Source organism: Apodemus sylvaticus, chromosome 3, assembly GCF_947179515.1.
Source record: "Apodemus sylvaticus chromosome 3, mApoSyl1.1, whole genome shotgun sequence".
Classification (NCBI taxonomy): Eukaryota; Metazoa; Chordata; class Mammalia; order Rodentia; family Muridae; genus Apodemus; species Apodemus sylvaticus.
Genome location: NC_067474.1, coordinates 154,293,569 through 154,433,786, shown reverse-complemented (window position 1 = coordinate 154,433,786; position 140,218 = coordinate 154,293,569). Strand labels below are relative to the sequence as shown.

Here is a 140,218-nt window from a genome sequence, read left to right as displayed (position 1 = left end):
TTGGAGACACCAGTTTGTACTGAGGGAGTCTCCTCCAGTCTGAGGGTGAGTAGAATCCTTCCCTTGTCTGGTCGGCTCAATCAGCTTTCCGTTGCTGTGATAAACCACCACAGGGAAAAGCAGCTTACGGGGACTGGAGAGATGGCTTAGCAGTTAAGGGCTCTTCCGAAGGTCCACAGTTCAAATCCCACCAATCACATGGAGGCTCACAACCATGCGTAATGAGATCTGACGCCCTCTTCTGGAGTGTCTGAAGACAGTGACAGTGTACTTACATTAAATAAATAAATCTTGAGAGAGAGAGAGAGAGAGAGAGAGAGAGAGAGAGAGAGAGAAGCAACTTACATAATGACAGGTTTATTTTGGCTTAGGGCTCTGACGGTGTGACCTCCGGGTCACCTTGACCAGGGAGAAGGACATCCTAATCAGGGAGCCTGTGGCCAAACAAGCTGCTCTCTCCAGGCTTCCTGGGAAACAAAGAGACAGGCAGGCGCCAGGACAAGTGTCCCCATTCAGAGGCACACTCCCAGTGGCCTACTTCCTCTGGCGGCGGCAGTGGTGGTGGCAGTGGAGGCTCCTCCTGAAGCTTCCACCACCTCCCAACAGCCCATTAAGCCATGGATTGATCAATCAATCAAGTAGATAAAGGTCTCAAAGATCCACTGCTCCCACAGGCCGCCGCGCCTCTGAACCCCGCGTGCAGGAGCCTTGAGAGAACACTTAAGATCCAGGCCACTAGGCCCTCAGCAGTGAGGCCTGGGCCAGCGATCCCCTCCCGGTCCTGCCCTGCCAGGGATAGCAAGCCACCCTCTTCTTATTTTGTTTGCAGACCTCCTTCCTCCTTCTCCTCTCCTTATTCTCTGGGCCTGCAAGGCTGAGGATGCTTTCCCACAGGGCCTTCTGAGGGAGGTACACGGACAGTCAGGGCTACACAGAGTAATCCTGACACAACAGACAGACAAACAAGCAAACAAACAACAAACAAACAAAGCAGCCCATGCACTTTGAACCCTGCCCCACAATGCACCACACAGGGTCAGAATGGCTGACTGGGTTGCTGCCGCACTTAGGTGTCCTAGGGGAATTGGGGTTACTTTCCTGTCTGAACTGCTCTTGCCACCTGAGCTGAAAGGGTTCACTGGACTCTCCTTAAGAAGACTTCATCGGAGCTCAGGGGAGCCAAGAAGAGAGCTTTCTAGGCCTTCGCAGATCTTAGAGGGAGCTCTGTTTACCAATCGCTTTCCTAAGCTTGAGGGACACGGCTGGGTTGGTGGAAGCCTTCGCCTTGGCTGCAGAACCTGGTGTCTGGGGCTCCGTGGGGCTGACTCAGAAGAGCCAGAGAGGGTGGAGGCTTTGCGGGGGTGCAGTAGGCCCTGCCCTGAGGCGCTGGTGCATGTCCACCTTGGATGAGGTCGAAACCACCTTTGAATCCCTGTGGTTGCCCCTGCTGAAGAGGAGGTTGTGAGCCACACGGGGCACAGAGGGCAGACACGTTGGCTGTGTCATGCCAGATAGGCTGGCCTGCGTGGTTGGCCTGTTTGGGAGCCAGTCCAGGAGAGAAGTAAGTGAGTGGCCAGCATCTGGGCACTGTGGGGGCCAGGGCCAGTACCTTGGACACCTGGAGCCATGGACCCGAGGGTTCTTGTCTGGTCTCTTCCTAATGAGTCAACACCACCAACTCCCTTCTAGGTGTCAAGCATTTCCCATTTGACAGCCCGGGTGTCACCCAGGGACCATAGTTTACTGAGGAGGGAGGCACTCTGGGCAGGTAGGTGAGGTACATCTAACCCTGTGCACCCAGAAAGAAGACCAGGAAGCAAGGGGGTGCCTGACCTAGGTCATAAACCTTCCCCCCTTTCTCAGGCTGCCGTCCAGTGCCACCTCCCACAGAAAGGCCCCTCCCTGAGCAGGACCTGGCACCCCCTCTCTGTGCATGCCTGTTATCTTAGAGCCGGGTGCCTGCAACAGATCACCAGAATACTAGACGTGTTCTAGGGTGCTCAGCCCTCTCTCTGCCTCCTGGGGTCGGGAGAGTCAGAAAGATGGCTGCACCCTTGTCTAGGTGACTCCTTCTGCTCAGAAGTGCTGCCTCCCAGAAGGGCTGGAAGCCTGACCGTTGAAGGAGAGAAGGGCAAGGGAGAGTGGCCCACAGCTCTGAGGCCATCGAGGGTCCCTTCTACCTGTGAGGTGGGAGTGGAATTGTAGCCCAGGAGGAGCCTCTCGTGTCCATGGAGACAGTGCTTGCGAGTCCCTGTCCCAGGCCGGTGTACCTCAGGTCTGGCTGTGCGGGAAGAGTGAGGGCCTGCAGCTCAGTCACTTGACCAAGGATGAGAATGAGAACAGGACCCAGAGGTACAGTGGGGAGCTCTGGAAGTGACAGGGGCAGAGGGTCGGAGTGTGAAGACGGTACTGTGTCACCTGTATATGCCAGCACAGGCATCCCGTGTCTCCTGCTCACATGTCTCTACCTGTGGAGTGCTGGAGACACAGTGAACCCAGGAAGATGCCTAAGGCAGATCAGGAGCCCCCCATCCCCACCCCCACCCCCCACCCCGTCTGGCTCCAGAAGGCAGGAGCTAGGGAGTCAAGACACATCCTGCTGATGCCACAGAAGAGGGTAGAATCATAGTCATCAGCCTCTCACCATCCCTGCACGGGTGGGCTAACCTGGACAGCAGGGGTAGGGAGGTATCACTGCCATGAGCTGGGACCCAGCTCCAACTCCACAGGGAGAAGACGACAAGTTTGGGCAGTCCCCAGGTGCCCATTCCAGAAAGTGAGCGGAGGGGGGCAGGAGGCAGGAGGCAGGAGGCAGGGAGGAGGACCACGTGGCAGGAAGTGTTGACAGACCTAAGGTGTTAGCCATTCCTATCTGATAAGACCTTGCCAGAGACTTAATGAGCTTTGCCTTGTTTTCTCTGAATCCAGGCATCGCGCCAGGGGAGGTGGCTCTGTTGCCGTCTGCTGTGTGACCCAGAGCTAGTCACCGCCCGTCTCTGAGCCTCACTCTTTCTGACACAACTTTCCAGCCGTTGCCTCTGCCTTTCTCCTGCTCTTCCTTCTTCCTGCTCTGAGCTTCTTTCATTTTCCACCTCAGCTTTCCAGTCTGTCCTTCCACCTGTCCCTCTGTCCCCCCCCCCCTTCTCCCCACTGTCACTAGGATCCTGGGCCAGGAGATGTAGGGTTCAGAGTTCCACTCACAGATGATTTTGTTCCCCAGGGACTGCTTCCCCGGGGCACTGGGGGGAGCCTAGGGGATTTGTCCACCAAGGGTGTGGCCAATGCCCAGGAACTGGCTGGTGGCTCAGAACACCCGGAAAAGACCGGATCCACGATGGTCTAATTGAAACAAGCTTTATTTTGGGGTGCACCTGGGACTGGCCAGTCTGGCTGCCTCTCCCTAAGTCAGGATTTTAGGGAGCAGCCCCTGCTGACTCTTGAGGTCCTTTTCATACAAGAGATGAAATGTTCTCAGGGGGGAGGGAGTCTGCTGTCATACATTGATAGAAAGACAGAACAAATGGGAATGGACACCACATGAACGGGGTCTAAAGTTTAGCGTAGGCTGAAAAACGTGTTCTGTGGTTTACATCGGATCTAAGAAACAGAAACTTAACTCTTGATTGCAAATAGAAACCTTAACTCACAAAGGTTTAGCCCAGAACAAACAGGACCCTCCCATTCTTTGATGACAAACTGAAACCTTAACCTGCATAGTGCAAACAGGAACTCATTCTTAACTGTCCCCGACTGCAGACAGGACCCTTTCCCTGCGAGGTGTATTGTTCCTGTTCCCGTCCCACAAGACCCAGAGTTAAGACTGTTTCACATGAGTCAGCTTGTCTGAGCTGGCCCTGTCGCAATCCATCCATAAAATGTCTTGCTAGAAGGACTACAGAATTGGGTCCAAGGCAGTGGTTTTCTATAGCAGAGCGTGGGGGCACCGGGGACAGTTGGGAAGGCTTCCTGGAGGAAGTGGACCAGGAAGGGCCAGCAGGGCTAACATGCATTCTGTGTGTTCATGGCTAGCTCCCTCAGAGCTGTCGAAAGGCATGGTATAAAGCCCTGATATCTGGGCCAGCTATGCAGCTGGTGTGCTAAACAGCCCCGTGGACAGATGGGACCAAAGCATCCCCAGAAGGCTGAGGCAACCAAGGGCACCTGTCCTTGGGCCCATATTCTGTCAGGACCTCTGGAAGAGCAGTCAATGCTCTCAACCGCAGAGTCATCTCTCCATTCCCTCTCTGGACCTTCTTATCAGTGTGAAGTCAGCCGTGGATTCTGAGAGGATCTTCTGAGCTCCAGGCTCCCGACAGGGACTATGGGTAGGGGAGGAGCTCCCTACCAGGCCTTGTCCTGACCTTCCCTTCCACCATTTGTGGAGCCTCTCTGGACTCTGGGTTCTCTCTAGATGTCCTCTTCTGGTGTTCCTGGTGTGTGTGAGAGCCTCCTGGCCCAGGCATTGGGACGCTGCCTGTGGCACATTCACACCCAGGTACTTCCTCCTCAAGCACCAGGCCTCAGCCAGGTCAAAGCTGTTGGGGAGACGGACTGAATGTGCTGGGCCTGGACAGCCTGATATAAGGCCCCTGGGGATTGGTGACTGGGCCTTCCTGTCATAACCGGAAAGGCTGGACTTCAGACAAAGTCAATAACTTGGAAAACGCAGGAGAAGACAGAAGAGCACCAGTATTGGCTTAATGTTATTGTGCCCTGTGTAAAGAGTATTCTTGTGCTATTCAAATACTGATTTCTCTGCCCTCATATCTGGTTGCAATCCAGACATGGAATTGTTAATGCTTATTCTAAGAATCTCCTGCCTCAGTGTTGCATAAACATTGCTCCCCGTTTACTCTCTGATTTGTCAATAAAAGCTCATCGGCCAATGACTGAGCAGGAGAGAGAACAGGGCTGGAGTTCCGGTTCCAGGAAGGGGAGGGGTAGGGAGTGGGGAAGAGAGGGAAGGAGCACACCTGGAGCACGGGGAGCCAGGTCAATGCTAAACTTCAAGTATCTCATTGATTTTGGCTGGGAGGACTAGAATAGATTGACAACTGCTCAGTTATCGAGTCATAAAGCTTGCTAATAAATCTAATAGTCTCTGTCTCAATTATATGGCAGTTAGCTAGGTTAGAGGGGAAAAATGACACTTATAATTTGAACCAATACACCACTGTTAAGATGCTATCTTGGAGCCGGGCAGTGGTGGCGCATGTCTTTAATCCCAGCACTTGGGAGGCAGAGGCAGGCGGATTTCTGAGTTTGAGGTCATCCTGGTTTACAGAGTGAGTTCCAGGACAGCCAGGGCTACACAGAGAAACCCTGTCTTGAAAAACCAAAAAAAAAAAAAAAAAAAGATGCTCTCTTGGGGGAGAGGTTGAACACCCATAGGATAAGAATAAGCCTATTATGCTGTGCCCCACCTTTGTGCATCACACACAGACACACACACACAAGTCCTAGTAGAGAGCCGGGGAGATGGCTCTGTTGGCATCATGGCCATCACCCAAGCTTGAGGATCTGAGTTCAGGTGTACAGCACCCATGTAAAAAGCCAGGCACAGTGCCACACGCCTGTACTCTCAGCCCTGGGAAGCTGCGACAACCTCCACCCCGAGCAGGATAGCTAATAGTCTATCAGTGAGCTCTGGGTCCAGCGGGAGGCTGTCTCAAAAAATAAGTCAGAGAGGGACAGCCAACGCCAACCCCTGCCCTTCACCTGTGCATAAAGACCACGGGGGGGGGGGGGGTAGAAGGAGGGGGAGGGAGGGAGAGGGAAAGAGAGAGGGAGGGAGAGATGTTCATACCCAGAGTCCCCATAGGATACCCCCACACCCCGAAAGCTCTTGCCCATCATCATCTCAGTCACAGGGGGTTGGGGGAGTCACTGTCTTGCTTAGGTTGATAGAAATGGGGCACATGTAAGGATAGTGGGCCCTGCCTGCTCTGGGTTACACTGTGTGTGTAGCATGGTGGCTTTCAGCACGGCTTTGCTCTCAGCGGCTTGTCCTGAGTTACTCCATGTTGAGCGCCAACCCAGAAGGGCTCCACCTTGTTTATCTAGGCAAATAGCTGCCGTCTGTCAGCACACCAAGAGCTACAGACTGATAATGGTTTATCTATAGCAATAAATAACACCTGTGAGCTCATCCAATCATAGAAACACCAGGCAGAAGGGTTTGTCCCCGTACCAGGTGTCACCCCACGCCAGGACTTTCAAGGAACACTGCAAGACTACCATGTGGCCTTGCACGCCAGCCTCTCGTTCCGTTGCCTCCCAGGAAAAGTATCATCTAAGTACAGAGCCTGCCTGACCCATCGCTGTCGCTTGGCAGCTTCAGCTTAGGTAGGATGTGTCCCTGACGGTGGTGCCCGTGTGTGTGTGTGTGTGTGTGTGTGTGTGTGTGTGTGTGTGTGTGTATGTATGTGTCTGTGTGTGTGACTGTGTCTGTGTATGTATGTGTGTGTGTGTATGTGTCTGTGTGTGTGTCTGTGTGTGTGTGTCTGTGTATGTGTCTGTGTGTGTGTGTGTAGGTATCTGTGTGTGTGACACACGGCCCTCTTCAGAATGACACCTGAAGCTGCCACCAGTTGGCATTGACAACCTTGTGCCCAGGTTGTTCAATTTCTCATTTGAAGAGGCTCAGTCGTCTGAACCCTGTGTCTGAACCCCGAGGCTTCCTGAACTCTGTCCTGGCCATTCTGTAGGCCGGGTATCATTACTTGCAGCATGATGTGGGATCTGAGAGTATTCGGTCTTAGTAATTATAGTGGAAATGGAATAAAAGACACTATGTCTTATGACCACCAAGTGCATCCACCGGTCACTCTCTTTGCTGCTTCGGATCAAATAATTAACAAGAAGCTCTTAAGAAAGGAAGGCTCAGGGGCTGGAGAGATAGCTCAGCGGGTAAGAGCACCGACTGCTCTTCCAAAGGTCATGAGTTCAAATCCCAGCACCCATATGGTGGCTCACAACCATCCGTAAAGAGATCTGACACCCTCTTCTGGTGTTTGAAGACAGCTACAGTGTACTTACATATGATAAATAAATCTATAAATAAATAAATATCTTCAAATAGTAAAAAAAAAAGAAAGAAAGAAAGAAAGGAAGGCTCAGCTGGGCAGTGGTGGCACACACCTTTAAGCCCAGCACTCAGAGGCAGAGGTGGGCAGATCTCTGAATTTGAGGCCAGCCTGGTCTACAGAGTGAGTTCCAGGACATCTAGGGCTACACCGAGAAACCCTGTCTCTCAAAATAAAACAAAACAAAGGAAAGGGGGGGCTTTATTTCAGTTCGCACCCTCGTGGCAGGATGGGCACCATAGCTGAACTCTGAGGCAGCCATCAATCATGTTGCATCCTCATGACAACGTTGAGGGAAGGGAGAGGGGTGCACCCTCCCTCTCTCCTTTTTATTCTCTCTGGACTCCAGCTCAGGGAAGAGTGACTACACTGGGAGTGAGTCTTCCGAGTTTAACTAACCTAATCTAGCTAATCCCTCATAAACGGTTGATAATCAAATCAACCAGCACAGGGAGCCGAATCTGGAGCACCGACAACATTGGCGAAGCTCGCGGATTTGTTCCGATGGTGTAGACACAGGTGATGAGTCAGTCCAGGAGACTGACAGGGATGACAAGAGCCCAGACCTGGACGGGAAGAAGTCGCCACCAGGCAGAGCCACCCCTGTGGGATTCCCTGTGGAACCTAGCTTCCCGGATGCCAGGGATGCAGCCCCGAGCTCCATGCATGCTAGACAAGGGCTCTACCGACTGAGCCACATGCCCAGCTCCTTTGCTGTGTGTTTTACGGCAAGTCACACGGCCTTCCTGCGTCCGTGAGGCGCATAAAACAAATGGGGCAAGCTTCACAGAAGGCCAGGTGAGACGTGAAACTCACCCTGGAGGGAGGCCCAGGAGAGGTTCTAGTACTTCTCACGGTGCTCTGTCTCAGGAGTCAGTGGAAGGGGCCCGACCCGGGCTAATGTTTCAGTGTGATATCCCTGGAGCCTAGGTCTCTCTGTCCTAGCAGCTCCAGGGAAGAGGTGACTTCAGGACAGGCACTGCAGAGTGCCCGCCATACCCTCTTTACCCAGAAGTTTGCTTAAAACAACAAGGTCTGAGACTTCATCAAAGGCAGAGCGTGTGGGTCTAGAGACAGATGCAGCTGTATGGCGCCCGGGGCGTGGGGTCCAGGAGTCTATCTTTGACCCAATAGACTCCATGCAGAATCAGATGTCCAGGTCCAGAAGAGCTGGGCTCTCTGCCTCGACTGGCTTCATTTTACCGTGTGAATACCATGATTCCTGAAATTCGTATTATATCACCTTTTTCCTGCTCTACTAGGGAACTGCTCATAGCTAAATCTACCATATAAATAAACTCCATTACTAACTTCAACCTCCCCCTCCCCCTCTTCCTTCTCCCCCTTCCCCCTCCCCTTCTCCTCTCCTCCTCTTCCTCTCCCCCTTCCTCCTCACCTTCTCCTCTTCCTCCCCCCTCCCCCTCTTCCCCTCGTCCCCTCCCCTTTACACCTCTTCCTCCCCTTCTCATTTGACTTAATGTCCTGACTTGGGGAAACATTTCCCTAGATGGTGTATCCTGTAGGCATTCTCAAATCATTCTTCCTAGGGTAGGAGTGTAACCCCATCATCTTAGTTAAGGTTTCTATTGATGTCATGAAATATCATGACCCAAAAATCAAGTTGGGGAGGAAAGGGTTTATTTGACTCACACTTCCACACTGCTGTTCATCACTGAAGGAAGTCAGGACAGGAACTCAAGCAGGGACAGAACTTAGAAACAGGGGCTGATGCAGAGGCCATGGAGGGCACTGCTGACTGACTTGCTCCTCATGGCTTGCTCAGCCTGCTTTCTGACAGAACTCAGGACCACCAGCCCAGGGATGGCCCTCCCCACAATGGGCTGGGCCCTCCCCATTGATCACTGATTGAGAAAATGCCTTACAGTTGGATCTCATGAAGGCATTTCCTCAAGGGAGGCTCCTTCTTCTCTGATGACTCTAGCTTATGTCCAGTTGACACAACACCAGCCAACGCACCCACCAAGGTCGTCTCAGAGTTTTCTGGAATGTGTGAGGGGCTGAGAGGTATATGTGTGTGTGTGTTGGGGGGGGTACTGGGTCCCCAGCGGAGGCAGCAGGAAGGCCCAGAGGGATTTAGATCAGGTACCAAGTCAGGAGGGTCACTGAGGCGTCTGGTCTTGGGGGCCTTGAGGGCCAGGTCAGGCTTGTATTTCCTAAATTCCTGCACATCAGCAAGAAACAAGCCACTATTTAATGTATGTTTGTAAGCTTGTGGGTTATTGAAGGTTTTAAGGATCAGGAGATGAGAGATTTAGAAGGTTAGGAGCCGTAGAGAAGTCCAGTCATCTGCCCAGGATCCTGGCTTGGCCAAGCCCAGCTTGGAATACAAGGGCTAGGCCCTACAGTCTCCCTGCTTCACACTCAGCCATGTTCTCCACCCTGGGGGTTTAGGGAGCTAGGGGAGGATTTTTTTTTTTTAATGTTTGTTCATTTTGTTGAGATAGAATCTCATGTAGCCCAGGCTGGCCTCAAACTTCTTATGTAGCTGAGGATGAACTCCTGATTCTCCTGCTTTCTGCTCCCGGGTGCTGAGATCACAGGTGTGCACTGCCACACCCTGTTTATCTGGTGCTGGGAATCGAACCTCAGACTAAAGGCATGCCGGGTGAGCATTCTACCAAGAGTCTGACATCTGAGGCTACCGCAGGTGGCTCTCAGCAGAGGAATGTCATGATCAAGCGACAGCTCGCCACCAGGAGCTGCTGAGGTCTTCACAGAGAGACCACTGTGTGGGTCACGGTGATGTGATGGACAGGGGAGCGTGAAGAGGAGGACCTGTGACCCAGACCGGGAGGCAGAAAAGATGGGCTGGGGGCAGACAACTGCTCAGAGTCTGCAGCTAAGAGACGCAGAGACTAAAGATGCGGTCGCGGTGTCCCTTAATGCGTGCCACCACGTTGGGAGACGTAGAGGCCAAGTGTGGCCAGAACAGGGCTGATTGATCTGAGGTCACTGAGCCGGTCACCTGTGGGGTGGCACCCTTGATCCTGGGCCCCTGAGGGCAGTCTCTTCACATCTGCTCAGCTGGTGCCCAAGCCTGACCCAACCCTGGCAAAGCTATCATTTAACACCAATCGTATGATTGCATGGCACTCAGGTGACCCTCAGCAGAGAGCTGGGCCTGGGGTTCGGCTCTATACGAACAGGACTGACAAGAGTCACATGGCTTGTGGCCCCCACCCCTTCCTGCCATTACAGCCACTGGCCCCAGGGCCCCCTGCACTGAGGGAATTGGAGGGTACTCTGTTTTCTCATGACGGGAGAGTCAGAGTACTCTCCCCAGTCATCTGCCAGCAGGCCCTGGAACTTGCCTTGGGTGACAGGGGTGCAGGAAGAGGTTAGGGGGTATCTGTAAGACCCCAACAAGAGTTGAGAGCACCCACCCACTGTCTGGAACTCCAGGTTCTAGGGTGGCACTGTAAATAGCAAGTTCCCTCTAGATGTTTGCTGAATGAATGAGTGAGTGAATGAATGAATGAATGAATGAATGAGTGAATGAATGAATGAATGAATGAATCAACACACTGGGTCCTGATGTCATTGCTCCCTTCAAGCTTTGGTTAACTGACTGGAGAATGAGCCTAGAGACCATGATCCAGCACAGGATCTTTTCCAGAACAAAGGTGACGTAGCTGGAAGCAGGTGGGACTGTCCCTGCGGTTCCCACAGGTCCTGGGAGGGGAGGTGACAACAGGGAAGGGAAGAGGTCTGGAGCTAGGGGCTCTACAGATGCCCTTCCCTGGAGCCTCCCAGCACTAGCCAGGGCTGAGACTCTCAGGCTGGTAGAGCCCACAGCTAGGGTTGGCAGCCTCAGAATCCCTCAGATTTGTCACAAGGAATAGCCAGCCGTTCCTATGCCTTGCTGGATGCCAGGGCTCCCCTGGCCCAGGTAGCCTCACCTCACAGGCATCCAGTGTCCCCCTGAAACAGATTTAACCATATCCTTACCCAAATCCCACACATACCTGCCCTCAGTGTATCCGTGGTCAGGCTGAGCTGCGCTGTGTCCCCAGGCCACAGTTGCCACTGAGCCCTATCATGTCATTTCTGCCAAGTCCTCTCATTTGGACAGCCTACCTGACCCCTAAAAAGTGTCTTGAATGAGAACGCTGATCTAGTTCCACACATGGGAGCTGGGGGCCTTTAGGAGCTGTAATAATTTAGCAGCACCCTGGAACTTACTAAGCTGTGTGTGTGTGTGTGTGTGTGCGCGCGTGCGTGTGTTTCCGACTTATTCTCAAGTCATTTCTATAGCCAAGCCTCCTCTGATCAGCACCCTCTCTATAAACTTGCTGCCTGTCACTGTGTGCACACCTTCATGCTGTCTGTGCACCATGAAAACAGGGTCTTGATGGTCTGGCTCCCTGTTGTAGCCCCAGCACCAAGAACAATGATCACAGTTCCACAAAGCTAGTGAAGTGAGGTGGGGAAATGGACGTGGGCGTTGGAGCTCAGCACTAGACGCCGCCCAGATGCCATATCCCCAGTTCATTCAGAGCATCCTAGAAGAATCTCTCAGTCCACAGCTCCCAGGCAGCTGCCCTGGCCAGGACAGGAACTCTGAACTGAATATTCCATCTGTGGAGGGGGTAGTAAAGTCACCCAGCTCCCACCCCTGCTCCTTCCAGATCTGACCTATCCTGCCTGGAGTCTCCAGTGCAAAGAGATTACAGCTTGGTTGTACAGGATGTGACTTTGGGGGTTGTGGGTAGGGTGGGCGCCTGGGCAGGTCATGGTGTCTCCCAGAAAATGTTCTCAGGTAGAAAAAAGGAAGAGGGGCGTGGAGGGTCCCAGAGGGGTGTAGAGGGGACTGGAGAGGAGACACAGGGGTTCCTTCAATGAGAGAATGGTGAGAGTGGGAACTGTTTTCTAAAGCAGAGCAGATGACTGTTCAGATTGCTCATGATTTATTTGAACATGAGAAAGTTCACGGAAGACAAGGACCTAATGCTTCCCTGGCAGGGGCTGCGATGACCAGGAGTCGGGGTGGGCGGAGCAGAGGCAAGGCAGCCTGAGTGCAAAAGCTCTGATCTCAGTTCCTTTCTCTGTAAAACAGAGGTGTGTCCTGTGGTGTCCCCGCCCATCCCTCCACGGCCTCTCTTGCTCCCCTTAATTTTCTTCAAGCCTGAGAGTGAGCCCTTGGAGAAAGCAGGTCCTGAGGGCCCCCTGCCCCGCCCACACTGGCCAAGAGCCCAGCCAAGCCATGATCTGTCTGAACTTGGGTTTCCAGGCTTGGTTGGAAGTTGTTGCCTAGAATTGTTGAGTGAGTTGAATCCCTCCATCCATCTGTCTACTCATCCATATGTTCATCTATCCATTTGTTTGTCCATCGCTCTGTCCATCTGTCCATCCATCATCTATCCATCCATTCATCCATCATCCATCCATCTATTCATCCATTATCCATCCATGATCCATCATCCATCCATCATCCATCCATCATCCATCCACCCAATCTTCCTCAGTGGAAGCCTCTGGTCTTCGGGTGAGCTTCCTTTATAGTCCCTACATTAGTTATAGAAAGTGGACGTTTTTCTACCCCCAGAAGAGCTTAAACAAAATGCCTGGGGTCCTGGTTCTTTTGGAAGGGATGTGGAAAGGCCACTCCTGAAGTTTTGCTAGCTTCTGTACGTGGAGGGTAAACTGAGGCCTAGTCTTGATGCCTATAGGTAAAATGAGCTTTTAAGGCCAGAATATTACACTCAGATGTGCTGGCAGCAAAGAAGATAATTCTAGAAAAGGAAACTGAATAAAAGTATATGATGTTTTTCTTTGTTTCCTGGCTTCCTAGCTGGGCTAGTGGTTCCTGAGGTAGGAACCTCCTTGGGGCTGCCAGGTAAGCCTCCTGCAGGGAATGCATCTCTCCACCTGGCTTCGATGTCCCCTGCCTGTGGACAGGAGACTCCTGGTTGTGTGTCTGCTGCTTGGGAGGCTGTCCTGTGGCTCCAGAGGTGTCTTTCTCTGGGCTTTCATCGTGAAGCAGACCACATGAAGGACTGCTGAGAGGGAGAGGGTGTCCTTCACCCTCTCCTTCGCAGCAGTCCTGTGGTGTCTTCCTGTTTACAACAGAATGGCCAGGCCGAGACCCCTACAGTGCCTCTCATCCATTCAACCATGCCTTTGATTACTTGGGGCCCCAAACCCTGGCTGCCCTTGCATTCTTCTTCTTATTGAACTTGCGATGTAGCTGCTGACGTCACCAACTGCACTGTCTTCAAGGCATGCTCTCCATTGCATTCCTCACTCCAAAGACACCCCCAGGGCAGGGCGCCGTCACCTCCCAGAGGACGAGAGCCTGCAACCTCTAATGGCACGTGCCCCTCTCTCATCTATTTCCCAGCCCATCAAGTCCTCAGAGCAAGGGACCTGGGCTTTTCTGCTTCTCCTAGGGACGAGTGCGCAGGCGCCCAGCAACACCTGTGTGAGCACAGGGCATCCTGGAGCCCCGCCACCCCACATGTGCAGGAGCTCCTGAGCAGACAAGAGTTTTCCTATATTCTCTTCTCTACCTCCTCCCTCCCTCCCTCCTTCTCTCTGTCCCTTCCTCCCTCCCTCCTCTCTCCTTCCCTCCCTCCCTTCCTCCCTCCCTCCTCTCTGTCCCTCCCTCCCTTCCTCCCTTCCTCCCTTCCTCCTTCCCTCCTCCCTCCCTCCCTCCTTCCTTCCCTCCCTCTTCTCTTCTTCCCTCCCTTCTCCCTCCGTCCTTTCCTCCCTCCCTCCCTCCCTCCTTTCCTCCTTCCCTCCTTCCTTCCCTTCCTTCTTTCAGTTCTTGTTGAAAGACCAGACTTAAACTCAAGTATTCAGCTCAAGATGACCTTGAATTCCTGGCCCCTCCTGTTGCAGATGCAGATGCTCACTGCCACAACACCCAGTTCTGTGTGATAGGAAGGAAGGAAAGGGGGCTGGAGGGATGGCTCAGCGGGGAAGAGCACTGACTACTCTTCCAAAAGTCCTGAGTTCAAATCCCAGCAACCACATGGTGGCTCACAGCCATCTGTAATGAGATCTGATGCTCTCTTCTGGGGTGTCTGAAGACAGCTACAGTATCTGAAGACAGCTATAGTGTGCTTACATATAATAAATAAATAAATCTTAAAAAAAAAAGAGCCGGGCGGTGGTGGCACACGCCTTTAATACCAACACTTGAGAGGCAGAGGCAGGTGGATTTCTGAGTTCCAGGCTAGCCTGGTCTACAGAGTGAGTTCCAGGACAGCCAGGGCTACACAGAGAAACCCTGTATCAGAAAAAAAAAAAAAGGGAAGGTAGGAAAGAAGAAAGGAAGGAAAAAAGATATAAAACCATTTCAAAAATGTCCATATTTGTGCTTATGTCTCTCTCATACACACAGATTCACATACATGATCGGAAGAGAAGATATCAAAATTAACAGGAACATGCTCTATATAAGTTTTACTCTCTTTTCCCACAGGTTACTTTCAACTTTAAAGAAATAAATTTCCTCAAATAGGAAAATGATATTAGGGACAGTGCACAAACAGGTTTGTGTAGGCCATGGTCACATGACATCAGGTTTGTGTAAACCATGGTCATGTGGCATGAAGTTTATGTAGAGCATGTGACATCAGGTTTGTGTAGAGCATGGTCATGTGACATCAGGTTTGTGTAGAGCATGGTCATGTGACATCAGGTTTGTGTAGAGCATGGTCATGTGACATCAGGTTTGTGTAGACCATGGTCATGTGACATCAGGTTTGTGTAGAGCATGGTCATGTGACATCAGGTTTGTGTAGACCATGGTCATGTGACATCAGCCATGGTCCTAGCTTTGCTGTTTGTCTATGGGAAAGCCTCCATTCTCCTGGATCACATAAGGACAATTCCCTCCTCACAGGGCCACTGTGGGAATAAAAGATGTTTAAGTAATCTGGGTGTGTTGGCACATGCCTTTAATCCCAGCACTCAGGAGGCAGAGGCAGAAGCAGGCAGATCTCTGTGAGTTCAAGGCCAGCCTGGTCTACAGAGCAAGTTCCAGGAACAACTTACTAACTAATTAACGAAAGGAAGGAAGGAAGGAAGGAGGGAGGGAGGGAGGGAAGAAAGGAAGGAAGGAAGGAAGGAAGGAAGGAAGGAAGGAAGGAAGGAAGGAAGGAAGGAAGGAAGGAAACAAGAAGAAAGACGTATAAGCGAAGGAGGAATAGTGGGGCATCTCAACCTAACCCTTTGAGCCTGTGGTCAAGGTGATCGCCCACTGACGTTTCGCCCTCTGAATTCTGGGTACCAGCAGGTCACCCCACGGTGGACCTGTGTGCAGGCAGCTCCGGCACTCCCTAGCAATGTGACTAGGGGCCTGACTAGCACCCAGCCCATCTTTTAGACAAGGCTAACCCTCTTCCACTGCCCTGAACTCTCACACCATGACAGGTCCTCCTGTCTCAGTAGCTGTCACACACACGGGGTCACCATGTCCTGGGGAGCTCATGGGGCTCCATGCCCTCGATGGCTCTGCATGTCAGGCCTGGGATTCGAACCACACAATACTCATCCACGCTGAGCTGACCTGGAGGAATGGATTGCTGCCCTCAGGAGGTAGGATTTACACATTTCTTGGTGTGAGTCCTCAGAAAGGCAGCCGCGGGGTGGGCTCGGGCACCAAGAGGCTGAGCGCGAAGGCTGGGACCCTCGGCGCTGACTGCTGGCGGCTGAACCCGACTGTTTCCAGGTCCCCTCTCACCCCACAGAGAGTTTCAGACACCTCCCTCCCAGCCTCCGAGATCGACAGCCCATGACTTAGGTGACTGGGCGTGGGGCCAGGAGGTGGGGACCAGGCTCAGGCAGGCTCCCCAGGTTGCAGGGTGAAATTAAAAGGGAGGAGGAGAGCGCTCCAACCCATCAGAACGCACGCTCCTACCCGGCAGCCGGGTGTCCCCAAGCAGAGCTGGGGAACCGGGGAGCCATTGGGGCTGCCGGGCACCCAAGCTGACCCGACCAGGAGACCGGAAGCTGGGCGCAGGATGGCCTCCCGGCGAGCTGTCCAGCTGTCTCTGAGAAAGCCGACTCATGCTGTGTGTGTGGTGGGTGTGGAGACACTGGTGGACGTCTACAGGTCAGACCCGGGACGCTTTCCTGTGCTTGGGGTGAGGGGATGTGGGGAGGGGAGCTGGCAGGGTGATGCTATCTGGACACCACAGAGCTGGCTTTAGAGCTCATGAGGGAAGGAAATAGGGTCTGCCCGCGTGCGTTGGAGGTCAGGACATCGGGTCCAGTCCCCGGTGAGGGTGGGCTCAGGAGACATGGGTTCTACGTCTCAGTCTTCACACGGAGTGGCAGAAGGAAGTGCTGTTTGAGTCAGGGAGGAGAGTTGTGCCCTCTCCCCCTTCCTCCCTCCACGTCTTGCCAAGTTTCCACCTCTCTGCGGTTAGGGGTGTGCATGTGACATCTTGACCCTTGGAGGCCAGCCAGGGACAACCAGAGTGACTGGGATTAAGAGGGAGTAGTCAAGGCAGAGCTCAATGACTTAATTTAAGAAATGATCCTGGAGCAAAGCCTGGGACTTGGGCTGGCAAGAGATGATGATGGTGGTGATGGTGATGATGGTGATGATGGTGATGATGGTGATGATGGTGATGATGGTGATGATGATGGTGATGATGATGATGATGGTGATGATGGTGATGATGGTGATGATGATGATGGTGGTGGTGATGGTAGTGATGGTGATGATGATGGTGGTGGTGATGGTGGTGATGATGGTGGTTGTGATAGGGGCTGCAGCGACATCTGAATGGGATAGCCATGACCCGTTTTCCCCATTGACCCAAATCTTCCCTGTCCTGGCTCTGCTTAGGTAGAAATGGAAGGGACCTGGGCAGCCTTAGCTCTTTACCTGGCCACTGCAGAAGTTGGTGATCTCGGGGGCCTGTGGCGCTCTAGGTGGGGTGGCTTCCGTAGGGAGCTGAGGCCTGGGGGTTCCCAGGCACCATCTGAACTCAGTTCTTCCTTGGGGCTCAGTTCCTCACCTGGCCAGCCAGGGAGCGCTGTAGCTGTTGCCTGTCTGAACTCCACTGTCCCCCTCTCAAGCCATGGTGTAGGGTCCCGGGGACAGGGATGGGGAGGGACAGACAGACAGACGCTGTGGAGGCCAGACCTTAACCACCCTCCACTGGGGACTGGAGGTCCGGCTGGTCTCATCAGACCTAGATGGCTAGTGGGATTATTTCCACTCTTGCCCGTTTAGCATATGATTCTAGATTTAATGAATAGAGTCCACTGAGGCGGGGGGAGAGAGAGAGAGAGAGAGAGAGAGAGAGAGAGAGAGAGAGAGAGAGAGAGAGAGAGAGGGAGGGAGGAAGAGGAGGAGGAGGGGGAGGAAGAGGGAAAGGAAAGAGATTCAGAGAGAGGGAAGACAGAATTTTTGGTGTTCCCTGGGGCTGTACACATGCTCTGCCCCGGGACCGGCCCCCAGTAATACTTTTAGCTGTGGCGTGGACCGTCCGTAGCCCGCAGCCTGCAGCTTAGTGGAAGCTCAGGGGAGACCAGCCTTCCGGTACTGCACCTGGCAGTCCTGCTCTGACACTGATGCCAGGGAAGGAGAGCCCCTGCGTGGGTCCCGCCTGCCTGATTCCAGGACCCTGATTCCCCCCACACACACACAAGGGACAAGGTTGTTCCTAGAAAGTTCTTTCAAACCTCAGTCCTGTCTACCTTCTGTCGTCCGCCCCCCATACCCATCCTGTCCTCCTCACCGAAGCTTACTCCCAGAGTCCCTGGCTTCTCATCGCCCAGGACTCTGAATGCTGATTGGATGAACTGGGCATGAAATTCCGCACGGAGGTCACACATGCAGCCCGGTGCGTCCTGGTTCTGTTGGTCCCCGGCTGTGTGGTCTCGGGCTTACCACTGTCCTTCTGTGAGCCTGCTTCTGCCTCTCCGAGTGAACTCAACAGTGCCACCATCATGGGTGTGGGGGGGGGCGGTGAATGAGACCTGCATGTGTCTGTCCGTGGTAGGCTGTGCTGGCTGTGGACCCCCTCACACCTGTTCTTCCCGTTGCTTCTCGGAGGGGGGAGGGGACAAGGACAGCATGGGGTATATGGGGGGGGGGGGTAGCACCAAGCCCTTAGTGTCATCCTTCGGTGTGGCCAGCCCAGATGGAGCTGCCTTGACTGTGGCATCTGGGAGAGACTAAAGTGTCAGCTCTGTGCCCTGAGTCCCGACTAGCATTATGGCCACCCAGAGTTTACAAAGGCCACAGGAATTTGCTTTGTGGCACCGAGCAGGGCTCTCCTGCCCAGAGGCAGTGGCAGTGGGAAAGGCACCTTGAATGGGCAAGCCAGTGAGACTTCCAGGAGCCTGAGCCCCCACCCCCACCCCCCAGGGGCGGGGTTAGAGCCAGGCCACACCCCACCCCCAGGGGCGGGGTTAGAGCCAGGCCACACATGATGATGTGATGACCTCGGGGCTCCTCCGCCCCTGTGACTGGCTCCAGCGGAGGCCAGCCAAGGGGCTTAGAACTGGTCTTCTTGCTGATAAGCCTAGGGAAAGGCTCCCCCGAAGTATGAGGTATGCCGGTCACGTGAGCTGCCCAGAGTTTGAACCCCCAGATGATAGTGCATAAGGTGACATCAGAGGAAGTGATTAATCCCCCAGAGGCCACATTGGCCTGGCTATTTGAAAAAAAAAATGTTTGTATGTGGGGTTAATTGTGTGCCACGGGGTAACTAGTCTCAGCAGGTGCTGTGGGCCATCCCCTATGGGGTAGCTCAATATTCTCATGGGCTATCTCAGCACCCTGATGCCTCTCCCTTGGTGGGTTATCTCACCACCTTGATTCCCATCCCTAGAAGGCTGCTTCCGTACACTGATCCCTCCAGACCGGGAGGCTACATCAACAGTCTCTCCTTACTTTAAGCAAAGCAAAATAGGATGTTCAGGGATTTGGGGAACAGGAGTATGGGGTGGGGCATGAAACTCTTCGATGAGTACAGGAAGGACCAGGCCCGAGCACCTCCTGGGCTTCCTGAATTCCCAAACCAGCAATGCCCGACAGTGTATCTGTCCGATTCTCCCTGGCTGGGTGGAAAGGTGTCGTCAGCCTCACAGGAGCACAGGGAGGCAGAGCTGGGCCGGCACGGAAGGATGATGGGATTGACAGGGTCCCAATCAGAGGGACTGCAGGTGCTGCTGGGGCCAGGCTGGGCCCCCACCCACTCTCATCACCTGTCCATCCAGCCTGTCCTTGTACCTGCGTAAGGAAGAGTGCCCTTATTTGGAGATGACGTTTGAATGCTTCCATTTTTTAAAAGATTTATTTATTATATATAAGTACACTGTCACTGTCTTCAGACACTCCAGAAGGGGGGGTCAGATTCCATTACAGATGGTTGAGAGCCACCATGTGGTTGCTAGGATTTGAACTCAGAACCTCTGGAAGAGCAGTCAGTGCTCTTAACCGCTGATACATCTCTCCAGCCTGAAAGCTTACATTTTTGAGTTCTGGGATTATATGAGGCCACAGACGAAGCTCTGTTCTGGTTCCCTGGTGGCCTGAGGGCTATCAGGGGTAGGACAGTATGTGAACAGTGCGCATCCTCACAGCATAAAGGTCATCAGGCAGGATGTGGGGACGAACTGTCATTCTACCGCTTGGGAGACGGAGGCAGGAGGATTGCAAGTCTAAGGCCAGCCTGTGCAACAGAGTGAAACTCTGAAGATAAAACGTAAATAGGAAGCTGTAGCTGTAGCTCAGTGGTCAGTGCTGGCCTACCGGGCAGGGGGCCCTGGGTTCAATCCCCAGTGCTGTCAAAATGGACGACCCGATTTGTTATCTATCTCGATGTCTGTTCCCTCAGCTCCACAGACACAGCTGTCGCCTGCCGTGCTCAGCTGGCTGGGGAAGGGCCAGGATTCCAAAGCTGTTAGCAAGTCTGGACTGGCACTGAGAAAACTGGGACTTGTGGATACGGGTCAACCTGGCCTCGTAGAAGAGACACAGCTGGGTTTGGGCCTCCAAATGCACCCTGGGCCCCCGAGCAGGACCCCAGGCATTCTGGGTTTGAGCTCAAGGCCCCTTGAAACACAACTAGCAAGTACTTCCCACGAGTCCTTGGGGGCCATACATCTGACCAAACTGCTCCTGGTTTAGGCCTCTGGCATAGCGTTAGTTTGAGCGGACGACAGGCCACTAACTCCACAGGGACTCGGCAGAGGGGCATCAGGCACGCTGTGAGCCAAGTTGGTCATAAAGGCTCTGGACATGGGCGCATGTGGTCCCCAACCTCTGGCTGTGGTGAAGAGAGAGGAGGGCTAGGTCCTTCCCTCCCTGACCCTAGCCAGCCCTCACCAGGCTTCACTGAGAGGAGCTCCCAGAGCTGGCCAATTTGGTGGCTTCTCAGAATGTGATATCTGGGGGTCTTATTGGTCCTCGATGGCTGCGTGACCTCGGGCCAATCACTTAGCGCCTCTGAGCTTGCTTTCCCTCGGCCTGGGTAGGTACGGGTGACGTCACCTATTGTGCGCCTGTACATTTGGTATCCCTAATTTCCCCATTTTACTAATGAGGAATTTCATCACCCACAGGTCTTAGATCTACTCTGGCAAGGGGAAAATGACTCAGTGTACCAGTTTTAAATCAGGGCCCTTTCTCTAGGAGAACTCTGGTCCCAGGCTCCAAGTCTTCCTCTGCTTCGAAGGACAGGGAACGGCGGCTACCACCGGGGCCACGTATCCACTGTGGGAGGCCTGCCATCTCCCGCCATCCTCCTGGCCTTGCTAGGCAGCCTGCCCTGGGCAATGGCAGGGCGTTGCCAGGTGCCGTGAACCACCGATCTCTATCTCTTAGAAGGAGAGGTCACAGCCACGCCCCAGGTGGCATAGACCTTAGGGAAGTGAAGACATGTGGTACCGGCCCAGCCACGCATGACCCTCCGTGACCCCTGCCAGCTGCACACAGCTAAAAGGACAGAGCGAGCGAGCGAGCCAAGGCTGAGAGGTGTGTCTGAGCGGCACCCCACCCGCAGTTGGCTAACCTCGTCTACCTGGCTTGTGCCTGCTTGGGGAGCTCACTGAGAGCCAGCACGAGGGCTGCTTTTTAAACATGGGTGTGTGTGTGTGGACTGGAGCTCCTGTATGTGCGTGTGCGTGTGCATGTAGAGGCTGGAGGATAATCTTGGGTGTATTTCCTCAAGAGCTGTCCACCCTGGCTCTTTTTAGACAGGGAGCTGGGACTGGCCAGTTAGAGCAGGTTCTCTGGTCAGTGATCTCCAGGGATCTTCCTGTTCACTCACCCTGGGCATATGAGTCACCCAGGCTTTTATTTTGTTCTTATGAGTACTCTGTCTAGATGTACATATACATATATACATACACACACATATACACATATACATATACATGCATACACACATACACATATACACATATACACACATACACATATACACATATACACACATACACATATACACATATACACATACACACATATACATATACATGCATACACACATACACATATACATACATACACACATACACACATACACATATACATACATACACACATACACACATATACATATACATACATACACACACACACATACACATATACATACATACACGCATACACACATATACATATACATGCATACACACATACACATATACATATACATGCATACACGCATACACATATACACATATACATGCATACACGCATACACACATATACATATATATGCATACACAATACACATATACACATATACATACATACACGCATACACACATACACATATACACATACATACATGCATATACACATATACATATACATGCATACACACATACACATATACACATATACATACATACACATATACATACACATACACACATATACACATACACATACATTCACACACATATACATGTATGCACTTATACACATATACATACATACATACATATACACATATACACATACATGCATGCATATATGCACACATACATGCACTCATATGCACATATACAATATACATACATATACACATATAATACACACATGCATACACACATACATACACTCATATGCACATATACACATATACATACATACATACACACATACACACATATACACATACATTCACAATACATCCACATATATACATATACTACACATATGTACATACACACATATATGCATGCAGTGCTCAAGGAGGTCAGAAGACATCAGGTCCCCTGGGACTGGAGTTACAGCCAGTCGCCAGCTGCCTAGTGAGGGCTGGGAATTGAACCTGGGTCCTCTGCAAGAGCAGTAAGCACGTTCAACCACTTGAACTCTCCAGCCCAGCCCCAGGTTTTTAAATGTGATTTGGGCATTGAATTCACTTGCAAGGGTTTACCAATGGGGCCATTTCCCCAGTCCCTGGTTTTATATGCTTATTTATTTTAAGATGGTTTCTTGCTACCAAAGCCAGGCTGGCCTTGAACTCCTAATCCTCCTGCATGCTGCCATCTTAGACACCAGTCACTGCTGGAGGTGCTGGTCTGTGTGGTGGTGAGCCTAGTCTGGCTCCTTGGGCTGCTGAGAGGGAAGGGGCCACACAGCGTTCTCCTCCATGGGTCCCGGTCTTTTCCTGTCTGGCGCCCACCCCTCCAATGCCCTCAGAACCATTGATAGCAGCGGTGGCCGCGGCTGCAGTGCTTCCCATGATATGCCGGCCAAATCTCACAGCAAGCTTGCAAGGCAGAGAGGACTGTGATCTCCATTTTGCAAAGAGACTAAGACAGAGAGAGATTGAGAGACTTTCTGAAGACAGAGAGCCCGCAACTGCCAGCCGGGGCTGGGATTTGAACCCACACCTGCTTGATTCCAGATTCTGTAAGCTCTATTGCAGGGAAGCCTGGTCTCTGGGAATTCCCTCTGCTGCAGAGTCCATGTGAGTGGTGGGGTGGGGGCACCCCTAGACACACACCATGCTTGAATCTCATCACCATGCCGCGTAGCCTGCTTGGGGTTTCCTCTCTGCTCTGTAAAACCCTGTTCTTCAGGCAGATGCTGGGGACAGAGTCAGAGAGCAAGAGTAGGAACCATGGTGTCTCTTCCAGGTGCTATTCTTCACTGGGTCCCATGGTACCCACGTCACACAGCACAAGGGTGTTCAGACAGAGCCGCGAACAGTCTTAATGGGAGCAGCACTGTCTCTCAGGCTGAGAGACTTTGGGGGCCAGGCCAGGCCAGCCTGGAAGGCTGCCAGCTGTGGCAGGGTCCAACCTGCCACCAGTCATCAGCTCCAGACAGCTGGACCTGAGTGGCCTTCTCTGTTTCAGTCCCTGAGACTACCTCTACCTCCTGTTCCTTCCTGCAGGGCCACTGCCCCGCACAGGCCTCTCCCAAGCCTTGCCCACCCAGCTCCTGCCCCTGTTGTGGGTGATGCCCAAGTGTGGGTGGGGTAGCACAAAGGTCCCAATGTCCGTCCTCCTGAGAGCAGGTGACCCGAAAGGTGGAGGCTTCTGTGTAGACATCTGCAGCCTAGCAGCAGAAAATGGGAATTACAGGAACCAGTAAAGAGCAGCCCGGTGTGGGAAGGGCTCGGGCTGAGTGCTGAGAGGTGGGGGTGGGGTGGGGGGCTGGCCATGCTGAGCCCTGCGCCCGTGGGCGCCCGGAGTGCGAGCGTGCTGACTGTTCTTAGGACCAGAGAGTCACAGACACTGTGTTCTGGCCTGCGCTGACCTTGAAAGAACAGGTGAGCCAGGCAGTGGTAGCACATGCCTTTAAACCCAGCACTTGGGAGGCAGAGGCAGGCAGATTTCTGAGTTCGAGGCCAGCTTGGTCTACAGAGTGAGTTGCAGGACAGCCAGGGCTACACACAAAAAACACAAACAAACAAACAAACAAACAAATAATAAATAAATAAGATATCATGTGGGAACAGAGACTGGGATGGCGGGTTTCCTGTTTGGTCCCCCAAACTTGCTCACAATGAAACCCTCCTAGGAGACTGTTTGGAAATTCTGTTTTTTCCAAGTCCTCCTCATCCTCTCCTGTGACCTCCTCCCTCCCTTCAGCAGGACATGCTCCGGTCACGTGCTCCTTGTCCTGACAGCCCCCGTGAGAGGTGGGAGAGAACTGCAGCTCCCTGCTGTGTGATCTGAACACCCGCCTGAGAGGGTTATTGTGAATGAAGCAGAGACATGGGCAAGAGTATCCCAAACTTAGCTAAATGAGGTGCTTGAAGCGCCCCTCAGCCCCGGGCAGCCGGACAGATGTCCCCAGCAGAGGCACCTTGACTGAGTCAGCGGGCAGACCGAGGAGGGCGGGGCTCACACTCTATCTTGCAGCTCCGCCCCCATGGCCCCTTGGTGTTCGCTGGGTTCTGGTGGCCTTCGCTAAGGCTTTAGCTGGCCCTCCTCCAAGCTACAGGATGAGTCAGGCTGAGGAAGGTGTCGCCAGCGTTCAGGCAGACCTGGAGGGACCCCTGTGTTGCAGGCTGCAAAGGGGTACAGATCTGGGCAGGTAGTGCAGGCTGAGAAGATTGACAACAGCATCCACCAATCAGAGCACAGTTTACACACCCCCCCCCCAACCCCGCGCCCTCACCAGCCCTAGAAGAGGAGGCTGTGTGGAGGAGGAAAACCAAGGATGATTGTGACTGGGTCAGGGACCAGAGATCACACTCTGGGGAGGTTATTCCTTGCCTCGGGGAAACAGTGGCAATTGAGAGGGGTCTTGAAGAAGTAAAAGACGCCATGCCCCTGCCCCAGCAGAGATGGGGTGGGGGCGGGGAGGGCGGGGCTTGGGAGACTTCACAGGCTGATAATGGACACAGAGATGAAGACTTGGGTTGAATTGCGGACGTACAAGAAGCAATCAGAGCCGTTGTTCTAATTTAATTCTATCGCTGCGGCTAAAGAAACTTGGCGAGGGAGGAGTTTATTTGCCACAGGCTGGCAAGAGGAACTGTTTTCTAGTTACAGGGACGACTGTGAGGAGCTGCCTATAGACTGCTGGTCAAGGCCACACTCTGTCACTGAAGGAGGTCAGGCCAGGAGCTCAGGGCAGACACTTGGAGACCAGAGCTGATGCAGAGGCCATGGAGGGGTGCTGCTTACTGGCTTGCTCCCCTAGCCTTGCTCAGACTTTATATTTTCTTTTTCTTTTTCTTTCTTTCTTTTTTTTTTTAGAATTATTTATTGTATGTGTACGAGTACACCGTAGCTGTCTTCAGACATACCAGAAGAGGGCATCGGATCCCATTACAGATGGTTGTGAGCCACCATGTGGTTGCTGGGAATTAAATTCAGGACCTCTGGAAGAGCAGTCAGTGCTCTTAACCACTGAGCCATCTCTCCAGCCCCCAGACTGTTTTCTTATAGCACCCGGGACCACCAGCCCAGAGGATGGCACTGCCCACAATAGTCTAGGTCCTTCCACATCAACCATGAATCTAGAAAATGCCGCACATACTTGACTGTGGGGCAATCTGAGTTTTCTCAATGCTGTTCCCTTTTCCTCAATAGCCCTAGCTTGTGTCGAGTTGACCAAACAAATACACAACAACAAAAAACAAACCTGACCAGTGCATCCCCTTTGGCTCCTCCCCGCCCTCTTTGAGATGGGGTTTCACGATGTAGCCTCAGCTGGCCTGGGGCTAGCTTTAACTCAAGAGATCTGCCTGCCTCTGCCTCTCTAGCACTTAGACTGGGGGATTGCACCACCACGCCTGTCCTGTCACACACTTTAGGAAGAGGTTTCTTTTGACTGTAAGACTGGGGAAGTGTGCCAGGACTTGACACTGCCAGGAGCTTCCCAGAAAGAGACCCCTCGCAGAAAGGCATTATGGGTAATAGTACCGGAAGCAGAACCCACTGTGGACCTCCTGGGCTTACTCCCGTTCCCACGCATGTCTGTCCCTTAATTTATGGCCCATCCATGGACCTGTAGTGCCAGTCCCATGCCCGAGGCTCTGGGAGGGGTAGGGCCAGGATGCCAACGGAATGAGAATCCAAGGACACACAGTACCTCCTGGCAAAACCCGCCTCTCTCGGGCACCACTAGAAATAGCTGTAGCAACACTGCCTGGGCCCCAGGGACCTTGCTGACCGCCTGCCGCTGACATCAACAGGGTGAGGGTGGTCTGAGTCTTGAAGCCACCGGGATTGAGCTGGATAGGCCCCTGCATGCCTCCAGAGAAGGGCCCCGAAGGCCCGTTCTGCTCGTAGTTGCCTCTCAAGGGAAGCCACTGACTGGTCTCTAGCTGGGAGGGTGGGTAGGCGGGCATATGGCATCCTTACGGAAAGATTAGCCTGAAATCAAAGGTGGGTCTTTCTGTCTTCTGGTGCTGTGATAAAACACCATGACAAAAAGCACCTTATACAAGGAAGTGTTTAAGTTGGGGCCCCTGGTTTCAGGGCATTAGAATCCGGGACAGGGAGCATGGCAGCGTACAGACAGGCCTGGTGCTGGTGCAGTATCTGAGCGCTTACAGCCTGATCCTCGGGCAGAAGACAGAGAGGGAAGAGAGAACCTGGAATTAAGAAGCCTGGATTTAAGAAGCCTCCCAAAAAAATAAAAAATAAAAAAATAAAAGAAAAGAAGGCTCCAAGTCCAGCCCTAGGGACACACCTCCCCGAGGCCACACCCCTCCGAGGCCACACCTCACCGGGGCCCGCCCCGAGGCTCCGCCTCCTAATTCTTCTACCAGCTGGGGATCAGAGGGCATGCTCATTTAAACCACTGCTTCCAACACTGACTCTGTGAAGTTGCTCAAGTCCTGAAGGAACGGGAGATATTGGGCACTTGTGCGGGCACCCACACGACCGTCCGCACGCACGCCAGCATGCACGCACGCGCCCCTCCGCTTCACGCACATCTCAACCCACATTCAAGTCAGGCATCAGATTCAATGACAATGGCTTTACTGGTGGTATAATGATCAACCTGGGACAGACACCATTGCTTGGCCAAATCGTGGTGTGAACTGCAGCCGCAGCCAGCTCCAGTGAAGGGAAATGGGCTTTAGAGCCTTCACAAGGCACGCACCAATGAGGGTAGCGTACAGTGTGACCGGTGTAGGATATACTTCGTGTTGATACGTTTTACAATAACCGCGTATGCATATAAGTGCCCCCGGAAAGCTGTTAAACCTGGGGGTGGGGGCGGGGTAGCAAGGGATACATTGTTGAGGCTGGGTCGTGGGAGAAGCAAACAGAGCCTGGGGGGTTGCAGCCAGCTGGGGACCTGTTTCAAGCAAAAAGGGAAAGGGAGCTGGCTCTGGGGATGTAGCGATTCTGACTCTCGTGGCCAGGGTAGGAAGGAAGGCTGCCGCCTGGGTGGAGGTGTGCTCCAGAGGTCGTGGGGGGAGGGGCGGGAGCTGTCAGTAGAGGGTCCCAACAGACAGGATAGTGAAGGGAGCAGTGATAGTGAAATGATCAAAATGGGTGATGTTTGTGGTGCACATGAGTTGGTTATGTGGGAGAAGGGAAGGTGGGGTACTGATGACACCCCCGTCCAGGTCAGAGACAGGCTTGGGTGGGGCTAGGTGTGATAAGGTACAGGTGATACACAGGTGACCTGCCCTTGGGGAGAAGGGAAGGTAGCAATAGTTTCCAGAGACAGAGACAGAGATAGACAGGCAGACAGACAGAGTGTTCAACAGTCAGGGTCAACGGTCACACGCAGGATTAGCAGCCACACATCCAGACAACCCATCCTCATCTCTAGCACACAGCTCAGGGACTGAGTTGGGAATCGGTCTGGACACCTGCCGGAGATGCCAGGCAGCTGGCAGAGGGTAAGCTCAGCCCCAAATGCCCTGGGACTGAAGCTCTGAAGGCTGAGAGGGCCAGGTGCGGAAGGCCCAGGGGACTGAGGCCTGGCATGGGAATGCTGGGACTCAGGAATGGTCTGTTCACAGCAGGTGGGTCCTTAGTAATGTCACAGTGTGTGGGACCCCAGAGAGATGCCTGCAGCCAGGTGCAGGCAGCCACGTGGGAAGCATGGTTAACTAGGGTCATCAGGGCGGGGAGCTGGTCCCCAGGAAGCTGGAGCAGGGGCAAGGTCATAGTGACAGCCGACAGGGAGGGCTGGAACACTGTCCATGCTGACATCCGAACGACTCACTTCAAGGGCCTGAGGCTCAGGAGTCCGAGGTCATCCTTGGTTATTTGATGGGCTCAAGTCTGGGACAGAGAGGATCAAGGAACACCCGGGGGCCGGAGCCACGGGGTTCATGGGGTCAGCGTGGCAGGAGCCACGGGGTCAGGCTTCAGATGGTCCACAGCCATTGTGGGGGTAGGTCTGTCGCTAGTGGCCAACAGGACTCTAAATCAAAGGATGAGGACACCTGGAAGAAATGGTGGTGGTGGTGGTGGTGGTGGTGGTAGTGGTGGTAGTGGTGGTGGTGGTGGTGGTGATGATGTGTGTGGTTTCCATGGTAACGGGACTGCAGCTGGAGGAAGCTCTGAGGGTGGTCAGGGGAGGCCTGTGGTGCTCCAGCCCTCTCCTCATTGGTAGAGTGGGACTGAATTGTGGCCATCATCACTGTGGTGGGGACAGAGTGACTCTGTAGGGGGCTGTGGGAGGGTTTTCTCCAGAGGCTTGCCTGGATGGATTCTCAGTGGCCCAGGAAAGGGCAGAGGCAGGAGAATAAGAGAAAAGACCTCTCATCTTGTATGTGTAGTCAGGGGCACCTCTGTGAGGCGACCTGTCTTCAGGGGCTTCGTCATCCGGGAGACAGTGTTCAGGGTAGAGCCCTGAACACTGACACCTGTGACCCCTGCTTCTGATGTCTCCTCAGGGAGGAGAGCTTTGTGGCGCCTGACCCCAGGCTAGTGCCTGTCACAGGTAGACAGCTTGTATTCCTCAAGTCAATAGACAATACATCTCCCCAGCAGGCCCCTGCTGGCTTCGGCCTGGGTGCCCCAAAGCCTGAGTCTGCTCCATCTGAAGTGTGGCTGTGGAAGGACCCCAACAGGCGGTCCAGCAGCTGAGGGGTCCATCGGATTGACTCCTTATCTCTCCAGAGCTAAGAGCTCTGAGGCTCCTCGGGCAGACAGAGAGAAGCCCCCCGCCCCCCGACTCCGGTACAGAAGGGCCTCAGGGAGCCCTGGGGGTTGGCAGAAAACGGGACTGTTTCCCTTCCTTCCCACACATCTCCTGGGTGCCCTGCATGTACACTGAGGATCCAGCAGCAAGCTAGGCAAACTCGCTGCCCTCAGGAACTGAGCTAGCTGGACAGCTGGACGGTGGCATGCCTGGTGGGCAAAGTTGGGAAGGGCGGAAGGTGACTCGGCCTTAACTAGAGGGACAGGGTGGGTGTTTCTGTTGCTGTGATAAAACTACCAGACGGATTCCAAGAGAGTCATTAATGCATGCTTCAGCTCAGCTCCGCCCACAACTAAGATGGGTCTTCCCACATCAATGACAATCACGTTAAAAGGTATATTCATGCATGTCTGTGCACATACATGAACGGAGAGCAGAAGGAGTTGGTTCTTTCATTCTGCCATTTGGGCCTGGGGGACTGAACTCAGATCCCCCAGGGTGCTTGGCTGCAAGCCCCCTTACCCACTGAACCATCTTACTGACTCCCAGATCATTCTAGATGCTCTCAAGTTGACAGTTAACCCTAACCACTGAAGAGGGTTATTGAAAGGGAGGGACATTTAAACAGAGCCCCAAAGCCCGGGGTCTGACCCTTGTGGATGTATGTGCAGGGGTAGGGGGCCTTCAGCTTTATGAAGGTCCTGGGGTAGGACAGCTTGGTGTCTTCATGAACCAGAAGCTAAAGCAGAGAGACTTAGAGGCAGGGGTGCCCAGCCCCACTGGTGAGGGGTGCCGTCCCAGGACCTCACCTGACCACTCTCTGAACCCCTCAGTCTCTGTCTCCCTCCCTCTCTGCAGCGATGTGCCCAAAGGCGCCAAGACCTTTGGGGTGTCTGGGAGCTCTGAGGTGAAGATCTATATGGTCTACGATCCCTCACGAGTGGCAGAGCCCGCGGGCCGGGCCCACTGGCCCCTGGATGCCAATGTGGATGTGGTGGTGGTGGCAGACACAGTCAGTAAGGACTTACATGACCTCAAGGTAAGTAACATCCAGAGTTGGGGTGGGGGAGGTGGCTTGTGTCCCATGCCCAGCCATCTCCTGACACATCGCCACAGAGACCCAGACCCATCTCACCATCACCCCAACACCACACAGCACCCTGACACCACCCGGTCCCCCTTCATATCCACACACCTCTATCTCACTCCCTGCAGTTGCCCCTAAACCCCTGTGCTCCCCACGCAGGATTGCATGGCCGTACTTGTATATTCTCAGGCAGGGCCCCAGCACACCCACGCAAGCCTCCGCATGTATCCAGCAAGCCACCTTTGACAGCTCCCAGCTGGTCCCCGGTCTCCCCCACACAGCGGTTGTCAAATAACAGACTGGTCCTCAACTGCTGGCCCGGTGCGTTCTCCATGCTGGAGCAAGCTGGGACCTGTGTGTGGCTCTGCACATGATGACTGCAGGATGAGACAACCTTCCCTGGAAGGGATCCGGTGGTTGCATGGGGCGAGTGGGGGAGGGGTGGGAGCCTGGACTTTAACAAAAGTCACTGTGGCTGTGGGACCAGGCCGGTCATTCCGTCTCTACAGAGGATGACAAACACCAAGGAAGGTCAAGCTACCTAGGCCATTGGAATAGTAGCCCCTCTCTGCCTGTCTCTCTCATCTCCTCAGAATGTCCTGGAGTCACTTTGCCTGACTTTGTAGCCCTCCTTCTTCTTAAACTGTGTAGGGCCCTGGAACAGCACCCAAAGGTCACAATCGCCAAATAGCTTCACTTCCACCCAGGGCCCAGAGTCTCTAACTTGAAAGCCGGGCTGTAGGTGTGGCCCCCTTGTCCTCTGCCCTGCCTTCTCTCAGGGTTGACTTTCTTTCTTCCCCAGGTGAAGGTATCGTACTTTGAGTCACAGGAGGCTGCCGCCCTGGCACACAGTGTGCTCTACCTGACTGCTGTTGGTGAGTCCTGCTCCCGCCCGCTGTGGACATGGTAGCTATCGGATGTGGCGGAGGTGACTGAAGGTTGCGGGGCCTTAGAGGGGAAAGCCTCAGCTACCCGTCTCACCCCTCGCTCGGCCTCTTGGGAACGTCAAACATCTCCAGGACCGTAGGGATCGAGACCCATGAGGGATCGGGCTTCCTCATGGGAGTCCCGTTGTCTCTGGGTTGTCTCTGGGGGAGACACGGGGACCAGCTGTGGGCTGTCAAAGGTGGCTTTGGGTCTTGAGACCCAACTTAGAACCATGGAGAGCCAAGAGCCTCTTGGAGAGCCAGAGCCCACGGCAGCATCCTCTGAAGATGTCGGACCCTGGTCACAGGTCCCCAGGGGCTACAGTTAAGGGTCCCCTGCGTGCGACATAGAAACCCAGGGTCTCTAAGACATGATCACCCAGCCGGGCAGTGGTAGCGCACACCTTTAATCCCAGCACTTGGGAGGCAGAAGCAGTGGATCTCCGAGTTTGAGACCAGCCTGGTCTACAGAGTGAGTCCAAGACAGCCAGGGCTGTACAGAGAATAGTCACCCAGTGCACATAGTACCAACGATTTGTATTCCTCCGACACCAGAATTGCCAATGACACGCTAAGCAGAGCCCAGAGCACACTGGCTCCTCAGTGTCCAGAGCTGGGCTTCCGGGTCCTCAGCTGGGGTGGGAGCCAAGCCAGCTGGGCCATCCCAGGTCCAGCGACAGGTGACCTGTCTGCCCTTTGCAGATGTGTCCCTTGACGTCGACACGGGCCGCACAGGCAAGGTGAAGAAAGGCTCTGGTGACAAGGTGAGACCCTGGATACCCCGAGAGTGTGGAGCTGGCAGGCAGAGACCTGGGTGATCTTGGCAGCAGACAGCCCTCCTTCTAGAAGAGCAGGAGCTGTTCTATCCATGGAAGGATGGCCAAACTGGCTCAAGTGAGCAGTAGCTGAGGCTGATGGGACAGACATGCTGTGTGACTACTGGGGAGACACTTACCCTCTCTGGTCTGTCCTATTCTGCTTGCTGTATAGCTTCTGTTCAGGGGGTTGGGTCTGGGCCTCTCCACACAGCAGGTGCTTCACGAGGGTTGTCAAATAACGGAACAATGTCCTTCTGGTAGAGGGGGCTGTGGTATTCAGCCACAGCTAGGCCACAAAGAACAAAGAGGAGAATGAGTTATCCCACAAGAAGTGTGTTGTCGCAGAGGGGCGGGAGGTTTAATTTGTAGGGAAAGATCCAGAGAGGCAGCCTGGACCTCGAGCCTTTTGGACAAGGTGGGGCAGGACACCTGAGTGGCTGTGCCGGTTATTCACTGCACGGCGTTGCTTGAGGGAGTTGTAGTTGGGGCCTCCAATGAAACTGTGTCTTGGACCTTGGCACAGGGTGGCACCTGCTCAGAGGGGTGGGCACCTGTGCCATAGAGCTCCACAGAAGCAAACAGTGGACCTGCATGGTCCCAGAGACCTGGGTTTGAACACTAACCAGAACCTAAGGGTTCCCTCCCAGAGCTTCTCTTTGCTTTCTTGCAAAATGGAGAAAAGGCCGAGGGTATCTGAGACAGTGCTGACTCCAGAGTCGGCCATCTTGATCCTCAGCCTGGAAGGACCTGCAAGACCCTGGTGCATGTCAGGCCCAGGAGACTCCGGGAACGGAGGCACCATCTTTGTGGAGATCAGAGTGGGTCTCGGGTTGTGCCGTTTCTGTGCGTGGTGACATCATCCTGCTTCTGCACTGCGTGTGCTGGGCCCAACCACTGCGTGTGCTCCTGCAGGTGTCCACCACACAAGAATGGCCACTTCTGAGTCTGAGCCTTCCAGAAAGCTCTGCTCCCCGGGCTCATGGTCCACCGTTAAATCTTTAAGCAAACCCAGAATATAGAAGTTTCTGGGCTAAGCACTAAGCCAACCCAGGCCCTGTCTAGTCTCCTTCCCAGAATCCCCAGGCTTAACTAACCCAAGCCTTCCTGTGTGCCACAGAAAACCTGGCGCTGGGGCTCCGGGGGATCCGGGGCCATCCTATTGGTAAACTGTGACAGAGATACCTACGGGTCCAGGGAGGACCTGCATGCGAGCCATTTGAGGTCGCTGGAGGGTGAGTGACAGCAGGCATGAGAGGGGAGGAGGGAGGGGAGGAGGGTGATCTGGGTTGTTGTTGGAAACTTTGTCTCAAAGGCCACTCTCCCAGACCTGCAGGACATGTCCCCAATGGTGCTGAGCTGTGGCGGCCCTGATGAGCTCTTTGAGATCCACAAGCTGGTCTTGAAGGCGTCCTTGTCCGATTCCAGAAGACTGAAGGTCTTCTGTGCCCGGGGTGAGTGGCTGTGGCCTGTCACACCTTTCCTCCCCACAGAGGGAGAAACTGAGGCCCAAACACAGTCGAGACACTGTGCAAACTGACACACAGCGGAGTCGGATAGAGGGAGAGTTCCAAGCCAGGCTTCTTGGGTACCAAGGTCCCTCCCACCCTTAGCCCCATATGACCTGTTGGCACTTCAAGCCAGCCGGTCTGCACTGACAGGGAGGGGCAGGAACCTTAGAGGCTGGGACCCAGGTCCTGGCTTCAAATCGTGGCTAAATACCTGGAGTTTCCTAATCAGAATCTGCGACTTTAAGGGACTGGGGCGCCTTCAGTGGTGGTATATTTAATCATTTCACATGAAAACCCTTCCCCGTCAGAAGCCACTCCCACTACCTTCTGACACCACCAAGGAGGCTCATCCACTGTGCGGCACGCACGGTCACGGCATTGCTTTTTTGTGGGTGTGTAATAGTCCATGTACCTTATTTGGCATAATGTGTTTATAAGCACTGAGTGTGGGCAGACATTTAGGTCCTCATCATCTTTATTTGGGTCAGATGCTTTTCTTCTCTCTCTCTCTCTTTTTTTGTTTGGTTTTTTGGATTTGGTTTTTTTCGAGACAGGGTTTCTCTGTGTAGCCCTGGCTGTCCTGGAACTCACTCTGTAGACCAGGCTGGCCTCAAACTCAGAAATCTGCCTGCCGCTGCCTCCCAGAGTGCTGGGATTACAGGCGTGCGCCACCACTGCCTGGCTCAAATACTTTCCTCAGGTGAATTCTTCTATATTCACCTGAGGCTCAGAGAGGTTGAGCCATTGAGCCAAGGTCACACAGCTTCTGCATCGTAGAGCTGGAAGGGAACTGAAACAGAGCTCCCCAGATTCCCCCCCCCCCCACACACACACACAGGTTTCCTGTCCTCCTGGCCTGCCAGCCCCAACCCTGTCCCCACATCGGCCTGACCCTGTTCTCCTTAGGTGGGACCTCCCTCTCCAACTACAAACAGGTGCTCGGGCCCCGTCACAGCTCCTATGACGTGGAACGGTATCCCGGCGAGAGGGACATCCAGTTCTTCGTGGAAGGGCTCACCTTCCCCGACGCCAGTTTCTCAGGGCTGCTGTCTCTCAGTGTCAGCCTGGTGGACACACGGGTAAGTTCAGTAGGAGGACTGTGTCGGGCGAGAGGTGTGGGGAACCCAGGGACTCACAAAACCACTGAGCTCTCCTCCCCCCACCCCCAGCCCCTCTCCGAGGTGTCAGTCTTCACGGACAGCGTGACCTTCCGAGTGGCCCCCTGGATCATGACCCCCAACACCCAGCCGCCCCTGGAGCTCTATGTGTGCAGGTGAGCCCCCCCTCCGCCCCACCTTGACAAAACCAGAGAAGTCAGTGAGCAATCCTGCCCTGTGGCCGGCCAGCCCTCATTCAGGAATGGTGTCCTGTGGCCCCAGGCTGCCACAGGACTGCAGCGGGGGTCAGGAAGCAGCCACCAGCACCAGCTCCAAGTCCGATGGCCCAGACACCTTGAGTTCAGTTTGGATGTTGGAGCCAGGCATGGTGGTGCAGGCCTGCAGTCCTTCATTTGGGAGGTACAGGGAGGAAGATCAGGAGTTCAAATCTAGCCTCTGCTACATGAGACCTTGGGTGGTAGAACTGAGCCCTGTGTTTGTGCTAGGGACTGTAGGGACCTGGCCTCGTCCTTCTTTGGTCACGTCTGCATCTTCTGAAGATCTAGGGACCCAGCCACAGAGTCCAGTATGAGTCTGTCCCATTCTGGCTGTCGTGGGCCTCCCACTATGACCTGATATCTGGTGGCCTCTGCTGGCCAACCCTTGAGATATCACAGGTAGCAGTGGCAGACAGGCCCACTGAGAGAGATGCAGATTCAAGCGAGGTGTGGCCAAGCAGGGTTTATCCGTCTGCCTGCCCGGAACCAGGACTGTCCCAGTCTCCTATCTGCTCAGAGTACTTCCCGGTCACTCTGCTCTGAGAAGACCAGGCTAGCCCACTTACTGACATCCCGTCAGTGACATCAACCCTGGATCACCTTGACTGCCACCCAGACTGCCTGGGTTGGTTCAGAAACCCTGGCCCTGGGCTCCAGAGCCTGGCTTTTCCCCGTTTATGTACTGGTCATCTGATGTGGTCTAAGGACACGACCCCTCCTCCCCCAAGTCTTCTAGCCTCCCCGAGGTAGGGATAGATCTGAAGCTCAGAACTCAGGAACACGGGCCTGGCACGACTGGATTCCGGTCCCAGCCGCTGTCACTGTCCTTGCAGCGTGATAGATATTCATGGCCGCAATGACAAGTTCCTGGAAGATATGTCCCACCTGGCCATGAAGGCCAACTGCAAACTAGTGGTTTGTCCCCGGGTAGAGAATCGCAACGATCGCTGGATCCAGGTGGGTGCAAGGCTGACCCAGAGGAGAACCGTGAACCGGTGGTGGGTGGCCAGGGTGTAGGGGTTCAGATTCGTCTCCCAGCCAAGCCTGGGGAGCCATCGCCCGGCAGGAGAAATCTCTCCTGCCTTGTCCAGACATCCTGATTCTGGGACAGGTCTCCTGGATGGAGCCCTGGAGCCTTCTCCTGCCCTCCCTGCCCTGGGCCCGTGTCCTCCCCAGGTCATGGTAGTGACCTTTCTGGGGTCCTCTTTCCTGAAACCCCCTGAGGAGTCCTGCTGTAGGTCTGTCTTCCTCACACAGGATGAGATGGAGTTTGGCTACACTGACGCCCCTCACAAATCCTTCCCTGTGGTCTTTGATTCCCCGAGAAACAGAGGCTTGAAGGACTTCGCCCTTAAGAAGATCCTGGTGTGTGGCCAAGTACACAGGGATAGGATGGGGGAAGTGGGGGAGGGGCAGGCTTTTGATGGCTCCTCTCCTGGAAGCCCTGGTGGAACTTTAGGGTCCAGAGACCGGTGTGGGCAGGGACAGCAGCCTGGAGAGTGGGGGAAGGAGGGGCTATCTGAGAATGCAAATCAGATGCAAATCGCATGCAGATCACATGCAAATCACAAACAAATAGACACCCACTCCCACGACAGCCAACTCCCACGACAACCAAGGACCCTGAGGCTAGAGAGGTTAAGCAGCATGTCCAAGTCAGTAAGGCAGCGGGGGGAAGCGGTGCACCGATCCTAACCGGCCGGTTCCTTCCTGACAGTTGGCTGCGCTTTCTCCAGACATGGCCTAGTTTCTGTGGGTTCGTGGGCCCCAAGTTTCCTCCTGCAGAGCGAGTGTCTGTGGGGACCGGGGAGCCTTTGTGACCCCTCTGCCACTGCTCCCTAAGAGGCCACGGGGCAGCTTTCTTCTTGGCTCCCTGTGTAGGCTTCTGAAGGTCTCCTTTTCCTGAAGAGTGTGTCAGGAGTCCTGAGCTGCTCACGAGTTTTAACGTGTGGTTGTGTGGTGTACTTCCCCCTCCCCCGTGTGTGTGTGTGTGTGTGTGTGTGTGTGTGTGTGTGTGTGTGGCCTCAGCAGCCATCTGTTTTATTTTCGTGAGATGATGTCTCTTACTGGACTGAGACTCGCCACTTAGCCCAGGCTAGCTCACCAGTAAGTCCCAGAGTTCCACACATGTCTACCCCACTTCTCAGTACTGGAGTGGCAGGTGTGTGCTACCACCCCAGGCTTTCCCGAGAATGCTGGGGACCAGACTCCGGTCCTCACGCTCATGTGGTAGGAGTTTGCCTTCCTCCGCAGCCATCTTCCCAGTCCTTACACACTCCATTCTCCCGTCCTTTCCTGGTCAAGGTCGGTCTTCCTTGACTGTCTATCTGTGAGTTCCTTAAACATACACTGCTTGACCAAGGACCTGGTGACTCTCTGCTCTCCTCCGGGCAGTGACTTGATCTGTTCAGAGTGTAGAACGGGGCATGGTAGGGTTGGATGGAAGCAGGCTTTCAGCAGAGAGCCGGGGAGCAGCTATCCAGTGCCCCCTGCCCCCGTCCCTGTCCGCTAGACTGGCTCCTTCCCCCCTGACCCTCCTGTCTGGGGGGCTCTGATGGCGCCTCTCTAGGGTCCTGACTTTGGATATGTGACCCGGGAGATCGAGTTCGCAGGGGCCTCTGGCCTGGATTCCTTCGGCAACCTGGATGTGAGCCCGCCGGTGAGGGTGGGCAACACAGAGTACCCCCTCGGCCGAATCCTCATCGGTGGCAGCTTCCCCAAGTGAGTGGCTGGGAAGGGCGTTGGGTGGGGGAGGATTCAGTAAGCTCCCCGTGATGTGGCTCTCTGGACTGAGAGGTGCTCTCCAGAACCCATGGCATGACTGTCACCGAGTCCAGACTGGGAGACGCCCTCCCGGCCATGGGGATGACTTTCCCAAAGATAACAAAGTCTCAGGGTCAAATTAGTGGCCCAGAGTCTGCTAAGCATAATCTAAACCAGCACGTCTGAGACTGGGGGTGAGCTCTGTTGATAGAGCTTGCCTGACATGCGTGGGTATCTACCTGGTGCATTTTAAATAAACAGTTTCTTTTCTATCCCCTGCCTCATTTTCTCTAGCTGAAAAATGGGCCCTCTCACTTGGGGCTGGCCAGATGGCTTAGTGGGCAGGGGGCAAGCGTGAAGGTCTGGGTTTGAAACCTCAGTAGCCATGTAGAAAGCCAGGCCTGACAGCCCACGTCTGTAATCCCAGCACTGGTGGGAGGGGCAGAGACAAGACGCTCCCTGGAGCTCCCTGGGCAGCTAACCTAGTTGAAATAGTAATAGTTCAGTGAGAGACTCTGTCCCCCAAAATAAGGTGGGGGCCATAGAGAAGGACACCTGATGTAGGCGTCTGGCTTCTGGCATTTGCGTATGTGCACACGTGCACACACATACACACACATTGTGCTTGGTTGGTTTTTCAAGACAGAGTTTCTCTGTGTTGCTGTGAATGTCCTGGAACTCACTCTGTAGACCAGGCTGGCCTGGAACTCAGAAATCCACCTGCCTCTACCTCCCAGGTTCTGGGATTACAGGCGTGTGCCACCACCACCGACTCAGGATAATCTTGAGGACTGCAAGCGGTATTAAACTTATGCCAAGTTCAACAAACTAGATCCTTTCTTGGCTGCCCTGGGTCCTCCACTCAGACCATTGAACAAGTCTGCCCCCTGGTGGTATCTTTGGTTATGATGCAGAGATGAATCTCCGGGCGCTCGGACCATCTCCTCTTTGCCTCAGCCCCCAGAAAGGAGGGTGGGAGAGGGTTCTTAGGAAGAGCGTGGCTCTGCACCTGCTGAATTGCTTCTCATTAGTTTCAAAGATGGCCTTCAAAGCGGCCCATGCACTATTGAATTAGCAGACATAAGAACGTGATTCCCGCCTTCTACCCACAGTTCCAAGCAGGAGCATCGTCTGCGCATTCCCCATGCTCGCCTGCGGCAAGCTCCGGTCACTATAAATTATGCACTTTTTTTTTTAATGTTTTGAGGCAGAATCTCATGTAGCCCTGGCTGACGTCAAACTCAAAGCACAGCCAAGGATCCCCCTGCCTCTGCGTCTCAGATACCGTAAGGACCATGTGTACCACCACACCCTGTCTATGTGGTACCAGGGATTGAACCCAGGACCTCACGCATGCTAGACAAGCACTGAGCCGCCTCTGAAGCCTCCAGACAGGGGACTATCTGGAACACGGCCGCTCCAAAGCGCCTGCATCACTCACCAGTGTTTCTGAAGCAGAGACTACGTGAGGGGGGCTGGGGCTTCAGCAGGGAACAGCTCAGAGCCCTAGGCCCCTGCCCTGGGAGGGTGTGCACCGCAGCAGAGGGTGAGACCCAGGCAAGTAATATCCCAGGTGGTAGCCAGTGCCACGGAGAACAAAGAAGCTATGAAGGGAGTAGGGACCTGGCTTCCATTTGTCCAAATCTCAGAGAAAGATGGCAAGACTTGAGTTACACCCCTCCCCCCAGAAGAGGCAAGAGGGGAGCCATGAGGCCATGGGGAGAGAGAGGTATGTGATTCCAGCCGGAGGGCAGAGTAGGTGCAAAGGTCCTGGGGCAGGAATGTATCTGGTAAGTTCAAGGGACAGCAGGAGACCAGAATGCGTGGAGCAGAGAGGGTCAGGGCCAGAGTGGGGTCAGGTGGACAGCGGGCTGTGGATAAGTCAGAAGGAGGAGCCAGGCAGGAGCCAGGCAGTTTCTGGGGGTGAGATGGGACGGAGACGAGGAGGGATGTTTGAAAGCCTCCCTCTGGATGGGTCATAAGGGCTGAAGTCTGCAATGTCCATCAAGGAGAGGGACAGACCACCACGGCCACCCATGGAGGACGGACGGTCCCCGCTGGCTGCGGAGGATGAGGAGGGTTGATTGGTGGTGTTCCTTGTTTAGGGCGGAGCCTCCCCACAGGAAGCAGGTCTGAGAGCCTTAAACTGGGCAGTCTGTCAGGAACAGGATCTTTTTATTTAAATAAAACAAGTCTTTAGTGGGTCCTCTTCCTAGAGGGGAAACTAAGGCTCGGAGAGCCAAGAACACAGCTTGGGCCACACAGCAGAGAAAAGTCGGGACCAGACCTTAAGGGTTTCAAGGCCAGCGATCGGAAGCCCAAGGCTGGGGAGGCGCTCAGTTGGTGACACGCCTGAACCCCCAGCACTGTGTAAACCCATTGTGGTCTCACTTGCTTGTGATCCCAGCACTTGGGAGCTGGAAGCAGGAGGAGCAGGAGTTCAAAGCCACATCCACACTACATGGGGAGATCCGGGAGGAGATTCTGCTGCACCCTCCTGGGTAAAGGGTTAGGAAATGGTAGCTCTCATCTCAGGAATGTCTGGGAGCTGGGCAGTGGGGAACCCCAAATGCCCCAGGCAGCGTGTGACTCAACACTCTGGAGTGAGTAAGATGGGCTTTTATCTTTTCAGACTCCACGGTGTGGTTGGCTGGGTTCAAAAGTCTTTAATTGAACCAGCTCTGCCCCCTTGCCAAACCTGACCCCTGACCCCTGAGTCTGGCCTGCATCTGTCATGTTCCACCTGACCCCTGACCAGTGGCATCCGCTTCTCTTCTCTTGGGACGTCCTCCCACCCTCTGCTCCCAATGGCCTCAGCTTTGACTTCAAATCTCCAGGCCTGTAATGGGTGGACTGTGGCCCTGACTTTTCTCAGCAGTGTGGCCAAGATGGTGTCACCTTAGTTCAGTGTGGCCAAGGTCACCTTAGCTCTCTAAGCCTCAGTTTCCCCTCTGATAAAGAGAACCCACTCAGTCGGGCGGTGGTGGTGCACGCCTGTAATCCCAGCACTTGGGAGGCAGAGGCAGGTGGATTTCTGAGTTCGAGGCCAGCCTGGTCTACGGAGTGAGTTCCAGGGCAGCCAGGGCTACACAGAGAAACCCTGTCTCGAAAAAAAACCAAAACCAAAACCAAAACCAAAACCAAAACCAAAACCAAAACCAAAACAAAACAACAACAAAAAAAAAAAGGACCCACTCAGAGGTTACAAGGAAGGACATAAGGAGTTTGACTGAGCGTCTCTTCCTGCCAGGTCCAGCGGGCGGCGGATGGCCAGGGTGGTGCGCGACTTCCTGCAGGCCCAGCAGGTGCAGGCCCCTGTGGAACTCTACTCCGACTGGCTTTCCGTGGGCCACGTGGATGAGTTTCTGAGCTTCGTGCCCACCTCTGACCAAAAGGTGTGACCCCTGCACCCCTACCCCACAGACTTCCAATCGAGTCACTTCTGCCCCATCTGGCCTGATGGGGTGGCTCAGGACAGGGGCAGTGCCACCAGCTCCGTCCTTTGGGGTCAGCGTGCATGGGGCTTAGGCTGTGTTAATCAGGGAGTGTTTCCTGGAGGAGTCAAAAGCCTCGGGGCCAGGAGGACATGTGTGCTTCCTGCTGGTCCTTTCAGACCCAGACCACTCCAAGGGTCAGGCAAGAGTTGGAAAAATGACTCAAGCACTATACAGCAGACTCACACACACTTTTAGCCATGTAACCCTCCAACAGGCCCTTTTATTGACTCCATTTTACAGGTAAGAAAACTGAGGCTCAGAAGGGTTCTGCCCTCCTCACTCAGGTTCCTAGAGTCTAATGCTGGCCAGGGAGGATGGTACACAGGTGCGGGCTCTGGTTTCTACACTGACCACAGAGTCCCACTGCTTTGTGGAAAGGGCTGTGGAGAAAGTGGCCCTCAGACATCAGGGACATAGGTACCATGGTGGCCCAGCGTGGCGAGAGCTCTGATAAGGGGAGGAGCAGTGAACAGCTGGAGCAGGGACACATCTGAATTAGGTGGGAGGCAGGAATTGAGCAGGGCTCCGGGGAGGGAGACCAGTGTGGGGAAAAGCCTGCGGGCAGGAGCCAGGGGTGCGGTGGGTGGGGTGGAAGGACAGAGCCCAGTGCACATTCAGGCTCCTGAACTGTCCTGGAGGTCTCTGGCTTCAACCGGATCCATGCCTTGAGCCATTTGTCCCCTCTGTGACAGGGCTTCCGGCTACTCCTGGCCAGCCCCAGTGCCTGTCTCCAGCTGTTCCAGGAGAAGAAGGAGGAGGGCTTCGGAGAGGCCCAGCAGTTTGATGGTGAGTGCCTGAGGCTGTGTCACCTGTCACCTCATGGGGATCCTGTCCTTCCTTCACCATCCCTGGTTGTGTTCCCACTGCTGCCCTGGGGCAAAGAAGGTACTGAAGGAGCCAGAGAGCCACCCCATCCTTCGATGCCAGTGTAGCTCCTAGACTGGGCTTTGGGAGAGATGCACGGGTCCCATCTGGGTTCAAATGGGCTCAACCCTTGCTGCAGGTGGGGTCAACGGGACCGAGGGTGCTCTTGACTCTTAGGACCTCGGTTCTCACTCTCTTAATTGAAAATGATAACCCCCTGTAGTGGTAATTAATTAAAAAATGGCCCAACACATTCCTGCGCCCCTAACTGCAGGACAAACAACGAGCCTGCTCAGCATGGTTCTTGCGGCCACCGCTGTGTTAATCTCAGGTCTGTAGCAGCGGCGCGATCTCTTTGGCAGGGTCAAGCCGCAACTCTCAAGCTCCTGCCAAGGCTGCTGCCAATGCGGCTCAGTTAAGTCTCTGGTGGGAGTCCTGCGCTCCTGCCCTGCACCCACTCCTTCCAATTACCCGGTAAAGCGTGACTCTTAAACTTAAATATTTAACCAATCACATTTATGTATATGAAGCTCCCAATTACAAGATGCCAATTTACAATGATAAAAGTCTTATTCCCATTTCTAACCTTTAGGTAAATTTATGTCTGATTCCATCTTGGCACGCATCTTTCTCCTTCCTCCCACTCGTGTGCCCCCACACCTCTCCCTAGCTCCGCCTCTCTCCCTAGCTCCTCCTCCTGTCTCCTTAGCTCCTCCTTCCCTCTCCCTAGCCCCTCCTTCTCTCTCCCTAGCTCCGCCTCTCTCCCTAGCCCCTCCCTAGCCCGCCTTCTCTCTCCCTAGCTCTGCCTCTCTCCCTAGCTCCTCCTCCTCTCTTCCTAGGTCTGTCTCTCTCCATAGCTCCTCCTTCCCTCCCCCTCCAATCACTGGCCTCTCACTGCCTCAATATGAATGGATAGGAAATATCTTACAACACGCCCTCCACACACACACACCAGGATGGTTTTAAAGTTCAATTAGGAATTAAGCTGTGAGGAGCCCCAGGGCCTTCCCCAGCATTTCTGAGTCTTCACCAGGTCTTCACTACAACTAGAAGCAGCCTCTCAGCCTCTCAGCGTCTGGCCCTTCTCTTTCCCCAACCTATTTCTGTCAGAGCCGCTGACCTGCACTGTGCCTTCTTCAGGCCTGGGGGCTCCAGGCTGTGTCCCTGAGCCATGCACAGTCTGCCTGTGTCCCTGAACTCACACAGTCTGTCCTCCACAGGCCTCAGGTTTAAGGCAAAGAGAAGCATCAACGACATCTTAGCCGACAAGCACCTCAGGAGGGACAGTGAGCATGTGCAGGTGAGGCAGGACAGAGGCTGGGTGGTGGCAGTGTCCAGCCTGTGGGGGACAGGACCTGGCCTCTGTTTGTTCTATAGATTTCTGAGGGTGTGGGAATGAGTCTTGTCCTCAGGGGCTGGCAGACTTGGGGACAGGCTAATCACACTCAGGCCGCAGCAGGCTCCTGGGGTTGCCTGGCTCTGGGGGGTGCAGTTCATTTCCACAGAAGTGAATCTAAACCCTCACTCCGGAAGTGTGAATGGAAGAGGCAGAGATACCGGGTCCTCAGGGGCCCTGTGCACAGATCGGGTGGGACAGGCCTAGGAAGGGAAATGGCTGACCAAAGACGCTAAAGATGGTGCCTGCTGCGTGTGATGCTGGGCCTAGTAAAGGGAGGAGGCCTGTTGGCCTTTCTGCACCAAGCCACGGACGGGCTTTACCTAGATGGCTGGGGCTAGCAGAAATATTAGCCGCATGGTGGTTGGGGCAATATGTTAAAATAACAGGGGCTCATCAAAGTGGTTCACCCAAGCCTGATGGATTAAGTTTGATTCCAGGAATCCACATATACTTATAGACACGTGCACGTACGTACCCACGCATGCGCCACAATTTTAAAATAGGAGCACTGGCTGCTCCTCCAGAGGACTGACGTCCAATTCCCAGCACCCACATGGCAAATCACTACCATCTGCCACTCAGTTCCAAGATAGCTGGCGCCCTCTTCTGGGCCTCGCTGGCACCAGGCATGCGCACAGCACACAGGCACGCAGGCAGGCAAAACACCATTACACATAAAATAAAAAAATAATTTTTAAAAATCCATAATCAACGATTTCTGAGTTCGAGGCCAGCCTGGTCTACAGAGTAAGTTCCAGGACAGCCAGGGCTATATAGAGAAACCCTGTCTTGAAAAACCAGAAAATAATAATAATAATCAAGTGACAGGGTCATTTAGAACCAAACTTCGACTTTCCCTAGCTCTGTGCAGTTAGGTGAGCTGCCTTGAGCCTCAGTTTCCCCAATTCGGACATCTGTGAATCTGTTTGCACAAAGCCACTGAAAGGCCCGGGAGCTCAGAGCTGCACGCAGGCACAGCGCACTCAGCGTCCTCTGTCTTGGCCCACGGCCTCCCTCTTCCACAGGAATGCATCGACTGGAACCGCGAGGTGCTGAAGCGGGAGCTGGGCCTCACTGAGAGCGACATCGTGGACATTCCGCAGCTCTTCTACCTGAAGGGAGCCTACGCCGAAGCCTTCTTTCCTGACATGGTGAGGGTCCCTGGGGGCGGGGAACGAGGACAAGCGGATACAGAGGCAGCTGCGTCAGTAGACCCTAAGCGGGGCAGATGCGGCTCCTGGGCGTCGCTCATGGCCACTGTGAGCTGGCGTCTTTGGCACCCAGTGGGCAGCATCTGGGAGGGCTACGAGACATCCCACAGTAGGGAAGCCAGCCCCACCCAAAGAAGCCTTCGCTTTCTAAATGGAAAGGGAGACAGGGATGCTTCTGCCTTCTGTCCAGAGGCTCACTAGCAGGCAGGCAGAACAAATAGTAACCATTAGGCAGCCGACAGGCAGGGGAGGCCAAGAGCCCTCAGTTAGGCGAGGTCTGAGCGAGGCTATCAAAGCAGCCAGCCAGTCAGCACAATTCCTGTCAGGAAGGACTATGTACAGGTGAGGCTGTCAATGAGAGGTGGGCTCTGGAGTGGGAAGTGACCCCCCCTTTTCTATTGTGCCTTTAACTTGGGACAAGACCAGAGTAGAATCAAGTTAGGGGAGGGGTGTGCAGGCTGGAGTGAAGGGGTACCTAGGTTCCCTGATGTCCCTGAAGTCCAGTCTCCGGGCTGGCAGGACCCCTGTTCTTCAGAAACAGAAGTTTTTACCCCTGAGCCTCCCACCGCTGGGCACCACAAGGTGTTTAACCGAATCTCTGGCCTCCTGTAACAACCAAGAGTGCCAGGCGGGTAAAATCCTTCCTCGCTGATCAGTGTTGCTTGAAGCTGTGCTTTCTGCTCCAGCCTGCCCTGCTGAGGTGACAGTCTGCAGTGTGACAGGGTCATCCTCTAAGTCATCGGGATGACATCGGGTGTGGCTTGCAGAAAACAACCAGAGACAGGAAGCGATTTTAACCTATACAGCCACACGTGCTAATGGCCGCTCTGCATCTGGACACTGAAGGACCTCTGGGTGTGGCTGAGATTAAAGCCCATGGGCTGTGTCTCCCCACATCCCCCACCCCTCAGACAAGGTCACTCTGTGTAACAGCAACTCACTTTGTAGACCAGGCTGGCCTCGAACTCTTAGCAGCGTCCTGACCATGGCATAAGCATGGCTTCTTATTCCTTTCCCTGCCCTTGGACTTCCTGCAACCCCACCCTCACCCCAGCATGTACCCTCCAGCCTAGGAAGTGGGGAACACGCTATTGTGACCTGGGTAATGTTACTTAACCTGTCTGAACCACAACCTCAGAGGGGAGGCTGCGAGATTTAGGGATTATGTTTCTGGAGTACACGGATTCTCAGTAAGGGCTGAGGACTAGCAGGATGCTATGAACGGCCGGGCAAGCTGTGTCGCCACACTAGTGAGTGAACACACACACACACACACACACACACACACACACACACACGGGAGGATATGACTGCTCCTAGATATGGGGGAGATAAAAAAAAGGGAGTTTTTTTTTTGTTTTTTGTTTCGTTTTGATTTTAGATAAAAGGGATCGCAGAGCCAGGGGCAGGGATCTCTGGGAGAGTCCCGAGTGACCATGACCCTGAGCTGGGTCACGTGAGAAGAGGAAGGAAGACAGACAGAGCCAGGAAAACAAAGAGTAGACAAAAAGGGGGCTGAGTAACCCAAATGGCTAGATTATAGAGCAAAGGGTGGCCTAGTCCCTGGGCTGAGGGGTTCAGGGTAGGGGCTGGGGTGTGCCAGCCAGGAGGACCCTGTAACGGGTAGGAATTGAGGGAGGCTGGGAGAACCTGGCGGCCAGATCGGCTTTGATAGGTTAAAAAGGCACCTCAGCTGACCATTTGTCCGGAGTTTGAGACCTAACAGTGAGGACATTTAGCATATTTAATCTCTGGTTGGAACATCCTTGTTACAATATGACAAGAGATGGAAGAAAGCACTGGGGGGAAGCAGACTGCCACTGGTACCATTAACCAAGCCTTGTTTGTTAAGGCGGGAAACATCCCTACCTCATATATATACATACAGTCTTATGGTTTCTATTCCTGCACAAACATCATGACCACAAAGCAAGTTGGGGAGGAAAGGGTTTATTGAGCTTACACTTCCACACTGCTGTTCATCACCAAGAGAAGTCAGGACTGGAACTCAAGCAGGTCAGGAAGCAGGAGCTGATGCAGAGGCCATGGAGGGATGTTTCTTACTGGCTTGCTTCCCCTGGCTTGCTCAGCCTGCTCTCTTATAGAACCCAAGACCACCAGCCCAGGAATGGCACCACCCACAAGGGGCCCTCCCCACTTAATCACTAATTGAGAAAATGCCCCACAGCTGGATCTCATGGAGGAACTTCCCCAACTGAAGCTCCCTTCTCTGTGATAACTCGACCCTGCGCGCGCGCGCGTGTGTGTGTGTATTTTTTTTGAGATATGTGTGTGTGTGTGTGTGTGTGTGTATTTTTTTTGAGATATGTTTTATTTATGTAGCCCAGGCTGGCCTCAGACTCACCATCTTCCTGCTTATGACTCCCAAATCATAATGGGCACATACCCCACCCCCATCTTAGACCCTAGTTCCCGACCAATCCCTAGTTCTGCAGAGGATGGATCGGCAGAGCCTGAGCCCAGAAGGAGCCCTGAGGTGCCGCGCATCCGCAGCCACTGGGGCCCTTCTTCCTCTCTCTTGCAGGTCAACATGGTGGTCCTCGGCAAGTACCTGGGCATCCCTAAGCCCTTCGGGCCCATCATCAACGGCCGCTGCTGCCTGGAGGAGAAGGTGCGCTCCCTGCTGGAGCCGCTGGGCCTACGCTGCGTCTTTATCGACGACTTTCTCTTTTACCACCAGCTGCTCGGAGAGATCCACTGTGGCACCAACGTGCGGAGGAAACCTTTTACCTTTAGGTGGTGGAACTCCGTGCCCTGAGCCTGCCCGGGGCGACCACCACCCTTGCTTCCCAGATGATGGGAGTCCCAGGGCAAGGGGAGGCCACAAACCAGCCTCCACCCTCCTGGGGCCTGAAAGCGGGCTGGCTGCTGTGGTCAGCTGGGCTCCGGAAGGGCCACACATTTCTTCGTTTCTGGAGTCCTCGGTCCTGCCCAGGAGACTATCGCCACTTCTTCCCTCTCTCTTTCCCAGCCAAAGCCCCCCAAGAGCGTCAAGATCCGAAGCTGAGCCTTTTCAAGGCGTGGCCTCTACAGCCACGCCCCACTTTGAGCTGTTCCCCCACCCCACCCCCTTGTCTCTCTTGAAGCCTCTCTGCAGGCTGAGAAAAATAGTTCTGGAACTGTTTCAGAAATGCCCACTATGCCAGGACCCTTGGCGGCAAAAGCACCGTGGTTTCATATGACTTCTGGATTGCATAAGATGAAAAGGAAGATTTGGGGTGTCCTTTTTCCCAAAGGACCTCAGGCCATGGCCCTCTGGCACCGGTCAGCTCAAATGTAGGCAAGCGAGGGCAGGAAAACTCCATCCTTGAAAGCGGGCAAGCACAAAAGCCCCTCTAATGCCCAACTCCATCCAGTCCGACCTCTGCAGGCTGCTCGTTACATGTCGGGGCAGCCTTTAATTATGAGCCTGGTGCTTCCTGTTGGAAGATGCTGCCGGGCACAGGGAGGCCCCCGTGAAGCCTGCAAGCGTGGGTGTGGGTGGGCAGGAAGGTCGGACCAGGAAAGCAGAGAGGTTGCCCGTCTTGGGGTGGGGAACCTGGAAGCCTGGGTCTCGAGGCTGGGTGTTTGGGGGCCCCTGAACCTGAAGGCTGTTGATCCAGATGTGGAGGGGGTGGGGCCCACGGTATTAGGAGAGGGTGGGGAGGGCCATTAAGGTACATCTGGAGGTGAGGCCTAATTTCCTCTAATAGTCTTTAATTACTCCCTCTCCTGCTGCTGGCAGTGGGAGGGGCCGGCCCACACTCCCCCAGCAGCCTGGGACCCTACACGACACGTGGGCTGCCCCAGGAAACCCCGTGGCAGGCCTATGTCCCCCCACCACCACAGTAGGACAGACATCTGGCCTGAGGCTCATAGCACGGGGTGAGGTCACAGAGGCGTGTGTAGGCAGGCACACCCAGCTGCAGGGCATGGCTGGCAGAGACCTCCTCTGGTCAAGAAGCCGCAACAGTCTGCTGGCCTCTCTTTGTATTCTAACAGCTTCTGGTGGCACCCCAGACTTGAGGCAGCTGCTGCCACTCCATAACCGAGTGGACAGTCAGTTAGCGAAGGCTTCCGTGGAACTGTTAGGCTAGGCATGGCCAGGCAGGCATTGGCTCTTCCTTCTTCCAGAAGGTTCTGTGGAACTGGAGCCCTGTTGGTAGGCTCCTCCTCTATGATCATGGCCTGGCTGCGGCTGAGCCAAGGAGAAGGAGAAGAAGAAGATAAAGGAGGATGAGAAGGGTTGGGGGCAGGGCCTGGCCTCTGAAGAGGAGACTACAGAGCCCTGGCGTGCATGGGAGCAAGTCCGCAGCGCCACATGAGGGGGGCTCTGGAGTTGCTGCTCAGGCTGTCTGGGGTCCTGGCTGACTGGCCACCCTCTTTCTCATCAATAAAAACATCATTGTGCATTCGTTAAGTGACTGCCTCATTTGCGCCTGGGCCGGCAGAGGGAGAAGAGAATGAGGGACCCTGCTTCCCTGATCCCCACACCCTACCACAGGTCCCTAGGCTCCGTGCCAGCAGGCCTCAGGCAGCCCCTGTCAGCTGAGCAGCTTCCTGGGCTGAGGCAGGTGAGTGCCAGGCAGCAGCTGATTCAACAGAATCCTTGGTCCATGGCCACTCCCATTCCTGCTGCCTGCTTGAGATGCTATCGAAGAGAATCTGCCTCTTCCTCTCCTCTGTCCTTGGCTCTATCTTCTATCTGTCGGGGAGGATGGAAAGAGGGAGGGAGGCTGGGTCCTACTAGCAGAAGGGGAACAATGCTCCACCGCTGCACTGGGGTCCAGGACATAGGTCAGTGCAATTCTGTAACCCTGACTCTGGTGCTGAGTTACTCGGGCTTGGTGGTCTGAGCTTCGGAAACATCACTTCTTATCTTACACACTTGCTATGACCTCAGACCCTTTGACAGACATTTTAGCACGAGGCACATCAGGTCCCCAGCACAGTGTGCCAGCACCCTGGGAGGAAAGTTACCCGCTCTTCTCAGCCAACCCCACAGTCAGGGAGGCTGTCTGGGACTTTTTATCAAGAGTTCCGGTTCTTACCTAAAGCTGACTCCATTTGCTGGAAACCAGCTGCCCTGGGCCCTGGCTGCTTCGGAGGATGCCCTTCCCCGTACACTGAGCCACCGCAGAGGGACAGTCGTAGGCTCCAAATGTCAGCCTCCCAACTGGTGCAAATGGAGGACCCTAGGAAGTGAGTGGATTCTGGTCCCTGCCCTGCCCTGAGGGGCTGCGGCGGCAGGGAGAAGGGAGGAGCCTCTGCTCAGCACTTCTGAGCCTCCACAGCCATTATCCCTGCCCAAGTGGGCGACTGGCCGCATTTTCTAGACCTGAGGAAACAGGCCCCAGGAGAAAAGATGAGATCTCATCAGTACGCAGTGCAGACGATCAAACTCGACTCCTCTTCACAGAGTCCTTGTTCTTGCAGACACCTCTTGCCTCAGTTTCCCCATCTACAAGAGGCTATCATCCTACGCTGACACCCTTGGCTCCTGATGACATGTTCACTGCTGTATCATTTACCCCCTTGGGAGGTTTTAACCTCCAACGTCAGCAACAGACTTAGGAAAGTGAGCTCATATCCGGGTCAGACCTGCCCAGCCGTGACCCCCACAGCCAGGGCTAAAGTGGTGGTGGTGGTGGTCTGAAGCAAGGTGTGCGTGTGTATGTGTTTGTGTGTGTGTGTGTGTGTGTGTGTCTGTGTGTCTGTATGTGTATATGTGTATGTGTTTGTATGTGTCTGTGTGTGTATATGTGTGTGTGTCTGTGTGTGTATATATGTATGTGTTTGTGTGTCTGTGTGTATATATGTGTGTGTGTGTGTATGTATATGTGTGCGTGTTTGTGTGTGTGTATGTATGTGTCTGTGTATGTGTGTGTGCATGCGTGTGTGTGTGTGTGTGTGTGTGTGTATGTGTCTGTGTTTGTGTGTGTGTGTGTGTAGTACCACCAGGAAGACCCTGAGGCAGGAGGAAGTTCTCTCTATTCTAACAACCCAAGCTTTTAATTAAGAAAGGCAGGAGGCAGGGGACCAATAAGGTGACCCAGTGGGTAAAATGCTGGCCACCAAGCCGGACAACCTGCAATGGACACAGTAGCAGAGAAACATGTTCTCTGGCCTCAGCACAGGTGCCAGGGCACACTTGGGTGCTGCCTCCTCCAGAAATGTCAAAATCAAATCCATCTAGATATACATACAGATATAGTATTTTAAAGAAAGCAGGGGCGGGGTGGGGGGGGGGGAAAGGCCAGTGGGAGCTGGGGATGTGGCTCAGTTAGGAGAGCTCTGGGTGTGGTCCCCGGCACCAGAAAGAACTGAGTGGGGCCGTGCAGATCTGTAATCCCAACGCTTGGGAGGCAGAAGGACCCAAGGTTTAAGACCGTCCTTAACCTCATAGTGACTTTGAGGTATTGAGAGTCAAAAATAAATAAATAAATAAATAAATAAATAAATAAATAAATAAATAAGAGAACGATGGGGAGGGAGGGGGAGGGGAAGGAAAACGAGGAAGGGGGAGTTGAGGGAGGAGGAGGAAGAAGAGGAAGGGGGAGAGGCAGGAAAGGGGAGGAGAAAAAGGAGACATGGGCCTCGTGTCCTGCATCCTCAGCGGCCCCTCCGGCAGTGTAGAGAAAACAGAGGCAAAAGGGCAGAGAAGGGCCAGGGCAAAGCCAGGTGTTCCTGTGTTCCCCCTCCCCCTAACCATCCCAGATGTGCTGGCCAAGCACCTGTGGGGACTTGTTTTCTCCCTAGCTAGAAATTAACTCCTTGGGTGCCCTGGGGCGGGAGCCTCGGGTTCATATTCAAATATCAGAATCCTTTCGGCCAGTCCCAAAGAGGGGATTGGCTCTTTCAACCTCTGAGAAGAGGTTGGGCTTCTAGGGATGGAGCCAATGAGCTTGCGCCCTGGGCTGGAGGGGCGGAGCTGGGTGCTTTTAAAGCACATCCTGTGGGGGACCTCTGGCTAGTGCTGGGTTTGGTGGCCAAAGCCCCCATCCTAGGCCGGTATGTCTCTGCAGAGGATCGTGCGTGTATCCCTGGAACACCCCACCAGCGCGGTGTGTGTGGCAGGGGTTGAGACCATCGTGGACATTTATGGGTAAGAGTTGGTTCCGGAGGGTCTGGGGTTCCTCGGGTCGATTCCCTGGGCCTTCCCAGCTAGGAGCAGCGTGGATGGATCTTCCTCAGGGCACAGTCTGCCTCTTCTGGAACCTCTGCCCAGTGCGGGAAGTGTGGGTCCTTGCTGCAGTCAGCCCGGTTCCCAGAAGGGTTTTTGAACCAGAGGATGCAGGCAGAGCTGAGCTCCATGCAGAAGGCTAGACAGCTGGTCATGGGCTCATTTCTCCGTTTGAGGGTCCTCAGGAGAGGCTGGTCACAAGAAAAGGAAGGGATGTGTCCCCTTGTCCTCCAACCCCTGGGCTTCTGAGCACAGGGAGGATCAAGTCATTTCTTAAAAGGCTGCACCTGCTCACAGACATAGCACTTAAGGTGCCAAGCTCTGTCCCCAGAGCTGTCATAGTTCTCAGACTCCACCCTGATGTTAACGTGAACGCCATCGCAGATGATGCTGTTCACAAAGTGCCAGTGGTGGCACAGAGAGGGTGAGACATCAGCCCAGGTCACACAGTCAGAGCTGAGCTTCGAGCCCACTGTAGACTTACTATAAGGACTTGGTGTCCGGCTGCCCAGCCACGGGAGCCCCAGGGCTTCAATCACGGTCACCTGTGCGCGATGGCTGCTGCGTGCCAAGCTGAACTCATACAGTACAGGGTGGCTTGGGTAGGGGCTTTGTAGGAGCGAGGCTGGTTTCTTGGGCTTCAAAGCTCTGAGACTGAGCTGAGTGAGGGAAGACTCCAAGGATGCTGGGGTCAGGATGTCACCTCTCAGACCTACCTGCCCCCATCTTGGATGTGGCTTCAGCACTAGGACACCAGAAGTCCCTGTGGGACTGTGCCGCTCACTGTAACACTGTGAGAATCATCTTTGGTGTCCACTTCCCCAGGACGGGTAGTGCTCTCACCCCTTCTGGGTCAGCCTAAACTCAGCTGGTGTCAGATAGGCCCCAGGGGCCAAAGTTTCACACCCTTTGAGGACCAGCGTCCAGCAGTAAGAGTTTCAAAAGTGGAGTGAAATCTGTTGGGGTCTGAGAAATAGGAAGGAAGGGAGTGAGCTGCAGGCCACAGGAGACAACCGAGTTCGGGATGAGTTGCGTGCTGAGTTCAAGATGAGGGTGGTCAGAGTGTGAGCTGTGCTGAGGGGAGTCTGTGGCTTCCAAAGAAGCAGGCAGGACCGGAAGGGGGGTGGGTGCTGCCTGGCGCCGCGGCCTGCTCCAGGGCTGCGTGCCCATAGGGCTGACTCACTGCCCGGCTGCCTGTGCCCATTGGGTAGCTATGCCTCTGGTCTGACCCGTCCAGGGAGCTGGTGGTAGCTCCTCCTCCTCCTCTTCACCCTCCTCCTCGTCCTCCCTCTCCCCCTCCCGCTCCTCTCAGGTGCCTTCCAGTGTGGAGGATGAACTGGGCTGGAGACCATCAGCTGATTGGGGTAACTTGAGTGACTAGGGGGCCATGGTGGGGATTTACTAAGAGAACTGAGGAATGAGGCAGTTATGGGTGGTGACAGGGCTTTGGTGTCTTCTAGAAGGATGTTCACACACACCGATGGCCAACCCCTCTCCACGCCCTGGAAACAGAGTGCCGCTTTTTCCACACACCCATCACGGACTTCTTTGAGCATTAGTGTATGGCCGACCTGGGGACTCTCAGAAGTGGAAGGCTGCTCTTACCCGGGCAGAGGTCTAGTGAGGGCTGCTGAGACTACTTGTGTCTTGGTGGGGAGCCTGGCTTTTAATGGCTGAACCATCTCCCCAGCCCACGACTTGTGTCTTGGAAGGGGAGAGCGAGGCTGGACCTTCTAGAGTGTTCCTCCCGGAGCCTAGCCCCAGGAGCGGTGGATGGTGGCTCAGCCCTGGCTCTGGGACTTCCTGGCTGCCTCATCTGGGACGCTCTTTCCCCGTGGACCCTCTGCTTTCTAGCTCTGCAATGTGAGGAGGAGATGTGACTGGGCACTGGGCTCTTGGTGGCTTGAGTCGTCCTAAATATTATACCCAGGGTATAGGCTGACCGCGCCATTTCAGAGCTTAACTAACCTGCCAAATTTGGGTCACATAGCCAGTTGGTAGAGAGGCATGAGACCGTCTGAACAGTTTGGTTCTTTCTTCAGAGAGACCCTGGGAGGAGGGCGTACGTAGATGGTTTGTAGGCTGCAGAGTGTGGAGCCGATGCTACCGTGCCAGAACATTCTATTATGGCATCCGTCACCGGCATTATCACGTCCATTATTTTATGGCCCTGCCCGAGCCTGAGGAAAGTGTCAAGCGTTTCCAAACCTGTCTTGGAGCAGCTGGCTAGGACCAGGAGATGGAGGGATGGGTTAAAAGAAAAGAATGGCCCACCTCAGGCCGTTCTCAGAGCTGAGACTTCAGCCTTGGAGGCAGAGGAAGGAAGTTTGGTTCATCGTGGGAAGAAGGAAAGTTCTGGAACGGCTAGTGGGCGGGCTTACCCAGGGTCACAGTCGCAGTTGGAGTGAGACAGGAAGGCTGGCAGCCTTCAGACCTTCTCCTAACATGTGACTCACTTCTAGGTGTCTGTCCCCTGTGGCTACTTGGTCCACTTGTCATCTTTATAATGTGTCACATATGCGAGTGGAAAGTTGTCCCCAGGCTGGTTGAGTGGTGGCTTCTGAGGCTCACCCATCCTTTCTTCTGAATAGGGAAACTGAGGCCTGGTGGGTGGAAGGACTCAGCCAGGTTCAGAAAGTGAGCTAAGACAGAAACCAGGCCTTGAAACCCAAACAGCCCATGGCGTGTGGCGGTGGGGACCCGGTTCCCAAGATCCCGTGAGGCTGGTGGGAGCTCAGGGCCCCGTGTGTGTTCAGGTGGATATCTGGGAGACCCAGGAAGAGTCAGGTCTGGTCTGCATGGCTGCAGTGGGGCAGTAGTCACAGAGTGGTCACATGCTTCTCAGTGCTCTTGAGCTAGCCCAGGACTTCCTTGGAGCAAGTCCCGGAAGCTGCACTTGGAAAAGCTGGAAGTTGGGCAGCCATGGTGGAGACCCATCAGGGAGGTCTTCGCCAACAGGAAGCTGTGTGTGCTTCCCCAGGGAAGGGCTTCTCTAGGGCACACCTCGCCATGAGGTGGCACCTCCTCTCTGCAGTGTCCCCACCCCATGTAGGAGGTACCGATGGGTCTGGGGCGCAGTTGCTACAAAAGTCTCTTAGCATGTGCATGGCCAGGGTGGGGTGGGGGTAGTGTGATTCCTGGTACCTTAAAAACCAGATGTGCAGACATGTGACTATAATCCCAGCATGTTGGAGACAGAAACAAAAGAATTAGAAGTTTAAGGTCATTTTTGACTACATTAAAAAAAAAAAATTCAAGGCCAGCCAGGTGGTGGTGGTGCACACCTTTAATCCCAGCACTTGGGAGGCAGAGGCAGGCAGATTTCTGAGTTCGAGGCCAGCCTGGTCTACAGAGGGAGTTCCAGGACAGCCAGGGCTACACAGAGAAACCCTGTCTCGGAAAAAAAAAAAAGAAGAAGAAGAAAAAAAGAAAAAAGAAAGAAAGAAAAAAAAAGAAATCAAGGCTAGCCTGGGCTACATGAGACCTTGTCCCCCCCCAAAAAAGAAAAGAGATCCTATCCAAAAAAGAAAACATGTGGATTAGGCTATCTCATCTCCAAATCTCAGGTGGGGCATGGCTGGGGGTGTCTTGCAGGGGTAAAGCACATGCTTAGTGTCTTTGAGATTCTGTGGGTCATAACAAAGACAACCCCCCCACCCAACCCCACCCCACCCCACCCCACCCACTGCAGCTTGGGTCTCCTCAAAAACAAACCAACGGAAAAGCTGGCCCGACTCCTTAGGTGAAGGGCTTAGACATGTCTACTTAGGAGGGCAGACAGCTCATGGCACCAGGAGATGCCCTTTGGAGCCAGGTAAAGCCTTGAGTTTGGGTCCTAGCTGTCTCCAAGGCCATGCCATCCTGAGCCTCTGGCGCGCGTGAGCCTCGGTTTCCTAGAAGATACCAGAAGAGGCTGGTGCAGAGCATGGCCTCTTCTGAGTCCTCAGAGCCGTGTGGACCAACAGGGCCAGTTTCTCTGACCACCCTGTAGAAGGATCTGGGTGAGGGGCCTCAGAGCCACTGTCTTTGGAGAGATGTCATTGCAGAGTGTGGGGGGGGGGGCGGGTAGTGGGGTCAGATGGGCCCGGGGTTTCCTGAACCTAGTTCTGTGTGCCGAGCTGGGGCATCTGGGACCCTCGTTAATTGAAACTGCCTCTCAGAGCCTGTGCTCTGACTGTGGCCTCTGTCCCCACAGGCCAGTCCTGAGGGGACCTGGCTACTATTTTATTCTGTTTTAACTGCTCGAACTCCTTAGTAGCAATTTCTGTTCTGGAGTCCAGGACGGTCACGAGAAGGGAGGCACCAGGTTGACTTTGCCCAGGAGTGAAAACAGGACAGTTAAGCCAAAAGACCTGGAGCTGTTGGTTAGCTACTGCTTGACTTCGGACAAGTCACCCCTGAGCCTCAGTTTCCCTGAAGTGAGATGATCGTGTGTGTGTCCCACTGGGGTAGCTTCATTTGCCAAACTCGCAGTGTCATCTTCACAGTGGGCAGGGGACAAGGGCGCAGAGGATGAGCTGGCTGATGGGTCTCAAGACCGGGTAGTCTCACCCCAAGTTGTCCTTGTGCTCCCGGCGGGGACTCAGGGCCAGCATGTCTAACCAGTCCCTTTGCCACGAAGTAAAGGCACCAGTAGCCACTGGAAAGGCTCGATGCCAAACCCCTGCAGCGCCACCGACCCTGGGAGCTTGGTCCACAAGGCTCCAGGGACTGGCCACCGGTAAGATAAATGAGCTGTCCCCATTTTCAAGGACTGTCCAGCTGAGTATTATTATTAATCATTATTATTTATTTGTGTGTGGGGGAGGGGTAACAGGGTGCATGCGGAGGTCAGAGGTCAACTTTCAGGAGTTGGTTCTCTCTCTCTCTCTCTCTTTTTTTTTAACCACGTAGTCCTGGGTATTAAACTCAGCTGATCAGCCTTGGCAGGGAGTGCTGTTAGTGGCCCCAGCCGAGGCTTTACCTCTGGATATTTGATGTCACAGAAAACATGCCCGAGGTCCTGCAAGGTTGGTCACCATCCTGCGGTCGCTGGCCGCTGTACACTCAAGTTTATCAGGGAGGGCTGCGAACAGCCCCAGCCAGGTTAGGATAATGGCGGAGAACCATCTAGAAGCTAGGGTGTGGGGTTCGCTGCGCTGTCAGTCATGGTGGCCTGGCCCAAGGAAGAATGTGGCCCAAGAGAAGCTTGGGGACTTCCTAACTTCCGGGAAATGGGACTATGCTGCCAATTCCTATGTTCCAGGAAACGGGGATCTGCTTCCCCTCTTTCCCTCTTTCCTGGGTCCTCTTTCCACCCTGGCCATCTTCACACACACGGCTTCCATGCTGGGGCGTCAACCCTGGATGGCGGTCTGGAGTCTTAACTTCCAGCTGCCTCAGTTTCCCTAACAGGAAAATAACACACCCTCTCCTTCCAACTCCATCATGACAGCTGGTTAGACTGCCGCTCTGGCGAGGCAGTGTGCCACCCTCCGGGTGTGAGCGGTGGGCTGGGACTTGAGCCCAGGCTTCCTGCCTGCAGAGAACACAGGATTCAGGCCCCTTGCCACGCCCCCTTGCTTCCCACCCAAGGACTACTTTCCTACATCACAAGGATAAGACGGGAATCGAGCTATCACAGACTAGCTGAAACTCCTGAGGCTCCAGCATGAACGCCCTTCTCCTCCGACGCATTTCAGCCTCCTGCCCAGCTTGCCGTCAGAGCTGTCTCCATCCACCTGCAGCCTGCACCATAATTCATCTTAATAGCACCTTCCTTATCCTAGTCAGGAGTCTTCCAAGCTTCTCATGGCTATAAATACACTCGAGCCTCCTGGTTTCCCAACAAGCTTGCCAGGTGTGTGTCATTATCCCACACTCGAGGTGGTGTCGTCAAGGTCACCTGGCAGAAATGCGACCCGGCTTGATAGCCACTCGACTGCTGACCCCAGCCCTGGCATCTCTGAACCCTGGACTCGGCCCAGGCTGTGGTGTGGATGCCTGTGACAGCCACCACCTTTGTGTGTTCTTCCTGGCCAGGCTGTCTCCAGCTACCCTAGGGACTCCTGGCAAACTCACCAGGGTGGGCTGGGAAGGAACCCAGGGGACCTGAGTGACTGCGGCCTCAGAGTCAAAGACTTCACACAGGAAGACGTCAAGGCCCTTTGTCCCTTCATGGTGGACACAGGACAGAGGAAAAACATAGCAGTGGGCCTGTTATAAAAATCTGAGTGGCTTCCTTGGTTACTCAGGCTAAGGTGCTCCTTGGGGTCCAAGAGAGAGCACTTCCTCTCTGGCTCAAGCCCCCAAGCCTCCTCTCTTTCCTGCCTGCCTGCCTGCCTGCCTGCCTTCCTTCCTTCCTTTCCTTCCTTCCTTCCTTCCTTTCTTCCTTTCTTTCTTCCTCCCTTCCTTCCTTTCTTCCTTCCTTCTTTCCTTCCTTCCTTTCCTTCCTTCCTTCCTTCTTTTCTTCCTTTCTTCCTTTCTTCCTTCCTTCTTTCCTTCCTTCCTTCTTTTCTTCCTTCCTTCCTTTCCTTCCTTTCCCTCCTTCCTTCTTTCCTTCTTTCCTTCTTTCCCATCATTTGTCGTGTTTGGGGACAGAGTCTCACTGTGTAGCTTTAGCTGTCCCAAAACTCTATGTACACCAGGCCGGTGGTGAACTCACAGGAGACCCACCTGTCTCTGCCTCCCAAGTGCTGGGATTAAAGGCGTGCACCACACCCAACCCATGTCTGCCTTTCCCTCCACCTCTCTGAGTCTTTCTGGTGTGTGTGTGTGTGTGTGTGTGTGTGTGTGTGTGTGTGTGTGTGTGTGTGGTCACCAGCCCCAAATGAGCCTGACAGTGAAGAGACATTGGAGTCTCAGCACTTAGATGTGAGAGGGCGCCTGGGTTAGTGTGGTTTCTGATCTCCATTGTCCCAGAGCTTGCTGTGAGCCGCTGGTGCAGTTGGGAAAGGCTTCCTGGAGGAGGGGGCTCGGGGCTTGAGCTCACATGTCTGAGTAAGTCCCTCACACTGCTCACGCTCCCTGCTCCTCTCAGGTCGGTTCCTGAGGGCACAGACATGTTTGAGGTCTACGGGACACCGGGAGTGGACATCTACGTGTCCCCCAGCATGGAGAGGAGCCGGGAGCGAGCTGACAGCAGGCGCTGGCGCTTCAACAAGGGGATGGAGATCATCGTGGTCATGAACTCCCCAAGCAACGACCTCAACGACAGTCACGTGAGTCCCCACCCCCACCCACACCCCCGGTCCTGCGCCCTGTCTTTCTCTAGAGTGCCACAGCTCCGTCCGTGGACAGCCCAGCCCCAGGCCCAGACTGCTTGGCGTGAACCCAGTTCTACAACTCACAAGTGCTAGCCGTATGTCCTCAGACCTCTGTGTGTCAATCTGAAGGATGGGACCATTCCAGGGGCCTCTTCCCAGGGCGGGTCCAGGGATGGACCCCGAGTGTCTTCTGTTTGACCAACTCCCGTGAGGAGAGGAGTTAGCACAGGCATGCTCTATCGGGCCTCTGTTTCCACATCAGCAAGGAAGGGCTTGGTTGGGGGTTCCTGGTGCTCTGAATGGACAGAGATCAGGAATGACAGAGAGGTAAACTGAGATTCGGGGGCTGACATTTCCCTGATGGGTCTCACTTCTCTTCTACCCACCCTCTTCCTGTCCCCCTCTAAAAGTTGGAGAGATTTAAAACAAGACATAGGTGGCCTTTGAGCTAGTTTCTGGTAATGTGCCCTTGAAGAGCTGACAGGGACCAGGACCTGTCATGAGGGAGATATTCTAGTATCAAAAGCAGTGTTTGGGGAACTAGCCCTTTAAGAAGCACTGGCCATTTTTAAGCCCTGGGTAGCCCACCTATCACTGGCAGACCCCCTCCCCTACGTGGGGAGTAGCTGTCGGGGAGCCCACCCAGCTAAGGAACAGAAGAAGAAACTCCTAAACATAGGATTTGACTCTCTCCCCACCCATTCTGCCCGTCTCCCGTCCCAATCTGGCTTCAGTCCTGAGCTCAGTAAACCCATTCTTCAGAAGAAGAAACCGAGGCTGAGAAGGGGTCTAGCTTATCTGAAGTCACAAGTCCAAATGAGGAACTGAGTTGGTGAGGATCACAGAGTCCCTAGGACTGAGCAGCAGGACCTGCCAGGCTGTGGAGGCCCCAGCTGGTGCTCAGAAAGTGGGGGCTGTGTAGATACCTCCCATCCTGAACTCTTGGGCTTGCACGGGACTCCGGAAGGCTGTAGGTGCTCCTCCCCTCCTCCCCAGCCCTTTGAGACACTAGTGCAGACTTTTGGGGCTCCCAAACTAAGGGGTAGGCAGCCTCCACAGGGTCCTGACACTATGGACCCAGATGAAGTGGGGGTGTCAGAGCGGCATGGCCCAGGTATCTGCAGGGCATGTCCTTTGGAGAGGAGCAGGTCAGAGAGTCAGTGATTAAACTGCCTCTACCAACTTCTCAGTGTCCCCAATGTCCCAGTGGCGTCTGTCCTCACCCTTAATAATGGCTAGGAGCTGAAACCCGGCCAAACGTGCTGAGCCCCCACATGCTACGCCTCTTTAATCCACCCGGCTGTAACCCATCCTACGGGGTAGAAACCATTATTATCTGCCACTTTATGGTTGAAGGAACTGAGGCCCAGGGAATGTCAGAAACTGTCTCGGGATAGCCATGGTCACAGGTGCGGGACTGGGGACCGAGCTGGCAGCAGGGCTCCTAGGCAGTGAGCTCCTGTTACCAGTGAGCGGCAAACTTGGTCAAACGCAGGACTCTTGATCTTTCTTACCTGCAGAATGGAGTATGGGGGCTGTGCAGGTCTCCAGTTCTGATCAGAATGGCCAGGGAAACTGAGGCAGCTCAGACAGGCACAGGACCTTGGCTAAGAGATGTTGAGCTCAGGTCCAGGTAGCTATTGGTAGGACTAGAATCCAGGTCCCTGTGGATCCAGGACAAATGGTGCCCACTTTACAGATGTGGCCCAGCGTGGGGACAAGTGACCCTGGGGAGCTGACACAGGTACAGAGGTCGCTGAGGGTCCTGTCTCTGCCCACCAGGTCCCCCAGGCCTGGCCACCTGTGACACTGCGCATGTCTCTCTGCAGGTTCAGATTGCCTACCACTCCAGCCAGGAGCATTTGCCCCTGGCCTATGCTGTGCTCTACCTCACCTGTGTGGGTAAGCGGGGGTGGGGCTGAGGGTGTGACCGGAAGTCCTGCGAGGGCTGAACCAGTCTTTGTAATAGAAGCAGTTCCGCAGTAGTCTACCCTCCTAGCTTTTGCAAGAATATGCACACAAACACACATACACACAAACACAGAAACCAACACATATATATACACAAACACACACCCTCCCCCCCCCAAACTTTTTTTTAAATGTTTTTAATTGAAAAAAAAGTGTACATTAGAGAATTCAAACATAGGGAAAGAAAGGCCTGGGGAGATGGCTCGGTGGTTAAGGTGCTTGCTGAACAAGCGAGAGAACCTGAGTTCGAATCCCCAGCTCCCAGGTAAGACCAGAGCACGGTCTCCTGTGCTTATAATCCCAGGGCTGGGAGGAGCAAGTGGGAGGACTCTGGAGTCTTGCCGGCTAACCAGGCAGCTGAATCGTTGAGCCCCACGTTCAGTGAGAGTCTCTGCCAGAAAAACTGGAGGCCAGGTGTGGTGGCACACGCCCTTAATCTCACCACTGGGAGGCAGAGGCAGGAGGATCTCTGAGTTTCAGGCCAGGCAGGGTTACAGAGGGCAGGAGACCCTGTCTCAAAACCAAAAATTACTACACACACCCAACTAGGCACATTAAATGAATAATTATGACAGTCACGTGCAGCAACCGCAGAGTCGGGGATGTGAGCCCCCGCCCCAGCTGACTCTGACTCGGGCTTGCCCTGGGTTCCCTTCATCTTCCATGTGGCTTATAACTGAGCACACGTAGCCAAGTGTGTAGTCTGTTGGGTGTCCTGTGGTTGGAATCCCTGGGCACCTGCTCTTTCGTGTGGTATGTTTGCGAGATGCCACCATTCCTGTCTCGATGGTAGGTGAGTAAATGCACCCGAGGTGTCTGTCTGTCTGTCTGTCCTTTAAGAACTAAACTAAGCCCGTTTTAGAGGCTGGGTCTGACCCCTTATGCACTATGCATTCTAAGAGCCCTCTGGTTTCCAGCAAGAAAGGCTGGGCAGATGGTCTGTGTCGGGAGAGTAGGCGTCAAGGCAGTGTTTCCCAGGGTGTCCACCAAGGTGGCAGAGCCCCCTTCACACTGTGTCCTTCTGACACCAAACTCCTGAGGAGCTGAGAGCATCCCGGTGGAGACTGTCCCCGGTCACCTGGGCTCAGTGCCTGCTGTGTCCCACACAGCAATGACTTTGGGGCTTCAGAACAGGTAGCCATCAAGGAAAGCTTCCTGCTTAGACCCTCCCCTACACACACACACACACAGATACACACACAGACACACAGACACAGACATGCGCACACACACACATACATGCGCACACACACAGACACAGACATGCACACAGACACACACAAACACACATGCAAACACACAGACACAGATACACACACAGACATACACACAGACATGCACACACACAAACACGCGCATACACATGCACACAGACACGCGCGCACACACACAGACATGCACATGCGCGCACACACACAGACATGCACATGCGCACACACACACATATGCACATACACAGACACAGACACAGACACACACAGACACACACACAAACACACATGCACGCGCGCGCACACACACAGACATGCACACACACAGACATGCACACACACACATGCACACACACAAACACACACGCACACACATGCACACACACACACACAAGCCCTTCTCCCTTGCCCAAGGATGGGAAACTCCAGGGCCCTTACCTTGGGTGTCTCCAAGGGATGCCACCCCCCCACCCCCCCCACCCCCGGCCCAGCTGACTGAGGTGGGTGTTATCCATGATCTATCATGGGAACTCACCTGCTGCTGCCTCCCCAACAGACATCACCCTAGACTGTGACGTGAACTGTGCCGACCGGCAGGACAGGAGCTTCATGGATAAGGTGGGCAGCAGGTGTGCAGTTCTTGTGCACCAGGTCAGGGGGGGAGGCCATTACGCGTGTCCTCTTTCTTCCCAGTTGATGTGAGGTCAGGGGAGCCAGACAGGGACCAGGCTTGGCTGGGGTCATCATCAGCAAACATGATCGTGACATGGGGTCCCAGCTCTGGGCTATCCTTCCTTGATGAGGAGAAAGTTCTAGGTTTATAAACTGGGTCAAAGGTTATGAAACTTAAGACAGACAGACAGACAGACAGATGCCTTATTGGAGTATGGTGGCGCACACCTTTAATCCCAGTAATTGGGAAGCAGAGGCAGGTGGATCTCTGAGTTTGAGGCCAGCCTGGTCTACAAAGGGAGTTCCAGGACAGCCTGAACATAGAGAAACCCTGTCTTGAAAAACTAAAACAGGGGTTGGAGAGATGACTCAGTGGTTAAGAGCACTGACTGCTCTTCCAAAGGTCCTGAGTTCAAATGCCAGCAACCACATGGTGGCTCACAACCATCCATAATGAGATCTGGTGCCATCTTCTGGTGTGTCTGAAGACAGCAACAGTGTACTCACATATAATAATAAAAAATAAATCTTTAAAAAAAAAAGAAAAACTAAAACAAATAAAAAATAAATGTCAGATTATAAATGTTTTAGGCTTTGTGGCCTATGCTGCATCTCAGCAGCCAGTTAATGCAGAAACTGATCATGAGACTGTGTTCTGATAAAACTTTATTGATAAACACAGGTAGTAAGCAGATTTGTCTCACAAGTCATAAATGTGAGGACCAGATCTGGACAGAAAGAGTGGCCTACTGTTCAAGACGCCATTACCGGTCTTCCAGGCGGTCTTGGTAGCACTGGTGCATTGTGGGTTTAAAAGAGATCAAGGTGACTGGAAGGGCAAAGGGCAGAGGGATTCCATTGGTTGAAAGACTGCTTGGCGGGAGAGATGAGAGAGGATCCCAGAACTTACTCATAGGGAAAGAGAGTCGTGGCCAGAGAGGCTCCTCACAGCAGCCATGTCAGCCAGCCTTGTGGTTGGCCTTGATGGTGTAAGCATTGGGGTGCTGCTGGGGCTTCTTGTGTAGAGATTCCTTCAGTGGAGGGGGATTCCTCCTGGGGTGTGGGGAAGGCTCAGGAGGCTGGCCAGGAACTACTGAGTAGCCCTGGGTCTGCTGGAACCCCGTTGCCAGCTGCATTGTCTCTCTGACAGAGGCAGTGGGTGTGGGGGCCCGATGGGTACGGAGCCATCTTGCTGGTTAACTGTGATCGGGACAATGTCAGCTCTGATGCCGAAGATAACTGTGACCCATACGTGCGCTGCCTGCGAGGTGAGTGTGCTGGGGTAGCCTGTCTGGTAGCCCAGAGTCTTCTGGGTACCCAGGGTCCCTCCTCAGTTACCCCACAGGCATCCCTACCCCCAGGTGGGGCTCTGAAGTTGGGCCAGGGCGAGGCAGAGTTTATCCTGGGATTCCTCAGAACCCAGCCCAGGCTGGCAGCTGCCTCTCCACAGTCCCAGGTACTTGTGGTACTCATTCCTTCTGGGTTACCCAGCATCCTCTTCCTACTGGAGAGAAGGGGCTGCTAGCACATTGTACCTACTATGTGCTGAGGACCTACTATGTGCAAGGCCCTTCCTCGGGGTCTTTTTTTAAATCATCCAAGGGGGCTCATCTTGTTACCCAGTTTAGAAAGGAGGTTCACAGGTCAGGAGATTCCTCCCCCAAATTGCACATCAAGCTTGCAGGCTGCCAACCTCAAATTCAGACCCTTCCCCACTGAATCTCTAACTTGTGTATGAGTCCCTGCATGCATAATGCTCACAGAAGCCGGCTTCTAAAGTGAGCATCCCCTGGAGATGGAAAGGGGCGTGGCTTACCCAGTGAGATGCCCGGGCGGGCTTCACCTCTGCTCTGGGATGAGGGTACCTGGTCCGCAAAGAAGACACGAGCAGGGCAGTGTCACATGTATGCACGCGCCTCCGTTGTGCACCCCGATGGATTCTAGTAGCTCCTGGAGCTGAGGCTGGGATCCCCAGCGCCCGAGACCCACCCCTTGTGGAACAGCGGTCAATCAAAGGCCTCTGTCTGCCTACGCAGATCTGGAAGACATGTCCATGATGGTCCTACGGACCCAGGGCCCCGAAGCCCTCTTTGAGGATCACAGGCTCATCCTCCACACCTCCAGCTGTGATGCAGAGCGGGCGCGGGTCTTCCACATCTGTGGTGAGTGCCTGCCGAGCGCCCGGCTGGGGGCTTCTTCTCTCTCCCTGCTGTGGGCTGATGTGCATCTCAGCTTGGGTTCTGAGGATATCCTATTGTCTGAGCAGTCGGAGGCGTGTGTGTGTGTGTGTGTGTGTGTGTGTGTGTGTGTGTGTGTGTGCGCGCGCGCGCGCACGTGCATGCGTGTGCATGTAGTGTGGGGCCCAGTCTCAGTCTCAGGTGTCATTACTTAGGCACTATCTTGTTTGAGACAGAGCCTCTCACCAGCTCTTTTTCAAGACAGGGTTTCACCTGGCGGTGGTGGCGCACACCTTTAATCCCAGCACTTGGGAGGCAGAGGCAGGCGGATTTCTGAGTTCGAGGCCAGCCTGGTCTACAGAGTGAGTTCCAGGACAGCCAGGGCTATACAGAGAATCCCTGTCTCAGAAAAACCAAAAAAGAAAAAAGAAAAGAAAGACATGGTTTCTTTATATAGCCCTGACTATCCTGGAACTCTCTTTGTAGACAAGGCTGGCTTCAAACTCACAGAGATCTGCCGACTTCTGCCTCCCGAGTGCTGGGATCAAAGGCGTGCGCCACCACTGCCCAGTTCCTTCACCAGCTTTTTAAACAAGAGTTCTGGACACAGAACCTGGGTGGCTCGTCACGATTACCCATCAAGCACTTTGTTGACTGAGCCATCATCCCTGTAGCCGGTAGAATGGGCTTCTCCGCTTCACCCCTAAAATAGGATTTCTTTTTTCTTTCTCCCTGCCCCTGCCCAAGACAGGGTTTTTCTATGTAACTTTGGCACCTATAGACCAGGCTGGCCTTGAACTCAGAGATCCACCTACCCTCTGCCTCCCAAGTGCTGGAGTTAAGGATATGGGCTGCTACCCATGGTTGAAGTGGGGCTTCTTTGAAAGGAAATGTATCAGCTCAGGACTCCCAAGACCAAGTTATCAGCACAAAGGAGATTTCATTGCCCTAGGGGGGAGAGGGACAGAAGTCAGGGAATAGGAGACAAAGACAGAAGGTAGAGGATGAGGAAGAAGGTGAAGGGAAGAGAGAGAGGGTAAAGGGGTATTTGTCTCCCAGGGTCGAATGACTTGGATAGAGAGGACACAGACGTGGCCCACAGGCAAATGGTGGTTTATAACCGTACAAGGGGAAACCCCGTGTTAGAATGAGGTGTTTAATTTTAATTGGGCATGTCAATTAGGGTGAGCCCAAGGGGGCTCTGCGATTGCTGGACTTCAGTACTTCCATAGCTGGGCCTTGATAGTCAGCCTCAGGAGGAAGTGGCCAAACAGGGAAGCGACCTAGGTGGTCAATGGGGGAGAAGGGCATGGCCTGCCAGAGCCGGGCTCCGCACACTCGGGCTGGCCAGGGTCCCTTCGTTGTTACTGAACTTTTTGCATGCATAGTTTTTAAGATTTGTCTTTATTTTATGTGCACGAGGGTGTGGATTTTGCACATGTGTACCACGGTGTCAGGGAGGCCAGGAGAGAGCATCAGATGCACTGGAGCTAGAATGACAGGTGGTTGGGAGCTTTCTGACAGGGGCGCAGAGGGCAAGAACAGCCAGCGCTCCTAGCCGCCAAACTGCCTCTGTGGCGCCCGTCTGCACATTCTTGTAGGAAAGATGGATAGAAGCAACCGGCTGGGAGAGGGGGAAAATTACCTCATCTCTTAGGAAGGAGTGCCCCGCCCACCATTCTCACAGGCCTGTGCCTTCTTTTCGTCTTGACTGGGGGTAGAAGAGGCAGGGCCGGTTGCCTTGGCCCCCGGTGAGGGTGCTCAACTCTGCTGAGCCCCTCACTTTCTCTGAGCAGCCCAAGAGTCACGGCCACTCCTCTTCCCGTAGGCCCCGAGGACTCCTGTGAGTCCTATAGGTGTGTTCTAGGCCCGGACAGGATGTCCTATGAGGTGCCCCGCCTGAACGGCTATGAGGAGCGCTTCTATGTGGAGGGCCTCTCCTTCCCTGACGCAGGCTTTCCGGGGCTCCTGTCCTTCCATGTCACCCTGCTGGATGATTCCAACGAGGTAAGGTTTGCCAGGCAGAAGGTGAGACAGGTTTTGTTTGTTTTTGCTTTTTTTGTTTTGTTTTGTTTTGTTTTTAGACAGGGTTGCTTGTAGCCCTGATTGGTCTTACCTCACTCCATAACCAAGGATGGCCTTGAACTTCTAACCCTCCTGTCTGCACCTCTTGAGTGCTAGGCTTGTTTTGTTTTGTTTTTCGAGACAGGGTTTCTCTGTGTAGCCCTGGCTGTCCTGGAACTCACTCTGTAGACCAGGCTGGCCTCGAACTCACAAATCAGCCTGCCTCTGCCTCCCAAGTGCTAGGATTACAGGTGTGCGCCACCACCATCCGGCTTATAAGGCATGCACTGCCATTTTATGCGGTGGTGAGGATCGAACCCAGAACTTTGCGGTTGCTAGGCAAGTACTCTTCCAGATGCACTACATCCACAGCCCCAACCAGGGGATTTCTTGAGGACCCGAGAGAGGGTGCGAGATCCAGAACTCTCTCGTCAGCCACTGGACTCCTCCTGAGTCCAGCACTCTTTATCTTGGTCCTCCTGTAAAGGACTTCTCCGAGACCCCGATCTTCACGGACACATTGGTGTTCCGAGTGGCACCCTGGATCATGACACCCAGCACCCTGCCACCCCTGGAGGTGTACGTGTGCCGGTGAGTGTGGGTAGAGCCCTAGCCTTGGTGCCGTCTCTGTTCCTGGGCGCTGGCTCTGAGGCCCTCCTTCCTCCCCGATCGCTCACAGGGTGAGGAATAACACCTGCTTCGTGGAGGCCGTAGAGGAGCTGGCTAGGAAGGCCGGCTGCAAACTCACCATCTGCCCTCAGGCAGAGAACAGGAATGACCGATGGATCCAGGTAACCAGTGCCACAGGCAGCCCCCGTCTGGGATGCCACCCTGCAAGAGAATACAGGAGGCCCGAGGGCTCTCCCTGACCGCAGACATAGTCTTCATTCTAAACTTTCTCAAGCAGGCAGCTACTGGGTGAGGCGCAATAGCCACACACGCCCAGCATGCCGCAACTAAGCTAAGAGGCGGTTTGTCCCACGAGGGGACATTAAGTAGCATCTGGAGACATCGCGGTTGTCACACAGGGTCAGGGAAAGGGACTGGTCTTTAGCACATAGAGTCCCGTAGTATTGCTAAAACTTGAATACTAAGGTAAGCCCAGCATCGAACATCTGGCCCAACGTGTCAAGAGCGTGAGGCTGGGAAGAGCCACTGTGGAGAATGACTGTTTCAGAATCCCTAGAGTCCAGGGCGTAAGGGGGTCCCGGGAGGTGTAAGGGGGTGCCGGATGTCAGAGTGACTGGAGGAGGCCTTACTGTTTCTGCAAAGGAAACAGATGGGACAGGGGACTGGTTCCAAGGTTTGGGGTTTCTAGTGGAAAGCCGTAGGGGAGACTCCTCTAAGGAAAAGGCTCCGGATGGAGAGGCTAGGGATGGGGCCTCTGTGTGAGCGGGACTGGATCCCGCAGGGAATGCTGGGAATATCACCTGCTCTTTCCCAGGGCTCCTCCCACGCCCGAGGCCCTGCAGAGAATTGCTGCGTCCTCTCTGGCCTCAGTCAGCCCTGGGTGTTTGCTGATGAGCTCATGGGATGAACACCCAGTCCACTGTGCTGACAGAGGCAGTCTGGGGCCTCAGAACTGCCAGGCATCAGGTGGGCTGGGCTGAGGAGGTCCTGCAGAGGACCAGGGCATGTGAAGGCCCAGAGGTAGGAGGCAAGAGATAGAGCCTCCTGTGCTCCCTGGGTCGGGGCAGTGGTTCTGGGAAGGGACAAGCGCTGCGGGGAAGGCCTTGGTTGCCAGCCTACGGAGTTTCCAGCTCAGCTAGACTCTAGCTGTGGGACGTTAGGTTTAGCCCTGTGAGGTGTTTCTCACTCGGAAGGATCCTGGAGAGACACAGCTAGAGTTTAGGTTCTTGCCGTTCATTGACAGGCTATGTGTCCTTGAAGAAACAGTCTCCTCTGTCCCTCTCTGGTCTCATGCAAAAGCCACACACGCCCAGCATGCCGCAACTAAGCTAATAGGCGGTTTGCCCCACACGGGGACATTAAGTAGCATCTGGAGACATTGTGGTTGTCACACAGGGTCTGGAAGAGGAACTGGTCTTTAGTTGAGTGATAGCAGTGTCTTCTATGGAGGAGTAGTGATCACAATGGAGTCCGTGTTCATAAGGGGCTCTGGGCCTGGCACACAGCAGGCCACACACTGGCTGTGACCGGCATGTATTTGGGGCCATTGTTTTCTTATGAACTCTGGGGAGACATCCCTGCTTCCGGTCCCTCAGCACTGCTGCCTTCACGACCAAGTATGGAAGCCACAGGAGTGGGCACATGCTCAGCGGGTGGCCTATATATGGTCACCTACATCTGTCCCTGTAGCCACCCTGAACCTATGTTCACACCCAAAACTGTGTCCCCTGCTCCAAAGACTCTCAGAGGCAACCCAAACCCTCAGTCCCTTCTCTTTGTGACTCGCCCGGCCTACAAGGGCAGAGAATGCCTCACTGCTAGGAGCTGCCCTCCCTGAGAGCCCAGGGCCCGACACGGTCTCTCTCCCTCAATGGCAGGACGAGATGGAGCTGGGATATGTGCAGGCGCCACACAAGACCATGCCGGTGGTCTTTGATTCTCCGAGGAATGGGGAGCTGCAAGGTTTCCCTTACAAAAGGATCCTGGTGAGTTGGGGGGCGGTGCATCCCTGGGGACACCCAGGAGTCCAGGGAGTAGCGCTTAGCCGTGTCCAGGGAGGAGCACCTGTTCTGTAGGGGCGCCACCAGGCTGGCCAGTTCCTGTATGAGAGAGGGCCGTGATGTGTGTAAAGAGGTAATGGATGACCTTTTGCTGCAATTCTATGCCACACTTTATACGGGATAGACATATGCTAAAATGTGCATTTATTTGTGCTTCAAATGTGACAGCGTACTGTGTGTTTTTATTTGCTGATGGGGTGGGTGTGAGGGGTGGATGCATGTGTCACATGTTGTCTGATATCGTCAGACTTACATCCCTCTCAGAGCCTCTGTTTCCTCAACTGCAGAAATACCTGGGCAGGCATTTATAAAGCCTGTCATTGTCCCCACGACAACTGCCTGTGTTGCTAAGAGCATGGGCTGTCTTTTATAATAGACAGAGTAGCATGGACTCCCCTGAGTGAGGAGGGGAGACTCCTTCAGCTCCACAAGGGCTGGGCTCTCTGCTAGCTCTCCAGCTGGTCCCAGGGTGGTGTCAGGTACCCATTTGCCCTCAGTGAAGTCTGAATTCCTTCAGAGAGACACCAGGGGAGGCCATCACCGCCCAGAATTTGAAGACTGAGGCCTAAAGTTCCCCCTTCCCTGCCAGACTCTGGTCCCCTTGGCCAGGACTTGACAGGAGGGCCCATCACATGAGGTCATCTCTGCCCCTGCCTGACTCAGTTTCCCCCACCAGGGTCTAGATTTCGGCTATGTGACTCGGGAACCTCAAGACAGTTCTGTGAGTGGTCTGGACTCCTTTGGCAACCTGGAGGTCAGTCCACCCGTGGTGGCCAATGGGAAGGAGTATCCCCTGGGGAGGATCCTCATCGGGGGCAACCTGCCTGGGTGAGAGACGCTGAGTGCTCGTGGTGGCGGGATGGAGAGCGGGGCAGTCCTGTGTGGGACGGGCTAACTCTCCAGACTGCCTGTGCTTCCCCTGCGAAGTCAGAAGCGGGCTGGAACGGACAGGGACCTAACAGGTTGTTAAGTGCAACCCTTTCCTTTTACAAGGGGCCCAGAGAGGCTGAGTCACACCCACAGAGCAATCTGGCTAGACTGAGGTCCTGATTGTGAAACAGACATACGGTAGATAAGAGAAGGTATCAGCTGAGAGTGGACAGCATCAAAGCTCGTTCACACTAGAGTGGAGGTGACTAATGCTGGGACTTTTCCCGAGAGCAGGAGACAGACTGACTAAATTGTAAATTGAGATGACAATAGCTGTGATGTGTGCATGTGCGCACATCTCACACACACACACACCACATGCACACAACTTGAACACACATGTATGCACTGTATGCACTTGCGCGCACACACAAGCACACGCCTGTGTATGTACAAACATGCATGCACACACATGTGCACATGCATGTATACACATGCACACACATACAGGCACACATGCACAGACGTGCATGCACATACCTGTGCATGTACACACATGCATACACACATACCTGCACATTCACGCGTATACATACATACAGGCACACATGCACACATGTGCACACACATGCATATGCACACACATGTATACACAAATACATGTACATACACACATGTGCATGTGCACACATCCAAACAGAGCTGGGTATTCTGCATGTGACACCAGCTGATGCTGAGAAAGGAGAGTAATATCTACAATCAAGTTCAACAAAACCGCTCGGTCAGACAAGATGGATAATAGATCCAGAGTAGAACTTGAGAGGGAGCCCTGGAACCGCACTATTGATTCTTTGCCAGAAGGCAAAAGATAGGTGCGTGCAAATGCATGAACAGAAAATCCCCAGGCCGTGAGACCCGCTGGAGCAGTCTCGTGGACCTTTCCACTGGCATCCTGGGAAACAGGCTGCAGCCAAGAGAGGTATAAGCTAACTCTCCTCAGCTATGTGATGCCCGAGACAAGAGGTGGTCATGTTCAGAATGAGTGGTTCTGAGGTGGTCCTTACTCACTGTGTCTAGCCTGTGCTAAGTGGGCTCATCAGAACCCACCCTGGGTGGATTATTAAAATACACATACTATCTTTCTTGTTTATAAAATAGTTTTGAGATTAAAGTCCTACTATGTAGCTCAGGCTGGCCTAGAACTCACTCTATATCCTGGGCTGGCCTTAAATTTGCAACCCTCCTGCCCCAGCCTCCCAAATGCTGGAATGCTAGGCCTGACTGAGCTACTCTTCCTGGTCTGGAGTCAGACACTCTGGCGAGCTGCTGTCTGGCCATTCTTTGTCCTGGAGTGTGTGTTTAGTTTGGTGTCTTTTCCTGACCCTGGCCCAGGTCGAGGGGCCGCAGAGTTACCCAGGTGGTGCGAGATTTCCTCCACGCCCAGAAGGTGCAGCCGCTGGTGGAGCTGTTTGTGGACTGGCTGGCCGTGGGCCACGTGGATGAGTTTCTGAGTTTCGTCCCTGCCCCAGACGGGAAGGTAAGGCCTTCTAGACATGTCTTGGTGGTGTCTAGAGTTTGGGGCCGGGGCTAAGCTGGGGCCGGTAGGCGTGTAAATCCATGAGCTCAGCTGTGCCTGCTCTCCACACACAGGGCTTCCGGCTCCTCCTGGCCAGCCCTGGCGCCTGCTTCAGGCTATTCCAGGAAAAGCAGAAGTGGGGCCATGGCCGCTCCCTCCTTTTTGAGGGTGTCATTGGTGAGTAAAGTTGCCTGAGTCCTTCCAGAATTGTGCCAAATCTCTCTCCTGAATCAAGCACACAATGACTTCTGGAAGAAATGAGCATGTGCAAGTTAGGTAGTAACCCCAAAATTCAGGACTGCCTCCTCCTGACACGGCGCCCTGCATCCCTGGTGACCGCTGGCTGTGGAGGGGGCGGGGCTGTGGCAGGTGCAGGGTGTGGAGGTGAGGGTCAGGTGTGTCCAGGGATGTCCCATCAGCTCTCTGCTCAGAAGGCCTAGTGTCCTTTGGTAGCTAAGTCTAGATGAGTTTGGGTTCTTTTTTGTTGTTGTTTGGTTGGTTGGTTTTTTCGAGACAGGGTTTCTCTGTGTAGCCCCGGCTATCCTGGAACTCACTCTGTAGACCAGGCTGGCCTCGAACTCACAAATCTACCTGCCTCTGCTTCCCAAGTGCTGGGATTAAAAGCGTGTGCCACCACCGCCTGGCTCTAGATGAGTTTTTAAATGGAGTTTAACAGATTTACGAAGCTGCTAGAGCCCCCGAATCTCCACTACTGGCCTTCTGTCTCCCTGCAGCCCCAACTACCATGTCTTCTCTTCCTGGTCATCCCAGGATGCAGCTACTGCCCTCGCCTGCAATAAAGCTGGGCCTGGGGAGGAGTCCATAGCCTGGCATCTACTGCCCTAACCCTTTGCAGCCTGGTGGGAGGAGCCCTTGTGGGAGGAGCCCTTGTGGGAGGAGTCACTTGTGGGAGGAGCTCCTTTGCCAGGAGGCTGCAACCCTCCGGAGACCTCCTCCAATGGAGGCTGCGTGAAATGGTGAACCTGTGGGACAGGAGGTGCCTGCTCAGTGAGGCAGACCATGCCAGCAGAGTACAAATCTCACGAAAACACCTCAGAGCCGGGCCTCAGAGTTGTGAAGGGCCGCGCTGCCCCCATGCGCATCCCAGAACTCAGAGGGATTTCCTAGCAAAGTGCAAATCACAAACACTGTGGTTAGTCAAGAGCCGTGGGGAAAGCAGTTTCTCTCTACGTGTGTTTCCCACCCTGTTTCTGAATGAGGAGTCCTGCTTTCATTATTCAGTGCGGCTGGGTAAATGGGCAGAGATGCTGGCACGGTGCAGACCTGAGAACCCAGCACTCATGGAGAAATGCAGGAGTGAGGCTAGCCTCTGCTACACAGTGAGTGAACCTCTGCTACACACAGAGAAGCTGGCTCGATAAATAAAATAAAATAAAGCCCTGTTTGACACCAAAGTGCTAGATTTTCTTGGCCACATTGGAAGCAGAGAACGCCCTGTCTCTAAACTACTCTAGTGCCCCCTGCTGTTTGTTAGCCCCGCCCCCAACCCCAGCAAAGTATTGGGGGGTGGGGACAGCGACTGTTCCCTAAATCATTGCTCCAAGGAGACCCTTTCTTTTCTTTTTGTTTATTTGTTTGTTTGTTTGGTTTTTCGAGACAGGGTTTCTCTGTATAGGCTGTCCTGGAACTCACTCTGTAGACCAGGCTGGCCTCAAACTCAGAAATCTGCCTGCCTCTGCCTCCCAAGTGCTGGGATTAAAGGCGGGCACTACTACTGCCCTGCGTGAGATTTCTTTAAACCCAAATTTAATCTTGAAAGACCCTTAAGGCCAGATTCTGTGCCGGGGAGGGACAGGAAGAAGTGGCTCTTGGTCATTCCTGGGGACTTTCTTTTCCAGCACGCTTTGGGGGACCACCAACCTACCTGGTGGGGAGAGCTAGAGGGTCTTGCCAGTGTTAGCCGCATGCAGCAGGCACATGCCCCCCAGTTGCAGACACACCGGGCTCTAGCAAGAGCATGGGCGTGTCAGGCCCCAGGTTTGGGGTATCACATTATCCTGATGACCCTGACAGACCCCTGGGGAAGGGGTTGGGTGTGTGGGGGGGGGGGGAGGAATCTGCTGTCAGTTGAGGTTTGGAGGGAGAAGGTGCTGGCCTCAGGGCCTCACAAAGGATGTCATGGAGCCGTCCGTGATGAGACTGTTTGCCTGCAGGTGGGGACACGGGACCCACGGCTGTGTGTGCAGGTCACGAAGCTCTCTTATGCCCCTCCTAGCACTCACACCCTCACTTTTCCCAGCTTGTAGGAAGGTCTAGAAGCTCTTCGTGAGCACCTAGCTCTCAGCACCCACCCCTCCCCTAACCCCAACCATTGTTTGCGACAGTGGTTCTTAACCTGTGGGTCGCGACCCCCACGGGTTGGTATCCCGCCTATCAGCTGTGTTTACATTACAATTCATAAGTAACAATTCGTTACATATCAAAATTACAGTTATGAAGTAGCAACCAAGTAATTTTATGGGGGGGATGCTCACCACAACATGAAAAAGGGCACTAAAGGGGTTGCAACATGGGGATGGTCGAGAACCACAGCTGTGTGACCCTGGGTAAGTCACCTGACCGCTCTGAGCCCCCCACCCCCACACTCCCCCCGCCCCCCGGTCAGTCAGAGGTGGGTAACAAGGCATCCCTCAGCCGAGTGATCAGGGTTTGGTTAGCTGTCAGCTGGGCCGACTGGAAGTTTTTGGCTACAGCCCCTCTCTAGCCAGCCCTGTCTCTATGGCCTCCACTGGGCAGGCAGGAAGGCCAGGCCTGAAGTCTCCTAAAAAAAAAGCAAGCCAGAGCCTGTTGGTATTGGACCGCTAGGACCGGTTGGTTCACTGCCTAGTGAACCCATAAACCCTGACCCTGGGATGAGGGCCATCAGCAGACCCAGCCCCCCTCCCCCACACACATACCACGGCAGCTGAAGGAAGAGGAACCCTACCAGGTTCCCCTGGGCAGCTGTTAGCCCCAATTGGTGATTACCACCTGCGGTGACCTCTAAACCCAGCAGTTAGGTTCCTCCAGCCCTTCTCCTTCCCCCAGATGTCAGGCTGAGCTCCCACAGATACTGCCCACCCCCTGCCCAGGAGAGTCTAGGAGCCTCTGACTCATCCAGGCCAGCAGCAGCGACCCTGGCCTTCCTTCCCCAGAGGGAGAGGCCTCACTGCCTGCCGTGTGTGGTGCTCGCCCCACGCCCCAAGCTCTCTGTGTCTTTCAGGTGACAGGCGGGTCCAGACCATCTCCATCAATCAGGTTCTTTCCAACCAGAGCCTTATCAACTTTAATAAGTTTGCACAGGTAGGAAGGCCCCACGTGGGGCCGTGGGTGGGAGGGAGATGTGGGTGGAGCTGGAGTCGGGGCCAGGGCAGACATCGGGGACCCGCAGTTCACAAAAGGCCAGTCAGACTGAAACAGGCTCAGACCCTCCTTTAAGCAAAGAGAATTAAGGCTGTGCAGCCTGAGCATCAAAGAAATAGAGGCGGCCCGGGCTGTGAGCATCAAGATGGATTAAGAGTGTGGTCTGACGTGCCCCTGCGGTTGGGACTCCATGGAGACACAGATGGAAGGGGGGAGGGGAACAGCAGTGGGCACAGGCACTGCTTCCCAACAGGCCAGAGGGCAGCCTTCGAGGGAAGGCGAGAAGGGGGCAGATGGGGACGGACTGGGATAGCTTTGTTGGGTGTGGAGGTAAACGGAAGGAGATCCGGGAATAACAGCAGGGCTCTCGGCCCCGTGGCCCGGTGTAGGGCGGTCATAGAACTGAAGAACGCATGGGAGTCAAAATGATGACTTCGGCCTGGGGATCTGATGCCCTCTTCCGGCCAGCGTGGGTACTGCACACATTATTGGACAGATGAATCTTAAACCATGTATCCTGTGATCGCCCCATAAGTCTGGTCGAGGGTGGCGTGTTCTAGGGTTAGCTCAGTGTTAGCTAATAAGAGCGGGCCATGGAGGGCGGGATCTAGGCAGGTGTGAGCACCTGCCCCAGCCACACGGGCAGGGTCTCTCCAGTTCGGTCCGTGCCCGCCTGCAGAGCTGTATTGACTGGAACCGGGAGGTGCTGAAACGGGAGCTGGGCCTGGCGGAGTGTGACATCATCGACATCCCGCAGCTCTTCAAGCCGGAGAAGAGGAAGGCGGTGGCGTTCTTCCCCGACTTGGTGAGTTCCCCGCCTGCCCGGCTCCTGGGCATTGGGGTGACTATTTAATATGAATAGAGGATTTCTATTCCACCTTAGATCTTTCCGTTCCCAGATAAAAGACACAAAACTTTATTTATAATAAGCCTTAGACAGCACTAGAGCTGGGCAGAGATCTACCCTCTAGAAGCCATTATGTCTGCTTCCCTGTCAATTACGCCGAGATATGGCTGCCTTTCCGCCTGGGCCGCTCTTCCTCCAATGGCCAGCCCTCAGGATCCCTTACTCCATGGCCTCTTCTCTTCTCGCCTGCCCCCCACCCCCACCCCAGGTAACTCCAGACTCGCTTACCTCCAGTGATTGGCTGTAGCCCTTTTTATTTAACCAATACTTTTAAATTAAGGAACACGTTTTGCACAACAAGCCTGGGTGGTGGTGGTGCACACCTTTAATCCCAGCACTTGGGAGGCAGAGGCAGGAAGATTTCTGAGTTCGAGGCCAGCCTGTCCAGTTCCAGGACAGCCAGGGCTACACAGAGAAACCCTGTCTCGGAAAAAAAAAAATGGTTTGCACAACAAAAGCTGGTAACTGTGATAATGCACTCAAAGGCCTAGACTGGCAGGTACAAAATTTAGCATTACATCTAATGTTAAGGCAACAGACCAAGCCTCAACCCCTGGCCTTCCACATCTAAGCTCCGAGTCTCACTTCTCGGGGAAGACATTTGACTGCCGTCATGTGTGAAATTGTGGGAACCAGGGGTGTCAGTGAGGAGATTCAGGGTCCCAGGGTGCCCAGGCTGGCACTGTGGCTTCCTGTGGCTGCCCACAGAAGGGACACATTTGATATCTGTGACGTGAAGAAAAGTTGCATAGGATCGTGTGCGCAGGGTGCATGGCATTACCCAAGAGCTCAGGGGGGTCGGGCTGCCTCTGTCCTCACAGTTCCCAGCTGCCCAACACCCCACACAGAAGCAGATGTCCCGCAGGGAACAGAGATCCTTAAGAATGGTCCCTGGCCGGGTAGTGGTGGTGCACGTCTTTAATTTTATCACTTGGGAGGCAGAGGCAGGTGGATTTCTGAGTTCAAAGCCAGCCTGGTCTACAGGTTAAGTTATGGGACAGCCAGAAAAAAACTGAAAGAAAGAAAGAAAGAAAGAAAGAAAGAAAGAAAGAAAGAAAGAAACAAAGAAACAAAGAAAGAAACAAAGAAAGAAACAAAGAAAGAAACAAAGAAAGAAACAAAGAAAGAAAGGAAGAAAAAGAAAAAAGAAAGAATGGTTCCTGTTCTCCAGTGAGGGGACCCTTTCCTCGTGGCTCTGAGGATATGTCCAACCAACTACTCTGTATGGTAAAGGGATAAGGGGTCAGCTGGCAGACAGAGTGCAGCCAACTCTAGACAGGAGTGAAGATCCCAGAGGGCTGCACAGAAGAGGCGGCTTTGATGAAACTATAGCTTCGCCTCTGCTGCCCTGGCCACCAGCTGTCCTCTCTACTTACCGTCCTCTGAGCCTGTGTCCACTGACCCTGACCCTGACCCTGACCTGGCCCTTCCTTCCCTCTCTGGCTTTTTGCCCTGGCTTACAGAGCCTTTCTCTGATCCTCTTCCTTCCTGCATGCCTGGGGCGGCCTTTAATTCATCCACGTGCTCCCGGAAGTTGGTGTAAGAGTTGAGGTTCTTGTGTTGGCTAAAGACAGAGGCCCACCCCAGCTGGCTCAGCCAGATGAGATTTGACGACAAGGACACTGGGACATCTGAGGGTGGGGACTGCTGTCGCAAGCCTTCTAGCATGGCCTGGAGCTCTTACTGTCCGTGTCCCTTCCTCTGCTTGCTTTGCCTCTTGCTGGTCTGCAGACAGACGCAAATGTCTTAGTGACTTTTCTACTGCTGCGACAGAGCACCATGATTAAGACAATCGTATAGAAGGAAACATTTGAGGAGGGCTTGCAGTTTTAGAGGGTGGGTTCATGACCTCTAGGACAAGCGACTTGGAGGTAGGCAGGCGTGGGCATGGTGCTGGAGCAGTAGCTAAGAACTGACATCTGGCCAGTCAGTGGTGGCGCACACCTGTAATCCCAGCACTTGGGAGGCAGAGGCAGGCAGATTTCTGAGTTCGAGGCCAGCCTGGTCTACAGAGTGAGTTTCAGGACAGCCAGGGTTACACAGAGAAACCCTGTCTCGAAAAACCAAAAAAGAATAAAATAAAAATAAATAAATAAATAAAAAAAAAGCTGACATCTGATCCCCCAGTAGGAGGCCCGGTGTGGGCTTTTTGAAAGCTCAAAGCTTACCCTAGCAATACACCTCCTCCAAGAAGGCCACGCCTCCTAATCCTTCCCAAACAGTTCTGCCAGCCGAGGACCAAGCATTCACAGATATGAGGCTTTGGGGACCCATGTTCATTCAAATGACCTCAGTGAACATGGCAGATGCAGGCCCTCCCTAGACAAAGACTGAGACTGCTAACGTCCTAGGAGAGAATCTGATTGGTTCATCTTGGTCAGCTGTTCAGCTCGGTCCAATCAGAGACAGCCTAGGAGGTTGGTGCTTCTGTTGCACAAACATGGCCTTCGCCATGGTCTGCCAGTGATGGGAGCAGTGGCTGGGGAAGCCACAGGACTGGGCTGTGCTGATCCCCCTGCAGGTGTCTGACTCACTGGCTTTCTCCAGCCGGGTTTCCTGCCCCCCACGCAGACACATTCAAAGCAAGCAGACATATGCAAAGCTGCCCGTGATAATCCCTGTTTCTCCTGGGGCTTTGGAGGTGGGGGAAGGTGATACTGAGGTCCCACCTCTCATCCGGGGTCCCCTCTGCCCGCAGGTGAACATGCTGGTCCTCGGCAAGCACCTGGGCATCCCCAAGCCCTTCGGGCCCATCATCAACGGCCGCTGCTGCCTGGAGGAGAAGGTGCGCTCCCTGCTGGAGCCGCTGGGTCTGCACTGCACCTTCATTGACGACTTCACACCGTACCACATGCTGCACGGGGAGGTTCACTGTGGTACCAACGTGCGCCGGGAGCCCTTCGCCTTCAAGTGGTGGCACATGGTGCCCTGAGCCACCTCCCATCCCCCATCCTTCCCCCGGGGTGGGGCATCTGCCCCGCGGATGGAGCCTGGGATATAACCCCAGAGTTGCAAGCACCTAGAGACTCCCAATTTCTAGATGGAATGTCCAGGGTGACCCAAGCCCCTCAGAAGCCGTTTTCTCTTGAAATGTCTGCCTTTATCTGCTGCCCATTCAGATCCCAGACATGAGTCCTCTCGGTGTCCCCAAGGAAGGGCCCCGTGTCTGCCGGACGCTCATGTGGACCAACATGACCCACGGGGAGAGCTGTAACTACCATCCCCACAAACTCCTTCGTCTGTGGGTAAATCCACTTGGGTGTCTAGAAGCCTTGACCTTGTCAGCATCTTGGCTTGTATTTCCTAGGGTGGAAGGCCCCAGGGTTTTGTTTTGGCCATTGTCCCCTGTCCTGCAGGGGACGATTGTAAAGTCGGACGATTTCTTATACTCTTTTACAAGTACACTACTTCACAAGTGAGAGTCTACTCCCCCCCCCCCCCACGGTCCAAAGTGTGACCCTCCTTCCCACTGCAAACACCCAGGGACCGGCCTTTACTGCCACCCAGCCTGAGCTGACACGCCGTGGGCACCTCTAGATGCCTCTGGAGTGGCAGCTATCTCTAAGCCTTACGAGCACCCTGTCATCTGATGTCTGGGAATCTGGTTGTCCAAATCCTCTTGGAATTTCTCTGAGGTGAAGAGACTGGGGGGCTGTGAAGGGTTAGGAAAACTGGATTCCTAGGCAAAAGTGTCTTTCCTAAGACAGGATGGATCCTGGGGGGTCCCACCACCTGTTGGAGGGTGTTCAACTGTCCTGGGGGCTCTGTGCAGGGGAAGAGACCACTGACAGACTTAGCTCTGAACCTTCTGCCTATACAGCCATCCTGCAGTATAGACCCAGGAAGTACCACCCCAGGTGCCACCAAAGCAGGACTCAGTGGGACAGCTGAACCTCACCACAGACTGGGAGGAGGGAGGGGCGTGGCTGACTCAAGCTGTGTGTTTCGTCAGGTCCAGCTGGCCAAGAAATAAACAGAAGCACAAAAGCCTAGGTCTAATCTTGGTCTTCCTCGAGAATTTGAGGCTCGATAATTCCAGATCTGGGTTCTATGTGTGAATGCATTAGCGTGGCTATAGGGTGAGCCGGGGATTCATGGACAGACAGATGATGTCAGTGAGAAGCAAGCCTATGGGTGGGATGCAGGACTCAGCAAACTGCCAGGGGCGGGGCCGGGGACGGGGCTGGGCCAGGGGCTGGGACTGGGGCTGGAACAGGGCTGGGGCTGGAGCAGGGCTGGGGCTGGGGCAGGGCTGGGGCTGGAGCAGGGCTGGGACTGGGGCCGGGGCAGGGGCTGGGGCTACCTTGTTGGGGTAGGAGGTCTGAATGCATCTGAGTGCATCCAAGTGCCAATAGCAAAGGGACAGAGAGCTCCACATTGTCACCCTCCGCAGCCTGAGGAGTCTCCCTGGTTTTTATTGATCTTGACTGAGATGACACCAGGATTCGTGGAATGTAGTCAGTAGGAAGCAGAGTTGGAGTCGTTATTAAAGACAACACCAAGACATGCTGAGCGGTCGGAGGGGGGAGGGGCGCACACTCAGAAACTCACCTGAGAGCTGAAAACGAGGCTCCATGGCTTGGGTGCTCACTGCTCTCCCGAAGAACCAGAGAGGGTTAAAGGATCAGATCCCAGCACTCTCATGCCCAGGGCTAGCAACCATCCCATAACTCTAGCTCCAGGGGATCTGGCGCCCCCTTCTGGCCTCTGTCGGCACACACACACACACACACACACACACACACACACACATTTGGTGTTGGACCCCGGGACAAGGGACTGAGGAATATATTTTGCATACCAAAGCAGACCTGGCCTCCCTCCCAGCATCCCTGCCTGGCCAACCACGCCCCCAACCCAGAACTTTCCAGCCCAGGGGCAGAGGCTCTTCCCTATATAATCTAGACATTTTAGATTCTCTTCCTCTTCTCCTCCTCTTCCTCGGAGATGCAGAGCTTGAAGACAGAAGTGGTTCTCGACTTCTTCCTCCTCCTTCTTGTTTACAAGGGAGGAAGCGGCCGATGTGCCAACGCAGTAGGTTGAGGTTTTATTTGCCAACCTGTGTCGGCTCTGCTCAGGAGCTCTGAGGATGGGGAAGTGTGAGGTAGTGAGCTGTGCACAGGCAGCCTGGGCCCAGGTTTAGAATCCCGGAGACCCCGGCCCCCGCAGGTGATGTGCCCCGCCCCTTGGGCCCCTGGCTCCTGTCCCACAGCCCCCGACTCCCCGCAGAGAGGTCTGTAACCATCAGTCACGTGGGAGCAGCACCAAGCCCCTCCCCACATGCAAATAAGGTTTCCCCAAGCTCTCAGACCAAGCCAATGAGAAGCAGCAGCTGTCAGACCCTGACCCACCCCCAAACTGTGTTTAAGAATCCTATCCCGATTAAAGGTGTGCGAGAACTACTCCGTAAGAGAGCTTCTGTCATAAGAGCTGCAACACTTGGGAAGAGGTCCTCTCTCCTGAAACTGAAGCCACCTGAAGCTCGCCCGCGCTCCTCCCTGGCTAGTCGGCCTCTTGTTGGCCCAGCCCGACTCATAACTGAGTCAGGTCGGTGGAGACAGAGGTGGAGTCAACTCCAGCAGCGGAAGCGACTTCCCCTCCCTGCTCACACGCGCTCGCCTTACACCCGGCTGCGCCAGAGATCTCCGTGGAAAGCCTCGGGTACACAGGCCCACAGGGAAGAGGCAGGAGCCTCTGGTCCACACACTCTCAAGTCATGGAGGACTATATGTGTCCCAGACAGTCAGTGACCATGGCTGTGACACAGATCAGATAGTGCCGGATACATATCCTGGCTGCGCCCTTCGCTAGCTGTGTGACCTGGGGCAAGTGACTCACCCTCTCTGGAGTTTACTCTCCTCGGTTAGATGGAGATAGGGCTGGCATCTGTCTCCAGGGACTGCAGGGAGCTGCTAAGGAGTCACCGTGCCCCCACTCAGTGATGCGTTACTATGTGACGGGGAAGGGCATGATTTGAAGTAACTGAGGAAGCAGAAAAAGATGAGGAGGAGGAGGAGGAAGACATGGCAACCTACACCTTTAAACCCAGCACTCAGGAGACAGAAGCAGGCAGATCTCTATGATTCCAAGGCTAGCCTGGTCTACATAGTGAGTACCTAGGGCTACAATGCGAGAACTCATCAAAAAAAAAAAAAAAAAAAGCAACAACCGACCAACCAACAAAACAAAACCATAAATACAATTTGTTAGGCCTGGGGGGATAACTGCACAATCGAAAGCTCTCAGCACTCTGGCAGAAGACCCACGTGGTGGCTCACACCCTCGGTAACGCCGGTCCCAGGGGATCTGACGCCCTCTCTTTGGCCTCTGTGGGCACTGCACATATGTGATACCTACATACATGCTATCAAGCACACACATACGTTTTTTTTAAATTCTAAAAGAAATAATATTAAAGCCCGGCAGTGGTGGCGCACGCCTTTAATCCCAGCACTTGGGAGGCAGAGGCAGGCGGATTTCTGAGTTCCAGGCCAGCCTGGTCCACAGAGTGAGTTCCAGGACAGCCAGGGCTATACAGAGAAACCCTGTCTCGAAAAACACCAAATCCAAAAAACCAAAATAAACAAGTAAATAAATAAATAAATAAATAAATAAATAAATAAAGTAAAAACAGAAATCAGATATCTTTGATGGTCTGTGGTGCCTCTTAACGGCTTTCTCTTGGTGTTAGCGTCTCCTGAAGTGGCAGTCGTCTGTCTGCAGAAGGTTGACCGCAGCAGAGCCTTGATGGCAAAGCAGGCATGTGGTCCCTGACGCCCACAGTACAACGCCAGAGGCACTCCCTAGGACTTGAAGACAGCAGGAGATGCATTTTTTCACGAGAAGATGGCGGCTTCTTGCTTCCTGTGAGACGGCAGGGCCCTGAGCAGGGTCCCCAAGTTTCCTTGGGGCTCTTAGGCTGCAGGGGACATAGCCTCACTCGGGCTCCTCTGTAGCGTGGCCAGTGTGGCCTCCGGAGACCTGGGCCTCCTCATCCAGAGGCAGAAAGAAGCCTCGCTGCCTTTGAAGAGCTGGGGTCCGCATGGAAGGCAGAGGGTCTTTAATTAAATCCTGGCTGTCGTCGTCATCATTGTCGATGAATCTGTGGTTCATCGTTAATTACCTGTGTTATCTGTATTCATTGTTAACGCCCAGGACCGTGGGCTTCAGCCCTGTTTTTTTAGCTGGAAGGCAGAACACCAGTGAGATTCTCAGCATGGGTGGACATCCAGCAGGGGACATGGAGTCGGGGCCTTAGCTCCCACTCTGCAGCTTCAGCCTTGAGAGACTTCTGGTGGCCGGCCCTCTCTTCATCCCAAAGTTGGGAGGGACACGAGTTGTCTGTGTTCTTTAAAGTATGGGAGTCAGCAGATGCTAAAAATCTGACATATTCATGTCTTAGTTTCTTTTTTTGTTTATTTGTTTGGTTTGGTTTGGTTTTTTTCTTTTTTGTTTGTTTGTTTTATTTTGTTTTTTTGGATTTGGGTTTTTTTCCGAGACAGGGTTTCTCTGTATAGCCCTGGCTGTCCTGGAACTCACTCTGTAGACCAGGCTGGCCTCAAACTCAGAAATCCACCTGCCTCTGCCTCCCAGAGTGCTGGGATTACAGGCGTGCGCCACCACCGCCTGCTGTGTTTTAGTTTCCTGAGCCCAGCTGGGTGCAAGCCCTGTCTGTCCTCTCCCAAGCCCTTCTGCCCTCATAACTCTGTCAGACTCTGTTTCTATTCAGCTCAGAAAGAAAGCCTGGGGATTTACTTATTTACTTAGACCCAGGGTCTCATGGAGCCCAGGCTGGCCTCCAACTTGCTCTGTAGCTGAGGATAACCTTGAACTTCTCAAGTGCTGGGATTACAGGCATTCACCATCAAGTGGTGCTTGGCATGGACTAGGGCTTCATACACGTTAGGTCAGCAACTGAGTCCCAGACCCCATTTGTATGCTGACAGGCCCTCTGAAAGCCACTCTGGTGCTGCTGATGTTTGAGAGTCACTGATCTACAGGAAACCATATGTTACTAAGCCTGAATCCATTCACTCACTGGTCAAATAGGCCCCAAGGGAGGCTGGCAAGGTATCAAGGCGCTTGCCAACAAACAGAGAGACCTGAGTTCAAACCTCTGTGGTGAAAGGAGAGAATCCACTTCTGAAAATTGTCCTCTGACCTCCTCACTCACGTCCTACCACTGTCGCACACATCACACAGGGACACGAACAAGCAAACAAACAGGGAATGTATGATACATGCTCGGATGCAGAGACGTCAAGCAGCCGCACACAGCAGCAGAGGTTAGCAACAGTCTGGGGCAGCCGGAGCCTCACAGCCGCTAATGACAGGAGATCGCACATCCATGAAAAAGGACTTTGTCACATGTCAAGTTGGCAGTGGCCACAGCCCTGCTCCAGAAGTGTATAACTGGAGAAGCTCTAACGTTGTCCCCAGGACACACGAAGAAATCCATCAGCAACAGTCATACTAACCAAACACTTGACAGGTCATGCCAACCATGGACCATTTGTACCACGCACGGATACATGGATGAATCCCCCTAAAAGCACAGCATTAAAGAAACTGGTCACAGAGGCTTGCAGTAGCCATCTGTCAACACAAAGGCAACAATACTGTAAAACCCACAAAGAGAAACAAGGATGTAATAGCTGGGAAAAGCTTGCGTAGTTGTGCTTGGGGTGGAGGGGCACAGTCAGGGAGATGACCACAGACATCTCTCTCCTTAAGGCTGTTTCTTTAACTGCGTGGTGTCAGCGCAGACTTCAGTTCAATGGTCTTTAAAGTCCCCATGTATCATACACACCCTCCTGGTGACTGGTGCGTTGTGCGATTTTAAGAGGCAGTGGCTGATAAGGAGAGCGTGGAATGCAGACCAAGATGAACTCCTGGCAGGCACTGGGCAACTGGGCGGCCTGCAGAGAAGGGGTTCTGGGGTTCTTCCAGCAAGATGCCAGCTGCCTGGAGCTTTCAAAAGAGCAAGAGGACATCATGCCGCCATGCCAAGGCCAGAAGAGTCCCTAAGTGTGTGGTGGAGGACAACTGTTAATAGTTTCCCCTGTCCTGGTGACAGCAAGTCACTAGAAAGGGAGAGAAGGCAGTGGGGTCTCACCAGAAGTCTAGTCAGGGTTCTTCCTCCCAAGTCCCCAGATGGGCGACAGTGTCCACAAGCTGATTGGAGCATGTAGAGAGTTGTGTGTGTGTGTGTGTGTGTGTCTGCCTGCCTGTCTGTCTGTCTTTTTTGTGTGTCTGTCTGTCAGACTGACTGTGGTCATGTGTTCTCTCTGTGTCTGTCTGTCTTGTGTGTCTGTCTGTCAGACTGACTGTGATTGTGTTCTCTCCCTCTCTATGTCTGTCTTTCTGTCTGTCTGTGGTTATGTGGTCTCTCTCTCTGTATGTGTGTCTGCCTGTCTGTGTGTCTGTTCAGGCTTGTGTGCTCCCAGGCTTCTCCTCCTCCTCTTCCTTGGGGACCAGGGAGATGGCGATTAAGAGCACTTGCTGTGCCGGGCAGTGGTGGTGCATACCTGTAATCCCAGCATTTGGGAGGCAGAGGCAGGAGGATTTCTGAGTCCGAGGCCAGCCTGGTCTACAGAGTGAGTTCCAGGACAGCCAGGGCTACACAGAGAAACCCTGTCTCAAAAACAAACAAACAAAACAAAACAAAAAGAGCTCTTGCAGAGAACCCAGGTTCAGTTCCCAGCAGCATGCAGCTCACAACCACTGTAACTCCTCTTCCAGGGGAGCCAGTGCCCTCTTCTGGCTTCCAAAGGCACTGCATGCACATAGTTTTTGTGTGTGTGTGTGTGTGTGTGTGTCATTGCGGTTTCTGCTGCCATGATGAAACACCGTGACCAAAGAGTGAGTTGAGAAGGAAAGGGTTTATTTGACTTACACTCACTGTTCATCACTGAAAGAAAGGCAGGACAGGAAGTCAATCAAGCAGGGCAGGAACCTGGAGGCAGGAACTAACGAGAGGCCATGGAAGAGAGCTGCTCACCGGCTTGCTCCCCGTGGCTTGCTCAGCCTGCTTTCTCATAGAACCCAGGACCAGCAGCCCAGGGATGGCTCCACCCACAATGGGCTGGGGCTGGGCCCTCCCACCACTCGCTAGTTCTAACAATTCCCTACAGGTGAATCTTATGGCTTTCTCGTTTGAGGTTCTCTCCTTTCAGATGATGCTGTATTGTGTCATCTTGACACAAGACTAGCCAGTACAGTGTACAGTGCGCCTTCGTGAGTTCATACACACCTCAAGTGTACAGGTGCCCGTGGAGGTCAGAGAGCACCACTTTCTCTGGAATTGCAGATCTGGAAGCAAAATTATCTTGTACTCTCTTTAGTGCCTGTGGTGGCCACTCCTCATCCACCAGCTTCAGACGTGAACCGCCGTGCCTGTCACTGAGGTTTTTGGGGATGTGATGTAACAAACCACTAGCTTCCAGCACCTCAGTCCTCAGAATGTCATCAGACAGTCTCTGAGGCCTGTGGCAGTTCCCCTGCGTTTCGGTATCCATCTACCTGATGTTCCCACCAGTATATCTGAAAAATGCCTTCATTTATGAGTGTGTTTTGTTTCTTTTTTTAAAAATAGATTTATTTATTTATCATATGTAAGTACATCGTAGCTGTCTTCAGACACCCCAGAAGAGGGCATCAGATCTCATTACAGATGGTTGTGAGCTGCCATGTGGTTGCTGGGATTTGAACTCAGAACCTTCAGAAGAGCAGTCTGTGCTCTTAACCACTGAGCCATCTCTACAGCCCCTTTGTTTTATTTCTGTGTAGCCCTGGCTGGTCTAGAACTTGATGCATAGACCAGGCTGGCCTCAAAATTCACAGATCTGCCTGCCTCTGCCTCCCAAGTGCTGGGATTAAAGGTATGTGCACCATTGCCCACTGATTTGGGACTTCTTTTTTTTTTTTCTATTACTATAAAAACTTCACAGAACTGTTATTGCACTAGAACGTAGTCCTTAGGGTGACATGAATGTTACCAGGCCATAGCCTGTCATATTTGGCTTCAGAATATTTCGTCCCCCACCTTTCAATACAGAGTTTCTCTATATAGTTCTGACTGATCCTGGAACTCGCTTTGTAGACTAGGCTGGCTTCGAACTCACAGGGATCCTCCTGCCTCTGCCTCCCCAGTGCTAGAGTCAAAGGCGTACACCACCACCCAGCCCAGAATAATCTCTTATTTCTCATTTAACAAGACCTGTGTGTTGTGTCTCCACTGTCAGGTCAGAGTGGAACAACAGCTGTGAGTGTTCTTACAGACCCTTTCTCTCCGGCAGATGTGACGGTCACCAGAGCTCAGGAGACAGCCGGTAGCCCTGGAATATTCTCTGCACTCGGGGGGTGGGGGTGGGGGGCATATATCAGCCATCAAAATGTAACTGGCCTGCCAGAGACGAGGATATTTTAGAGACTCTTGCGTCTCTCAGTTTGACTATCAGACTATTGAAATGGTGGACCACTCCAACACTGGAATCCCTCTGGGTATCTCATGGCAGGCAAAAGAAAAGGCTGGGCCCTTATCTCCCAATAAAGACTTCCCACTGTGTCAACAACTTATTGGACTCCCCTTCTGAAGAAACTTGGGCCCCCTGATAATGACAGGTCAGTGGTCCGCAGGACACCCTGACTATGACATGCTTAGATGTGAAGATCCATGCCCCTCTATTTAAAAATTAATGGACCTTTACATTTTATTTTAATTTATGTGTCCATGCGTCTGTCTCTCTGTGTGTGTGAGCTCACAGTGGCCAGAAGAGGGCATCAGATCTCCTGCAAGTGGAGTTACAGATGGTTGTGAACCGCCGTGTGGGCTCCAGGAACCGAACTCAGGTCCTCTGCAAGAGCAGCAGGCCCTCTTATTCACTGAGCCGCTTTCTCCGGCCCGAAATTTAAATTTCAGTCTCACTTCAGGACCTGACGATGGGCTTGAGATGTTCACTGTCTCTCTTTGTCCCTCTTCCCAAGGTGGCCACACTAACTAAATCTCCTTTTCCTGCTTTTTGCTAGTTATGTGGTTGCTTTAATTGCCTTCTAGAGACCGGGATGGGGGGTGGGAGGGCCTCCACCTGGCTTCTTGGGTCACATAGACTATGACCCCCAAGTTCGGTCACAATAACCAACATCCCAAAGAAGCCAAGGCTTGAATCCTTGAGACCTAGAAGGTCGTGTAGCTGCCAGTGGCAGGAGGAACTGCACCGACAGACAGACAGACAGACAGACAGCTACTGCTTGCTCAGTCTACACCACAGGACCCTTGAGTGCCTGACCATGACCGACCCTGCTTTAACAATGGGGGGACTCGGTGAGGCCTGGAAGACAGGGAACAAAAGCACTGAGGAACCAAGAAGCTCCGGGCTGTGCTGGCCACACCTGGCCAGGGTGCCACCCAGCCCTGCCCATTATGCCACCCAGCCCTGCCCAGCAGCCTCCTGCTGGGCCCGAATCCACTGCGTAAATAAACAGGCGCAGGAAAAGACTCGCCCACGCCCGCCTGAGGAAAGTGTGGGTGTCTGTTATTTTAAACCCACCCCAGGTTCAAGTTCAGATGTCAGTGTTGCTTCTGAAGGCTGCCGGCTCAGCCTTCAAGCTGCTACCGGAGAGACAGAAGGAGGAATTTCCAGTCGAAGCCCAGGGGTGAATCTTCAAAGCAGCCCGGCATCCGCAAGGCCTGCGCTGATTAACACCGGACACGGACACCCTTCATCTGAAGCATCTGCCAGCCACATCAGCGACCACCCCCTTCCTCCCCGTGGCAATGACACCGTGGAAACAGAAATCAAACAAACAGGGATGGGACAGGAAGGACGAGGAGTGGGCCCAGGTAGGCGTGGTTTGCTAGAATCATTTGGAAAGCAAGCCATTTAACTCTGTCACTGGCTTCCGGGGGGCGTAGATGAATAAATCAGTGTTCTGGAGAGTGGCCGTAAATCTATGTGCTCATCAGAAAGGGCAGGCTAAAGAAAATGTGACAGAAACACAGTTTCCTATGTGAAGAGATAATTTGGTTGACAATGGGTACCTTGGGTCGGCAAGATGGCTCAGTAGGTACAGGAGCTTGTGGCCAAGCCTGATGAGCAGAGTTTGATCCCCAGAACCTGTGTCAAGGTGGCAGGGGAGATCAGATCCACAGATGTGTCCTCCTCCCTCCCTGCACACCCGCATGGCACAATGATAACCCTAACAATAATAATACTAAATAATGGTGCTACTTCTAATAAGAATCATGATAATAATACGTTATTATTATTCCCATTTAACAACAAGAAAAACATCCCGCAGCACACCGTGCATCTTAGAAACATACAGTTCTCAACAACCAATGGGTAAGTCTGGGGTGACTGGCTCAGTCCCTGAAATGCTTGCCTTGCAAGCCTGGGGACCTGAGTTTGGATGTCTGTCACAGTGCCCGCGGGGCCTGTGAGTCAGAGACAGGGGATTTGCCGAGCTCGCTGGCCCTGCAGATCCAGCCAATCAGCAAGTTCTGGGCTCAGAGAGAGACCCTGTCTCAAAACAAAGTAGCTGTCACTGGAGGAAGATGCTCGCCGGCGCGTGTGGGCGAGTGCACACACACACACACACACACACACACACACACGCTCGTACGCACTCCCCCAGATGTGCACGGGAGCACAGCGCCTGAATCCCAGCACTGAGGAGGCAGAGACACATCCAGACCCACTGGACGCTAGCCTTGCCTACTTAGTGGGTGGCGGCCAATGAGAGAACCGCGCTCAGAAATCAAGCTGGGAGATGGTGCTTGCCAGAAAGCCTGGTGCCCTGGGGTTTGATCCTCAGGACTGACGCGGTGGAGGGACAGGAGGGACAAAACGGACTCCTGCGGTGTCCTTAGACTACGGCTGGACTGGCTCTTGCACCAAACACCCTGAGGACAGGAAGTGACCCTGGCTCCTATTCAGGGATCTCTGGACGCGGGAGCCATTTTTGGCCTCTCGGAGTCCCAACGGCCGCCTCCTGTCCAACCCGCACGTGTGCTGAGACCAGCTCCGGGGGCACTGGCAGGGGGGCCCCGTGCTGAGGCCTACCTGATCCTGCAGCCTTTGATGTGAAGCCAAAGGAGACCATGAACAAAACCCAGATCTACAGCCCTCCCCCCAAACACCCCGTGCTCTCCGCAGCCTCCGAGACAGACACACCCTCTCTGGGTGCTCCCTGTCAGGACTTGTCCATCCCCACCCCCAGCTCACCCCATCAGCAGACAGCCCTAGCACCGGGTGCAACACCCTCGCCTGTGCCCTCAGGGCAGGTGCGGCCCACACCTCCACCAGCTGGGGAGGTCCCACAGACGCAGACACCCAGGTTATGCAGCAAACCTCACCTCTAGGTCCGGTAACTCAGTTTCCCCTCCGAGCCATGCCACAGGCAATCCATGGCCCCCACGACAAGTGCCTTTTCCCTCGCTGAGCCTCAGTTTTCCCTTCTATAAAATGGGCTGGCCGTCACCTGCCCTCAAATGCTTGGTATTACAGTGAGAAGCCTTTGTCTTACGGTTTGAAAAGGCCACGTCACCGGGACGGACTGCTAATAAAGGCCCTACCCTGTGGCCACGCTCCTGTTCAAATCCTGACTGGCTGCAGAGCCTCCTCTACCCTGGGCCTCGGTTTCTTCATCTGGAAAGTGGGTGTGATGATGCGGGTTGACCTCAGAGATGCTTCAAGGAGGCGATGGGGGAGGGGACTGGCACAGCTCGGGTTTCACAGGCTGTCCCGAGAGCATTCAGCAGAGAGAGGGTCCCGATGAGAAGGCTGGGGGGTGAAGGGCGGGGCGGGGGCCTCGGCCACGCCCAGGATAGCCTCCCCCTGCCTTTCTCCCTCTCTTTCTAAAGTCCTATTAAGTGTGCTTGAGCAAGTGTGCAGCCCTGGCCCAGGCAGGGGTGGCTAAGGGCACGGCCTGTGCTCTCCCCCCAGGCTCCCGAGTGCCCTAATCTTCTGCAGTCGCCCAGCCTCACTGTGGACACCCACCGGGGGATCCCCGATGGCCCACGGTAGAGGAGGCTCTGCGCCACCGGGCACCTGAGTGGAGAGGGGCTGGGCCTCGGGGCAGGGCAGGTGCTGACTCATGGGCCGGCCCGGGCTCTATAAAGGAACCCGCCCAGGGGCTTCCTGCTGCCTGCTGACCGAGGATGGCCCAGGGCACCGTGATCCATGCGGCCCCCGAGCAGCCCACCCACGCCGTGTGTGTGGTGGGCACGGCGACCCCGCTGGATGTCCGTGGGTGAGAAGGGGGCAGATCCTGGGCCTGTGGGGCAGGATGGGGGCAGGCGGGGGGGGGGGGGGCCGGGCGCTGCCGGCCCAGCTCCGGGTCTGGGCAGGAGATCTGCTAGAGAGATAAGGCGGCGGTGTGAGGCCAGTTAGTGCTCGGTGAAGTATAAATACCACTGCCGGGCCCTCAGAGCAGGGAATCACAGGGCTGAGTAACAGGGCAGAGATTGTCCCAGCTGTAGGCTGACGGTAGGAGCTTTGGCTTGTGCAGCTGAGCCTCAGTTTCCTTACATATGAAATGACTTTAAGGATTAAGTGTGATAACTCCAAATGTGTTTTTGGAGCTCTGTGGTGCTGTTTGTTAAGTACTCCACGGTGCTGTTTGTTAAGTACTCTGAGGTGCTGTTTATTAGGTACTCCACTGTGCTCTTTGTTAGGTACTTCATGGTGCTCTTTGTTAAGTACTCTGAGGTGCTGTTTGTTAGGTACTCTGCCCAGAACTGGGCAGATCCCCCAACAGTTCATTTGTTCATTCTTCCATTCCCTTGTTCATTCAACAAATATAAGCTGAGTACCTACTGAGCACTGAGACCTTTGCCCCGTTCCGGGCCACGCAGGACAGTGGAGGAAGCCTCGTGGGTGGAGTCTGATGCAGCCTTTCATGTGGGAATCGCAACAGCTTCCCCCACAGAGCTGGGCATCGTGGCCCACGTGATGGCCATAAGAAGCCCCAATGGGAGGTGCCAGGGTCAATGGGTCAGTACTTCAGCAACAGGAAAGCACCCCAGGTCTGGCTGGTCTCCAGGCCGCTGGTGAGAGGTTGCAGACACCGGCAAAGAAAGCCTGGTATCATCAGAGGCCCTACTCCCAGAGGACAAGCCGTTTGTGGGTGGGTGTCCAGGAGATGACCGGGACCAGAGCTAGCCCAGAGTCCTTGCCAGGATCCCAGGCTAGCTCTCGCCTTAAGTTTAGGTCACAGATGCTTTTTTCCTAGGTGTCTGCAAGTGTGTACGTGTTTGCAGATGCAGGGGTGTGTGGGAGCCTGTGGAGGCCAGGAGGAACTCAGGTGTCATTCCTCAGACTCTGTGACCCGAGATCGGAGGCCAGCCTGTGGGAGTCGGCTCTCTCCTCTCACCACAGGAGCTCCGGGACCGGAACTCAGGTCGTCCGGCTGGGCAGCAAGCGCCTGTGTCCACCAGACCATCTTGTTGATCCCGAGGGCAGGTTTCAAATGGGGAGACATTTGATCAGACAGGGGTGTTGATGATGTCTGTCTGTCCCCTGGGAAGAGCCAGTAGAGGGCCATGCGAGGAGAATACAAGAATGGGAGGGGTTGGGGCGGGGCAGCAGCTTGGGTGCTGTCTTTGCCTCCACAGTACTGGGAGCAAGCGTGCACCCCCACGCTTAGCATGACGTCTGGGGCTCAAACTCAAGTCCTGTGCCTTTCACAGGACCACAAACAGGATCTGACATAAATAACTAAATAGACAGACAGACAGATAATAAACCGTTTTAACTGCCCCTCCCAGGCAGTGCTATATGAACAAGCTCTCAGACCAGGGCTGCCCACCTCTGCGACCCAGTGAGTCGGGGACCCAGGCCTAACTAACCTCACAAGCATGGGGACCAGGTGACAAGGCCCTCACTTGTGTCCAGGGGACAAAGCAGAGGCCACCTGTGGTTTGAGATGAGCTGGGGGACGCTAGAAGGTGTCCACAATAGGACCTCCCCAACCAGTGCTGGGGGTGAGTGAGAGGTAGGAATTGGACAAGTAATTACTGTGTGCGCATGCGCACGCAGGGCGCGGCGCACATGCAGGCGCAGGGAGGGCCAGACCTCGAGCATGGTGGTGTTTCTGTTTTGTTGAGTGAGCGAAAGAAAGTTGAGCCTCAGTCACCGTGGAATCTTTTTGCAGAAAAGGGGGAGAGAGGGATACACTCAAAAACAAAACCCTCTCTGTTCTTTGTCTTGCCGTCTCCCAGGGCGGGTTCCAAACCATGCCCAGTCGTTTCCCACAGTCCTCCAGGAAAGCCCCTCTCTGCCCTCTTGCTCACCTAGCTCTGACCCTGGAGTGTGGTGTGGCGTCAAAAGATGGGCGTGAGGAAAAGAGAAAGGACAGAGGATGTTCCAGAAATCAGGCTCCTCCACACCTGCCCTGGAACCGTCCTCCTCCACAGGCCTCGCCGTGACTCCTGTCGCTGTCACACACACACACACACACACCCCGCACTGGCTTCCCGTTACCCCACCCCAACCCCCACACTGTGACCCGGCTGGGGCTGACCCAAGCCTGCAATGCCTCCCTGCCCCCACCTTCCAGCCTCTTCACCTCAGAGTCTCTTCCCTTTGTCCAGAAGACTCTGTTGACTTTGAAGCAATTCCACTTGCCTCATGAAAAAAGTAATCCTAAGAAAATAAGATAAAATACAGGGTTTTTTTCTCCTCCGCTGGCTTCATCTGTGCCTTGCAGAGCCTGGGGTTCCTGGTCCTTCAGCTTCCGTCGGCTCAGTTGGGTAACTCAGCAGCCCCTATCAGTAGCTTCCTGGGTGTGGTTCTCATGCCTGAGGGTGCACGGAGCACCCTGGAGACATGAGGAAGCTCAGACCTCTGGGCTCCAACCCCAAGTCCGCAGCAGCCTTGGAAACCGGTCGTGCCCAGTTTCCGGGGTGGCTGAGGCTGCCCAAGTCAAGGACCACACCTTGGCTACAGCAGGTCTCTGGGGAGAGCATATACATCATATACATATACACATATATATATACGATGTATATATATCGTATACGCCATATGTGTCACATGTGTTATATGCGTCATATACGTCATATGCATATACATCGTATACATATACCTGTATACATACACATATATATCATATGTATATGTATATGTATATCATATATGTTATATATGTCATTTACATCCACATATACATCCACATCAGCATATACATATACACATACGTCGTATACGCCATATGTGTCACATGTGTTATATGTGCCGTGTGTCATATACGTCATATGCATATACATCGTATACATATACCTTGTATACATATACATATGCATCATATATGTCATCCACATCCACATCCCACATATACATATACATATACACATGCACATATACATATACAGGAGAGAGAGAGGTTTGTCCTTGGAGACAACCCTCCTATGCTCACTCAGCAATGCCCTCCTACTGGGACCAGCCGGTTGGTCTTCGGCGACAGGGTCCCACGGGAAAGGACGGGAGATGAGTAAGTAAAGAATAGCCGAGCTCAGACCAGAAGCTCAGGCCTAAGCTGACGGCTAAGGCTGAGAGTTTAGTAAGAAGCACGGCATCTTCTATCCGATTTACAGGGGAGAAGGGCGGAGTCAGCGGAAAGCCATCACATAATGGGGCGAGAGGTCAGCAGGAAGCTAACCTTGCAGTGTTACACAAACGCTACGTGGGCGCGGAGAGAGCTTCGCAGATTAAGCACACAGTAGCCTCCAGACAGATAACTCCAGTCTCTCCCAGTGGGGGTGGGGCAGCTTCCCAGAAACTGAAACCTTGACTCCCTGGAGACCCTGGTCCCAGCCCCAGATAGACCTTCCTGCCACACCCACCCTGGACAAGGTCTCAGAACTGAAGTTCCCTTTGTTTCGTTAGGACCTCCGAGAAAGCCTGGGGTGGGGCTGGCTTTTTCGTTCTATTTGGAGGATTTAATCCGAGAGGACCGTGCTGACATTTCTCCACTCTCTCTCTCCAGCCTCCCACTCTACTCCTGTGCCCTCACCTTCTCCTTCAAACGTTGCTTCCTGCCTCACACCTCCCACACCCTGACACAGCCCTGGCTGTCCTGGAACTCAACTCAGTAGACCAGCTGGCCTCGAACTCAGAGATCCGCCTGCCTCTGACTCCCAAGTGCTGGGATTAAAGGCGTGCGCCACCACTGCTCTGCCCGAGTCCTGTTGCTTTATAAAGTGCATCTCACCCCTGATTCAGTTGTTTTGTGTAAGGAGGATGAACCTCAAGAAGATCTGCTGTTTCTCTGGGGTGGGGTAGGGGGTGGGGTAGGGGGTGGAGTAGGGGGTGGGAGTGCACGCCTTTAATACCTGCACTTGGGAGGCAGAGGCAGGCAGATCTCTGTGAATTCCAGGCCAGGACAGCCTGGTTTACTGAGTGAATTCCAGGCCAGCCCTGGCCACATAGAGACTCTACACACACACACACACACACACACAAGGACTATTTGCTCTGCCACAACTCCAGAATTCTGTGTGATTTTGTTTGGGTGGTGGTTATATTTGTGGGGTCTTTGTTCTCAGGGGAGGGGTACTGTCATCTTTCCAGCCCCCCACGTGTGACTCTTCATGTGCACAAAGCCCTTGCATGCCCTCTGGTGATGGTGCCCGGTGTGCACACGGCTCTGTGGGTGTGTGGGAGGGGCCTTAGACATCCACCTCCCTCTGCGGTCCCTCTGGTCCCAGTATTAGGCCTCCAAACAAGATGGCTGCCCTTCTGTTTTCTCTGTCCCTCCTGGCAGTCACACCAGATTTACTCTCTGGCCAGGGCAAGCCCAGCGGTGCTCTGTGTTTCCTCCTGCCGGGAAAAGGATGGCTGGGGACAGTGTGGCGGTGGGGCCTCATCACCGGTGCCTCAGTCCGCCTGTCCCTCCGCAGCTCTGCTCCCAAGGGCTCCACGTCCTTCGGCATCACAGCCTCCCCAGGAGTTATCGTTGACGTCGTCCACGGTCCTCCAGCCAAGAAGAGAACCACGGGGGCCTCCAAATGGCCTCTGGACCCCGAACTAGAGGTGACCCTACAGGTGAAAGCAGCCAGCAGCAGGACAGATGACCAGAAGGTAAGTGTGATGGGTGGGGTCAGGGCGGGGCCTGATGCCTGGGTGGGGCCTGATGGGTGAAGTGGGGCAGGGCCTGATGGGAATGGTGGGGGTGGAGCCTGATGGGTGGGGTGGGGTGGGGCCTGATGAGTGGGATGAGGTGGGGCCTGATGGGTGGGGTGGAGCCTGATGGGTGGGGTGGGGTGGGGCCTGATGGGTGGGGTGATGGTGGGGATCTGACAGCTGAGGTCGGCTTGGGGACCCGAGGGTGAGAGATGTCAGTCACTGCACACAGTATATTTGCTTCCATGCGGTCCTTGGCCAGGTTCATAGCGACTCCTTCCTCCTCCGTGCCCGCACAGATGGCACATTTGTCCCTGTCATTCTTTCCCCCATCGCGGGGATTAAATACCCGATAAAAACCAGTTTAAGGAAGGCAGGGCATATTCTGACCTACGGTCTAGGGGTCTAGGGCGCAGTTTTATCTTATCGCGGTGGGAAGGCGTGGCGGGCGGCAGGAGCGGGAGGCTGCCGGTCTATCCGGCCCCCCCCCTCACAACGCCGCCACATCCGCAGTCGGACGAAGCCTCTCTAGAAACACCCACCCTCCTAGGTGCACGCGGGGGCGGGTCTCCCCGTGATTTTAAACGCAGTCACGTCCACAATGCAAATTGCAGGGCTTGTGAAGGTCCGTGTGGCCGGGCAGTGGTGGCGCTCGCCTGTAATCCCAGCACTTGGGAGGCAGAGGCAGGGGGATTTCTGAGTTCGAGGCCAGCCTGCTCTACAAGTGAGTTCCAGGACAACCAGGACTATACAGAGAAACCCTGTCTTGAAAAAACCAAATCCAAAAAACCAAAAAAACCCCAAAAAAACAGAATACAAAGAGGAGGAGGAGGAGGAAGAGCACGAGGAGGAGGAGGAGGAGGAGGAGGAGGAGGAGAACCAAAGGCCAGCCTGGGAGAGAACTAGAACATTCAGGTGGCTCCTGGGCTCACCCAGGTTGATAGTGACAAGATACAGATTGAGGGAACTGAAGGAGTCCCGAGTCCCTTATGACAAAGGCAGAGGGAGGAGTGAGGGGTGAGGGGCCGCTCAGAGGCTTCTGTGTGGGCGCCTTGTCTTCCCTCCTCCCCTTTCTCCCTCTCTCTTCTCCTTTTCGCTCTACCTTTCCTGTGTTTAGAGACAGAATCTTGCTAATTAGTCCACTCTCTGCTCAAACACTCAATCCTCCTGCCTCAGCTTCTCCAGTGTTAGGATAAGACTTGTGCCACCACACAAGACCAGGGGGCCTCATTGTCTGGAGGGGACAGGAAGCCAGAGAAAAGTCCCATGCAAAGATGTGACTGGATGATGCAAAGCAAGTAGCCCGCACCCGGGGGGGTGGGTGGGGGGGGTGGGCGGTGCAGACTGAAGGCAGGGAGGCCTGACAGAAATGGAGGCCAGGATCCAGAGAGCATTTGCTCCCTCCCTCACCCAGGATAACTACTGTCTACAGGGCAGGACCCAGAACCTCAGTGTTTCCTCAGTGTGTCCCTCAGGGCCTCCTCCATGTGGTCCTTCAGTGTGGAGCATCAGTGTGCCCCACCCTTCAGCGTGTGCCCTCAGTGAATCTCTTCAGTGTTTCCCTCAAGCATTTCTTAGTATGAACCCTGAGTGTGTTCCTTCACTCTGTCCCCTCAGGGGCTTCTCAGTGTGAACTCCCAATACTTTGCTCCTCAGTGTGTCCCCTCAGACTCTCCTCAGTGTGCCCCATCAGACACACCTCCATGTGTCCCCTCAGACACTCCTCAGTGTGTCCCCTTAGAAACTCCTCAGTGTGTGTCCCCTCAGACACTCCTCAGTGTGTGTCCCCTCAGACAGACACACCTCCATGTGTCCCCTCAGACAGACACTCCTCAGCGTGTCCCCTCAGACAGACACTCCTCAGTGTGTCCCCTCAGACACTCCTTGGTGTGTCCCCTCAGACGCTCCTCAGTATGTCCCATCAGACAGACAACTCTTCAGTGTGTCCCTTCAGACAGACACTACTCAGTGTGCCCCCTCAGAAACTCCTCCGTGTGTCCTCTTAGACTCTCCTCAGTGTGTCCCCTCAGATGTCACTGCAGGCTCCTTTCCTTGTAGCTCTTTGGTTGATTTTGGTGTCCCCAGTTCATGTCACTGAAGCTTCTCGCTCCCAATGCCCCACCTCCCCGACAGCTGGGTCAGCCAGTCACCCCTCTCTGGGTTATTTTGTTGTTGTTGTTTATTTCGATTTTTGCTGGGCAGAGGGACTGAGAAGAGCCCAAAGCTTCAGGTCCTCCACCCCTGAGGTGCACCCCACTCCCTGCACAGAGAGCTCATGCTCTACAGCTGAGGGCCTGAGAGACAGACAGCCTGAAGGCCTGGCCTTCTGTCACAGATGTCCACGGCTACCACCTGCTCTTTCTTTCCCTCTAATGCCTCTTGTGCCCCATTTCCAGCTGCTGGTCCCCTACTCCCCTTCCAGGAAGTTCTCAAGAGTCACCTTGTTAGGGTCACTGTTGCTGTGATGAACACCACGACCAAAAACAAGTTGTGGAGGAAAAGGTTTATTCGGCTCACACTTCCACGTTGCTGTTCATCACGGAGGGAAGTCAGGACAGGAGCTCTCACAGGGCGGGGACCTGGAGGCAGGAGCTGAGGCAGAGGCCGTGGAGGGCGCTGCTGACTGACTTGCTCCTCGTGGCTTGCTCAGCCTGCTTTCTTGTAGAACCCAGGACCACCAGCCCAGGGGTGGCCCCACCCACAAGGGCATGGGCCCTCTCCCATCAATCACTAATTATGAAAATGCCCAGCAGTTGGATATGAAGGAGGCGTTTTCTCAGTTGAAGTTCCCTCCTTTCAGATGACTCTGGTTTGTCAAGGTGACATTAAACACCCGTCATGGAATCTTCCCTCACCCCTTTTCTCAGGCTGGGTGGGTCCCCTCCATTTCTGAGGTCCCTTGGGACCCTTTTCCTATAACTTCCTAGTTAGCGGAGTTGAGTTGGGTTGAGCAGGCACACAGCAGAGCTCAAACTTGTTTGTTAAGTGACTAAGAGAACTCATCAATGGTCTACTATTGTCATATAGGTTCGAATTTCATATTATGGACCCAAGACCTCACCAACCCAAGCCCTGCTCTACCTCACGGGGGTGGGTAAGTAACAACCAGGGTACCCCGGAGAGCTGCCAGTGGTGCCTCCCTTTAATCCTAGCACCTGGAGAGGCTAGCAGGTCTCCATGAGTTCAAGGCCAGCCAGGGCAAAACAATGAGATCCTGTCTCAAAAAGGAAGAAAAAAAGAGAGGGAGGGAGAGAGGATGGAGGGAGGGAGGGGGAGAGAAAGAGAGAGGGAGGAGCTAGAGCTGCCTTCTCCCTCCATACAACACATCCCCCACCCCCCTCAACAAGGCTCCTCCCCATGACACATCGTGACCAGATCTTACTTTTGAGGAAGCAAAGAAAGACGATCATTCCCAGCTCTTGGCGTATCTGGCGTTTCATAAATATCCCTCCCCGGAGAGTTACGTAGAGAGGCACAGGTGACGGCCCGGGAGCCCGGGTTCCAGTCCCAGCCCTGCATAAGCCAGATGTGGTGAGGCACATCTGTATCCCAGCACTTTGAGAGGCTCAAAGTCGCCCTCAGCGACAGTGGCTTCCCAGCTACACAGAACTCTGACAATTAATTACTCGGTTAATATAAGTGCACCTGAAGGCTGGAGTCACAGGGTAATCACTGCCTTCCAGGGTGAGAAGGGGGGTACCTGGATTCTATGTGCAGGTCTCTGTATCTTATAAATGCTTTACGCATATACACACATATACACATACACACATACACACAAACACATACATACACATACACACAAACACAGTAAACATAATACACACGTACACACATATACACATACAAACATACACACAAACACATACATACACACAAACACAGTAAACATAATACATACAAACACATACACACATACACATACACACATATACATTCACACATATACATACACACATACACACACATACATACACACATATACATGCACACATACATACACACATACACACACAAACATACACACAAACACAAATACACACAAACACAATACATACACACACAAACACACAATACACACATACAAATACACAGATACACACATACCCACTCATATACATATATACACACATACACACATGGATACACATACACACATGCATTCACACACGTACACACAAAAATACATACAAATACACATACACACATATACACACATACACAAACACAATGCTTTTTTGTAGCAGATAGTTTTGTGTTCTCAAGTCCCATTACTTATATTTCCTTTTATCATAATTAATAACCCACGCGTGCACATGTACTTGTATTTCTTTCCTACTCGTCTTTAAATAGAATTATTAGTGTTGCTGGAGACACCACTGTTGGCTCAGCGGTCAAGAGCGTGTACTGCTCCGACAGGGTCTGGCTGGCAGCACCCGCATCGGGTGGCTCACAACCACCTCTAACGCCAGCCACAGAGGATCCAATAGCCTCTTCTGGTCTCCACAGGCAACCACACTATTACCCCTCACCACATACACACGAAATATGTGTATATATATATATTTTAAACATCCATTCTTAGGGTCTGGAGAGATCAGTGGCTCAGTGGTTAAGAGCACCTGTTGCTCTTCCGAGGACCCTGGTTCAATTCCCAGCATCCCCATGACAGTTCATAACTATACCTCCTGTCCCAGGGGATCTGACACCCCGCACAGACATGCATGCAGGCAAAACACCAATGCACATTTTATGTGCATTGTGCAATATGTATGTGTGTATGTATATTTTATTTTATTTTATTTTGGTTTTTTTGTGTTTGGTTTTTTTCAAGACAGGGTTTCTCTGTGTAGCCCTGGCTTCCTGGAACTCACTCTGTAGACCAGGCTGGCCTTGAACTCAGAAATCTGCCTGCCTCTGCCTCCCAAGTGCTGGGATTACAGGCGTGTGCCACCGCTGCCCGGCTCACATTTTTTTAAAAGATTTATTTATTATATTGAAGTACACTGTAGCTGTCTTCAGACACACCAGTAGAGGGTGTCAGATCTCTTTACGGATGGTTGTGAGCCACCATGTGGTTGCTGGGATTCGAACTCAGGACCTCTGGAAGAGCAGCAGCTGCTCTTAACCACTGAGCCATCTCTCCAGCCCCTTTTATCTGTTTTAAAAATTAAATTAGGGAGATCTGAACCTGAACATCAGCATGGTCTTTTTGTTTAAGCGTGTATTGAATATATACATTATATTCCATATATATATTGACTAATATATTATTATATATAATATATTCACAATAAATATATATATATTTAATGTGAAGCCTCCAGGTTTCATTTCATCGATAGATTTTTCATGAATATACATTTAAGTTAAGTGAGGCTCACTCCAGGGCCACACCCTGTGCCGAGATGTTACATCTAATCCTTACAGTAACCCAGTGAGCTTGGCCCCGTGATCCCATTTCACAGATCACAAAACTGAGTGACCTGGCAGCGCCTATGGAGGCTTCACTGAGGCTGGAACTGCTTTGGCAGCAGTTATGGCCCCCGAAGGTTTAGGGGACCAACCGGGGGACATGCTTGGGGGAGGCCTGTCCGATAGCCCCAGGCTTCACCGTCACCAGATCTCCTCTCTGGGATTTCAGAACTGTCCCTGAGCACAGACGTCACCCGCAGTGGCAAAGTGAAACCGGACCTGGCCAGGAAGGATCAGGTGAGGCTCAAACGTGTCACTCACTACTTCAGGGCCACTGTGCGCTCCTGTGGCGCCCCCTTGTGGTGATGAGCTGAACAGCATCACCTCTCCGCCGTCTCACTCCAGACTGGCCCTGATGGACAGGTCTCCCCACGAGTGGGAGCTTGACCTTTCGGCTTGTGGTAAGATCATACTTACCAGCAAGTGTGGGTTCAGAAATGTCAGCCTACAAGCTGGAACCTCGAGATTCACCAAGGTAATAGAAAAAACATGACCTAGGTGGGTCTCAGCTGTGGTTCAGAAATACTCCCCAGACCGTAGAGACTGGTGGATGAGTTCCCATGGAGACGTGTGCAGGGGCGGTGATGATGGAGAAGGGACGAGAGACAAGGGTGGAGAAAGGAACGAGGCGTGGCGGGGAGTGTGTGTTGTGGACGTATGGTTGGTCCGGGTGCAGAGCCTAGCTGTGGTCTGTGGGTGAACTCCAGAGTGTCCCTGCAACTTCAGAACTGGCCATGATTTTCTTTTCTTTCCTCTTTTTTTTTTTTTTTTTTTTTTGGCTTTTTTTTTTTTCCAAGACAGGGTTTCTCTGTGTAGCCCTGGCTGTCCTGGAACTCATTCTGTTGACCAGGCTGGCCTCGAATTCAGAAATCCACCTGCCTCTGCACCACCAGCTGGCTGCCACATGAGTCTCTGTTTGAGGCTACTATGTATCTTTGCAGGCTTTACATGATTGGCCTTTTATGAGGTACATCAGCAGTAGGGGAACAGGCCGGGCATAGTGGCACACGCCTTTAGTCCCAGCACTCAGAGAACAGGTGGGTCTCTGAGTTCAAGGCCAGCCTGGTCTTTGGAGTGAGTTCAGGAACAGCCAGGGCTGCACAGAGAAACCCTGTGTCAAAAACAAAACAAAACAAACAAACAAAAGAAACGGGAAGAGGAGAACCTGTGGCTTAGAGAGCTCGCGGGCCGACGGATTCCATCACTGGGCAGACAGTGCCTGGCACTAGGATTCACACTCACGTGGGAAGGAGCAACCGTGTGGTCCCGTGAGAGTTGCTGGGTGGATTAGAACCCTGACGTTCATATGTGCTCGACTCTGTTTCTTTGTCAAGCCTACATTTTAAAAAGAGTTTTTAAAAGATTACATATTTTATTTATATGAGAGTATCCTGTAGCTGTCTTCAGACACACCAGAAGAGGGCATCGGATCCCATTACAGATGGTTGTGAGCCACCATGTGGCTGCTGGGAATTGAACACAGGACCTCAGGAAGAGCAGTCGGTGCTCTTAACCCCTGAGCCCTCTCTCCAGCCCTTAAAAAGGTTTTTTTAAAGTGTATTTTACTATCAGGCTCCTTTATTTAAAAACAAAATAAAATTACAAAGATGACTGGAGGCCGGGAGGTGGCTTAGTTAGTTGGTGGAGTTGATGGGCATGTTTGACGTCATAGGTTCAGTGTCTCGTACTACACGGACTGGATGTGGTGTATCTCAGTAACAGGCCTGTGTCTCAGCTCTCAGAGGTGGGGACAGGAGGATTAGAAGTTGAGCTGAGCGGTGGTGGCGAACGCCTGTAATCCCAGCACTCTGGGAGGCAGGCGGATTTCTGAGTTCGAGGCCAGCCTGGTCTACAGAGTGAGTTCCAGGACAGCCAGGGCTACACAGAGAAACCCTGTCTTGAAAAGCCAAAAAAAAAAAAAAAAGAAAGAAAGAAAGAAAGAAAGAAAGAAAAGAAAAGAAAAAGAAAGAAAGAAAAAGAAAAAGAAAAAGCCAGACAGAGTGGGAGAGGAGAGAAAACCAGCTGCTTGTCTCCCAAGGGCTGATGGGATGGGAGAGCCTTCCTGACCGTGTCTTTCACCCTCCTGATGTTCCCAGAGCACCTGGACCTGGGGCCGAGGCGGCCATGGCGCCATCCTGTTGGTGAACTGTGACAAAGAGAACCCCCAGGCCTCCAGAATGGACTTCGAGGATGACAAGGTCTTAGACAACAAAGGTAAAGACGGAAGGCCTTGGCCAGCTCCGGGAGGGAGAAGGGCTTTGTTCTTCAGCAAGGTCCATTTGCCTATGCGGTCTTGAATTTGGTTTAGCAAAAGCACATTTGAGTCAGGACGCGCGCATTACAGGGGGAAGGAGGGGAAAGCCGGTGACCTACCAAAGTCACACATCAGTCAGAAGACACCAGTGAGGGCTCCTGGAGCCCCAAGAGGCTCTGCTCTCCATGCAGCCTACACATCTGTGCTTGGCTCAGACACAGTGCCCAAATCCAATAAAGGGGGGTGCTGGTCCCCAAATATTGCGCAAAACCCAAGCGCCCAAAAGATGGGGAAACTGAGGCACAGAGAAGCTAAGCACACAGCTCGTTGCAGGGTCAGTATCTGAGGCCCAGGGAGCCGGACACCTTGGTGGGTTTGAGAGATTTGAGGACTGTGGTGAGGGCAGTGAGGTCTCGTGGATACTCATTCAGGAAGCTGGGGTAGCCCAGGGAAGGAGGGGGTGACGCTCGGGGTGGGGATGCTAAGGAACTACAGCTGAGGGGCCAGGACCGGAGCTTGCCCGGGAGTCATGGGACTGTGTATGAATGACTATGAGTCCAGTGTGTGCAGCTGGCCAGGTCCGGCCCCAGGGACATTTGTAAAGGATCGATGGCGACCTGTTGGCTCTCCTGGGGCTCCGGAGAACATTAGCTGAAGATATGTCATTTTATCGCTCCCCTGTTTATAGAGAAACTGAGGCAGTTAGAGCTAAAGGAGTCCCCCAAGCTCACCCAGATCCAGGTTGAGCCACACCCTTGCCTCCTTCACTGGGGTCCAGGCAGCAGCAGTGAGCGCAGGCCTTTCCCTGGCACCCTGGTACTGACCCTGCCGTGTACCACCACCGTTCTGGGCGCTCTCTGGATTTGAGTTTCGGGGCCACAGCAAGAAAGCAAATGGACATGGGCTGTGTTGTTCCGAGTTTCTATCCTTAATTCACCCTCTTGTAGACGTACACAGATAGACATTATAGACATGCTGAAGAGAACAGAGCCAGGGGCTGCCGAGATGGCTCAGCGGGTGGGGGCGTTTGCTACCAAGCCTGATGACCTGGGTCCAGCATGGTAGCAGAAGAGAACTGGCTGCAACTGGCTGCTACAAATTGGCCTCTGACCTTCACACTCGTACCACAGCGTGTTCAGCCTCTCTGATGCACATGCATGATAAATAAATGTGGGCAGGGACTGAGCAGCTAGGGCGGGGCCAGGCAGGGGCGGAGTGGCGAGGCGGGGCTGGGACAGGGCTGAGCAGCTGGGGCGGGGCGGGGGCGGGGTTGAGTGGAGGGGGCGGGGCTGAGGCGGGGCTGGGGCTGAGCGCTCACCTTGCACAAGACTCCAGACCCAATTTCCAGTGCTGCAAAACAAACAAGAATAAATAAATGTAATAGACATTTGAAAAAAAAATAAGTGACAAGTAGCTATTTTAAAATGAGACAAGAAAGCCAGGCTCCTTTGTGGCGGGGTGTGGGGGAGTCTGGGCGCCCCCGGGAGGCGCCTGGAGGGAGAAGGGCCCTGGGGACCATCCTGGGCGCATGCTCCTTGCTTCAGACCTGCAGGACATGTCTCCAATGACCCTAAGCACGAAGACTCCCAAAGACTTCTTCGACAAGTATCAGTTGGTGCTGCAGGTGCCCAAGGCCAAGATGAACAAAGTGAGAGTCTTCCGGGCCACACGTGAGTCGGCCTGGCCTTCCCTAGCATCTCTGCCGCTCTGATGCCATGTTCCTTTCCTGCCCCTACCAGATGGGGCACCGCCCTGTCCCACTCCCCTTTGGCAAGGAGTTCCCAAGAGCTATAGTGTGCCAGGTTCTGAGCACCAGACACCAGGTACCAGGCACAGAGCTGTGGGGCAGGCACGCCCCTCAGTTCTCTGCCGCTGTAGACGCACCAGAAGAGGGCATCAGACCCCATTATAGATGGTTGTGAGCCACCATGTGGTTGCTGGGGTTTGAACTCAGGGTCTCTGGAAGAGCAGTCAGTGCTCCTAACCACTGAGCCATCTCTCCAACCCCGCTCTCTCTTTCTTTCTCTCCCCTCCCTCATTTCCTTCCTTCCTCTCTCTCTCACCCCCTCTGTCCCTTCCTCTCTTTCTCTCTCTCACACCCTCCCTCTCTCCCCCTTTCTCTCTCCCTTTCTCCCCTCCCCCACTCTGCAGCTCCTCCTAGCCCGGCAGTGCCAACCTCGGTCCTGCTCACAGGGCACGTGGCCGTGGCATGAGTCTCTGTCCCATTCCACTCCCTGTCATGATGGAGGGATAGGAGGGGTGACAGGTAAATACTTAGGGACAGCAGTGCAGGGTGTGGAGCTGGGGGCAGAGAGGGGAAGGTCGGTCAGAGGAGGCTGCACTCTGAAGAAGGTGCAAAGGCCCTGAGGTGCGAGTGCATCTGTGTGCTTGAGTGGGGTCAGAGAAGCCACTGTGAGGTGTGCAGGGTTTAAAGTGGATGCCCAAGGGGAGGGGCATGCGCCGATGCCCCTGCTCTCCCAGGTGCAGTGACAGCAGGGGGCTTTCCAAGGTTCCATTTGGTCCCACTTCCTTCCAACCTTACACTAAAGTAACCATATGACACCTTATATTTGTGATATGCACAAATATAAAATTACATGCATTACATATATTACATGCATGTGTAATATCTATATTATATAATGTACATATAATGCATTACATATATTACATGCATATGTAATATCTATATTATATAACGTACATATAATATATAACAAATATGATATATTAAATACATATGACACACACATATTTTTTAAAGATTTATTTATTATTATATCTAAGTACACTGTAGCTGTCTTCAGACACACCAGAAGAGGGTGTCAGATCTCATTTCGGATGGTTGTGAGCCATCATGTGGTTGCTGGGATTTGAACTCAGGACCTTCAGAAGAGCAGTCAGCGCTCTTACTCACTGAGCCATCTCTCCAGCCTGACACATATATTTATATGATAAACTGATGACGATCTGCCCCCACCCCCAGGCCGCGTTACTTACAGGAAACCCTCCCGATTTCTTCTGTCACGACTTCAATTGGTGTCTATTACAGATAATGGCCTTTGCTCCTCTCTAGTCGCCTAGGGGACAGTGTGGTCTGCTTGGGGACAAATGAATGTACCAGTCAGTGAGTGAATAAAAGAACTGTGCAAGTTGGAATGGTGCTGGCCCTTGGTGCTCTACCATTGGCCTTCCTGGACCCCTCTCATCAGGGGAACAAGGTCCCAAGGGGAGCTTTGAAGTTTCCCCCTAAACACCTCCAGGGACCCTTGGGTAGTGACATACAGGGACCCCGGGTAGGCACCTCACTACTGAGGAGAGGAAATCAGAGTCACATTGGCACGCTAGGCCTAAGTGCACTTCGCCTCTGTCCAGGGGGCAAACTGCCATCCAGGTACAAGGTGGTCCTGGGACCACAACAGTTCTCACACCGCCTAGAGCTGCCCGGCGGCCAGCACAGCACAGACTTCTATGTGGAAGGTCTTGCTTTCCCTGACGCCGACTTCACAGGGCTCATTCCCATCACCATCTCCCTCCTGGACAAATCTAACCCGGTAGGCCTCGGTCTGGGGGGGGGGGGGAGGCGGGCATCGCACGCTGCCTGACTGACAACCCTTCTCATCTCTCCCCTCCAGGAGCTCCCGGAGGCCCTGGTGTTTCAAGACAGTGTGACATTTCGTGTGGCCCCCTGGATCATGACCCCCAACACTCAGCCCCCCCAGGAGGTATACGTGTGCAGGTGAGGCTCTGGGGGAGGGGTTCTGGGTACATTAAGGAGGGCCCTGAATTCCGGGTGTTGCATTTTCTGGGAATGGAAAAACATACTTCCTGCCTTCAGCCCCTGGAAGCCAAGACTGGCTCAGGAGCCTGCAGAGGAACAGATTGTTCGTTATCACTGTTACCCCCTTGATGACGAGGCCTAATCTTCTTGGCAGGATTTCTGAAAATGAAGACTTCCTGAAATCACTGACCACACTGACCAAGAAAGCCAAGTGCAAGCTGACCGTGTGCCCAGCGGAGGAGAATCAGGATGACCAGTGGATGCAGGTGCGTGGTCCCATCTGCCTGAGGTCAGGGCACAGGCACAGGCCTTGGATTCCTGGGGCACAGCTCCAGCTCTGAGGCGATCCTTCCTGGGATGGACTGAGAGGAAGGAGCCTCAGAAGGTCCTCACACGGGGAGGGGGTCGGGGATCCGGGGGTGGGGCCAAGCAGAGAGTTCATCTTACGTAGACAGTGAGCTCCTGTCTCCATGCCCGTCCCTGGCTCTCATCTGGAAACTTTACCCCCGTCCTCTCAGTCTTCCTTCTCCTCTCCCAGGACCCAGCCCTGCTCACCAACGGCCAGCATGAAGGCCACCCCTCCGTGTATGCCATCCCTTCAGTGGGACCGCGTCCCTCTCCCTGTCCGCTAAGTCCCACCCTCGTCGTCCCGCCTCTGTGATGTAGACTGATCCCTGGGAAGCTGCACGCAGGCAGGAAATGCCCATCCTGTAACTCGTCACAGTGACTATGTCTGTCCCCACCCACCCGACCCCGCCTAACTGCCAGAGGGTCAAGATGCCCGCTAGATTCATTCCTGAAAACCCGTGCACCCCCCTAAGGGCTGGATGGGTCACCGGTCTGCTCCTGTGAGAGCCAGGAGGCTACTCCCTCCTGGGCTCAGCAAACCGCCTCTGAGCCCAGAGGAGCCTCTGCCTATCCAGGCACAACCGGGGAGCACTCTGGTCTCCGAAGCATCTCCCCCCAGCACCGGGGATGTCCGCACCACATCGGGCATTGGGTGCCATGACTGTGACACAAGCCACACCCTCTCTCTATCCCTCCAGGACGAAATGGAGATTGGCTACATCCAGGCCCCACACAAGACGCTGCCTGTGGTCTTCGACTCCCCGAGGGACAGAGGCCTGAAGGATTTCCCTGTCAAACGAGTCATGGTAGGAAACCCTTTAGGCCTGGCCAGCACCCAGCCATCCATGTCCCTGGCCCTCCTTTCTCAGTCCATCTCTCCCCAGCCCTGAGCAGCCTGGTCCTCAAAGCTGAGTTCCTGTTGCAGCCAGACCTGAGGGGTGGGGCTGGCTACCTCAGGCATTACTCTGAGAAGATCTGGTTTCTCAGAGCCTCGCCTACATGAGCTCAGCTGGTCTTTGAGATATGATAGCCCTCCTAGGGGCATCCTGGGCTCCCTAAGAGTGTTCTTGCCACAAGGCAGGAGTTCCACCTCTTGGGTGTGATTTGTCCTTTGGGGGCTACACTGGGCCTGTGGTGGGGGCTCAGGATCAGCCGGACCTTATCAGTCACAGTCTAACACATCAGGGGCTTTGAAGTGACATATCCGTGAGTCACACTGGCCCTGGCCTGACAGATGGATGCCACCTCAGCCCAGGTCGTCATCATCAACATCATCGTAAACAAAAATAATAATAGTATGTGTACTGAGCCCGCGTACCTTTAGACACAGGCTCTGACTCATTCCGGGTGACAACCTTTGATAGAGCTGCCCTCAAGTGAGCCCATTTCACAGAGGTAGAAACCGAGGCTCAAGAGGAACAACATCAGCTGGACAGTGGTGGCGCACGCCTGTAATCCCAGCACTCTGGGAGGCAGAGGCAGGCGGATTTCTGAGTTCGAGGCCAGCCTAGTCTACAGAGTGAGTTCCAGGACAGCCAGGGCTACGCAGAGAAACACTGTCTCGAGAAACCACCAAGGGAAAGAAAAAAAGAGGAATGACATCAGGCCTTCCATACTGTCACTCTGCCATCCAAGGAAGACCCTGGCCCGCGCTGGGGCCTGGAACCCTCTGCAGAGGAGGACAAGCCTGACAGGCGTGTGTATTTTGCACGCCAAGGAAAGAGACAATTGCCCACGCTATGCCAGAGGCTTAGAAGGAAATGTCTACCTCATTAACAAACTCCTTTTGCTTCTTCCTGGCCAAACCCTGTGCCATCGGTCAAGGCATGCTGGCTAATGGTGGAGGAAATCTCATCCCAACCTGAGGTGGGGGCATCACCCAAGACTGTGGCCAAGGCTCTGTGCCCCCACTCCCCACTCCCCCCACCCTGCCTGCAGTAGCTGCGTCTTACCACTTAGATAGTTCACAGGTCAGCTTCCCTGCTCTGAGCCTGACTCCCAGCATCCTGTAACACAGACAGACCTCAGCACAGGAGTCTCCCCTCTGCCTCAGCCCCCGTGGATGGAAGGAGGCCGCAGCAGGTCCTTGGCTAGGTCCATGCCTCACCTAACTCTTCCTTGTGGAGAGTACCACAGTGACAGGGGAACTGTCCCCAGAGTGATGACATGACTTCAAATTTTCCCATTACTCCCTGACCCCAGGACCTTGGCACGTGCCATATACCATTCCCTCTGCCAAGAATGCACCTCCCTATACTGGCGCTAGCTGACTTTTAGCTGTCAGGACTCAGCGTCAATGTCCTACCCAGCCGGGCATCTCCTGATGTTGTTAGAGGCTCACGCCAGTGTCACACTGTGCTTCTTCCTTGCTGATAAAACATTCTGACCAAAACCAAGCTAGGGAAGACGGGGGGGGGGGGGGGGGGGGGGGCGGGGGGGAAGGAGTATTTGGTTTATACTTCCACGCCACAGTCTATCAGTGAGGGAAGTCGAGGCAGGAGCTGAGGCAGAGGCCATGGAGAAACGCTGCTTACTGGCTTGCTCTCCATGCCTTGCTCTACCTGCCTTTGATAGGATCCAGGACCACTACCAGTCCAGGGCTGGCATTGCCTACAGTGGGCAGGCATTAATCAAGAAAATGTCCCACAGACTTGCCCACAGGCCAATCTGATGGAGGTATTTTCTCAGTTGAGGTTTCTTTCTCTCCAGAAGATCTTGTATCAAGTTGACAAAAACTAACAAGCCCTGCCAGCGGGGCCCCTCCCTGCTCATTTCTGCCGGAGTATTTGGTTACACTGTCTCTAGCGCATTTGGTCACTTCTCTTCCTGGCCAGGGTGTGGCGCTGTCCTTCTATTGCTGAATGTGAGCAGCTGCTCTGTGACCTGCGTGGTACTGTTCTTTCAGTCCACAGGCATGGGGCATCCGAAAGCTCAGTCCCGGAGAGGCAGAATCTGAAGCTATTCAGGGTTGTGTGAAAACCTTGTCTTGAAAGAAAAATGAAAGAGAAAAAATAGAAATAGAGAACTGGAGAACTGGCTCTCCACGACTTCTTGTTTGCTTTTTCTTTCTTTCTTTTTTCTTTTCTTTCCTTTTTTCTTTATAGATTGTGTCTTGCTGTGTAGCCCTGGCTGGCCTGGAACTCATAGAAATCCACCCCCCTGCCTTGCCTCCTGAATGCTGGGACTGAAGGCATGCGCCACCACAGCCAGGCTTTTCTCCATCTTAAGAGAGAGAGAACATTTGCTGCTCTTGTAGAGGTCCCAGGTTCAGTTCCCAGCACCACATAATGACCCATAGCCTCCTGTGATTCTAGCTTCCAATGCACATGAGAGAAGATGCCCTCATCGGGGCCCTGTGGACTCCAACACATATGCGGTGCATATAAACTCACGCAAGCACACATATACACACATAAAAACAATAGATATGTAAGTAAAAAATTTACAGATTTATTTATTTTATACAAGTACACCGTAGTTGTCCTCAGACACACCAGAAGAGGGCATCGGATCCCATTACAGATGGTCGTGAGCCACTGTGTGGTTGCTAGGAATTGAACTCAGAACCTCTGGGAGAGCAGTCAGTGCCTCTTTTTTTGTTTGTTTGTTTTGGTTTTGGTTTTTGGTTTTTGGTTTTTTGAGACAGGGCTTCTCTGTGTAGCCTTGGCTGTCCTGGAACTCACTCTGTAGACCAGGCTGGCCTCGAACTCAGAAATCTGCCTGCTTCTGCCTCCCAAGTGCTGGGATTACAGGCGTGCACCACCACCGCCCAGCCCAGTTAGTGCCTCTTACCAGTGACCTCACTAGCCCCAGAAATAAAATTTTTTTAAAGAATTAGAATTAAAATACTTCTGTTAAAGCTAACCCAGTGTCGTGGACAGCAAAGCCACTAAGTTGCTCGGTGGGACCATCAGTTTAGAATCTGAGAAATGGGCGATCTAGTAAATCTTAAGTTAGGGAGGGTGTGCCCTGTCTAACGTTATAGAGAGGTTAGATCCAGGGGCCAGTCAGAGTGAGAGGAGACCAGGATGGATGAGGGGGTGGCGGCTGCCTGTGGTCAGGCTCTGGGCGGCTCAAGACCAGGCTGGCAGGATTTTCTGGCTGTCCAGAGAGAGGCCAGGCAAAGGTCGCCTCCCAGGAGACTGTCCCCTGGGAAGAGAGGCCCACAGGAAGGGCACGGGTTGAGGAAAGGAGGACTCACAGCTGTCGGAGCAGGCCAAGTGGGCACCCACACCTGTCTGATGTCTGGTGTCCAGTGTCAGGGGGAGCAGAGATGACTGGCGGTGTGATGTGGGTGTGAGTTCACGGACAGGACTCCGTGGAATCGCCACCTGCTGACCCCGGAGAAATGAAGGCGGCACAGATGGGCCTGCCCTTCCCCCCACAGCAAAAGGACCACAGTGCTGCACAAGGCCACCGCTGCCGGCAATGGCATCCAGCACAAGGTGTTTTCTCTTGAGACGCCTCCTCTGGGGCCTCAGTGATGGACCTAAGGTCACACTCTGGCAAGTGGCATTCTGTGACCAGTGACTTGAGGCCTTTGGAGCTGCAGGAGGATAAACCAGCGTCATGTTTTAAGTCACTGTCTGGTAGTGAATTGTCACAGCACCCACGAAGCTCACATAGCGGGTGATTCGTGTATCCTCTGGGGAGGACTGTCGGGATGTAAAACATCTGTAAAGCCACAAAGCTCACTCCAGGCCAGGGTCAGGATGGGGACACGGTGTGAACCATGGTGCTGGCCACGGGGGTGGCTTGGACTCCTGTCCCTCCTCAGGCTGACTGAAGGGGCCCTGTTCTACTCATTCCCTGTCCCCCACCTCTACAGAGAACACAAAGAGTACTTTGAGAGTCTGTTGTTCTGTGCAGGAGTTTTCCAAGTGGGTGACACATGCTGGGGACCCAGCCAAGCACCCATCCCTTTTGTTTGTTTGTTTGGGTTGTTTTTGTTTTTTGTTTTTTGTTTTTTGTTTTTTTTGAGACAGGATTTATCTGTGTAGCCCTGGCTGTCCTGGAACTCACTCTGTAGACCAGGCTGGCCTCGAACTTAGAAATCTGCCTGCCTCTGCCTCCCAGAGTGCTGGGATTACAGGTGTGCGCCGCCGCCACCACCACCCGGCTGCTCCCATCCATTTCAAGGGCCACCAACTCAGTCCAGCATCCCTGCCACCCTGCAGAGTCCTGAGGTTCCTCTCTGGTACCCAGAGAGCTCCCTCCTGTGACCATCATGGCTGCAGTCCCCATTTCCCCGGGGAAAATCATTTCTCTCTGTTTCCTTCTTCCATTTTAGGGTCCAAATTTTGGTTATGTGACCCGACGGCTCTTTACAAAAGAGGTTACTGGGCTGGATGCCTTTGGGAACCTGGAGGTGAGTCCCCCAGTCACAGTCGGAGGGAAGGAATACCCACTGGGCAGGATTCTCATCGGGAGCAGCGGTTACTCCAGGTAAGGAGAGGAACAGGGGGGGTGGCTGGGGTAGGGGACAGCGACAGAGGCCACCATCAGGCCTCCACCACGGTCTCCAAACCTAGGAGGTCAGCAGACACTGAGAGGGGTCCACATGGAGAGTAAGGAACCTCCAGAGCCTACCTCTGCCCACTTACATGCCTTTAGTCGATGACTATTTAATGAGCAGCTACTATGTGCCAGACGCTGGGGGGGGGGGGGCAGGGTAGAGCAGTGAGTGTGTCAGACAAGAGAAGCAATCAAGTAAGAGAGAACATAGGAGGTGTCAGGGTGTCCTGGCAAGGGACAGAGCATGAACAAATGTCCTGAGGCAGGGTGGCTGGGACAGATTGAGGGAGGAGGAGGAGGAAGGGGAGGAAAAGCCATCTCATGTAAGAAGGCCTCACAGAGATGAGGCTCAGGAAGTGAAGGAATGCTTCTGACCACACGACAGACAAGGAGTCCCCACATGATCTGACCCACACTGGAGCCCACGCTGCTCCATCGCACAGACACCTAGGCTGAGTCAGCCGGCAGTGCTGTCTGTGGTTCCCGTGTACCTCAGCGGCCGTGCCTCAGTTCCCCCACCGGCCCCAGGAAGCTGCACTGACAAAGCCTACATTGTTCAGATGTCAGTACCACGATAGCAGCAGCCCAGGCTCCATGGTCCCTTCCCTAGTGGGAGGAGCCTAAAGTCCTCTGCCAGGCCAGGGACCCCAGACACCTCCCCACGGCCACGCCTATTACGGGGAACTTGTCCTAGGGCAACAGAAATCAATTTCTGTTCTCCCAGATAGGATCTTGATCGAGAACTGACCGAAATAGTTGTTCTTCCGAGGTCCGGCTTGGGGGTGGATCGGGCTTACCCTGAGCATGTGTGAGGGTTACTTATGGGGGGGGGTGACCGTGAAGTATCATAAAGCCTCACCCCAACATAGACGACTCCCCCTTCAGTCCACCTTCTCCCACAGGGCTACACTCTAGCACAGTGGTTCTCAACCTTCCTAATACAACGACCCTTTAATACAGTTCCTCGTGTTGTGGTGACGCCCCGCCCTCCCCACCATAAAGTTATTTTTGTTGCTACTTTATAATTTTGCTACTCATATGAATCATAATGGTAATATGAATACTTGTGTTTTCTGGTGATCTTAGGCCACCCCTGTGAAAGAGTCACCCCAAAGGGGTCGCGCCCCACCTTTTGAGACAAATATCCCAGCACTCTCGGGACATTCGCATGTGAAAATATACCATTAGGGCAGAATCCCTTACAGCTGGAAGGGGTGCAGGCAGGAGCTAGAGTCTCACAGGAGGGTCCAGTGACCCTCCCCACTCCCTCCTATGAGGGGAGGTCAACAGGCCGGATCTCGAGGCTGCATGGGACCGGTCACTGTGTCTTTTGATGACGTGGATGCCTGTCATAACTTCGTGTCCTTTTGAGAGCAGCAGTGAGAGCCGGGACATGCACCAGGCCCTGCAGGACTTCCTGGGCGCCCAGCAGGTGCAGGCCCCCGTGAGGCTCTTCTCCGATTGGCTCTTTGTGGGTCACGTGGATGAGTTCTTGAGCTTCGTCCCAGCGCCGGACAGGCAGGTGCGTGACCCTTCTGCCAGGGTGCAGAAGCCAGCCCTCCCTCTCTGGGGAGTTAGGAGGGTGGGTAGGAGGGACCCCCGGGTGGGTGGGTGGGTGGGTGGTTAGGCAGCTCCCCGACTCCAGCGTTTCCCAGCAGGGCTTCCGGCTGCTGCTGTCCAGTCCCAGAGCTTGCTACCGGCAGTTTCAGGAGCTGCAGAGCCAGGGCCACGGGGAGGCGCCACTGTTCGAAGGTCTCAAGAGTAAGTGGACCGTGGCTGGCGTCCTGGGTGGGCAGCTTCTGCTGTCTGCCGCCTCCACTGCCCCCTGAGATCCTGTGGGGAACAGAGAGTTGTGTGCCTAGAACATGCTCAGCTCTGGGCCCCCCAGCTCCCTGCGAGCGACCCAGACAACTAAAGGTACCTTTGGGATACCTGAGTCGGAGGCGGCAGGGGAGGTGGGTGGGTGGGGGAAGTGGAGAGGGAGGAAGGTGAGGGGTGAGGGGGGTGAGGTGACAGATAAGGAAAAGTGCAGACAGGCAACTAAGAAGGCCCAGAGGCAGCCAGCCATGACGGACGTGAATGAGTGAAGTCCGTGGATGGAATGTTTCCGGTAAATCCAATAGGCAAGGGCCAGGGTCAGAGGCTAAGGGCTCTCGGGGGCTCAAGAGTTTCTCTAAATATGTTGAAGTGTGTTACACAGAGGCTAGCAAACCAACGCCCCACTCCCCGGCTCCGCCCCCGCCCACCCCCCCACCCCCCCGCTTGCATTCTTTTTCTTTGCTCTATGTTGCTGAGAATGGAAATTTGGGGTCTCATGCATGCCAGAGAACTGCTTCTCCATCAGTGAGGTCACTCCCCGCCCCCACCCCCCAGCCTCCTCCTCTCCTCACAGGATCTGGATCTGAGGCTAGGGAGTATAGCTCAAATGGTAGAGCCCTTGCCAGGATTGTCCCCTGTTCTATCCTCAGCACCCATAGCCTGGATATGGTGATGCACACCTATAATCCCAGCACCCAGGAAGGAGGTTGGGAACCAGGAGTTCAAGGTCATGTTTGGCTGCATAACAAATTTTAGGCTAGCCTGGGCTACATGAGAACCTGTTTTAAAAGTAAATATAGGGACTGCAGAGATGGCTCAGCAGTTAAGAGCACTTGTTCTTCTTGCAGAAGACCTGAGTTTGGGTCCCAGCACCCACATGGTGGCTCTCAGCCACCTGTAACTCCAGTACCAGGGGATCTGATGCCCTCCTCTGACGACCTTGGGCACCAGGCACATGCGTGATACACAAATATATATATGTGTGTGTGTGTGTGTGTGTGTGTGTGTGTGTGTGTGTATACATATATATAGTTAAAATAAAAGGGGCTGGAGAGATGGCTCAGTGGTTAGGAGCACTGGCTGCTTCAATTCAATATTGTCTATAACTCCAATTCCTGGAGATCTGGCACTGTCACTATTATACATGCAGGCAAAACACTCATGCACATAAAATAGAAATATTAAAAATATTAATAAATAGTCTCTGAGACCAAGGGCTAAAGCTTTGGGATGGGGGGGGTGCAGACCACAGGGGAACTGCTCATTTCTCTATATTCTAAGCCACTCCTGAGCCAGGGGTCTAATCAGGCTAAGTCACTTCAGCAGACCTGAGGCTCCTCCCCCTGAACAGCCTTCCTCTAACAGCTCCCCTTCCAGGGGGCCAGTGTCACCCCCCAGGGACACTGACATAGCAGTCTTGTTGACGGGTGCGGAGGCCACCACAGTTGGTGTGGCTGGATCCAGGGCTGGCCTTGGCCTGGGGCTGGGGCTTGTTGGCCCGACTGGTTGACTCTACCCGGATCCTGTCTCAGGCAGTGGCTGGTCTCTCTGCCACTTGGGGGTTTGTCCTGTTTGAAGCTGCAGGTTTCTCTGGGTGATGGTCGCCTTCCTCATCCTGTCACATGAGCTTAGGTGGGGTCACTCAGCGGTGTCTGACTCCGTGCCAGTCCCAATGTTGGAGGATGCTAACAAGTATTATCGCCCAAGACAGCATTTCTCAAACCCCTTCTCCAAAACAACCAGGATCTCTTTGGAGATGGGGGCCTTTAGCAGAGCAAGTGAATCTTGAAACAGAATGCATCCATTAAAGGAATGGAGGCTCGGGAGGGTAACCTGCCTCCCGGGTTGGGCCCATCCTTGTCTCTTTCTCCACAACAGGGAAAAAGCAGACAATCAATGACATTCTGTCCAGCAAGAAACTAAGGGACCAGAACGCCTACGTGGAGGTACTCAGACTGGGGTCCTGGAGAAGCTGCAGTGGGTGCCCGGCTCCACGCTGTGATTAGATGCACAGTGTAGGGTGGGGCCGTGCTGTGATTGGATGCACGGCGTGGGGTGGGGCCATACTGTGATTGGATGCACGGTGTGGGGTGGGGCTCTCAGGGCTGCTCACCGAGGCACTGGCTGCCAGCCCAGGATGGGAAGCCCAGGCACAGGCAGAGCGCAGGAGGGGAGCGTGGGAGGTCCCTGGGAGCCTGAACCCCGGTTCTTACCGATTCCTGCTGCTATTCTACACTGTCACCTCCCCTAATGCACCCCCTTGGCCTCCCTACCAGAGCTGTATTGACTGGAACCGGGCGGTGCTGAAGCGGGAGCTGGGCCTGGGGGAGGGTGACATCATCGACATCCCGCAGCTCTTCAGGCTTGTGAGGGACCCCGAAGGGAACCGGAAGGCTGAGGCCTTCTTCCCAAACATGGTAAGGAGGTGACAGCCGCCACCCGACTTCCTCTGGCTCAACCACAGCGCCCAGCCAGTCCAGGCCTAAGGCAGGTCCACGTGGCTCTTCCTTGTGCCCTCTGAGGCTCTCAAAGCCCTCTCGACACCCAGAGCCTCTTCTGAGCCTCACACGATGTCTGGATTGTCCCTTCCCGAGGCCTTGCTTTCCAGAGGCAGGCTCGGAGAAGTTAGGTCTCTTAGCACAAAAAACACACAGAAGACCAGAAATGGCAGAACCAGGGTCTGGTTTCAAAACCAGCTCTACCCTGCTGCCTCTTGACTCCCATTCAGGGTTCAGGGACCCGCAGACACGGGCCACAGGTAAAGTGTTCTGCGGTGGCGGTGGCTTTCGCTGCCAGGAAGGGAGCCCATGTGGAACAGGACCCAGGGCAGGGCCAGATTTGACCTCTGTTCCTTAACTGTGACCGCCACAGGTGTCTTCCCACCTCCCACTGCCTTTTTGACTAGCCTCCTCCAAAGAACGCCAAAGAATGCTGGGTGGGGAATTACCGAGGTAGAAGGAACCTGTGATGTGTCTCAGCAGTCATCTCCTAACTGGGCTCCCCAGTTCCTCCTACCTGGCCACTGGGGTGTCTGAGCTATGACAGAAGACTCCATTGAGTAGGAGAACCTGTCTCCCTCTCTCCCTGAATGAAGTTCCTGAGAGGCCAGGGATTACGGTTCTCAGTGAACTTAAGCAGCACACAGCCTTTTACCCATAGAACCCTCCTTAGAGGCAGAAACGCAGTGTACAGTGTGCCCACCACAGGAGAGTCTGGAGGTCAGAGTCAGCCTTGGCTACATAGTAGATCTGAGGTCAGCATGGGCTACGAGAGACCCAGTCACCAAAATCAGATGTGTGGGCTGCAGGATGGCTAAGCAGTCAGAGCCCTGGCTGCTGCTCTTCTCAAGGGCCCGGGTTCGATCCCTAGCACGCTCGCTGAGTGACCCTCCAACCGCCCGCAACCTCAGCCTAGAGGATCCATCAGGGTCTCCTGGATTCCTTTGGACGCCTGCACGCACCTGACAGACACAGACCACAAGACTGAACAGAGAACCCGAGGGTGGGGTATGGCCAGGTGGCCCAGTGGCTAAGAGTACTTGCTGTGTGACCCTGAGGGCCAGAGTTTGGACCCCAGTGCCCCGGTAACAAGCTGGGTGTCACCCACATGCCTGTAAATCCCTGAGGGACACAGAGACAGAAAAATACCCGGGGCTTGCAGGCTTGTAGCCTGGCTGGGAAAAGCAGGTTTGGGGAGAGAGACCTGGCCTCAAAGGAATACACAGGAGGGCAGCAGAGGAGGAAACCTCCTTGGCTCTGTGTGCATCCGCCCTGCAAGACATACAAACACTGTGAGGGGAAGGGGAGGGGAGGGGAGGGGAGAAGGAGTGAGGAGAGGGGAAGGGGTGAGGGAAGGGGAGAGAAGGGGAGGAGGGGAAGGGGTGAGGGAAGGGGAGGAGTGGAGGTGGGGAGAGAGAGGGAGAGGAGGAGGGATGAGGCTAGGAGTCGGGGAGGGGAGAAGGGAGGAGGGGTAAGGGGAGGAGGAAAGGGGAGAAGAAGGAGTGGGGAAGGGGAAAGAGGGTGACTGGAGAAGGAATGAGGGAAAGAGAGAAAGAGGAAGAAGGGGAAGGGGAGGGAAGGAGAGAGGGAGTGGGGGAGGGAGAGAGAGAGGAGAGGGAGAGATGAAAAAGGGGGAAAGCAACAGCTCAGTCCCCTGCTGAGGTCCTACACCAGCAGCTGCGCCCTCTGATGCCCCTGCCCGCAGGTGAACATGCTGGTCCTCGGCAAGCACCTGGGCATCCCCAAGCCCTTCGGGCCCATCATCGACGGCCACTGCTGCCTGGAGGAGGAGGTGCGCTCCCACCTGGAGCCGCTGGGTCTGCACTGCACCTTCCTCAACGACTTCTACGCCTACCACGTGTACCACGGGGAGGTTCACTGTGGCACCAACGTGCGCAGGAAGCCCTTCGCCTTCAAGTGGTGGCACATGGTGCCCTGAGCCACGGCTCCGGCAGCCTCCCTGAGGACTGTCCTGGCCAGCGGTGGCTGGCTCCCGCAGTGAGGTGCAGCGAGAGATCTGGGGACATCTGGGCTTCCCTCCCTGCTGTGACTTGCTTGTGTCACCCACATCTGGCTCCTGTATGTCCTGATACGGTCCTCAAATAGCAAGCTGAGTTCTGCTTAGAGACGCTGCAGTAAAGACGTGGTTTCCTGTCTTTGTTTTACCACCGAGTTTCATCCCCCAGCCCCATCCTCTGTAAAGCCCATTGGAATCGATGTCAAAGTACCAGTGAGGCGAAGAGCTTCAACTGTGGTTGATTTACTCTGATGTGTGTGTCTCTCTTTAAAAAAAATAAATAAATAAGGCAGTGCTGGAGCAGGCCTCATGGGTACCAGGCAAGCTGTGTCCTTGGCCCTTAAAAATACACTCCTTGCCAGGCGGTGGTGGCGCACGCTTGTAATCCCAGCACTCTGGGAGGCAGAGGCAGGTGGGTTTCTGAGTTCGAGGTCAGCCTGGTCTACAGAGTGAGTTCCAGGACAGCCAGGGCTACACAGAGAAACCCTGTCTCAAAAAAACAAAACAAAACCACTCCTTGGGTCAGACAGTGGTGGTGCACACCTTTTATCCCAGCACGAGGAATGCAGAGGCAGCAGATCTGAGTTTGAGGCCAGCCTGGTCTACACAGAGAAACTGTCTCCAAAAACCAAACCAAACCAAACCAACAAAGAAAACAAAAAAAGCATTCCTTGGAGTCTAGGGTGGTGATTTGCATCTTTAATTCCAACCCTCTGGAGACAGAGGCAGGTGGATATCTCTGAATTCAAGGCAGGCTAGTTTAAATATTGACTTAAGACTAGCAGGGACTACAAAGTGAGATCCAGGGTCAATTAATTAATTAAAAGTGAGTAAATAGAAACATGTTCTTCGGGCCAGTGAGCTGGGGGGGCGGGGGGGGGGGGTAAAGGCACTTGCCATAAAACCCCATCGAGCCAAGTCTGGTCCCCAGAACCCATGTAAAGGTGGAAAGAGAGAACTGACTCTGCAAAGCTGTCCCGTGACTGCCACAGGCGTGCACTGAGTGGTGTTGGCGTGGTGTCTGCACTCACACACGCTATGCGCACCCATTCCTCCAGGACGCTGGGGGAGGGGATGCTTCAGTGTGATAGACCCATGCTCAGAGGCATACCAAGGCAGAGGCTAGCCTGGGCTACATGAAACCCGGTCTCAAGGAAGGATATCTGAGATGATTTTAAAAGAGGAAAGGTGGAGAATCGAGGGCTGGCTGGCTCAGTGGTTGGAATACTCCCTGCTCTTGCCCAGGATAGCTTGATAGCTCACAGCTGCCTGTAACTCTTGGAGTCCCACCCAGGGCATCCCGGTCCCCTTCTGACCCCCGTGGGCTCCTGCACAGGTGTGGTACATAGACTTACACTTAAGTACGTACACATAAAATAAAACCTTAAAAAAATGTTTTTGAGAGTGAATTCCATCGTCTCTCCAGAGCACCGTGGCATGGGGACAATGCCCTTAACCCTCAGGGTCTTTGGGGACACTTACTCGAACCAGAGCGCCAAGTCTGCAGGATTCTTGAGCGGCTAAAACCAAGAGCATCAGACCCCAGCCAGTCCAGAGCCGTCAACCTAAACTATGTGACCCAGGGCTTTCCCACAAATTTTTGTCATTGCAATAAATGGCCCTCTTTTACCTTTTACTCTTTTACTATGTTTTCCTGATAAATACTTCTTTAGCACCTTGTTCATGTGATGTTAAACCTCTCAGTTTGGTTACACCCATCGATGAATGAATTCTTCAGATGAACTCCTATATGTTCTCTCTCTCTCTCTCTGACAGAGGGTCTCTATCTCACTGTGTAGCTCTGGCTCAACTAGAAGTCATTATGTAGACCAAGCTGGCCTCGAACTCACAGAGGTCTATTTGCCTCTGCCCCCCCAAGTGCTGGGCTTAGAAGTATGGCCACCAGCCGGGCAGTGATGGCGTACACCTTTAATTCCAGCACTTGGGAGGCAGAAGCAGGCAGATTTCTGAGTTCCAGGCCAGCCTGGTCTACAGAGTGAGTTCCAGGACAGCCAGGGCTACACAGAGAAACCCTGTCTCAAAAAAAAACAAAAAAAAGAAGTGTGTGTGTGCATGAGTGTGTATGTGTGTGAGTGTGTACATGTTCTCACGCCACAGTGCACGTGTGGAGGTCAAAGGACAGCTTGCAGGACTCACTTTCCTCCTTTCACCACGTGTGCGCTGCACGTCAGGCCCGGTGGCGAGCGTCTTTACCCACTGAGCTACCTGGCCAGTCCTGACTTTTCTTTAACCACATCAAGCCAAAACTTCCCTTCATCCCCCTCCCTCAGAGACTGCCTAAGGGTGCCCTGAGACAGATGTGGTAAATGACACAGACCAGATGTTCCTCCACCCAGGAAGGGACCCAGCCCCTCATACTGGAACCTTTACGGAGGCTGGGTGGCTGTGAGCTGTCCCCTTTCCCTTGCAGGTCCCCCAGGAGAACTTCTCTCTGCCTCTTCCAGCTCCTTCTGACAGCTTCCCACCACCCCCCTTTACAGAACGTTGGCACAGTCATTGAATTGGCCAATCTAGACGTGAAGTCACTCAGTAAGCACAGGCTAGCCCACCTCAATTGGATCTTTTTTTTCCCCCTGACAACAAATATGTATACCATGGAATGCAATATAGTATTTGGTGGCTTTTTGAAACAGGGCATCATTCTGTAACCCAGGCTGGTCTCAAACTGACAGAAATCCTCCTGCCTCAGTGTGGGTGCTGAACCAACCTATGACAGGCAGTGACTACCACCTGTGGCTTTGTAGTTTGATCTAGGAATGCCATTACTGAAACTCATGGAGGTACCGCTCATCTCAACGACTTACAGGGCGTGAGAATGTACACACACACACACACACACACCCATTTTAGCAATTTTGAAATGCACAGTGGGTATACACTTTCCTTTCTGCTTCATGTGTATGTGTGTGTGCACTCACACCACAGTGCACATGTGACGGTCAGAGGTCGGCCTAGATGGATAACAGCTATAAGCAAGGAGCCACAGGTTTAGCCCATGCACCAGCTCGTGCTGCCCATCCCCCACCCCATGCTAACAGAGGCCCAGCTGTGGGTGGCTGGCTTATCATTATCACTAGGGAAAGGATGCAGATTGTCTGTCAGGACCAGGGATTTGCAGAGCTCACTAGCTTCCTGACACTTCTGTGAGCATAGCTCTTTACCAAGCACTCCCATGAGTCACCAAGGAACACACTGTCCTAGAACAGTGGTTCCCAACCTTCCTAATGCTGCGACCCTTTAATGCAGTTCTTTATGCCGTGGTGACCCCCAACTGTAAACCTATTTCGTTGCTACCTCATCACTGTGGTTTTGCTATTGTTAGGATATGCAGGATATCTGATGTGTGACACCCTGTCCCCCTTGAGGCCAAAACAGATTGAGAGTTACTGTCCTAGAACCAAGACTCCCTCACAATCTCGAGATGTAGCAAGCACCTGGATTAGTGGAAGAGCACAGCTCTAAAGTTAGACTCCAATTTCCCAGGGCTGCAGGGTCCACAGGCAGCAGCTGTTGAACCATTGGTGCTGAGTGAAAGGGTCTCTCCCTTCTCCCCTCCCCATGCCCCCTTCTCCCAGACCTACCATGGAGCAAAGCAGGCTCACCTGTGAACCCTTAACAAGGGGGCGGACTGGGGTGGTCCTTACCCCTACTAAAAGGGAAGGCGGGAAGCTACAGACACTCCGGGCAGATTACTCCGGTGGGTAGGGGCTGCAGGTGTTGGCTAGCTTGGTAAACCCCGCCATGTCTTTTCAGAGTACTCTGAGCCTGTCTCTGGACAGTCCCACCCATGCCATCTGCATGGTAGGCATGGAAATCAGTTTGGACATCAGTGGGTAAGGCTTGCAGGTGTCTGCGGGGGGGGGGGGGTGTCACAGCAAAGGCGGGTCTGGGGCAGAGTCCCTGTGTCCAGGAGTCTGAGGTTAGCGCTCTCAGCTGAACTGACTGGCTCCAAGGAAATCTGGTTTGGTCTCGGAGGGTCTTCCCATCCCAGTGCAGGGTGGCTTTCTCTACCTCTTGCAAGATCCCTGTTAGCGCTGAGGGTGTCCCTGAGTAGGCGAGGGTTGTTAGTTGTGTCTTAGGGTTCTGGCATCTGCTCACTCTGTACGTGGAAGCTGATTGTGTGTAAAGTGAAGATTTGATTCCTTGTGAGGCATTGGGGGAGCAGGAGGTTGGGCTGGAAATCATCAGAGGAAGGGTGGAGGTCCAGGGGGTCGAGATGGTAGGAGAGAGGCTGAGGACATTAGGGCCCCCCCCCAAACTCTACTTGACTACCTCTCTCAATCCCCGTAAGATGGATGCAGACCAGGGGTGTCCCCGAACCCCTGCTGCCTCCTAGGCTGAACGTGTATGTCTCCTACCAACCAGGTGCGCACCGGAGAAGTGCATGTCCTTTACCATCCGGGGCTCGCCCAGAGTCCTGATCCACATCTCCAGTGCGGTCCTCACTGGGAAAGAGGATTCTGTGGTCTGGCGGCCAATGAACCACCCCACGGAGGCGCTGGTGAGGATGGTATCCCCCAGCCCTACTGTGGACGAGGACAAGGTAAACAAACCATGGAGGGGAGAGGGGATAGCCTTATCAACCCATGTGATCTCAATGTGGAAGCCCGCGAGGCTAGCTAAAGACCATTGGCAACGGGCCTGTCCAGCGCAGACCCAGCTGCCGCTGTCTGTGGGCAGGGAGCAAGGCAGTTAAGGGGTGGCGAGTGGGTGGGATCTTCCCAACTGTCTGTGGCTCACTTACATAAGCACCATCCCTTAAGCCGGAACCAATGTTGCACACTGAGCAAAGACCTGCACCCCACTATTAACCCCGCTAACCAGGAGGAAGGTCAGCAGTTCAAGGTCTTACCTGAGCTACAGCGCAAACTCAAAGCCAGGGCAAATAACTTTAGCAAGACCCTATTTTTGTTTTTGAGACAGGGTTTCTCTGTGTAGCCCTGGCTATCCTGGAACTCGCTTTGTAAAAACCAGGCTGGCCTCGAACTCAAAAAGATCCACCTGCCCCTGCCTCCTGATTAAAAGTGTGCACCACCTGGCAAGACACTCTCTCTTAAAAGTCCTAAGTGGTTCCGGCCCCTGGGTCCGCTCAGAGTGGGTCACTTGGAAGCTCAGGTGCTGGAACAAAAAGCTAGGGTCACACACTTACACCCAGTCTGTGGCTCTGGGCTCTACAGGTGCTGGTCTCCTACTACTGTCCTGACAAAGAGGTCCCCACGGCCACCGCTGTGCTGTACCTCACTGGCATTGGTAAGTCGTCCCTCTAGGAGCGGAAGTCCACCCAGTGTTCCTCTGCAGAGCAGGGCACGTGTTGTGAAGCAAAAGGAGAGGCTCCTTGTGTATAAGATGCCTCCTACTGGCCCCGAGATATCTGTGTACCTGTTCCCTTGAAGTTCGGTCACTTAGAAACAGAATTTGAGTTACCTGCCCCACTTCTTCGTTCTCATTGCTGATGGGTCTGGTCCAGTTACTATGCCATCTTGTAGATCTCCCTCCTTGGCAGCTTAGTGATCTAAGGAAGGTGTGGCGGGTGGGCTGCCCTGGGACTGGAGTTATAGATAATTACAAGACACATGCTGATGCATGCTGGGAAGGGAACTCGGCTCCTCTTGGAGAGAGAAAACCAGTAAGAGCTAACAGCTGAGCTCTCTCTCCAGCCCTACCTCAAAGCCGCCTTGAGAATCAGGTGGCCCCTGTGGACGGCTCTCTGATTTATTCATGAGAACCAGCCTACCTCTGAAGAGACACTGCCTCTAACCAGAGTGTCCAACCTGTGGCCCAGCTCTGGCTGCAGACCAATATAAAATCTAAAACATTTGGGGCGGGGAGGGCTGGAGAGATAGCTAAGTGGTTAAGAGCACCGACTGCTCTACCAGTCCTGAGTTCAATTCTCAGCAACCACATGGTGGCTCACAAGCATCTGTAATGGGATCCAATGCCCTCTTCTGGTGTGTGGGAAGATGGCGACAGTGTATTCACATATGTTAAATCTTTAAAGAAATTTTTTGCTAGGCTGTAGTGGGGTACACCATTAGTCAAAGCACTGGGGAGGCCCAGGCAAGGTAGAGTATCTCAAGTGTCAGGACAGGCTGGCCAACAAAGAAATTCTAGGACCACAGAATTCCAGAGAAACCCTGTCAGAATCTGAGATTATTTCAGTGTGACTGAGTCGATTGCATGGTCTCCAGCACAGAGTTTGCGGGTACAGCTGCCGCACTTTTCAATGTATTTTATGTATGTGAGTACACTGTAGCTGTCTTCAGAGGGCATCAGATCCCATTACAGATGGTTGAGAGCCACCATGTGGTTGCTGGGGTTTGAACTCAGGACCTCTGGAAGAGTACTCGGTGCTCTTAACCACTGAGCCATTTCTCCAGCCCAATGCTTGACATTAAGATACCGCATTAGGCTTTCTACCCACTGTGTCAGCCCAGGCTCACCCTGTGACAGTCGCCAGCGCTTCTAGGCCCTGTTAGCAGTCCAGGCATCTGAGATCTTCCCCTTCCCTTTCAGAGGTCTCCCTGGAGGCAGACATCTATCGAGATGGACAACTGGACATGCCCAGTGACAAGCTAGCTAAGGTAAGGCTGGCCTGGTCAAGGGCGGTGGGGCAGGACCCAGGGGAGCCATCCCTGAGCCCCAGCCCATGTTTATCTGACTATTGGGGTGACGAAGTCTTCCCACTATACCACAAATCAAGGTCAATGAAGTAAACTTCTGACTTACTGAAACAGCCAGGTTATGTGCACCTAGCAAGGGACACGTGTGTGTGTGTGTGTGTGTGTGTGTGTGTGTGTGTGTGTGTGTGTACACGTGCAGCCTGGTGTGAATGGTATATATGTGTTCTTCTAACCCCAGCCTTGGGCTATACAGTAGATTCTGTCTCGAAACAAAATGGAGCTAGACATGGTAGCAGCTGATGGTCATCCCCGTACCTGGATGATTGGCATAGGATGGGGAGTTTAGTGCCATTCCCGGCTTTTACATAACCAGACTGACTCAAAACCAAATCAAAATATCATGGTGTCCAGAGGCACTGGCTTGGTTAGGTGGCTATAGCCATCAGCCGCCGCCACCTCTGGTGCGATGTGACTCTTACAGAATGCTTTTCTGTCCCTGCATCCCAGAAACAAAGCAGCATCTGTAACCTTTCTTTGGCTTTTCAGCCATCCAGTAGGCTTCTGTTCCCACGGGTCATCTTTCTCAATCCGTGTCCCCTGGGTCCCCAGGGCCTGGGAGGACAAAGCTCTGAATATGAGAAGCAGAGGGTTTGGTTGGCTTGTCTTTCCTACCTCCATTTCCTGTCACTTGCAGAAAAGATGGAAGTGGGGACTGAACGGCTGGGGAGCCATCCTGCTTGTGAATTGTAATCCTGATGCATTGGGCCAGCCTGGTGACAAGTCCAGCACCCAGAACGGCCCCAAAGGTATCTACCCTGATGCACTCCGATTCTCACCAACTCTGGCCACCCCTTGGCGCACACGCAGGTCATAGATGATTCCCTTGGGGGTGACTGAGTCTTTTTATTATATAGGTTGGGGGCGGGGGTTGCTCCCTAGAGGAGCCTTTGCTTACAATTTGCAGAGGCCCTGGCATAGCTTAAGGGTTTTATGCCTCGAAGCTGTGTAACGAGCCTGTATGACTTCATACAAAGATGTGTGTATAGCTTTTTAAGAGTGCTGTTCATATGGGGGCTGGAGAGATGGCTCAGTGGTTAAGAGCACTGACTGCTTTTCCAGAGGTCCTGATTTCAAATCCCAGCAACCACATGGTGGCTCACGACCATCTGTAAAGGGATCTGGTGCCCTCTTCTGGTGTGTCTATAAATGTCTACAGTATGTGTGCACACACATGTACAAGTAATCTCTTTTAAAAAAGTGCCAGGCAGTTGGTAGCACACACCTTTAATCTCAGCACTTGGGAAGCAGAGGCAGGGAGATTTCTGAGTTCAAGGTCTTACAAATCGAGTTTCAGGATAGCCAGGGCTACCTACGCAGAAATCCTGTCTCAAGAACTGCATCCCCTACCCCCAACAAAACAAGCAAAACCCAATTATTCATTACATATGTGCGTGTACGTGAGTTTGTGACCACACCTGTATTGGAGGGAGAGTAGCAGAACCCCTGAAATGGAATTCAGTTGGTTGTAAGCTACGTGAAGTAGATGGCTGTGGAGCCAAACCCAGAGCCTTTGGAAGAACAGCAAGTACTCTTAACCACTGAACCAAACACATGTGTTTGAGACAATGGTCTCGTGTAGCCCAGGCTAGCCTTGAACTTCTATATCTACCTCCTGAATTACAAGTGTTTCATCATACCCGGTTTAGGGGGCAGGCTAGGTAAGCCCAGTTACCAACTAAGCTATATCCTCAGCTCCCATGCAAAGTATTTTTTGTTTTGTTTTTTAGTTTTTTCGAGACCGGGTTTCTCTGTATAGCCCTGGCTGTCCTGGAACTCACTCTGTAGACCAGACCTCAAACTCAGAAATCTGCCTGCCTCTGACTCCCAGCGTGCTGGGATTACAGGCGTGCACCACCACCGCCTGGCTCCACGCAGTCTTAATGTCTGATAACAAGTGCCCATTTCCTGGCTGAGTGGGCCTTATTTTGCCACCTGGGAGGGAGAGATGAGGCGTTTGACCTCACAAGGTGGTTGGTTAAGAACACCTGATTCCGGGCTGGAGAGATGGCTCAGCGGTTAAGAGCACCTACTGTTCTTCCAGAGGTCCTGAGTTCAATTCCCAGCAACCACATGGTGGCTCACAACCACCTGTAATGGGATCTGGTGTCCTCCACTCTCGTGAAGAGGGCAATGGTGGTGTACTCATATGCATAACATAAATAAATCTTAAAAATAACATTAAAAACAAAAAACAAACAAAAACCCACCTGATTTCATAGATGGAGTTGGGGAACCTCGCTCCAATGAGCAAGCTTGGGGACCTTGGAGTGCCCCGGGAGCAGAACTTCTAATCAGCCTTAAAGATTATAGCTTTTGCCTGTCATCCCAGCCTGAGCAACCAAGACTCGACACCATTTCCATCCCTATCCCTATCCCTATCCCTGTCCCTGTCCCATCTGGTGGATGGCCTGAGCCTGTGTCTGTCCTTTTCTCCAGAAATAGAGAACCTGTCTCAGATGACTCTAACAGTGGAGGGCCCTAGCAGCATCCTACAGAACTACCAGTTACTCCTACATACCTCCGAGGAAGAGGCGAAGAAGGCGAGAGTCTACTGGTGTCCAAGTAAGTCCCATCCTCACTCCTCTGCAGCATGCCAACCAGGTGGTGGCCCTATACCTCTCACAGAGTGCCCAGAAGAAGCTACCATTGCAGGTCACAGGCCATGTGGCCAGACCTGTGTTACGAGGGCTATCTGGTTTCTCTTGACCAGAGTACGTTTATACACACTGTGGGCTAGACAGTCCATCTGATCGATGCCTAGCCTCTGGTTTCTCATAGCTGGGAAGAGAAAGATGCATTTGAGCTGTTAGGACACCTTAGAGATAATATCCCCAAGCTCACTTCTCCTAGGAGGATCCATTGGAAACCAACTTAAATTTGTGTGTGGGTGTCTTGCCTAGATGACTTGTCTAGGCACTGTGTGTGCCTGCAGAGACCCAGAAGGAGCGGGTGGGATTTCTGGTTAAGATGGTTTGTGAGTCTGCAATCTATGTAGGTGCTGGGACTTCAACCTGGGTCCTCTGGAAAGTGTGTGGCCAATGTTAACCACTGAACTATCCTGTCTAGCCTGGAACCACCTTCTTAGCCAAGACCTCACTATAGTGAACTTTTTAGAATCTGGTGACTCCAAAGGCAGAGTGATGGTGGTCATAGCACATCCCAGGTGGCATCCCATCCTCTGATTACCCCCCAAGAGGCAAGTGGCACACGCTGTCTGCTCTCTGGGTTGATTGAAGGGCCCGGGTATATGAGTGTAGTGGACACCAGGGGTCACTGGCTTTGACTTCCATAACTGGCCTGGCAACTGCTCTAGAGGTGAGAAGGTCCCAGGTGGTCACAGTGACACCAGGGAACTTTGGTTGTTTAACTGTCAGGCAATTAGGTAGTTTCCAATGACGATGACCAGTGTGGAGTCTAGCTACTAAAGATCACCTGATAATGTGGCCACTAACCTTCAGGTGTCTTCCGTGGTTTCTCATTTTGAACAAAATGGGCTCCCTTCATGATGGGTGGGGGCAGGGCACCACAACTCTAGATCCCTCCAGAAATGGACCCCTCTTTGGAGGGGTCATCCACCCATCCCCATGTCAGCGGCTGGCATGCTGGCGAGGCTGCCAGAGCCCATCTCTGAAGGCCAAGAGTGTCACCTTTAGGGGTTCCATCATGACTCTTCCCCCAAGGTTGGTTTTATAAACTCAAGTGTCGCTCAAAGTCAACACTTGAGTGTGGGTTCCGAGTCCCGACTGATGCAGAGGCTGGGGTAACTTAGGAAAGCACTTGACATGTAGCATGAATGGCCAGAGTTCAGATCCCAGCACACACTGAAGGCTAGGAGAGGGGTGGCATGCTTCTAGAATCCCAGGGCTGGGGAGGGTAGATGTCTGGATCCTCGAACCATGCTCACCAGTCACTCTAGCCAAATCGGTCGGTCCAGTGAAAGAGATCTTGTCCTAAATAAGGTGGTGGCTTGAAGATGCCACCTATGCTGCCTTGAGGCCTGCACTTGTACATGGGAAAACACGCGAACACGCATGGCATGTTGGTGTATTGAGTGGCCCTAAGCCTGACGCGCTCTGATCCCACGTCAAGATGGGTCACAAGCCTGCCGTGCTCGCCGATATCAACCACGAAGCTACGCACTCACCTGGTCACCCCCTTTTTATCTATCCTAGAAGGCGCCTCTACCTATGAACTGATAGTGGGACCGAACAAGCCTGTCTATACCCTGCCTACCTTTGAGAACCGTGGGAAAGAGACTTTCTACGTAGAAGCCACGGAATTCCCATCTTCCAGTTTCTCGGGCCTGATCACCTTCTCCATCTCTCTGGTAGAAAAGGCTCACGATCAGGTATGCCGCTGCCGCCACCGCCGCCCAGTCAGTCAAGAGTCCCTGGGCTTGGTGGGGCAATAGCCACAGTGCCTAGGCAGGACACCGAGAAGCGTGTGGCTCTGGGTACAGCTGGGAGTGTTATAGAAAGCAGGCTCCAGGAGTGGCCTCAGATGAACAGTGGCGGGGTGCAAAGGGGAAAGGTGGCCGACGGAGCCAGGTCGTGATGTTAACTCGTCATCCATTGCAGTGGATCCCAGAGACCCCGCTCTATAAGGATACAGTGATGTTCCGGGTGGCACCTTACATCTTCATGCCCAGCACCCAGCTGCCTCTAGAGGTTTACCTGTGCAGGTAAGAGCACCCGAAGCCATCTGAGAAGTATTCCTAGCATCTCCCCTCTCCCTCCTTCCTCCTCCCCCCAGGCCAGCCAGGAGACTCGGTCTTTAGAGAGTTGCATTAGGATATCAGCATCAATGTTGGGCCTGGATCTGGACTAGAATCCCAACTATGATACTCCCCAGTTGTGACTCACCAGTGCAGTCAACTCTCAAGGGTCCAGTTTGTAAAACTGGATGTCTTTGACATCAACCTCAGATGTCGTCTGTGCCCCAAAATGGATATCCACTGTTGATCCGAGTGTGTTGGTGCTCTCTAGGAAAATATAAAATTCCAGGCTGGAGAGATGGTTCAGTGGCTAAGAGCACTGTCTCCTCTTCCAGAGGTCCCGAGTTCAGTTCCCAGCAACCACATGGTGGCTCACAACCATCTGTAATGGGATCCGATGCCCTCTTGTGTGTCTGAAGACCGCTACAAATGTACCCATATGCATAAAATACTTTTTTTTAAAAAAAATAAAATCCCAAGTTTTTCCAGGTGTGGAAATCCCAGCACTTTGAGTTCCAGCCCTCAGAAGACAAGAGGCAGGTCAGTCTCCATAGAAAGGTCCAGATCATTATGTAGTAACAACAACAAAATAAAACCACTTTCCTTTAAAAAAAAAAAAAACAAACCCCATATTTCCAGATGTGCCCATGTCCCCATGTCCCTACAGGTAGGGTAATCTCATTGGCCATTTTGAGGTACTTAGTTTCTGGTAGTCCCTTAGGGAGCAAACGGTCATTCACTAGTTTGATCAGAGGAGGCCTTACTATGTAGAAGGGCACAGAGGTGACCAAAAGGTGTGAACAGGGTTGGACCATTACCAGCCACCAGCACGGTCTAGCATGGTCTAGGCAGAAAAAGTCTAAGCCGGTGACCTATGCTGACCCCCTATGTAAGGGGTCGGTTGTTGCTCCATCACTTGGTGTGCAGAAAATGGCCCCTTCCCTCGCCTTCCCCACCTGGGACGGGGAGTAGGACTGTTTTAAGGACCTTACAATCACGGTGGGCTTCCTGGTGGTGGCAGGGAGCTACAGCTGCAAGGCTTTGTGGACACGGTGTCACGGCTCAGCGAGAAGAGCAACGTGCAGGTGGCGTCCGTCTATGAGGACCCCAACCGCCAGGGCAAGTGGCTCCAGGTAACTTGACACCCACCTGGGATGAGCTAGCCATGGAAGGGTGGGGCGCGTGGGGCAGGGCGGCTTGGCACAGGTCACAGCATGACCTGGACGGTGAGCGAGCATGCCACTGGGACGCGCTTGCTTGTGAAGGATAATCTGGAGCCCAGCCCCTTCCCAGATGTTTCACTATTACAGCCGAGGAGCTCCGTGGCCGGGCCTGGAGCCTGGGGGATGGCAGGTGGCGGGATCAGAGCTGCCTTGGCTTTGGTTCTGCGGGGTGGTTCTGCTTCAAGATCTTCTGAGCACTCACTAGAGGCTGGCGTGCCACCGGGGGCTAGAGATAAGGGCCGAGGCTGTCACTTCAGCCAGGCCTGAGCTGTTAAGAGTGTTAAGAGAAAAGGGGAGGGGGGCGCAGAGAAAACAGCCTTTATCAGGTCATTTGGGTCACAAGCCAGGCCCTGTTGGGGCTGGGGGCCACCAGCTCTTCAAGCTGTAGAGTCGTTGACGTGGAGGAATGAGGAGTTAATCAGAGGCAGGTAGGAGTCGCACTATGGGTTAAGAAGACCCTTCCAGCAAAGTATAGAAGCCAACACAAAGCAAGGGGTGTGTGTGTGGGGGGGGGGTGCCTTGTCAAAGCCACAAACCAGAATTGAAAGCTCTGGCCAGGGATGGAGCTCAGAGTGCCTGTCTAGGAGAGCATCCCCAGCTGTGTAGACTGGGGTGTGGGGGTGGTACGAACTTGGGAATCAAAGGGGAAGTGTGGGGAATTAAGACCCCGAAGCCAGCCTCAGCTACATAGCAGTTTTAAACACTATATGAGACTTGCTCTCAAAGGACCTCCCATCTACACCATTTCTCCTCAAGGAAAACAGTCCCTTGGCTGAGATGCAAGGAACTCTGGTTAGGGGAGATTCTGCTAGAAAGCCTCATAGGGCAGGTTCGAGGTCGTCGTGACTGCCTGCCTATCTGCAGGCACCAGAAACCAACTGGCCGGGTTTGTAAGCAGGGCTGGCAGTGGCTTAGACCATAGACTCTCGAAGCCGGAAAGGTCAGGTCAAGCAAAGCCTCTGGGCAAGGTTTCCAGGGCTGAGCAGGATCTGGCTTAAAAGCTTCTCTGCTGTCTTTGGCTGCTCCCAGAGAGCCTGCAGCAGACAGAGAGGAGGCAGACTTCGAGAATTAACCTCCCTCTTTCTGTCTCCCCGCCCCCCCCAACCAGGACGAAATGGCATTCTGCTATACCCAGGCTCCCCACAAGACGGTGTCCTTGATTTTTGACACCCCAAGGGTTTCCATGCTGGAAGATTTCCCCATGAAATACTCACTGGTACGGGAGCTGGAATCGCTTCTGAATATAGTCGACTTCTCAGGCCTGGTGCTGAGTCAGGGTTGGGGGGGGGGTGGCGATGGAGGAGGTCCCAGGTTGTCTGAGGGGAAGAGGAGATAAGTATGCCCCTGACCAGTCTCTCCAGGTAACACTCCTTTCCCTGCGGGGTGTCCTCCTAGACCCCTGGTGTCGGCTATCTGATCCGAAAAACTGAGGACCACCGGGTGGCTAGCCTGGATTCCATCGGGAACCTGATCGTATCCCCGCCCGTCAAGGCTCAGGGCAAAGACTACCCGCTAGGGAGGGTCCTCATTGGTGGCAGCTTTTACCCCAGGTGAGCAGAGAGCCTGCAGAGTCTTTCTGCATCCGTCTTGAAACTGAAGGGCACTTGAACCTGAGGGTTGGTGGGGCTAGGGCTGTGGCACAACATTCTGTATACAGCGTTCTGCCTGCATGTACGCCTGCAGGCCAGAAGGGGGCGCCAGATATCACTGCAGATGGCTGTGAGCCACCATGTGGTTGCTTGGGATTGAACTGGAGACTTCTGGAAGAGCAGCCAGTTGCTCTTAACCTCTGAGCCATCTTTCCAGCCCTGATTCTCTAGCTTAAATCCAACAGAGCTGTTGGCCCAGGAAGGCAGGACTCCCAAACCAGATATCCCAGATCCCGGGGCTCGGACATTAGGATCACGTGATTGGGCTAGCGCTAGGTCACAGGAGGGGCCACCCCTAAAGCTGTATTCCTGTGAATGTGAACCATACATAGTACATGCTGAGCTCAACTCCAGGAGTCTGTCCTCTACTATGGGGGTCCTAGGGATGCAATAAGGGTCCCCAGGCTTGGCGACAATCTTCTTAGCCAGTTAATTGGTCCAGAATAAGGAATCTGGCTGGCCTTGATTTTTTTTTTCTTTTTTGGGGGAGGGGCTATTTCGAGACAGGGTTTCTCTGTGTAGCCCTGGCTGTCCTGTAGACCAGGCTGGCCTCGAACTCAGAAATCCGCCTGCCTCTGCCCCCCAAGTGCACGATTAAAGGCGTGCGCCACCACTGCCCAGCATAAGGAGCCTTTTCTAAAGCCACCCTATTCATTGGCAAGAGCAATTCAATGAAGTCCACCAATGAGGTAGCTCAGTTGTCATGCGCAAGCCACAGCATCTCAAAGGCGCCCCTCTTCCATCTTTCCTTCCAGCTCTGAGGGCCGGGACATGAGCAAAGCCCTGCGAGAATTCGTGTATGCGCAACAGGTGCAGCCCCCGGTGGAGCTCTTCTCGGATTGGCTGATGAGTGGTCACGTGGATCAGTTCATGTGCTTTGTCCCTACCGAGGACAAAAACAACAATGACCAGAAGGTTGGCGTTGGGGGGGGGGTGCGTCTGCTGGGGACCCCAGGGACCACACACACGCACCCCCAGCAGGTGAGTGACCGCGACCTCCTTCCCAGGGCTTCCGCCTGCTGCTGGCCAGCCCCAGTGCCTGCTTTGAACTGTTCGAACAGAAGCAGAAGGAGGGCTACGGAGACGTGGCCCTGTTTGAAGATGTCAAAACAGAGCAGCTCCTTTCTAATGGTAAAGTGACTCCTTTCCCCCCTCAAGACCGGGTGTCACCGGGCAGTGGTGACACACGCCTGTAATCCCAGCACTTGGGAGGCAGAGGCTGGTGGATTTCTGAGTTCGAGGCCAGCCTGGTCTACAGAGTGAGTTCCAGGACCGCCAGGGCTACACAGAGAAACCCTGTCTCGAAAAACCAAAAAGACAGGGTCTTACCGTCTCACCATGGCTGTCCTGAAACTTCGCTGTGTAGACCAAACTGACTTTGAACTCGGACCCACCTGCCTCTGCCTCCCGAGTGCTGGGATCAAAGGTGTGTGCCATCACTGCTTGGCCACCTAGTAAGTACCCTCTGGAGTAGTGGTTCTCAGCCTCCCTAATGCTGTGACCCTTGAGTGCAGTTCCTCGTGGCATGGTGACCACACCCTCCTCCCCCATAAAATAATTTTCATCGATTGCTACTTCATAACTAACTTTGCTACTGTTACAAATTTGAATGTAAATGTTTTCCAGCGACCTTTGGTTGTGACCCAGAGGTTGAGAACCTCGGCTATGAAATCTGCATTTTTGTCATCCCTGGTAGACGGGGCACAGAATCTCAGGAGCTGGCTGGATGGCCATTGTTGGGACACCTTACACCAGGAGGGGGCGCCCTAGCGTCCAGGCAGACCTTGAAGCAATGGGCCACAATAAAGTGGCTTGGTTGATTAGCCCTAGCTGGTGATGCTATGTGACCTCTCCGTGAGGGACCACTGGGCTTAAGGTGTGGCATTAGCACTTCCGGGTCTCCCTTAAGGGAATATTCCCTTAAACACAGGGGCCTGGCAGAGAAGGTGTGTCCTGGGCCACCTGACAGAAATGTGACAGGAACTCAGAGGGACAAAAGAGACCTGCTCCAGAAAGGAGAGGTGGGGCTTTGGGGGGTTCTCTAGACCTGGGTTAGAGACTTGAGATAGCTACCCTTGTCAGATCCTGAGCAGCAGTCTGTGGTAGGGCCTTAGGGTCGCCTTATCACAGCGACAGAGGACAAAGGCTACACATGTCACCTCTGAGCTGGCATCCGAGGAACAAAGTTTGAGCTGTCACCCCCATGTGGAAGGGTCCCGATACACACTTAGGTGGGTAGTGCCACACAACTGTGCAGAGGGTGGAGGTGCCCAGCTGAGTGGGGGTTGATGTCCCTATCCTAGCGCCCACCCCCTGAGCTTGCTTCTCTTGAGAACCCGGTCGGTGGCGGTGAACCCTGTCTGGGTTTTCTGGTGTTGACTAGTATGGTTGGCACCAGATGTAAGTCGCTAGACCCAGTTGCTGGGTCAGCTGGTCATTGATTTGTCCTGTCTCTTTTCATAGGGAGAGAGGTCAAAACCATTTCCCAAATCCTGGCTGACAAGAATTTTCGAGAGCAGAACACCTATGTCGAGGTAGTGGCCTGGGCTTACAGGGAGGAGTTTTTCAATCCTACTCGGGGTGGGAGCCGCCACCAGCCCCAGATACACGGACTTCAGGGTGCAGTGGGGTACTGTTCATTGGGTCTTACTGCTCTTAGACTATAACATCTTGTGTGGTGCCATGGCCTCTGCAGGGCCTCCTGCTTTGGCAGGGTGGGTACCTGCTGGGTATAGGGTCAAGGCTAGCCTAGAGTCCAGAGAGGTTTGATCTTCTTTCAAACGGAAGTTGGATCAGTGCGGACGTGCCCACTGGGTGTTGAGAAGATGGGAGTTGCCCTAGTAACGGAAGACCCTGAGGTCTGAAGACCACAGTTTGCCTCGCAGCCCCAAGTCTGCTCCTGGACCCCCTTCCCCACCACCACCCCCGGTCCTGTCCTTCTGCGGGATAAAGCGGCTTGGTGACACTGGCCACTGTCCAGCAAAGACTAGTCAGGGATGCTTGCCTTGTGCACGCCAGCCTCCGCTCTGAATTCACTTCCCCTGAGGCCTGTTCTAAGGGAAGGCTACCTTGGCCCTACAGGACTCCCGGCTCACGAGATTGGAGCCTCTCTGGGACCTTTTCTGGATTGTGTAGAACTGAGTTTCTCCCTCGTGGTCTGCTCACAATCCTCCTGTCCCTCTCCATCCACCTCCCTGTTCTGCAGAAGTGTATCAGCCTGAACCGCACCCTCCTGAAGAAGGAACTGGGGCTGATGGACAAGGACATCATCCTGATCCCGCAGCTCTTCTGCCTGGAGCCGCTGACAAATGTCCCCTCCAACCAGCAGACCTCGAAACTCTTCGCGAGGCCGTACTTCCCCAACATGGTGAGGGCCTGCTTCAGAAACCTCCGCTTAGCCCACACTGCCTGGTGCCCTGCTGGCCGTAGAGAGTTCGAGGTCGTATCAGGGTGTGGCCTGAAATGGGGGGGCCGGATATGGCCCCCAGGTTCATGGGCTTAATACCAAAGCTGCTGAAGTGAGGGAACACATTTTTACTTTGCTTTTTTTTTTTTTTTCGAGACTGGGTTTCTCTGTGGAGCCCTGGCTGTCCTGGAACTCACTCTGTAGACCAGGCTGGCCTTGAACTCAGAAATCTGCCTCTGCCTCCCAAGTGCTGGGATTAAAGGCGTGTGTGTCACCACTGCCAGACTTTATTTTGCTCTTAGAGTGCTGTTATCTGTACACACAGCTGCATGGCATGCCAGAGCACATTATAGAGATGGTTGTGAGCCACCATGTGGTTGTTGGGATTTGAACTCGGGACCTCTGGAAGAGCAGTTGGTGCTCTTAACCTCTGAGCCATCTCTCCAGCCCCGGGCAGGCATTCTTAGATGCTGGCTGAGATACAGGGTCCACAGACAAGGCCAGAGCAACAAATCTAGAGACAGGATGTGGCACATCACTAAGGTCAGCTGCTGGTCAGATTTGCCGAGAAACATTGGGCACATCCTGGAGAGCTAAGCAAATAGACCGACATAGACTGCTTTTTTGAGTCTGGCCAATTGTAGGGAGCAATGTCCTGGGTTTTCACTAAATCTAATTCTATGTCCCTAACCCCCACCACCCACCAGGAAGGGCGGGATAGCTTTTCAGGACTAATCCCTGTTTGACCTTAACTCTTAACAGCTGCAGATAATTGTGTTGGGCAAGAACCTTGGAATCCCCAAGCCCTTTGGACCCCAAATCAAGGGTGTCTGTTGTCTGGAAGAGAAAGTGTGCGGACTACTGGAGCCCTTGGGTCTCAAGTGCACCTTCATCGACGATTTTGACTGCTACCTGGCTAACATGGGGGACGTCTGTGCCAGTGTCATCGTAAAACGGGTGCCATTTACATTCAAGTGGTGGAAAATGACCCCATAAACCCCTGTCCCCTGGCATGGCCAGTCTGCCCCGGCGCAGACGGCCTTTACCATGAATCAGCAGTGGGTGTGAGCGTAGTTGTTGCACTGGGTTAAGGGACAGAGAGCTGGGGACTTAGGGTCTCTTCAGATCTGGACACCTCTGGAGGGAAAAGGGGAAGAGAAAGCCTCTATGTAAACAAACTTACCACAGAGCCAATAAAGCACAGTGTTGTGAATGCATCTTACCAGAAGCTGCCTTACTTTGCAGACGGGGTGTTGAAGGAGCGTGCCCCATCTTGGATGGCTAGGGCCCTGAGTCGCAGTTCCTTCTGAATTTATAACAGGAAGTACAGCTGAACTTAAAATGCTTTGGGTTAGAATCAGCTAAGTTTATACCTCAGGCCAAAAGGGGAGAGGGACCACCCCCAGCGGTCTAAGCAGAGATGGCATCCTGCTGGCCCCAGCAGCTGGAGGCAACTCTGGTCTCTTTGATCGGACAGTGGGGACAAACTGGGTAAGCTTATGTTGGCTCTCAGACCCTGCGGTTGGTAGGTCACCACTCTAGCAGGTGTCTTGTCTTACTGCCGGTGTCAAGGGCAGGCGCTGGTAACAGCTGAGGGGTTCTAGGGTCTGGTCTATTCTGTAGGTTCCTACAGTCCTTGGCAAACCTGAAAACGGAGGCTCTCATCCTAGGAGTCGGGGGTAGAGCAGGGTCTGGAGGCAGCCATGACACCCACCACATCCCCAGGGATTGTAGGTAGCAGGGGGTATATATGTATGGCCTTACAGTCTGATGGAGCGAGGGGTGAAAGGCCTTACCTCAAGCTGTCCTGCAGACGTTTCCGGCCCTGCATCCCTATTCTACACAGTGGTGGCCTGGAGGTCCTGTTCGGTGACTATGAGCTGCTAGGTGAACATGTCTGCTCAGGGACAGGTGTGGGTTCAAGGTGCCAGTTGACCTGGCCTCGGTGATGTGCAGTTTCTGGCTCAGTGAATTCGAGTTTATAGTTTATAGTGGCCCCTGACACAGCAGTAACTTCCAATTCCCAGAGGACATGGGTCCGAGGGTAGGATTCCCATGTCTACCTGCATTCCTAGATGGTTGGTTGTAGATCAGATCCATCCCTAGAGCCAGAGCACTGAGCCCAGGCGGGGTAAGCACCTGCCTGCCCTGGCAGAGCTCTTCCTGGGGGACTTGCCTGTTTCTGTTGCGGTCCCTGACCTGACAGGCT

At 53.7% G+C, this 140,218-nt stretch overlaps 4 protein-coding genes across 5 annotated transcripts; all 4 read left to right on the top strand.

The window, feature by feature from the left end:
- Window positions 1-16,075: 16,075 nt before the first annotated feature.
- Window positions 16,076-48,083, top strand: Padi1 (peptidyl arginine deiminase 1). The gene is made up of 16 exons (XM_052177910.1): window positions 16,076-16,167; window positions 29,971-30,151; window positions 31,002-31,074; window positions 31,828-31,889; window positions 33,061-33,175; window positions 33,269-33,394; window positions 34,358-34,530; window positions 34,621-34,724; window positions 35,660-35,783; window positions 36,084-36,191; window positions 37,396-37,547; window positions 40,840-40,984; window positions 41,779-41,872; window positions 43,171-43,250; window positions 44,375-44,500; window positions 47,106-48,083. Exons 1-16 carry the CDS (start codon window positions 16,076-16,078, stop codon window positions 47,337-47,339), a joined length of 1,989 nt encoding a protein of 662 aa, XP_052033870.1. The 3' UTR covers window positions 47,340-48,083.
- A 3,490-nt stretch (window positions 48,084-51,573) lies between these two features.
- Window positions 51,574-79,916, top strand: Padi3 (peptidyl arginine deiminase 3). The gene is made up of 16 exons (XM_052177911.1): window positions 51,574-51,665; window positions 58,762-58,942; window positions 60,817-60,889; window positions 62,726-62,787; window positions 63,992-64,109; window positions 64,878-65,003; window positions 66,847-67,025; window positions 67,570-67,673; window positions 67,762-67,873; window positions 69,590-69,697; window positions 70,449-70,600; window positions 72,035-72,179; window positions 72,293-72,395; window positions 75,442-75,521; window positions 76,261-76,386; window positions 79,187-79,916. The coding sequence occupies exons 1-16, from the start codon at window positions 51,574-51,576 to the stop codon at window positions 79,418-79,420; spliced, it is 1,995 nt and encodes a 664-aa protein (XP_052033871.1). The 3' UTR covers window positions 79,421-79,916.
- Window positions 79,917-91,618: 11,702 nt separating this feature from the next.
- On the top strand, window positions 91,619-120,568 carry Padi4 (peptidyl arginine deiminase 4). 2 transcript variants are annotated; one of them, XM_052177907.1, is made up of 16 exons: window positions 91,619-91,740; window positions 96,389-96,569; window positions 99,639-99,705; window positions 102,256-102,323; window positions 104,183-104,300; window positions 105,885-106,010; window positions 107,716-107,894; window positions 107,976-108,079; window positions 108,276-108,387; window positions 109,168-109,275; window positions 113,760-113,914; window positions 115,361-115,505; window positions 115,642-115,744; window positions 117,680-117,747; window positions 118,078-118,218; window positions 120,005-120,568. In XM_052177907.1, the coding sequence occupies exons 1-16, from the start codon at window positions 91,649-91,651 to the stop codon at window positions 120,236-120,238; spliced, it is 2,001 nt and encodes a 666-aa protein (XP_052033867.1). In that variant the 5' UTR covers window positions 91,619-91,648; the 3' UTR covers window positions 120,239-120,568. The 2 variants fall into 2 exon arrangements, with proteins under 2 accessions (XP_052033867.1, XP_052033869.1); XM_052177909.1 differs by lacking the exon at window positions 118,078-118,218.
- Window positions 120,569-124,078: 3,510 nt separating this feature from the next.
- Padi6 (peptidyl arginine deiminase 6) lies at window positions 124,079-139,192 on the top strand. The gene is made up of 16 exons (XM_052175726.1): window positions 124,079-124,170; window positions 124,703-124,880; window positions 125,515-125,587; window positions 126,851-126,918; window positions 127,652-127,763; window positions 129,454-129,579; window positions 131,190-131,365; window positions 131,595-131,698; window positions 132,753-132,864; window positions 134,063-134,170; window positions 134,350-134,504; window positions 135,359-135,518; window positions 135,611-135,734; window positions 137,067-137,137; window positions 137,809-137,970; window positions 138,772-139,192. The coding sequence occupies exons 1-16, from the start codon at window positions 124,079-124,081 to the stop codon at window positions 139,003-139,005; spliced, it is 2,055 nt and encodes a 684-aa protein (XP_052031686.1). The 3' UTR covers window positions 139,006-139,192.
- Window positions 139,193-140,218: the final 1,026 nt, after the last annotated feature.

Coding starts and splice junctions, on each gene's coding strand:
- Padi3 (XM_052177911.1), top strand. CDS start 51,574: ATGTCTCTGCAGAGGATCGTGCGTGTATCCCTGGAACACCCCACCAGC. Junction 70,601..72,034: donor ATCGGGGGCAACCTGCCTGG/GTGAGAGACGCT, acceptor ACCCTGGCCCAG/GTCGAGGGGCCGCAGAGTTA. Junction 72,180..72,292: donor TCCCTGCCCCAGACGGGAAG/GTAAGGCCTTCT, acceptor CTCCACACACAG/GGCTTCCGGCTCCTCCTGGC.
- Padi4 (XM_052177907.1), top strand. CDS start 91,649: ATGGCCCAGGGCACCGTGATCCATGCGGCCCCCGAGCAGCCCACCCAC. Junction 115,506..115,641: donor TCCCAGCGCCGGACAGGCAG/GTGCGTGACCCT, acceptor GTTTCCCAGCAG/GGCTTCCGGCTGCTGCTGTC. Junction 117,748..118,077: donor ACCAGAACGCCTACGTGGAG/GTACTCAGACTG, acceptor CCTCCCTACCAG/AGCTGTATTGACTGGAACCG.
- Padi6 (XM_052175726.1), top strand. CDS start 124,079: ATGTCTTTTCAGAGTACTCTGAGCCTGTCTCTGGACAGTCCCACCCAT. Junction 131,699..132,752: donor CTAGAGGTTTACCTGTGCAG/GTAAGAGCACCC, acceptor TGGTGGTGGCAG/GGAGCTACAGCTGCAAGGCT. Junction 134,171..134,349: donor TCCCCATGAAATACTCACTG/GTACGGGAGCTG, acceptor GTGTCCTCCTAG/ACCCCTGGTGTCGGCTATCT.
- Padi1 (XM_052177910.1), top strand. CDS start 16,076: ATGGCCTCCCGGCGAGCTGTCCAGCTGTCTCTGAGAAAGCCGACTCAT. Junction 33,176..33,268: donor CCATTTGAGGTCGCTGGAGG/GTGAGTGACAGC, acceptor CCACTCTCCCAG/ACCTGCAGGACATGTCCCCA. Junction 43,251..44,374: donor GGGACAGTGAGCATGTGCAG/GTGAGGCAGGAC, acceptor CCTCTTCCACAG/GAATGCATCGACTGGAACCG.